At 39.8% G+C, this 144,179-nt stretch overlaps 3 protein-coding genes across 3 annotated transcripts in view; all 3 read left to right on the forward strand.

Moving 5' to 3' along the window:
• Nucleotides 1–39,290: 39,290 nt before the first annotated feature.
• Nucleotides 39,291–68,707, forward strand: LOC311203729 (long-chain fatty acid transport protein 6-like; the record flags this gene model as incomplete). Its single annotated transcript, XM_084278487.1, has 13 exons — nucleotides 39,291–39,768; nucleotides 40,679–40,891; nucleotides 41,516–41,674; nucleotides 42,997–43,121; nucleotides 45,276–45,470; nucleotides 46,257–46,347; nucleotides 48,691–48,889; nucleotides 49,238–49,335; nucleotides 51,170–51,300; nucleotides 54,029–54,188; nucleotides 57,707–57,726; nucleotides 57,857–57,978; nucleotides 68,332–68,707. 13 exons carry the CDS (start codon nucleotides 39,291–39,293, stop codon nucleotides 68,705–68,707), a joined length of 2,367 nt encoding a protein of 788 aa, XP_084134613.1.
• A 50-nt stretch (nucleotides 68,708–68,757) lies between these two features.
• On the forward strand, nucleotides 68,758–109,266 carry LOC311204008 (long-chain fatty acid transport protein 6-like; the record flags this gene model as incomplete). Its single annotated transcript, XM_084278848.1, has 10 exons — nucleotides 68,758–69,271; nucleotides 78,549–78,755; nucleotides 80,392–80,550; nucleotides 81,781–81,905; nucleotides 93,706–93,900; nucleotides 103,172–103,262; nucleotides 105,746–105,944; nucleotides 106,510–106,607; nucleotides 108,396–108,526; nucleotides 109,090–109,266. The coding sequence occupies 10 exons, from the start codon at nucleotides 68,758–68,760 to the stop codon at nucleotides 109,264–109,266; spliced, it is 1,896 nt and encodes a 631-aa protein (XP_084134974.1).
• Nucleotides 109,267–124,615: 15,349 nt separating this feature from the next.
• ISOC1 (isochorismatase domain containing 1) overlaps nucleotides 124,616–144,179 on the forward strand; it is a gene marked incomplete at its 5' end in the record, with an annotated part of 21,583 nt that continues 2,019 nt past the window's right edge. The window contains 5 exon segments of the mRNA XM_084279002.1: nucleotides 124,616–124,737; nucleotides 124,739–125,045; nucleotides 135,504–135,623; nucleotides 135,790–135,993; nucleotides 136,410–136,526. Coding sequence (XP_084135128.1) covers nucleotides 124,616–124,737; nucleotides 124,739–125,045; nucleotides 135,504–135,623; nucleotides 135,790–135,993; nucleotides 136,410–136,526 — 870 coding nt within the window.

The raw sequence follows: 144,179 nt of genomic DNA on the forward strand, positions 1-144,179 counted from the left end.
TTAACAACCTCCCAGTTCCTCACCTGTCCCCACAACATCATGCAGATGCACCCCATAGCCCTGATGTTCAGACGTGAATTACAGCAGTCAAAGCTGCATGTCAGGACAGCCTGCAGTGTACAGCTTCCTTCGGCACACACCGGCTGCCCATGGCAAAGCCCAACGCAGGCGCAGAGCCAGAGCTGGGGAGCCCCCCGGCAGCTCCCACACCCCTGCTGGCACCACTGCAGAGCTATGGCGTGACTCTGGGGTACAGGCAGTGTGCAGACTGCCAGATCCACTGTGAATCATAGATGAGGATCTCATAATAACTTTTCCTAAGCCTTTTGATAGAAGAATATTTTGTTCCAAAGAACAGCTGGGAAAAATCACAAGTCGAAGTTATCTGCACCTTGAATGTTTCTCTCCAGTACTTCAGAAGAATGTTCAACAAGATAAAATCAAAACAGTTCCACAAGACAAAGATTAATAACTCAGCAGATGACAGTTTTATTACTTGCTGTGTAAATCTTTAAAAACTTTAAATTCACCAAATACCCAAAAAAAAAAAAAAGAGTCCTGAAATTAGATAGGCAAGATAGGAAAAACTTCTAAATAATGCTGGGAATGTGCCAAACTCATTGAGACCCTGCACGGATGTCTTTGTTTCTGTTAACGAAAAATAATCTCACAGGCCTATGACCAGAAGATGTTTAAGACAACATCCTCCTGCCCTTACTGTGTCTCTGATTCATTTTGTGCTGTAACTATTTGTCTTACATGATGCTTTTTGAGCATTCTTTGCTTCTAAGAGGGCTTACAGGATCTGCACCTGAAGGAGATAAGCATGATTCAGCAAGAACTCAGTGTAATGCTTGCAATGTACAGAAAACTTTACAAAGCAAGGGTGCCTTTATGAAAGAAACGGGTTTGTGCATGGAACAACAAACTACCAGCTTGCTTATTCTTTTCTGTCCAGTTAATTTTTCTTTATTTTTCAGTCCATTAATGTATCTTCTGCTAAACCCTTAAATTGCTCATAACGTATCCCTCCCAGAGCAGCACTGCCTATGAGAGACACCACCAGACAGGGCCAGGGACACCCAGTCTCACGCTTGGACAACCAACCTTTCCCCACCACAAAACTTTGCTGCTCTTCTCTGATCAATGCTGACTACTCTACCTTCTGTGTTGCTCTACTAGAGTCATCACTTCTCCCCTTGCCTTTCATGGCCTCTTCCCATGCCCACCATTGTACCAGCCCTCACTGGTAATATACTGTTATTTCAGAGAAGTAGTTATACCCACCCCACATTAATTCCTTTAAACATTTTAATTTTCATGATTTCTGATTAACAATGACCATGGCTTGACAGCTGTTTTTATTATTTCATTGTCCTTCCTTATTCCCTACTTTTTCTCTTAAATTTTAGGTTATAAAATGCATGATCTTTGCTGCTGTTGTACAGCTCCTGTGACTGGAGTGGTGGGACACTACAGCTATACAGCCTACAGCGGCCAATGCTAGTGTTTCTATTTTAAATGTAAGATATGCTAATATGAAACCTTTATATTCAAGTTTCTTTGTAGGGCTTAACTTTGGGTCTCTGTTTGTTGAACATATTTGGTAAGTTTTGAAGAGTGATCTTTTACAGCAGGAAAAAAACCCAGTTTCTTTCCTGGCATTGCACAGCAAGTCAAAGTTCAAATTATACTTTCTGCTTCCCAATTCTTTCATTGTTTTGCACATCAAAAAGGCTCAGAATTAGTACCTTATTCTGACTATGGGCTGATTTCCCTGACAATCAGATACCGATCACAGATGAAACATGAAGAGCTGGCTGTCTGCATTTTAATATAAACCTACTGTGTACATTCAAAGGCATGAACCACAAACCCTTACACAAGTAAAACATCAATTATAGACTAGACAGTTTGAATGGATTAATTAACAAGAATGCTGACAGAATCAATAACGCTATTCTAGTAAAGGCCATCCCTGCCCACAATACAAGTCCTGGTTTTCTGACAGATGGCTTTAGTTGATACATCCTCTTTCACAAGAAAAAACATTTTTAATATCAACACACAGATTCTTCTCATAGGTGAAAAAATAATGCCATTATATCTAAATGATTCCAGTGTTATGTTTCTAATCTTCAGCGGTGAATATGAGCACCAATTACCGGGAAACTCATCCCATAATATTAAAAGTCAGGGTCAAGTTCCATTGCTGACAGTGGGTCAGCAACCTTCCTACCATATAGTAAAATCTGGTGACACTGCCGTTGTTCATCAAGAAAGACACCTCCTAACCGGTATAGAGATGCAAGAACTTGACTGCAATTCCACTACACTATTCCGCTCCAGATGGTGACAGGCTCTACACTGCATTCCAATATAAAAGTAATATACCATGTTAAAGTATTCTCTTCTTAAGAATCTACATATCTTTGCTTTGACCAAAATTGTAGCATGTATGCAAAGAGTCTTGTTTATTTTTTTCCTTCCTAAAAAGCTACTTAACTTCCCCTAATGACAAGTGAGAATACCTAGTCAGGAAAAAGGTATGTAGAGACACTGCAGAAAACTCCTGCCAAGTAATCTGAATATAAATTCAAGGGATCCAGCTGCAGTCAAAAGCCCACTCCAAAGTCTGTTAGATGTTAGTCAAACTTAAGTGTATTAACACACTGTTTGCACGTTCTCTGCATAGGTGAGTCAACTGCTTTTGTGAAACCACACTGGCTTCCCTGGGTGTATGCCCTCATATGGCAAAACATGTATTTTTGTGGAAAATGCGGTTGTGAGAGTCACTAAAGGTCTGTTCCCTTGATCAAACCTCTGGACAGGTCCTCCAGGTGCCCACCCTGTGAGGGCACAACCCCACACCTCCAGCTGCATTTAAAGTGTTGGCATTAGCTATGCAGATTTTAGCTAGAGTAGATAAAAGGTAAAAATGATAGTGTACAAAAGGCTAAGCAATGTGCTACTGAAGCAAAGGCAATACAGCTTCTGTCTGCTGGGGCTGTCTTTGAGGAGTCTAAACTGGTATGCATAGCCCTGCCTATGTAGGATGGTCTAGACTCCCAGACTGTTTCATCATCTGATGCAGAAAATAGCAGAACACTTGTGAAGTGATTTCCAGAGAAATTAAATAGATACAACCAGCTTTCTTCACACACATCACTGAGCATCCACCAGTTGAGAATTTTTTTTTGTTTGTTTTTTTTTGGAAGATAAAGGTTGTAATCAGGGAGTGAGACACAGAAAATCTATTGCCAATCCTGAGAACTGCCTATCTTCTAACAGAGACAGGCAACTGCCAGACTTAAAACTGTACCATCTTAAGAAGCCAAACACAAAGCCATGCCATCACCACAGCTTCTCAGAAATCAATACTAGTATGATGCAAGTGGTCCACCTCTTATAAATGTAACTGTATGACAAAGGCCACATGGTGATTACAGTTCTCTAAGTCCCACGTTTTGATGTTGTGCAGGTGCATGAGTTATATAAGTAAACAAGCACAAACTTGGGCCTAAACTGCATTGCTTGTCCAGCTTATTAAAAATCTGGAGCACACCTGCCCACCTGGTCTTTCTGACTTGAAATGGAAAATAAAAATATGCTTCCTAGTACCATGTCATTTGCAGGGCCAGTGAGTAGCAAAAAAGTATTGATAATTTGGCCACCCAAGCTGTTAGTTACGTTCCTACATTCAATCTCCAACCCAGACAGTTGCATGACCCCTACACTTCAAGAATGCACATACCCAGTTACATATGCTCTCCTCCCAGTATTGTGTTATTGGGCACAAATGCCGTTTAGTGGTGTTGACAAGGAAACTGAAGCCTGAAGCCAGCTTTCAGTTTCAGTCTCACATCAGTCATTGATGCTCACTCAAAGGATCTAACTTTTCAGCATAAGTCTGCAGCTTATCTGCTGGAAAACAAATGTCACTTTCCAAGCTTTTTCTTTTTTCTCTTTTTCTTTTCTTGTTCTTCCCAGTTGCTGGATAAAGACATATCTCCTAAACAGAGTAATTGCATGACTTTCCAAACTGCTGCTGCCAAGGCTCAGTTACAAACCTGAGAAAAGTACACCATGAAACACGTTCTCTACTGACAGCATGTTCCAAACTAAGGTTTTAAACTCGTGCTACAATCAAAAGTTGGTACTTGGGAAAAGCTTGAGAGCTGTACATGAATCAGGAAAATACATGTGTGCTTTGACTACCTTTAAGTACGCAACGACGAGCTGCAATACTGAAGTAATCCGTAAGACTACCAAAAGGCCCTGCATTCCCACTTGATTCTGGGAAAAGCAGCTGCCTGTTTTTCCTAATTGATTTGTGTCTGCATTTCCAGATCAAGCCTACTTCTTGGCTGAAACATAAAATAGAGTATTTACACTGCTATGACTGTCGCCAAAAGAAAAACTGTGCAGGATACCACACAACGGAGAATTTCCCCGGGCAGCTTCTGCTGAAAGACACACTGGTATGAAGTCAAGTTATGAAACAGATGTGCATTTTCACGTGCAGGCTACGCTTATTTACATACATACACAATCATCTCTCAGTGCCGGCATGTACCCTCGCTCCAGGCTCTGGTCAGGACGTCCAGAAGCCTGCCATGAAAGCGAGGGGTTTGGGTTTCGGTTTTTCAAATAATAATAAAAAAATCTTTCGCGCAGATGCTCTGCTCTGGGAGATCCCGAGCGGACTCGTCCCGGCTCCCGAGCGCTGCTGGCACGGTAACCGGCGGCGATGCGAGCCGGGGAGAGACGCGCCGACCCGGAGCCTCAGACACCGGGGAGAGAGACACTCTCGGGCGCGCAGAGATGCTCCGGAGAAGCGGCAGTACCGACGCGCGAGCCGGCATCCCACCGTGACCCCAGGGACTCCTGTGCCGAAGACAACCCCCGCTCCGCACACGATCCCGCCTCGCCCACCTCCGCGGGCGCCGCCCGAGCCAGGACGCCGCCGGGATGCGGCCGCGCCGCTCCGCCGTACTCGCGCCCAGCGCCCCGCACCAGCGGCGGGGGTGGGGGGCGCGGGCCGGGCACCTGCTTACCTGTCCCGCGGGCGCCCTCCCCGTCCGACCGACTGCCGCGCCGCCGGCTGCCGCGCCACCACTGAGGCGAGCCAGCGGCGGTGTGTGCAGCGGGGCTGGCGGCGCGCAGCCCCTTCTTCGCCCGGCCCGCCCACGCCCCCGGCCTCGGCCCCGCCACACGGGTGGGACGGAGGGAGGGCGGTAGTGCTCGAGTAGCGGCGCCTAGGCAGGGTGGACAGGCAGACACTCAGCGGACGCTTACCAAATTAGTTGCTTTTCGGGCTGGCCTGGCTATGGAGCGCTCCCCGGCTGCCTTCCCCCACCTCCCCGCCCCAAAAGAGCCTCCCTCCAGTCACTTGGCAGGCAAAGTGAAAGCCACGCAGGGCTCGCAACGGGTGTTTTGTTTCTCCCGGTGACGGACGGGTACCCACCGAGAAGAAATGAAATGGTGGAAGTCCCTTAAGTTCCACGAGCAGGAGCTGGTCCCCGGCCCCCTCAGGAGATCCAAACTCACGGAGACACAAGTGTCGTGCTCCCCTCGAGTTACTGCCTAAGAAAAGAAAGGCGTCATCTCTCTTCCACTTAGACATATTTTTGAATGTTTTAAGCAGAGTTACTCGTTTACAAATTATTTCCGGTAAGTCAGACCCGTGAGCCCGCTTCGTGACTAAAGTTGCAGCATGGAGCATGGGGGTAGGGGAGAAACTGTTCTCTGAAACTAAGCAACGTGTCTTACAAAAGAGATCCCAAGTGACAAAGGTCCCACACACCCCGCGCTCCCTCCCCCCACCCTTAGCACAGCCTCTGAGCAATAAATAAATGTTAGCATGTTTTAAACATCAAGACGCGTCTTAAATAATGAGGACAGTGACTAATCTACCAAATTAGTTTTTGCAAGGGGAAACGTGCCTTGCACGACTGCTGAGTATTGTTTTGGAACGGGTGAGATTTTGCTCTTGGCATTCCACGTGCTAAGAAGTTGCATCTTGTTCTTTAACAAAGAGCGGGGAGGTTTTATTGCTGCAAATACCTGAGGCTGGGATGCAAAAGCTGCGCCGAGTCTGCGCAGGCCGAGCAGGCGCTGGGGGGGGGGAGGCGGGGGGGGGGAGGGGTGGAGTGGGGAGCCAGGGCGCAGCGGTCGGTGCTTGGGCTCCGCAGGATGAGCTGGGTAGCAGAGACACCTGCTGTTGCTGTAGGCATAGGGGGGGGCCTGACAAACTCTTTCAAGTAGAGTGCAGCAATGATACAGATGTAACTGTAGGCAATACCGCCGATTTAAAAAAAAAAAAAACCAAAACAAAACAACAAAAAACCCCCAATGCAACCCCTTCCCCAACTGCCCCCCCTGCACTTGATAACCCAAATTGTCTTGTCCTGAGTATTTGTAATCATCCAACCTGAATAGAACTAAGGGTGGGTTTGCTCTGATCTCAAGCCTAAGTGATTAAAAACTATCAGAAATAGCACTAAGATGGGATGGGGGAAAAGAAGAATTTCAAGCTGTTTGAAATTAAGATTTGTTAAGGCAAACTAGGATGAGTGGTAATGGTCTGCACAAGGTGTCGATCTGACCAACTGAATATCACCGGGGTCAGTAGTATGCTTGTTGCTTATATTTGGTACATTACCCTCCATGAGAGCATGTACGCTCCTTCTAAATGTGTGCACCTTAAGACTAATTAGTGTTTTAGAACACGACAGTTTCTCCAAAACGGTAAATTTGTAATTTAGTTGCACATCACTGCCTCCAGTTTTGGTGTCAGAAAGATAACATTCATTCTCACATCCCCCGTTAACATGTCAAATTAACCTATGCCAATTGTGCCTTACTCCTTTCTGTCGTCTCTTACGACTTGAAGAACTTCCTCTCTGTTTCTTTAATCTTTCGTTCATCTGTGATACATGCATGTAAGTGTGAAATAGAAAGAAAATATATTTATGTTTTTCATCCTCTTTTGCACTGAGAACTGCATTCTTCTGTCAATTGATGGAATTTTTGGAAGAATAAGGAACTATATGGAACTATATTATAAGAACATGGCCCTAAGTGTTCATTTGAAAATAAATTCCTATGTAGCAGACTATACAGGCAATCTTAGCAAAAACTGATGCAAAAAGATCTTCTAACAATTAAGTGTATCACCTTTGAAAATAAGTTTTGGGTTGTTTGTTTAATTTTTTTTTTTTTTTTTTTTTTTGAGGGGAGGTTTCCCTTCAAACCGAACTCTTCAAAGTAGTCTGGAGCCTGTCACACCATAAGGGTAAGAACTAGCTTAAAGATGTCCAGGACAAACAAATCATGGACAGAGCCAAACTTACTTGCTTGAGAAGCCAGTTTCTACATCTTTCCTTAGTCCATACTGCTTCCTGGATATTGAGAACATTAGTCGCACTGTTAACACATGGGGAACAACAGCATATTTTTATTACCACCATTCTAAACTGATCTTCTTAACCAGACAAAGTTTAAAACACTGGTCAGTGAGTATGTTCCAAACCAATCTGAAATACAATTCAAGTGTCACAATAAAATTTAGAAACCCATAGAGGATCAAACATTTTACTAAAATGAGGTCATCCCTAAAGTTTCAGCATCAAGTTAAGCTTTGGAGAACAAAAAAATTTTTTAAAAGAAAGGAAGCAAGTGTGGAAAAATTGTAAAGGTAGTAAGGAGAAAAAGGAATAAGAAAAGGATGAGCAGAATAATATGAAAAAAATGCTTCAAGAATGGTTTCTGAACTGTTACGTTCTTCAAAGACATCTATAGCACTGGAACAGACTGGCCAGAGAGATTGAGGAGTCTCATTCTCTGGAGGCATTCAGACCCCTCCTGGATGCGTTCCTGGGAAATTTAGTCTGGGTGACACTGGTCTGGTGGGGAGGTTGGACTTGATGATCTTTCAAGGTCCCTTCCAACTCCTGATGTTGTGTGATTCTGTGATTCCAGACAGACAATATTTTTAAGAATTCCATGTAATTTTGAAAGAATATTTTGGGCCTAGCTCTTAGCATGAGCTTTGGTGGTAATCTTGATATGTTATGTGATAATGTTTCGCAAAACACTATAGCAGCCTAACTTTTTCTTCATTAAAATATAATTTCTTTCTGTAACTTTGCAGTATGCAGAAACCGTAGCACCCAGGGGAGGTACCTTGTAGCAGCCCTGCAACCGTGGGATGCTCCCACAAGCTGTTCCCTTCCTTCTTGCCATCTCTCAGCTATTGCCTGTATGAAAGAAGAGCGCTAGGCATTTCAGGTAATGCTCAGAGCAGGATAAAGCCTTCTGCCAGTTCACTAAAGCTCAGAATACTGCATAGAGGATGGTGGCAGAAGCCAGAAAGTGATTCCTTCCTACTGCTGCAAAATATGGTCATGTCTAGCACAGTTGACAAGCAAGGACCCTTTAAATACATCAGCATAATACTGCATTTATCTCCTGTAAGAAGCAAGCAGTGATACAATAATCTGAACAGCTCAGCGTCACTCCTGTTAACAATGCTTCAAGATTTTCAACTCAATGTTTACCTTCTGTTTTGGTTTTGTTTGTTAGTTTGGGTTTTGTTTTTTTTTGTCTCAAACTAAAAGCAATAATTTCCACTTAAAAATTAGGTCAACACTTTAAAAATAAAATGCAATGTGCAGTGTAAAAGACTTTCTGTACTCTAAATGATGATACAGTCCCAGAGTCTTCAAGGAAAAAGTTCTGTTGTAGCATGACAGAGGTGCAGGCTCCCATGGAGAGTTTTACAGCAAATCTTACAGTTGTATCAAAAATTCTTTCTAAAGCAAAGTCTGGGGTAAAAATAAGTTCATAAGAATTCCTGTTGATTTGCTACTTAGTCTCTGAAATCTATTTGATGTAAAAGTTCAGTTTCATTCAAGTTCAGTATTCCTGTATGATGTACTAAAAGACCCACATTGATTTTTGGAAGCTGAGCATCTCTCAACGTACTGGATTTGTTACTTTTCTTTGCTAGTTTTTAAACCAGTTTCTGTTGCATAGAACAGTCAAGTCAATATAAGCACAGAAGGCTTGTGTAAAAAACAAACTATTTCTGGCTTATGCAACAAGCCCAGTTATGTCCCTTGGAGCAATTAGGCCATAAATAGCACATAATCACTGACATAATCAATCAGATGTGGTTTACCAAATGTTTACACAAACTGCTGAAAGTAAATCGTTTTCATTTAATGGCTGGTAGTATGCTTGTAGCGTAACAGAAATGGCTACCTATAAGGTCCAACTGTTCACTGGAATCTGATTTTAGGTCACAGAAGCCCAAGATGAGATACATAGCTATGCTATCTGCCTACATATACACACATATATACATATATGTATAAAATCATAGAATCAGGGAATTGTTTGCATTGGAAGGGGCTTCAAAGATCATCTACTTCCAGTCCCCATGCCATGAATAGGGACACCTTCCACTAAACCAGGTTGCCCAGATCCCCATCCAGCCTGGCCTTGAACACTGCCAGGGAGGGGGCAGCCACAACTTTCTCCAGGCCACCTGTTTCAGTGCCTCACCAGCCTCACAATGAAGAGTTTCTTCCTAATATCTTATCTATCCTTCAGTTTAGACCCATTACCCCGTGTCCTGTCACTACACTCCCTGATACAGAGTTGTTCTTCATCTTTCCTGTAGGCCTCTTCAAGTCCTGCTGAAGGCTGCTCTAAGGTCTCCCTGGAACCTTCTCTTCTCCAGTTTTAAGAAGCCCACGCCTCTCAGTCTCTCCACGTGCTCCAGCCCTCTGGTCATCTGCATATATATATGTGTTTGTGTATGGTGAGTGTATACGTATATACGTAATTATCTATAAATATTATTTATTATGTATTTATACATTGGCAACATTTCTGCAAAGAAGTTATCTCCCCACCAATGCAGAATCCATTTGGTTTCAAATACGCTTTTGAATTCAGAGTTCTGTGGCGTGGTTCAGCCCCAGACAGCTGCTGAGCACCATGTGCCCAAGCCCGACTGTACTCAAACTGTCCTGGTGCCGTGTGGATCCAACCCTCCCCAACCAGGCCGTTTTATGGGAGTGTGATGTCATGTGGCGAGGAAAACAGCCTGGGCCAACTTGGCTGCCTGGCGAAGTTAGCTCTGGCCTGTCTAGAACCAGGTCACTCTGATACAGAAAAGAAATACAAAACACAACCACTTTCAATTAAAGAGCTACTTAAACACTAGCTAATCACATGCAGAAAAGAAAACAATACGCTACCAGAATTTTGGCAACTTTTTTGGTAATCTATTTTGAACCTCTGTTTATAACTATGGCCCTGAGGGTATTTAAGTATGGCTCTGAGGGTATTTCTTAGTTAAAATCCCCCCCCCTTTTTTTTAAGACATCATGCAAATTAACAGACCACTAACCAGAAATAAATACAATAGGTTATCACCATTGCAGAAAATAAAAGACTTACTATTTCATCTCACAGTTTCTCAATGTTGCTTCTGTAAAATAGATTTTCCCACATTGCAAGTAAATTTTGATGCTTTGAAAAAAAAAAGGGGTGTATGAGAGAGTTATGTTAAGGAGATCCCCAATGTTAGCCCCTATTTATTTGGTATGACTAAACTGCCCTTACCCGTGGCCTCACGGACAGTCTAAAGACGCATGTTGCCAGTGTTCAGGACAGGATTACAGCCACTTAGGAAACTGATGCTGCACCTTATGTGCACCCCAAGCAGGGAGATCTAATTATAGGAATCAGCTGATTCTCACCTGAAGTGAGTTTGTACAAGAGTTGGTGAGTTATGGAATGCTATATGGGCTGGAATGAACTGACTACCTGGAAACAGCCAGAATTCTTCTCCCCTCAACAAGTTTGTCCGGTTAAACCAGAGTGCAACCTTAAGTTTGACAAGGAAAGTAACAGTATTTCTATTTCTAATTCTATTTCCATTTCTATTTATATTTCCATTTCCATTTAATTTATATATATATAGCGCCTATCACTGTATTGATAAACATTCTTTGGAACCACTCTGATGGCAGAGGTAAGAGTATCCTGACAGGTATTATGCAGCAAATCCACCACCGATCTCTGAACTCTGGTAAAAATACTAAGACAAAGAATTGACTCATCAGGGAGCAGCCAGACAACAGGAAATTAATCGATAAAACAATTCCTGTTAAAACCACTCCCTCAGCCCCACAGCAGGACTTAATTGATTTAAGAGTTACCCCTGCCACCCAGACAAAAGCCCTTGCATCCCCAGGCAGGCCAGAGAGACACCCTGAGCAGCAAGTGCTAACTACACAACGTCTCTCTAATAACCATCACGAATCGTTATTCTGGTAAGACCAAGGATAGCTTTTACAAATTTTGGCATCAATACAGGTACTCAAATGTCAGTAATGACCAAAGACACCACAGAATTCTTAAATATAAAACCCCTCCACCGCAAGGTAAAATTTATAGAGACTAATGGGATCATAAAAGAATGCCCTATGGCAAAAACGGTCTTGTGGCTCACAGGCAAATGGAAACTGAGCAAATCTGAAGTACTGGTGACGCTAGCTAGTACCAACACACCGGCATTTGTGATCTTGTGTGGCAGAGGGTGGAAACTCCCTGGTGGGTCAATCTGAAGTTTTGCCAGATGGGCCTGAAGAGGATGACACTAAAAATACAAATTCATTAGAAATGTCTATACCTTTCTCCTCATCAAAAATTACTAATGTAAAGCAGTACTTCTTGCCAGCAGCCGCACATTCAGGCATTGCAGGGGGCAACAAATTTGGAAAAGAAGGTATTATCACTTGCGCACACTCCACCTTTGATGCTTCTATCTGGCTGGTAAAAAAGCCGAATGGACAGTGGTGGCTTACAAGTGATTCCAGACCAATGATGCACCTTTAACCACATCTGTACTGGACATTGCAGCATTAGTAAACCAAACTTGGGAAGAGAAAGGCAGCTCTGGAAAAATTAATTGAAACGGTACTAGATGGACAGCACCTGCCTTTTAACTTAACATCTGTCGGTCGTACTTGTGACCAAACATCCTTCCTGCATTTCAAATCTTACAGGAATGCTGATGCCAAGAAATTGTAGATGGGACAATGGCCTATCCTACCCTAAACTGGAGTGTTCTCAGGGATTATTAATTTGTATTACTGGAATTATTGTATTATTGATATTGATAATAATTTGGAAACCAAAATTCTTACATGGAGACAGCCACATGGATTTTCATCATCTTGTTAATAGGAACTTCACTTGGAGAATCAGAAACTCTAAATCTCATACTGCAACTGATTCAAGCTTTTGGACACATGCATAACATTAGATCATAGCATGCCTACCTTTTTCTTGATCTGTTTCTTCACTAATTAACCAGGCAAGTACTGACCAAGGGTCTGACCCAAACTTGGAAGGCTATGTGGGAAATACATAGCCACACCTGGAATATGAGACTGCACCTGGAATATTGCATCCAGTTCTGGGCCCCTCAGTTCAAGAAGGACAGGGAGCTCCTTGAAAGAGAGTCCCATGCAGGGCCATCAAGGTGATTAAGGGAGTGGAACACCTTCCTTATGAGGAAAGCCTGAGGGAGCTTGGCCTCTTTAGCTTGGAGAAGAGGAGACTGAGGGGTGACCTTACTAATGTTTGTAAATAAGTAAAGGGCAAGAGTCAGGAGGATGGAGCCAGGCTCTTCTCAGTGATGGCCAGCAATAGGACAAGGGGTAAGAGTTGCAAGCTGGAGCATAGGAAGTTCCATGTGAACATAAGGAGAAACTTTTGCATTGTGAGGGTGATGGAGCCCTGGAATAGACTGTCCAGAGAGGTTGTGGAGTCTCCTTCTCTGGAGACATTAAGACCCCTCCTGGATGTGTTCCTGTGTGATTTAGTCTGGGTGATCCTGCTCTGGCAGGGGGGTTGGACTAGAGGATCTTTCAAGGTCCCTGCCAACTCCTGACATTCTGGGATTCTGGGATTCTGTGTGTCTGCTTATCTCTTATGCAAATATTATGGATGGATGCAATGTTGGTGGGAGAAGCAGCTGAAGGAGAGAGTCTTGCAGGAGCAGGATGTCCCTGTATTGGCTGGAGACTGCAGAATAAACAGATAAATGATTTCTACACAGAATTTTGAAGGCCACAGTGCCCAGAGTGAGAATTTTGCTTCATTACTTGTATAATGAATGTTGAATTTGACACCCCTAAATATGCCAATGCTAAACATACATGACTATAGCACTTGACAAATCATGTTAAACATCACCCCTGGGAGGGAACAGCTAAGACATATTAAAGGTGTTGGGAAAGTTACCCCAGGACGGGCAAGGAGAAGAAGTTGAAGACCCTGAAGAGGCAGTCAAAGGGTTGTCCTCCATCTCTTCCACTCAAGACAGGGACACCTTCTTGGCAAGTAATTGCAGTTTCACTCTTTTGGTGAGAATACCCGGGGTAGTATTTTGCTAGCATTTTAATCAGAATCGTAGCAATACATTAGCACTGCTGTAGTTACTGCATTTGTCAATGGCAGTCCTGAACTCTTCATGTCTGTTGCTTTAGCAAACTTTCTATTAGTTTCAACTTAGCAAAACTGACTTAGTGAAAGTCCTTTAGGGGCCCTGACAGGCAAATGTTGACTCTGATACGTGGTTATATATATGATCCTTTAGACATAAACCACTGATCAAGCCTGGGACTAAGACTGGACCTAGCTGTTCCTAGTATCCTCTCTGAGGAGTTTAGAAAGCAAGGGGGTCCCTTCTGAGCTTTATGACTCAATAGGAATGTCTCCGTCAGGATCAGACTCAAGCCCTTTTACGTGACAATTACACATAAATGAAAAAGGATACATGCAAAGGTCAAACATACCAAGACACAAATCCAGTCCAATAAAGTGATTTTTATTTATGTTGTGACAACAGATGAGCCTCTGCTCTCTTATTTAGAAACACAGAATCATTTAAGTTGGAAAAGACCCTTAAAATCATCAAGTCAAACTGTATAGAAATTATTGTCAATGCCAAAGTGGTCATGGCATACAATTTTATTTATTCAGTCTCTAGTGTAAAGATCTAATTTCTTCTGTTCAAATGTTAGATCCTATGTTTACAAATGGAATAAATTAGTGTACTTGTTTGAGGTGATAGAAATGAGCTCTATAATTTTCAAAAAGTTCACTAATGTGGCTCTCTAACACAGTTTTCAATATAGACTATGAAGTTTTCATTGCCATACTTGCATTTAGATCCCACAGTAAGGGAAAAAAAAAAGCGTTCACATAAATGAAGAGCCTTATTTGAAGTTAAAGCTGATATAAGGAAATAACTTTTAAACACATTTGTTGCACTACACAAAGGTAAATGGTTTTCATGAACCCACAAGAAGATGTAGTGTTTCTCTTACAGGTTTTAGTGCCTGATGAGAACAGAAAATTAAATTTTCCATCTCATTGTCACTTCTTGATAAGGTAGATTTTTTTTGCATATGGAAGCAAAGGAAATTGAGATTTGGTGACAGAAGTGTTCATGTAAAAATCTTGACATACAACTCCACTCAAAAAAAATTTAAGTCGGTATGTTGAGAAATATAACATTAAAGAGAATGTAGTAAAGAGATAAATGAGGCAAACCTTGCAACAAAGCCATATTTAAATTGGTTGTTAAGATTTCTTCATTTTATGCTCTTTTTAAAAAATCTGATCAGTTTTACAGAAAACTTAAAGCAATACATTATACCCTTTTAGAAAATTCTGTCCTCAGTTTGGAGCAGAAAATTAACATGTTCAGAGTCTTATATAACTAAGTGCAGTTTAAATCAATCACATCTCATATATGCAGCAAACAGGAGAAAAGCATCACTCAGTTAGGTCCACAGCATTCTGCCTGGCACTGAATGCTGCCCTTCTGGCTTGCATTCGAAATTGCCAGAGATACCTCGTATGCATTTAGCTCAGAGTTTAAATATAACAGATTCTGCAGCATTTAAGAGTGGAGGGTTTAATTAACCCTCTTTAAAGATTTAGTGCTTTTTTATTTACTTTTTAAAGAAAATTGTGGTTAGGGATTACTTCTTTCGAATAGCAAATTTAGATTAAAGACTGTATTAGTCTTCCTCACCAAATGGGATATTCTTTAAAATTAATGTGAACTGTATTAGCAGCTACATTTTCTGGCAGAGCTGGGACTTTGAAATATTTGAAAAGCCTGCTTGGCTAGAGAAACAAAAGTGGGAAATACTGCCAAATTCCTTCCAGTGTAGTCCAACCAACGGAAATTACATTAGATGCCACTAGTTATTCGCTTTATCTCAAGTCCTGACTGCTCATTTCATTATGGAGTTGTGCTTTTCAAGTTTTTGAAACATGATGGACTTCAGGTCCCACTTCCCTAAATCCGGTGTAGGAGGGATGGTTGTGTTCCAAAGGGTATGTGGAAATAAGATTGCAAAGAAAATGTGCAGATGTCACCTGCAACTCCAAGATGCTGAAGATGTTTCTGTAACTGCACAGGTCTCCTCAACTGCTGCTGCACACAGTGATATCTAAGAGGAGAGAAATCAATAAAGCAATTCTATTTACAGCTATGCAGCCTTGCAAGCAAAAGCTCTATACTGTTGTGGGCGATAGATCAGGCACAGAAGCTTTAGAGTGTCTCAGGCTGGACATAATATCTCAGCATGTATTTACAGTGTTATCTATTCCCTTTGAGATTTATTTATATTATTTGTTCTTTTTTTTTTTTTTTTTAAATGATGAAGTCTGTCCTTAATTCCCACTGGAAATGTGGCTACAATCTTTTCTGTCCCGCACAGAGGCAAATCATATGAGGAACGACTAAGGGATCTAGGGATGTTTAGTCTGGAAAAGAGGAGGCTGAGGAGAGACCTTATGACCACCTACAACTACCTGAAGGGAGGTTGTAGAGAGGTGGGCGATGGTCTCTTCAACCAGGTGACAGGAGATAGGACAAGAGGAAATGGCACAAAGCTGTGCCAGGGCAGGTTCAGATTAGATGTTAGGAAACCTTTTTTTTACTGAAAGAGTTGTCAGGGCCTGGAATGGGCTGCCCAGGGAGGTGGTTGAGTCACCTTCCCTGGATGCATTCAAAAAAAGGGTAGATGAGGTACTTAGGGATATGGTTTAGCTTAGGATGGGAATTGTTGGACTCGATGATCTTCAAAGGTCTCTTCCAACCTTGTGATTCTGTGATTCTGTGATTCTATGGTAATAAATCAAATCATTTTTACACCTCAGCATTTGAAAGACGCAGAAGCTGATGAGGTGATTGTTAATGTGTGGTCCATCAATCATGTTACAGACCCACAACCAGAAAAAAAATATTATGTTGGGAGGGGAACAATCGCATAGTATTTTCCTCTATAGTTCACTGCACTGTCTTCAGAACAACTACAGCCATCCCAGATGGTATAATGCATTTAATTACATGTATCGAGAAAAGTAAATAGAAACCACAGGTCTCAGGGACAAAGGAGACTCTTATTGTACATTTTTTTCACAGAAAAGGAACCAAAGCTACTGTGCCATTCTAGTTCTTTTTTCCAGAGGAATTATCACTTCCGACACTGCAATCAAAAGCATCTGACAGTGGCTGCAATATCTGCATGAATATCTGTGTGTTGATTTCTAGGTCCAGTTGACTTGTACTGAAATCCATAATTTAAATTGAAATTGCTCTACTCTGCAGTGCATAATTACGAGTGCACTGTTTGGAAGCTGGGGACACTGTATCCATACTTTCTTCATCCTGGCCACATTCTCAATGACAGTTTAGACAGTGCTAATATAAAGCTAATCAGGGTCTTGTGGTTTTGCCCCAGCTGAGAGCTGAGCACCATGTAGCCACTTGTTCTTTAAAAGGTGGTGGTGGTGGTGGGGAATTTGAGGGATGGAGAAGAGGGAAGGAAAAGGGAGAAAAACCCCAACAAACCAAGGAATCAAAACCTCGTGGGTTGGGATAAGGATAGTTTACTGGAATAGCAGAAAGATAGATATAACAATAATAACAGGACTTATGGCAAAATACATGAAACTGGTAATACACAATGCAGTTTCTCACTGAACCACACAACTCAGGCCATACAGCTCAGAGCCATCACAAAAAAACAGACCGGCCCCAAAACCACGTGGCCTGGAGCCACCTGCTCCTCCTCCCATCAGCCCCACTTTATGCTGAGCATGATGTAATTGGCATGGAATACTCCCTTTGGCCAGTCTGGGTCACCTGTCCTGGCTGTGTCCCCTCCTTTCTCGTTAGTAAGGAAATGTGAACACCTGAAAAGTCCTTGATTGCTTGGCAACAGCTAAAAACATCAGTGTGTTATCAGCACTGCTCCCATCCTAATTCCCAAAGCAGCATTACATCCGCTATTAGAAAAGAAATTAACTCCATCCTAGCTGAAACCAGGACACAGGGTATGACTGAATGACATCTTCAAGTCTTGTGTACATGTAAAGTGATCTATGCACATGAGCACAGAGCTTTGCAAAGGGCACCATCTGCAATGGGATATATTTGTCTATGCAGAGCATCATATGAAAATGAAAGTTGTTGGTATGCAAGAATCTGCCTAGAACCAGTCCCAGTATGTATATACATGGCCCTGAACTGATCCCTGTCCTTGATCCCTGTCCCTAGCTGGCGGACAAAGCAAGGCATGAGAGACCTGAGACTAGGGTCAAGCGCTTGCAGCAACACTTGTCCCTGTAAGGACAACAGTATCCATATACTCCAAGATTAATTTTGTTACAGCCTTTTCCATAATGTTACTGGTTACCGGAGGTATTATAAAAAATCTGACTTTCAGAAGTTAAGTTTTAAAAGTCTGTTTTAGAGCCATATAGGTTCTAAAATACCCTTCAAAGCAAATAATTCTGTCTCGTTTAGAAGTCTAGAGGAAAAGAAAAGGTATTAGAAGGCAAGAGTTCTTATTTGGAAAGACATTTCTTTAGCATTTTGATACCTACACCAGAAGACTACTTATACAGTTTCAGTGTCAGTTCTCTGCAAGAGCTTATGAACAGAATATTACTGCTGACAAAGAAATATAGTAATGCCTATAAAACCACTTTTATGGTAAAACAAGAATGGCTCTATAGATAAAATTATACTCTGCTAAGCAGATATTTACATTTTACTTTTACAAAATAATCATTTTCCTCTTGAAATTTCTGAGGTATAATCTTCTTCTGGATAAAGGTCTTGTGGAGAGATTTTGTACATTAAGACAACATTTTTCCACACAAACAGAATTTAAGGAGTTTTGTTGCTCCTTCAGAAAAGTTTTCTGTGCCATGTAGTATCTAAAAAGAAAAGATGATTATGTCTAAAATGTTTCTGTGCTTAACACAAATAGAATTTCTGAGGAAGTCTCCATTTCTTTCATTCAGTTCATTGTTTGGTTTCCTAAAACTGGACATCTACACTTGAATGGTGAGCTGCTTTCCACAAACTAGTATTTGTAAGGATCTGAGCTTCTTCCAGTTATAACTCATGTATATATATTTCTACAACCAAATTGGTGAGATAATAGCATGCTATTTTTTCTATAGAATACCATGTTCAAAAAATAGTTCAGAATATGAAGGAAGGGGAAGTAATATTTCTGCAGTTTTATTATTAATCAAAAAAGTTTCAGAGAGAACATCTAAGATTAAAGTTTGCAATTATTCTTTCTATTAAAAAATACTTGGAGGTGAAAAAGTAGCTGTAATGGTTACGGAATGTATACATATAAAAAATCACTTTCTATTAAAAAATACTTGGAGGTGAAAAAGTAGCTGTAATGGTTACGGAATGTATACATATAAAAAATCAGATTATCGTAGAATGACAATTTTTTTTCATAAATTAGGTTTATAAATTAGACAGTTTAAAAATCTTTATCAAAATTTCCAAAAATTTTTACAATAACCTATCCAGCCTTTTAACATCACAGGAAGCTGCATATACTTGTAACGGTAAAATATCTTTTAACATGAAAGACAGCATGTATTTTGAAAACAAACAAACAAACAAACAAAACAAAACCTCATATATCCTACAAACCATATTTTGAATGTTTAATTTTTTTTTTTAATTTCACTATCACATTTGTACATTTTAAATTAAATACAAACACATTTGACCTAAAACCATCCCCCTACCATTTGCGTAATTTTCAGGCCTTTGTTAATGTTTAATAGATTTAATTGCAGAAGGTCTTGAACTGCTAACAACTGTATTCATTGGTAACTACCGGCCGGATGTAGCACAGCTAATGAAATATCATAATGACAGATTTCAATCGGGTAATTGTGTTTTCATCTAATGTGTCAAAATTATTACTTCTGCCCTACATTAGACCTTATATAGATAAATGATTTCAAAAATTCTTGTGAAACCTGATGTTTATTTTAGAGCCCAAAATCATGCCTTCCTTTCATTAATCCACTTGAGAGGTCAAGAAGATGTGATGTTTTCTCAAGATCTTTTCATTAATTTTCCTGCAATGTAGCTGTATCATTCTGAAGAAGTTGGTTCCTAAACCTTTGGCAGAATATCCAGCAGTTCAGACCTGAAAGGCATTACTGGCATCGTTGAGTACTGGCAATATGCAACCACTAGCACTATTGATGAAAACACTAGTTAATGTCTCATTTGGATAAATTCCCCACTGAGTTCTATAACAACGTAGCTAACCTGCTAGGCATTCAGTGCAGTCAGTTTAAAGCAAGCCCAGATATTTCCATGGTGTTGCTGTAATTTTTCTGCACTGAGGAATAATCTGATAGGTAGCTGTCAAAAATGAAAATCAAAATAAAGGATCTTCTTTCTTCTAAATCGTGCACATATAAACCCCCACCCAACCCATTTTCTCTGCCCTTGTCCCCTTTGTTCTCTTACATTTACCTGTCAAGTTGCTCTGACATTTCTTGCTTCAGGTTTGAGAACACCTAAGCAACCTTCAGGTGTACAAGTCCATGGGATCTGATGAGGTGCATCCACATGCACCTGAAGGAACTGGCAGATGCCAAGTCACTCTCCGTCTGAGAGGTCCTGGCAGTTCTGATGAAGTCTCCACTGATTGGAAAAAGGGAAACATAACCCCCATTTTTAAAAAGGGGAAAAAGGAAGATACAGGGAACTACAGGCTAGTCAGTCTGACTTCTGTGCCTGACAAGATTATGAAGCAGATCCTCCTGGAGATTATGCTCAGGCACAGAATAAGGTGATTGGTGACAGCCAACGTGACAAATCATGCCTGACAGATCTGGAGGCCTTCTATGGTGGAGTAACAGAGATGGTGGACAAGGGAAGGATGACAGACATCATCTTTCAGGACTTGTGCAGGGCATTTGGCACTAGCAGCTCAGGCCAACTGTGTCATGGGCTGCATCAAGAATAGCATTGACAGCAAGTTGAGGGAGATGATTCTGCCCTTCTACTGTGCTCTCAAGAGACCCCACTGCAATCAGCTCTGGGGTCCCCAGTACAGGAAAGACACGGCAGTGTTGGAACAAGTCCAGAGGAGGGCCACAAAGATGATCAGAGGGCTGGACCATCTCTCCTATGAAGACAGAGACATTTGAGGCTGTTCAGCCTGGAGAAGAGAAGGCTCTGGGGAGACCTAATTACAGCCTAGCAATACTTAAAGGGGTCTGTTTACCAGGGAGTGTAATGATAGGACAAGAGGCTTCAAGCTGAAAGAGGGTAGGCTTAGGTAAGACATTTGGAATAAGTTCTTTACTCTGAAGGTGGTGAAGCACTGGCACAGGTTGTCCAGAGAGGCTTTGGAAGCCATATCCCTGGAAGTGTTTAAAGGCCGTGTTAGATGGGCTTCTGGGCAGCCTGGTCTAGTGGAGGGTGTCCCTGCCCATAGCAGGGGGTTGGAACCTGATGTTCTTTAAGGTCCCTTCCAACCCAAAGCATTCTATGATTCTGTGATTAAAACAAGGAATGAAATTCAATTAAGAGAACAACAGAAGGGAGTAAAATGCAGGGGTAGAACCAGACAAACTCCAAACAATTCTTTGTTTCTTTCCACCCCATCATCACACAAAATTCTGATCAGGTGCTTTAGTCTATGATGTAATTAGTTTTGTACCATATTTAGACAGGCTATTAACAAGTTGGAGTTGACCTCTCAAGATCATCGTGCTCCACCTGTTATGGTATTATACACAGACTTCTCTTTACTTTAAAATGTTTCATTCTTGAACTGCAAATGCCTTCTGGTAGTTTTATATTTCTGTACCTGTGAAGTATATGAGGTTAATTAATTAATGGCTCTTTTCAGTGCTTGCTTTTAGAGAAACTGGTCTGCACTGATTGGTTTAAAATCCATAATGAAATGGCCTTGGCAGAAATTAGCTCTCCTTGATCAATAGTAATTACTGATTCATTTGCTTTGTAAGGAAAGTTTCAAGTACCTTGTTAAGGAAATTCTAATGCTTTTGAGTAGCTTTTTGTACTAACCCCAAAGTGATGAAGTTCTTGCTGAAATGTGTGCTGACTTTGTAATACTTTGCCTTGATAATTCACAAGAATAATAGTCACCCATTTTTAGTAGCTACATTACATAGGAGAATTGAGGCTGAAAGAAGTCATGAAGAGAGATTTACTGGGTTAAAACATACCAAAACCATCTATGTAGGATTTGTTATTAAAAAAATTAAAGGTAATAAACACTAGAATAAGTATCAAAGCACTAACATATAATATTTTTTAATCTTCTACTCATTCCTATACAGATATGTAAACATTTTCTTTACAAATTTTACATCCCTCTGCATAACTGCAAATAAATATCATTAAGAAAGACTGTGCTTGGATTGCATTCAGTATAATACCAAAGTTATCCAGCTCTCCAAACTTATTAGGTAAATGTTAGAGTACTAGTAAGAATAATGATAACAAAAGTAGCAGTCAACTCATTAGAGGTTCTATGTGCACATGATTTCACTATTGAAAGAAATCATGGACTGAAAATTGGTGTGAAAAATGTTGTGCCACTGAACCAGACTGCTTACTATATTGGCAGACAATATTAATGGCAGACAATATTAAAGTATCACTAAGAAAGGTGGAGTGTAGGTTATTTATATAGGTTTTCTAGTACGTATGGTATGATATTCAGTAGATTTATCACTGAGATTTAAAAGGGCAAGCATTCATAGCCCTTAGGCTCACTTCATAGATATGTAAGTGTATGTGGTAATCATTATCATAGAGTTATTACCTTATATAAATCTATTTCCAGAATTAGTTATTAGAGGGATCTTATTTTCAGAAAAACTGTTGACTGCTTTGTAGAAACCCCTCTTGGAAATCTCCAGTAGCTCAATGGAATTCAGAAATTTCTTGTTGTGATATGGGAAGTTTTCTTCAAATTCATGGGTAATACTTTTTTACATTCAGTAAGAAATAATGATTAATTAATTGTGACATGAGATATCCATAGGTTCTTCATGAACATCAGGTAGGTCAATGCAGTCAGTGCAATTACTGACAATTGTGTTTGAATGCAAGGATTGCAGAAAAATCGAGAGTAAAGTAATACTAATACGTTGTCCTGAATTTACATTGAAGACTTAGGATGTCAAAACATTTTTAGCATAACTTTTTATATAACATTTTGAAAAGGAAGAGTATGGACCATTCATCAACCTTGAAAATGCATTTAAAGTTTCAGTTTTGCTTAGGGTACTTTATTTTGGCAAGGACACAAATTAAGATTTGCTCATTAAATCACAGAATCACAGAATTGTAGGGTTGGAAGGGACCTCGAGAGATCATCGGGTCCAACCCCCCTGCCTAAGCAGCTCCCTAGGACATATCACTCAGATAGGCGTCCAGACGGGTCTTGAATATCTCCAGAGAAGGAGACTCCACCACCTCCCTGGGCAGCCTGTCCCAGGGCTCTGTCACCCTCACTGTGAAAAAGTTCTTCCGCATGTTGGTGCAGAACTTCCTGTGCTCCAACTTGCAGCCATTGCCCCTTGTCCAGTCTCCACAGGCCACTGAAAAAGGGCTGGCCATTACCCCCTGCATCCCATACTTCAGATATTTATAAACATTAATAAGGTCCCCCCTTAGTCTTCTCTTCTCAAGACTGAACAGCCCCAGCTCATTCAGCCTCATGGTAAGAAAGCTCAACATGAGAGGAAAATGTGAAAAACTGTGAGACACCTATAATCTTCCTCTACATTGCCTATATAGAGTCAAGCATACAATTTATGTCTCAGGAACAGATTATTTTATCTTGTATTATGAAATTATTTTTAAACAGACCATCTGCATCACAGAATGACATGCAAGTACATGTGACATATAAACCAATACTGTAAAGGTTCTGTACAAATTCTGCAGCTGTAGTTAGTAAGTCATGCAAGTTGCAGTAGGAAAAATGTTTAATCTCTCTGAGTTGCTATTTAAAGATTTGGTGTACAAACACTTTCATGAAACTGATCTAATGTTAGTAGAAGAATAAAGCAACACAGTACCATTTATTCTCTGACATGCAGTGTTAGAGCAGTATCTGTGGGACCAGTAAGTCAAAGGTCAGACTAACTTCAGGTGCTATAAAGAAAAGACAGCAAATAGCTAAAGACACTTTAGGCACAGATAATAGTGCGTCAAATCCTTTGCTCAGAGAGTTGGAGTTCTGCAGTCAGAATGTCTTATTTCATGAAATAGTTTTCAGAACATTTCCCCATTTCTCTTTATAGAACTATTGACTAGATATTTTTTCACATAAAGCTGTGACTTCATGTTTTCTTTTAACTTGACCACTGGGCTACATTGTTGTTTAGATTAAACTCTTTGGGCAGAGACCTTGTATCTCAGTTTGTCTGAAACACTATAATTAATTTCAGCAATTTTCCACAAATGTAAATGTCCACTGATGCTATTGAACTTGCAATTTGAAGCATTTAAAATAAGGATTCAAAGATTTTTGACATTATCTCATTACCAACTGTTTAATTGTCCAGTTTACTTAGACAATGCTAATCTGTAATCAACATCTGCAGATTTGATGCCATTCTTTAGCCATGCTAGCACACTGCAATTATGATTAAATCTAAGATTTAAAGTACTTAAAACTTTGTATGGTTTTATGAAACTAAAAAGTAAATAAATACGGGAAACATTTGGAAGCTCATTACAGCACAGACTATTAATTAAAATGAAATAATACACCTGCAAAATTTGATTGCTTGTTTCAAAGTCTCTGATAGATCTGTATTCCTGGCTGAAGAATCATAGGGGCATTTACAAAGAATTAGATCTGTACTGGTTACAGACTTTGAATCATGGTGTGCTGTTCTGTTCTGACAAATTGGAAGTCCTTGAATAGAAAATTATGTGCAAAGGCTTGAGGCTCAATTTTGCCTCCTGACAAGCACTCCACTTAGTTGAAATCAAAGGAACATCACAGCATTAAATCTCAAATTAAGTCTTCTGAAATTCCTTGAAACATAAGGAAAATATTTTAAGAGACCCTGGATGCTGCATCTCACTCACACTAATTTAATTTTCAGATCAAAGAAATACGTGACTACAACACATTACTAATACTGCACTTCAAGTTCATCAACACCCAGTTTTGCCACATCATTATTTCATATCCTTGATCAGTATTATTGTATTGATCATGTATTGATGTGCTATCCTTAGTATCCAACTGCAAAGTAAAACAATGTAAAGTAAAACAAAGTAAAACACCATGAACTAACCCAGTCCATACCTAACATCATTTTCCCAAGATTCTAGTTTTCCACTAGTTAACAGGAGTAAACTAGAATTAGAGTTCTTCACCTTTTACCCAAAATTATACAGCATGTCTGAGAGATTAATAAATTACATAAATCAAGAAAGTAAAGCATTTTTCTTGGGGAAGCTCTGATGGTGCTCCTTTCCTACATAGGCTCACGAAATCCCCATTTACAGAGCCCTGCTGAGGCCAATGTAGGGGTTACGCCTTTTCTTTTAAAACTTTTTCCCCATACTCCTCAGATAACACTGAAGGACTAAACCTGTGGTAATTAATAGTCCTTATGTACCTTTGAATCTTTATTTTTTCTTCAGAACAACTCTTTCACTAACTTACCCTCCTTCTCTCACCAAAAATAAATGCAGTGCAACACACCATACTGAAAAAGTCACGTAATATAGAGGCCTCTGCAGGTATTCTTGGAAATCAGTCTTGTTGAATGTCAACAGTATTATTTAGATGCCTGTGCAGTATGTGGTCACATTCCAGCTGTGTTTAGCAACATAGAGATGTACCAGGATAGCAACATTTTTTCTTGAAGCTACAAGCTGCCTAACAGCAATGTCCTGGTTTTGTTGAATATGAAACAATTGAAGGAATTTAAGAAGATGAGTGCACTCATACGAATAGTACAGGCACAAATTAATTCCATGCTTTGTGTCAAGTTAGTTCCTGAAATAATGAAAATACCTGTTTTCAACACCAATAGACTGTTCTGCATAAGGTCTTTCTAATGAATCCCAGAATCACAAGGTTGGAAAAGACCTTTAAGATCATCAAGTCCAACCATTCCAGTCCTAAGCTAAACCCTCCTTAGAGCTAGGTGTAGACAGTGAGAAGGTATTGTTGGGGCCTGGAACGGGCTGCCCAGTGATGTGGTTGAGTCACCTTCCCTGGATGTGTTTAAAAAAAATGGTAGATGAGGTACTTAGTTGTATGGATATGGTTTAGCTTAGGACAGGAATGTAAGAAAGCCATGGACCACAGTGAGGTCACTCCTCAGTCTCTTTATCCCCCGGCTGGACAAACCAAGGAGCTTCAGCCTCTCCTTATAAGACTTCCCCACAGTGTAAAGCAGGACAATCCCCTCCCTGGGCTGGCTGGCAATGTCGTGCCTGATGCGCCCCTGGATATGGTTTGCCCTCTTGGCTGCCTGGGCACACTGCTGTCAGCCAAGACCCCCAAATTCCTCTCAGGAAGGCTGGCCTCCTGCATCTCATTAAAAAGAACTGGGCCTAAAATGGAGCCCTGGGGAACCCTACTAGTGACTGGCTGCCAGCCAGATGTAACCCCATTTGCTACCACCCTCTGGGCCTGATCCGTCAACCAGTTGCCCACCCAATGCTTTATGGCTTTGTCCAGCAAGATACAGTGCGACACAGTATCGAAAGCCTTACTGAAATCCAAAAAGTGTAAACACTGAACATAGAACTTCTCTTGCTAGTCCTTTGAAAAGGCTCTGCAGCTTGAAAAAAGAGGAACCGCCATCCAGAATCTGGGAATAGTTACCACAGAAATTCTTTACTTCATGCATTTTACATCTCTACATTAGTGTTCAAATAAGGCTTTGATCCTAAGAATACAGATCCATTGTGGGTATACATGTGTCATGGTTTGCCCCTGGCCCACAATCAAGCACTACACAGCTTTGTGCTCACCTTCCTCCACCCCCAGTGGGACAGGGAAGAGAATCAGAGGAGTGATGAGAGAGTTTGCAAGTTGAGGTACGTTTAATAGAACACAAAAAAGGAAGATAATAATATTATATATTAATAAAATATACACAAAACAAGTGATGAACAGCACAATTTTCTCTCAATTCAAATTTGATGCTATACAAAACCCACCAGCTGCTGCGTGAAATCCCCCAAACTGCCCAGCATCTCAGGCCACCTGTGCAAGCAAAACAAAACAAGGAACTTATTCACCACTTCCCATCAGAAGGCAGGTATTTGGTCATTACACCAAAGTCGATGCTGCACCAAGACCTCCAGCTGCCCCTCCAGGCACCAGCTGCCACTCAGCCCCTCATTCCATCCTCAGTTATAAATGACACATGGTACTGTATATAGTATGGAATATATTTACTTGTGCAACCTGGCCTAGGAAACCTACTTTGGCCATGGGGTGCAGGGGTGTGGACTCAATGATGAGATCCCCTCCAACCCCTACAATTCTGTGAAACTATGAATCTTTTTCGCCATTTTGGATCACCTGTCCTGGCTGCGTCCCCTCACAGCTTCCTGGGTGCTCCCCACCTTCTCGAGAACAAGGTGGTATGGGAAGCTGAGAAGTCCCTGACCACTTGGCAACAACTGAAAACGTTTTGTCAGTGTGTTATCAACCTTACTGTCATCCTACATCCAAAATGCAGCACTACACCAGCTGCTGGACAGAGTTTTAACTCTATCTCTGCCAAAGCCAAGTGTGGCATGTGGCTTAAAAAACAAAGCCTTAAACACTGCCAGGTTAATAGATAACCATGGAGCCTTTAGGCATAAACTATGGGGAAAACTAAACAGAGGTGGCAACATTGTTGCAGGCTCCCTGAAAAGAATGGTATCCCTGCTGTCTGGAAAGGTATTAGCATGATTAGATGAAGAAGCTGGAGTGACAGGTGGTCTGCTGACCAACCAGATGCGGCCCCCCGAGCAGTGTTTGTACGAAAGGACCAATCTGTTTAAAGCACACTATCTTCTGATAATATTTAAAGGAATGATTTTATACAATAAATGGACTTCTGCTTGCATCAAGCTGTGTCCCTTCTCTCTGTCACGGCAGCCAAGAATGTTTCTGATTTCTGTCTGAAAACTACACTAACAAGTTGTAACAGGTTAGTTAAAGTATCCAACAGAATCACAGAATCACAAGGTTGGAAGAGACCTTTGAAGATCGAGTCCAACAATTCCCATCCTATGCTAAACCATATCCCTAAGTACCTCATCAATCCTTTTTTTGAACACATCCAGGGAAGGTGACTCAAACACATCCCTGGGCAGCCTGTTCCAGGCCTTGATAACTCTTTCAGTAAAAAATTTTTTTCTAATATCCAATCTAAACCTGCCCTGGCACAGCTTTGTGCCATTTCCCCTTCTCCTATCTCCTGTCACCTGGCTGAAGAGACCATCAGCCACCGCTCTACAACCTCCCTTCAGGTAGTTGCAGGTGGTGATAAGGTCTCCCGTCAGCCTCCTCTTCTCCAGGCTAAACACCCCCAGCTCTCTCAGCCATTCCTCATAGGATTTGCCCTCCAGCCCCTTCACCAGCCTGGTTGCCCTTCTCTGCACTTGCTCAAGGACCTAAATGTCCTTTTTATGGTGGGGAGCCCAGAACTGCACACAGTACTCAAGGTGTGGCCTCACCAGTGCCAAGTACAGGGGCACAATTACTTCCCTAGACCTACTGACCACACAATTTTTGATACAAGCCAAGATGCCATTGGCCTTCTTGGCTGCCTGGGCACACTCCTGGCTCATATTCAGCCTGCAGTTAACCAACACCCCCAGGTCCTTCTCTGCCTGACAGCTCTCCAGCCAGTCTTCCCCAAGCCTGTAGTGCTGCATGGGGTTGTTATGTCCCATGTGCAGCACTCTACACTTGGCCTTGTTAAACTTCATCCTATTGGTCTCAGCCTATCAGTCCAGTCTGTTCAGGTCCCTCTGAAGAGCCTCCCTACCCTCAGGTAGATGAACACTTCCTCCCAGCTTAGTGTCATCTGCAAACTTACTGAGGGAGCATTCAATCCCTTCATCGAGGTCATTGATAAGGATGTTGAACAAGACTGGACCCAGGACTGAGCCCTGGGGGACGCCACTCATGACTGGCCTCCAGCTGGATTTGGTTCCATTCACCACCACCCTTTGGGCCTGGCCATCCAGCCAGTTTTTAACCCAGCTGAGGGTCCACCTGTCCAGGCCAGTGGCAGCCAGTTTCTCAGTCAGAATGCTGTGAGAAACCGTGTCAAAGGCTTTACTGAAGTCCAGGTAGACCACATCCACAGCCTTCCCCTTGTCCATTAAGTGGGTCACCTTGTCATAGAAGGTGATCAGGTTAGTTTGACAGGATCTACCTTTTGTAGACCCATGTTGACTAGGCCTGATCCCTTGGCCATCACACATGCGCTGCATGATAGCTCCCAAGATGACCCTCTCCATGATCTTCCCTGGGACTGAGGTCAGACTGACAGGCCTGTAGTTCCCTGGATCCTCCTTCTTGCCATTCTTATATATGGCGGTAACATCTGCCAGCCTCTATTCAAGTGGAACTTCCCCAGTCTGCCAGGATTGCTGACAGATGATGGAAAGGGGTTTGGCAAGCACATCTGCCAGCTCTCTCAGCACCCTCGGGTGAATCCCATCTGGTCCCATTGACTTGTAGGTGTCTAACTGGCCAAGTAGGTTGCTAATCATTTCCTACTTAACCATGGGAATTTTGCTATTCTTCCCCTCCCATTCTCAGCCAGTTCCTGAGGATGAGTACTCGGGGAATATCCATCTTCACTATTATAGACTGAGGCAAAGAAGGAATTAAGGACCTCAGCCTTGTCCTTATCCCTTGTCACTAATGTTCCCGCAGTATCCAATAAGGGCTGGAGATTCTTCTTGATCCTCCTCTTACTGTTAATGTACCTATAGAAAGACTTTTTATTATCTTTTACAGAACTGGCCAGTTTGAGTTCCAGTTCAGCTTTAGCCTTTCTGACTTTGTCCCTACATAATCTCATTAAATACCTATAGTCATCACAAGACACCTGCCCCTTCCTCCAAAGCTCATATTTTTCCCCTGTTTTCCCGAAGATCTTCCTGGATCTCCCTACTCAGCCAAGCTGGGTTCCTTCCTCGCTGACTCCTCTTCCAACAGACTGGGACAGCCTGTTCTTGTGCCGCCAAGATTTCCTTCTTGAGGAGCAACCAACCCTCTTGGGCTGCTCTGCCCTCAAGGGCTGCCTCCCATGGAATCTTATTGAGCAACTTCCTGAACAGACCAAAGTCAGCCCTACAGAAGTCTAAGGTGCTTGTTCTGGTGTCTCCCTTTATTACTTCTCCCAGTACTAAGAATTCTATCAACTTATGATCACTATGCCCCAGGCATCCTCCAACCTTCACATGCCCCACCAGGCCTTCTCTGTTTACAAACAACAAGTTCAGCAGGGCACCTTCCCTGGTGGGTTCATTCACCAGCTGGGTCAGGAAGTTGTCTCTCCAAACAAGTACATTTCTTGCAGTGACATGTAAATTCCAGATACATAGTATGGTATAAAAATGACACCGACAAAAAAACCCTGAACAAAATCCCAATACCTCACCCTAACACTCTCAGTCTTCCCTGCAAGCAGTGGTATGTGACTAATCAACCCTTCACACAACTGTCGCTGTAGATGGACACCGGAATGTGTATATATATAGGCATTGTTTTGGGAGTCTGGGTTCAAACATCATTTGAGGGCCTCACAAGCCCTAAAACAGCTAAAAGAACACAGGAAGTTGGGAAACTAATGTCAAGATCAATGAAATACCGCCCTCTTCTGAGTAAATCTGGTCTGGAGTTAGCTGTACCTGTAATGAAAGAGATCTGAAAAAAAAAGAATAAATGAACTGAAGATGTGTCTTAGCACCTGGATCAACCTTCTACACTGATTCTTCAGTGGGGAACCTTTGGAATTTCTGAATGGCAAATGCAAGGCCCTCCAGCAAAGAAAGAAATACAGACCTCTGTTCTGAAAAGAAAAGCAACACGGAACGCATCTGTACATTCTAGGACAACCATGCAGTGAAAAGAAAGGTAGCATGAAACGTAAGCAGCAGGTGGAGGATTAAAAGTAAACAGGAGGTGGTTCTCGTGTATTCAAGCAATAGAAATTCTTGCTGCCATGTTTTGTGCACACTGAACAGCCCTGCCAGGTAGGGGTATACGGGGAAAATGCAGGTCTTTGCAGCAGCAGAGGTGAGCTGGGAGGGGAAACCTTGGCCTGGGGAGCTGGCAGGGTTTCCTTCTTGAGGGGCATGGCCATTTCTTACACCCCTCAACGGGTCAGCCAGTAATTGTGGCCTCTGTTCCTTTCCTTTCTAGGGGGACACCGGCCGCCACCGAACCAAAGAGGGGGAGCAGTTGACCATCTGCAGCTCCTCTCAGCCCACCGCAGCCAGCACACAGCATGGCCACGGAGGTGGAACAGCGCTGTCCAATCTGCCTGGACAGCTGCGACAACGCCGCCTTCGTGATGCCATGCCTCCACCGGTTCTGTTACGGCTGCATCCTGCGGTGGGCTGGCAGCAAGCCCGAGTGCCCCCTCTGCAAGAGGAGAGTGCACTCCATCGTCCACTCGGTGCGGGCTGATGAGGATTTTGAGGAGCGTGTCATCACACCACCTGCGGCATCATCCATTGCTGGCCAGCAGGCAGGAGGAGCACCTGGCCATGCAGCTGCCCACAGAGCTCCAGCAGCACCAGGACAGCCTGTGAGGATGGTGCCTGGGGGTCCCCTGGGCGGTCTCCAGCCCAGCACCTGGGCATCTCTTTTTCACGACCATCCTGCTCTCCTCCAGCTACTTCTGCCCTGGGTGCGGCAGGAGCTGGGACAGATCTTTGGGAGGCGGCATTTGCAGGCAGAAACAGCAGAACTCCTGGTTATGTCCCTCCTCGTCCTGTTTGGGCTGGATGAAGATCTTCTGGTCCAGCTGCTGAGGGTCTTCCTCCGATCCCGCACGGTGACATTCGTACACCAGCTCATCGATGTCGCCGTGCAGCGCTGCAGCAGGGAGGCCTGTCGTCTGCTGGGCCTGGAGGACGGCCCTGCAGCTGAGGAGCTGGAGGGCAGCCCTGCATCTGGCCCTCATCCTGCAGCCTCCAGAGTGGGGTCTCATGCCCCAGGATCGGCCCCCTCCAGCAGCCTAGCTGGGGCTCGGGAAGAGGAGCGCCCCAGCACCTCAGCCGCTGCTCTTGGTGGGCATCCCACCAGTCCCCACAACACTCCCGTTCCCACCCATGGGGAGAGTGAAGCACTGGCAGAGGATCTGGGGCAGGCTGTGGCAGGTCCCTCAACATCCAGTCAGGGCAGGGACCACTCCTCTGGGGGATGGCGACGACCATCAAAGAGAAGGGCCAGTGGCTCCCAGGACTCTTCCCTGCCACCCAAGAGGCCACCCCGCCGCAGGAATAGAAAACAGAAAATTAGATTAGCTATTCTATATTCCCTGTTCTATATTCTAATTGTTTTTTACTTTTGTAAATAAATAGCTTGCTCTGTACCATTTCCATGTTTGCCAGCAGTGCACAGACCTCCCCGTATTCATGTCATCTTACGTCCTTCTTCCAGCACTCAGGCAGCCAGGGACATACTGTGGCCTTTTTCACTGGTCCCCGGGAGCTGACAGCAACCGAGCTGCGCCAGCAGCCGGGGCACGCACCCCACCACTCCTCACCCCAGCTCTGTCCACCTCCTTAGCACACCCTCTGTCCCCATGTCCCAGGGCTCTGCTCTCCTGCCAGCTTGCGCTGCCCGGTGCAGCCTTGCTAGGGCGACTCACAGCTTGGTGCTGCTCTCTGTGTCACCCCAGGGCCGTACCCTGCCAAGGGAAGAAAAGGCCCTGGAGGTCGTAGTGACCATCAAGCTGATGCTGAGACAAGCCTGTGCCCTTGCCACAAGGAACACTAACGGTGTCTTGGGCACCATCAGGAGAAGTTTCCTCAGCAGGGTGACGAGGCTGCTCCTTCGCCTTTAATTGGCACTGGTGAAGCCACACCTGGAGTATGACATCGTGTTCTGGGCTCCCCAGTGGGGTCGGAAAGGCTGCGCCAGCTGGGACTGGTTCCCCTGCTGAACAGGAAAGCTCTGAAGAGGGCATCTGAACAGGGTGTTTAAGGGCCTCAAGGTTTACTGCAGAAAGGATGGAGCTGGGATGCTCCTGGTAGACCCCCAGTGAAGGCAGGAGGGATCCTCTGGAGCAACAGCCTTGCCGAGATTACTTCCAGAAGTCCCTTCCACCCCTAACCTTTCTGTGCTTCTGTGAAAGCATTTGAGTTGTGTCAACAATCTATTCTAACAATTTCATTTTGGTTGTATAAAGTAAAAGAAGAAAGGAAGAGAAGCCACACACCTGTAAGCTCTGCTTACACTTGCTGTCCTCTGCCACGCACACCAGGATGTGTGACACCTGGGCCTTTTTGACCTAAGGAAAGGGACTGAAATCTAGCACTGCTGATAAAGACCCGTAACCATCACGCGAGAGAATAAAGGCTTTCCCTCTCTTCTGCCACTCCTGCAATTCTAATTTCAGAACTGTTAAGGATAAACACCCCACTCTATAAACTCGACCACCCTTTAAAGGAAATCATTCAATTTTCACAGAATGACAAAAGTGTGTTTGAAGACCTTAAGATACCATAGGGTACAACCCCCCTGCAAACGTATCTTAAAAATATTTACAAGTACAGAAAATGACACGCAGACTGCCCATGTGTATTTAGCAGTTCTGGTCAAAAGATATTTAGCTTTGAAATTTGTGCCCCCTCCCCGCCCCACTTTGTCAACCACCCTTCATCATCACTTAATAGAAACAAATCTACTTCAAAGTCGTGGTGCTTCCCTGACCTGTTGATCGACAGGATTTGATTATTTTACCCAGAGCTTTCAAGATACTTTACAGAGAGAAAAGCTGCTACTGATTCACTGGGCAAGAGAACCCCAAAACAGCTATGCTACCACCAGTGATACTGGGGGAAACACCAACATTCTCAGGATCTTCCCATGCATTTTTATTTCTGCTGCTGAGACCAAACCCACACTGATACTTTGCTCACCAAATATTCAAGCACAAAGTGGTGTATGAACAGGAGATGCTGACCAAGGTCTAAGGTGAGAGAAAAGCAAAAATGAGGAGAGGGTTTCTCAAAAGGCTGGGACATGAGGAAAGTGACAAGTGGAAGAGGAAGATTGTGGCAGTGTTCTCAGCTGACTTCTTCAAGGAAATGTTGTGCACAAAAAGCACAGCTGGCAAACAGAAGTAGCAAAGCTCTGCCAAAATCCACAGGCAGAATGTGATGCTTCCTTTAAAGCAACCTTTTTAATGAATTATTTACCTTAGAATAATAGCAGCAAGATTACCCATCTCCACTTTGAGTTTCAGAAATATCTTAATAACATATCATGTCTGGTGTAATGAGCTCATATGGATGCTTTTGTTGCACACTAAATTTATGGTTTTGGTATAAAATTCCAGAATTAAAAGTTCACTATATAGACACACTCAGATAGACAGAGCCAGACATATGCAGACAGAGACACACAGACGCTGATAGATGTACAGACAGATGGACAGGCAGAGAGACACACACACTCTCACACTTCCTCACAAGGTTTTTTCCTTCTTGGCAGTGGGGGTGACAGGATTGCATTCCTCACACTCTTCCCCTGCTCCAGCGTGGGCTCCAACACACAGTCCCCTACAAACGTCTCCAATGTGAGTCACAGAATCACAGAATTGTGGGGGCTGGAAGGGACCTCGAGAAATCATTGGGTCCAACCCCCCTTCCAGAGCAGGAGTCCTTTCTGTCAGGTCTTCAGGTCTTCACCAACTGCCCCAGCATGGATTCCATCCATGGGGTGCAATCTCTCATGCCCACACTGCTCCATCATGGTTACCAACAAGAGTCACAGATGTCCCCAGCAAACCTGGTCTGGTGTTTGCCTCTCTCTGAACATGCTGGAGGTCCTGCCAGGAGCTTGCTTCAATGTGGGTCTCAGCATCTTCCCTATGTCTCTGCCTTCTTCAGCATGGGGTCTGTCCATGGGCTGCGGTGGGATCTCTGCTCCCTATAATCTTCCATGGGCTGCAGTGGAACAACCTGCTTCACCATGGTCTTCTCCACAGGCCGCAGGGGAATCACTCTTTTGGCACCCAGACCACTTCCTCCCTGCTCCTTCTTCACTGACCTTGGTGTCTTCAAAGATTCTTACATCTTCGCACTCCCTTCCCTGGTGACAAAAAGCAGGTAATTGTGGGGGATTTTCCTCTTCCATATGCTTCCTAGAGGTGCTAGGACCATCTCTGATTGCCTCAGGCTTGGTCAGCATCAAGACCATCCTTCAGTCTGTCTGGTATTTACTCTGTTGTGCCTAGGGGAAGCTTCTAGAATTTCCTTATGGAAGCTGCCCATGGCAGACCGTCTCCAGCACCAAAACATTGCCACACAAACACATGACATTGCACCCCTTTGGCCTGTGAATCACATATTTAAGAATTACCATTAAGATTCATATTCCAACAGAAATTCCCCACAATTATTAATCTCGCCGAGGATTTTCAGTCTGCTTTACCCATTACCTCTTCCAATTGCTGTCCTTATATCAAATTCCCCAAGCCATGCACTGGGTGTCAAAAAGTTGGAATCCTTAGTCTTTTAACCTGCTTTTATTGAGTTCTGTAAGTATTTTAACTGTGCAACATCTCTCTCAGCTGGAGTTATTAAAAAGATAAAGTCAAATGAAGTTAACACCAAATATGTAGGTTCTCTCCCTAGTCCTTTGAAAAGGCTCTCTACAACTTGGAAAAAAAAATAGTGCCGCCTTCCAGAATCTGGGAACAGGTACCACAGAAATTCTTTACTTTGTGCACTTTACATCACTACATCTGTGTTGAAATAAGACTTTGATCCCATCGATGCAGATCCATTGTGGGTATATGCATGTGTCGAGGTTTGGCCCTGGTCCACAATCTATTTGCATTGTTACCCAACAGCACACAGACCTTCCCATATTAATGTAATCTTACGTACTTCTTCCACCAGTCAGGCAGCCAGTGACATACTGTGACCTTTCTCAGCATTCACATTTGATCAGAAGGACATCCTGTGTGGTTTGTATGACTAACTTTAGAAAATGTGTTCATCAGAGAACACTTTTCAACCTAATAAGGCTTTTGTGCCTATTCCAGGGAATGTGGGGAAAATGGTACAGAAATGATTGCCCTGTACTAAATGTATTCTGTTCAGGAATATAGAGAAACATCAGTAAGCTGCTACGATCTCACTGAAATGGTCATTCCAGCAGATTAGTTCTTTCCTTTGGTTCAACTGTCTGTCTCGCTGCTTATGGACATTTTAAGCATAGAAACTAGCAGAGTATAATGGATTTCTTTATCTTTTAACAATTAACTCTCAATACACACAGCAAACACATTTTGTTCCAAGATGCGATGTCCAATCCCCGTTCAGTCACATGATTGACGAGAGCTGCATAGCTGAGGAACTACAGAAGAGGAGAGCTGGGACACCCAGGAGACACAAAGGAGGAGGCTTTAGGTGTATGGCTAAGCCTGCTGTCACTAAGGGTGCAGAGCTTCAAGAGAACTTCTGCTTGGCTGAAATGAACATACACAGATGACCCATGGAGCCTGCCTGTGAGTAATACACAGAGGCAGAAAGGATCTAACTGAACACAGGACGCAACATAAAATCAGGAAGTTGGTAAGAAGAAAATTATTTACTTATCATTCAGATGCTGGGCAAAGAGCTGGCTGTAAATTTTGCTAAATTATAATGTTTGCATTTCTTTCATAGGTAATTTCTAATTATTTTCATAAAGCAGTGTCCACTTTATGAATCTGAAGTGTTTGTGTTACACTTGTCTGAAGTTGTCATCTTTGTCTCTCTGCCTCAATCAGATAAACAGCTTAATGTTATTCTATTAATTAAACAGTACAGTGATCTTCAAAACTGAACTTTTGCTGCCAGTTGATAAGATTACTTTTAGCAAAGGTAGCATCTTGTTTTATTGAAAAAGTTGACAGATTTCTTGGAAAACAGAATATTCAATTCTTATTGAGCATTTGGGCTCACTGTGTATGGAAATTTTCCTTTCTGTCATTATTCATGTGGTTGCCTAAACACTGAAAAATAGTTACCTGTGCATTTCAATACTGTTGACTACTTTCTTAGCCATGTGTGTTTTACTTCAAGCTCAAGCTCTAAATACCCAAAGATACTTCAGAATCTCACTTTTCATTAAAAAGCTACGTTTTCAATCCTAGTGACTGCAGAGAAAAAGCCAAAAAGAATCAGAAGAACAAAGCAGAGAGAGTAAGTAAACAAAACTCCAAGTTTCTCCACTTTGTAACTCTATAGCTCAAAAAATCCCTGAGAAACTAAAACCTATGAGTTTGGTGACCATTTTTCTCTGATTAAACTGCAATTTTGTATTCCCAAATTTCAAAGCAGAGGCTACGTAGCAATTGTTCAAAACATTCAGACTATTAAAAAGCTATTAAAAGGCTATTTCTGTCTTGAAAATACACTTTTTCCACTGCAAAAAAATTGAGCAACTGGATGGATCACTATGTAAAGTTTGTATGGGACATATTTAGTCCTGCATGCATTTCTAGGGTCATTGCCATATTAACTACTTCAAGGCAATTGCATAAAGGCTATGTACTTCAGACAGCTTTGACATGAACTCAGCATCAGGGCTGTTTACATTCTCCTGGGATTGGAGAATATTTTTGGATAACCTTACCTGCTTCCTACATTCTTTCTCCAGTACATCCCAGAGCTACTCTGCATGTACCTGTGAAGCTGTGGATGTGTAGTAGCTCTGTGTCTGATGTGGCAGCTCTGTTGTTCAGTTTTCCTTTTCTCTGAAAGAATAACCCCAGATTAGAGCCAGTCAGAGAGAAAGGGATTTCAAACTGAGAAGAGCCATCAGTCAGTTTTCATTCAAGTAATGCTTTTGGGATAGAATGACTTGGCAGTTACACAAATAAAGACTTCAGAACTGAAATACCAGATTGCCCATTAATTAAAACAAAGCTGAAGGAATTACTCAGTTATTTCAAGTAAAATAGCCTTTCCAAGACTTCAGGGAAAATACCCCAGAGCATACTGACTTAACAGGATAAAATTTATTTCTTGACTATGCAGAGATACAAATTTCAATACTTATGCAACAAAATTTTCTTTCATTTCCTTTGTTTAACATATTTAATTTTGCTGCCCCAGGCATGTCATTTCGCTCAAACAGTTCTAAAACAAGGGATCGGTGGGCCTTTCCTTGCACATTCAAGTGTGAAAAGGGTGAACCTAACATGATCCTGAAACAACTCTAAAGACCAAAAGTGTTCCCTGTAGCCTGCTTTAGTCTGTTTTATTCTACTAGGAGCATTCTCTTACACACCATGGCTATATTTGGCCATAGCAGTAACACAAGAATGCTACAGCCAGCCTATTATGTATTGAGTTTACAGAGCTGAGCCTAGTCTTACGTGATTACCCTTGAATGTGCATGGAAAGGCCTGCCAATCCCTCGGTTTTAACTGCAATTGATGTCATTATGCTTACTTTTTTTAGGCTGTTTTTTTTTACTCATACAGCATTATGTATATTTTATGGTACACATAAGCTACTGCTTGCTGAAAAATATCCGCAAGTTAGTATATTCACTGAGTATTATTGAAAATGGGAACAAGCTTGATAAACATTTTGAATACCAAAAGCACAGGTTGTTGGTAAAATATTTCTCAACTGCACAGTGAAGGCCACACCATTTAGAAAAACCTCTCAGACTGCTGGAGTGTTCCTGAATCCTAGATTGTCACATAAAATATTTTAAATGTTTGCAGTAATCATGGCTGAAACTTTAAACAGGAAACTGGTCAACGTATTGTGTTGCAGAGATTTTGTGTCATCTTCACAAGTCCTTCTCTGACAATTTGAACACATGGCAATTAATGGTTGCCTGTTATGCTATAAAGGCTTTTTTTTCCGAATCTCAGTATGTCCATCTATAGGATTTTGTTTGAGACTTCAGAGTAGTACTGTAAAATAACGTTTTTTTTTTTTAAATAATGAAAATAATACAAATAATCTAATGTTATTAGTCATTATTTGTTGCAAGTACCAGAAAATCCTAGAGTGAAAAGTGGCTAAGTCAGAAAGTGCAGAAGGTTCACGGTATATTGCTTCAAATTTGTGAGTGTTGATCAGACTGTTCAAACCTGTGAAGGATTGATTATATGTTTGTCTCAAATTCTATTGAACAAAAACAACCAACCAACAAACAACTCAGGCAGCGAAAGAGAACATATTTGCTCTTACAGATGCATGATACTTAACATACTTTCATGATATACATGTCATACTATATGATTTAACTGTTTGCTTCCACCTTTATATATTCCTTTATTTTTACTTTGAATACTTTTAAAATTCCTCCATTTCCATCTTGGGTTTAGTTATCAATGTCTTTTTCACTCTGTTGTCATCCTGGCCACATTCTTTACTCTGAATGAACTCCTTTGTCTTTATCTTTGCTCTCTTTTTCTTTTTGATACTATTTTGAAACTTTATATTGTAGTGAACTGTGATATGGTATTTTTAAAAGTTCTCAAAATAATTAGTGAAACTGTAATTAGCTTGTTATCTTTGTCTTTGGCTTAACTTGTTATTAATTATATTAATTTATTGTATTTTAAATTATATATATGAAATAGATAATCTATTATTTTCTCCCCCAAGCATGCTATGTGCGTGGCTTTTCACAGCTGCTGGAGGAATAGTCGTGCTGTGTGTATCTCTGAAGATCTTTTTCCCATATTTCTGGGAAGATCTGATTTACTTCTTGAGGCGGAAGAGGTTAAAAGCAATGGTAAAGAAATGGACAAGCAATGGCATTCTCTCCATCATTGATCTTTTCATGCACAGAGTGGGAAAGATTCCCCACAAGCCATTCATCATCTATGAAGGGCAGGTGCACACCTATCAGGATGTGGACAGGAGGAGTAACAGGGTAGCACAGGTCTTCCTGCACTATGGGAATCTGAAAAAAGGAGACACTGTGGCCCTGCTGATGGGGAATGGAACTGACTTCATTCATGTCTGGTTTGGACTGGCCAAGCTGGGCTGTATGGTTGCTTTTCTCAACTTCAATGTCCAGTTTAGATCACTCCTGCACTGCATTAATACATGTGCAGCAAAAGCACTGGTGATAGGAGAAGGTAAGTTCTGTATTGTGTTTTACATTATGCTTTTTATCCAACAGAGAAAATTAGAGCCATTCAAAGCCGCAAGCACTTCATATATACATACACATATGCTGGCTAAAATAAGAGGGGAAAGAGACAGTCCTGTTCAACTTTCAGGAGTATCAGTGCTAAAAATACAGGAATTAGTATAATAAAAGGCTTAAATCTGACACTTTCCAAGTATTGGACAATGTACCGGCAGAAAAAGTTGTATACTAAAAAGCCTAGGGAGATACCTTAGCATCATTTCATCTCATTTCTATCTATTGGATTATGTAGATGCACTGAATACAGGAAGACTCAGATCGCCTTTGCTAGTGGTGACTTCCTTTAGCTCAGAATTTTCACATGCACAGTTAGGGCTACTTTCTAACTCCTTTAAATGCTGGTCCCAAGGTAGCACTGCTTGGAACAAGGAGTACAGAATGTTGAGCTGTAATTTTGGCCCCTTACTGGCACATTATGTAATACTGGGCAATTTATTTAACCTTTTTACATCTCTTTTTCCACCTTTAGTACAAGTTGGTAGTACATCCAGAATTCCATGTGAACCCATAAGGGCTCATTAGCTGGTATATGCTCCAAACTTTAAAACAAAGGTTATAACATAATGATTAAATTAAATCCTGTATATTAGTATCACTGGGTAAGATCAGGTAGGGATTTTTACCTGTTACAATAAAAGCCATGTGAGATGTCAAGGGAAATTAAATAACATTACTTTTGTTTTTCATTGTCCTTGTCCAACGGGTGGGTTAGTCCTGCTGAGGGCTGTGGTAGGTTCTCTGATGCAGTGGTAAGGTATATAATTCAAAGAGAGGCAATCAGGTCTCTAGTTGTAATTATTTTCATAATAAGTATATATATATATATTACTTTGCAGATTGTTTGGGATTACTAGAGAAAGAATTTCTTTTTTGTCTCTTGGACAACAATGTCTCTGTCTGGCTGATGAGCACCAGTTCTCCTTTCCAGCATGTTCACACAATAGCGGACAAACTAGACAAGGTGCCAGACCACCCTGTTCCATCTCACCTCAGCGCTGTCACAAATACAAGAAACACAGCTATGTATATCTTCACATCAGGAAGTACAGGTGAGGGTGGATGCTAACAAAGCACAACTGCAGCTTTCTAAAAATCGAGGTCGTATACATTTAGCAACAAGTCCAGCACATAAGAAGAACTTGAATTTTTAAGTCAAGATAGGGAGGAATTTAGTTAAATGCATAGTCCATTTTAAGCTTTTTTTTGCCTTGGCATTATAAGGGTGTAATTCCAGTTAGACAATTTTTGCGTACGTATTCCATGGCTGAACTTTATTTCTTCAATATAAGCAAATAAAATCAGTCTGTAACAACTGCTCAGATTTCATAGTGACAGAATTTCAGAGGTCTATACCACAAAGAAATGTGGTCACCAGAACTGCTTGGGCCTTGGAAGAAAACCTTTCCTCTGAGACTGGACAGAATAATGAAGTTTCACCTTACTGCTCTCAGAAGGAAGGGGGAATCCTTTCTCTAGTCAAGAAGCAAAAGGACTGAAGCAACAGAGATATTAAGGAAATATACTCATGGTGTAAACACTGGTGTAAACAGGACAGACCAAGGCCTGGAAGAAAAGACTCTTCTCTCCGTACATTCCAAACATAATTATGTCTGCCGGAAATTTATTAGTGCAAGCAGTGCATTTCTAATTATTTGCTCTTCTCCCCTTGACAGGCTTCCCAAAAGCTGCTATCATCACTCATCTAAGAGCTCTAACCTCCTGCTTACTATTTACTCAGTGTGGTGCAGTTTCTCGGGATATTATGTACCTGACTCTTCCTCTGTACCACATCAGTGCTTCTATTCTTGGAATCAGTGGATGCATTGAATTAGGTAAAATTTAACTTCTAGGGAAGTTTCATTAACTTGAGAATGCTGTAAAATTTTGTTATTTGGTGAGTAATTCTGTTTGGTGAGTAACTCAAATATTCTTTCTACCAACAGATTTTCATACTTTTCTCATTTTTATCAACTTGTCTAGTCTGATGGCAATACCTAGGATATATGTATAGGGTCTGAAGTTAAGAAGAGACACAAATTGTTGCACAGATCCAGCGTAACATGAGTTGAGGCCTGTGTATTTCTAATACAACTGCAAATGTTCTGTACATTTAACCTGAAATCATATTTGTATACTACACTAGAAGTCTAAAAAGTGCATTCACACAGTCATCTTAGAAGTCAAGAAGGCTTGATTTTTAGGATCAGAAGGGACAAATGTCTTGTGGAAGTTTTACTAACTTCCAGAATAAGGTCAACTAAACATATTTTGGAGTTTTTCCAGTCATATATTTAGGTAACACTTAAAGAATTAGATTCATGGTATTAAAGTGAAGGAAAGGAAGAACAATGGGGCCTCCCCTTTTGATTCTAATAATGGGAGTTTATTTATAGAGGACTAGAAACCAGGCATTTTTTCAGATATGTTCTCTCTTTCTGTCCTTAGAATTGTGCCCAGATGATGTTTTTTAAATGGTATGTATATATCTGGACTGCTTAAAACCATATTCCAATGCTTTGTTTCTTGAGAATAGCATTGGGTAGGCATGCTGGGCTTCTGCAACTGATAAAAAGTCTGCTGCTGCCTGACAGCACAAAACACAAAAGGGATGGGAAAAATCAGTGTATAAAAAGGTTTGAAGCTACGATTTGACTTGGAAAAGAAAAAATAGGGTAAAAGTTGTCTAACTTGGACGGTTCAGATGGGGACTCTGGGATTTGAATGACAATACTTTGAATTGAGTGAGACTGAAGAGGTCTGACAGGGCTTCCAGTCTTGGATGAGATCATGCCTGGGTCCTACTATCTCACCCATTCCAAGCATTTTTCAGAATTACACAAGTCACCATCTTGACTGAAACAAAATGGTTAGGCTTTCACCCACTCCTAACAACTGGAGATGACTAAAAGGTTTGTTTCTTCTGCTTCTAATGCTGTAAGTTTTCAGTTGCTACTCAGAAAAAGAAGGAAGGCTCCATTGTTCTGCTTACATTAAACAGAAAGATCTTTCTGGAAACATCTTATAATTTATTTAAATAGCTGAATTTATCAGTAGTTGAATGAAAAGAATGACAACTTTTTTAACAATAGTGGTAGAATATAAGATAGTTTTTAATTGTGTATTTTGAATTTTCTTGTCTGTTTTCATCACCAAGGAGCAACTTGTGTTTTGAAGAAGAAATTTTCAGCAAGTCAGTTTTGGAATGACTGTAGAAAATATAATGTTACAATGTTTTTGTACATAGGAGAAATCTGCCGCTACCTCTGTAACCAACCTGGTGTAAGTTCTTATTTGAAAAATTAGTTTTATTTTATAGCAAATCTGTATTTTATAAGGCATATAAGTTTACCCATCTCTCAGTGGCATAATACTTTTAATATTTGACAATTTTTTTTTTCAGTGCACATACAATGTAGGTTTTGTGTTAATTGTAGTTCTACAATAGCAATCAATTTATATCAGAAAATATAGTGGTTACACAGAAGCAAGCCTGGCAGCGTGGGACAGTTATGCCCAGACACTAACAAAAATTCCTCTGCAAAGCCAGGCTGGTTAGCTTTTCATCTGAGTGATAGGCAAGTAGCAGGTCAGTAAGGAAAAACTACAAGAGTAATAGCTTTATTGAATCCCATCATCAAATGACAGCATGAACCAGATTAAGTGGTTAAACACTTCCACTGCACTGTTCCAAAGCAGTTACTTGCTACTCTATTCAGTATTTAATGTCTGATAATTTGTTTTTTATGGCCTTCAATCCACTGAATTAGTTTTGCTTGTTTGTATTTTTTTCTGAAGAGGATTTCCAGAGACAACTTACCTATATAAAGACAAAGAACTAAACAGTGTGGTACAAAATCTTGGTCACCCCTGGGATAACAGTCCTGAAGAACATGTGAGCTAAATCATGATCAGATTTAGGACAAAAGTAAGTTGTCACTAAACAGAGCAGCAGCAGAAAAGAAAGTCTGAAAGCACTGATAATACTGCAACATTTGTTTCTCAGTGATGGTGGGAAAGATTGGTTAACTTTCTTAATTTTATACTAGGGAGTTAGAAGTTATGGAAGGGAGTTAACAAGATGTACTTCTACCTACCACAGGGTTCAGATGACCTCCAACTGCATTGGTCAGACTGGTGCAAGAACTAGCAACAAGGGAATGTCTGAGAGTATCCACCAGCTGGTTTGGACAGACTTATTATTGTGTGATCTGGATGTAGCAGAGAGATCATAGACAAAAAGTTACTAGAGGGAACAAGCCATAAAATCTGTTGGGTAGAACTCAAGTATGTACAAACATTGTGCCAATAGTCCATGGTTCAAAAAAGCAAAGGAATAATTAGCTAGGGCAAACTAGGATAAAAGTCTCTCCTGCTCGAAGAGGCATAGAAAACTTTCTTTACTTGGCTCAGTTACAAGAATTTAGTAGAGAACATGCTGATATTTAACTGGCAACTGGTAAGAAGAGGAAGAAACAGAAAGATGGCCTAGTTGAATTAAAGAAGTTGAGGATGATAGCAGAAGTGGATAAGCGTAAATGCACTGCACTGTCACAATTAACTATCCTACTGAAGTATAATACATACAACTTCTAATGTAGCACATAGGTTCTTCCACTGGCTTCCAAGTGAAACCAGCTACACTTCACTCCCAGATTCCTTGTGCTGTGGCATGCCACAACACAGAAGTCCTGATGCAGCCCAAGAGTAGGGCTACCTTGGTGAGGGACCTGTTGACTATGCTCAAGGTCATATCCAGCATGCCTGTCTTTACCTGCTTTCACAGAACATGCCAGGTCTCACTGAAATTGAGCAGGAAAATGGATTTAGGAACTAGGACTGGATTTCTTCATGCAGACAAAGACTCTAGGCACCATCCTCTAACTAATTATGTCTTGAGGATTCTTGTTCAGCATCCATGTACCAGTGCTACTTTTTCAGGTTCCTTAGGTAGCACAGTAGTTGGGTAAAATTTGCTAGCAAATATCATTACATGTTGAACTCACCAGAGCACATCACAAAGTGTTTCCTAGGATACAACTTTACATATGCAATAAAATTGCTTTTTTTTGGTTCAGAAAGGAATTTCCATTCTATGGGAAATGGTGTTTAGTAAAAAAATGTTTATTTACACTTTAAAAATGAAATAAATATTTTTAACTTTGTAATTTATTTCTCACCTATAGTATTTGTACATACATAATACAGAGAACTACAATGGAAATAAAATTACCTTACAAAAATCTTTCAACCTCAGGCCAAAATTCTGGTGATTTTCTGTTTGATTTTTACAAAGCAAATATACTTCTGTGAAGGATTTTAGTCAAAGTGTCAATTTCTATAAGAAAACTGTTTTATTAGAAAATTCTATGTCAATTCTGTGTATTTAGACCCACTTTTCTGAACTGTGGAACATTTCTTTTTGGCTGTTCACAGAAAGAAGAGGACAGGGTTCACAAAGTACGCATGGCTGTAGGAAATGGTATCAGACCTGATGTCTGGAAAGAATTTCTGATGAGGTTTGGCCCAGTTAAAATATTTGAATTCTATGGATCCACAGAAGGAAATCTTGGTTTCTTAAACTATACTAACAAAATAGGAGCTGTGGGCCGTTCTGGCATCTTCTCAAAGGTAAATGTAATCAAATTAACCGAACAATTAACCAGTCAACCCAAAAAATTTTTAAAACATTAAAAATAAAGGCAGAAATTACAAAGAGCAGAAAAGTGTACAAGGAAGAGCCTGCTGACAGCACTCCAGATGTTAGAAAATGTGGTGGTTTGTGGATTTAGAAACCTCATTCTTGACTCTATTCCCTCTACATATATTGTGAAGGTAGAATAAATATACAGAACCAGTCTGCAGAAGCTGAAACTACTGCTTCACATATCTAAATTTTTGCTCAGAATATAAAAAAAGAAGTGACTCTACAGAAGTGCCTATCTACAGGAGTGATAAATTATTTGATTTTTGTTGAAGTTTACTCATCATTCTGAGAACATGCAGACACTAAGAGATAAGGCAGAAATTAGTTTTGATTTGACTTTTTGGTATGAAACCATAGATACAGGTTGATTTAGATTTTTTGTCAAAGAATCTTCTTGATTTGCATTCCAGCAGTGTTAAATCTCTACTTAAAAGTATGTTTGTTTTAAAGCAAAATTACTGTTTACCATTCTCTAAAACAATGGGGGTTTTTTCATCGATAAAGGAGATGAATATTTCATCTGTATACATGTACTTACTGCTGCTTACCATGGAATGAACACTTTCTGACAATTCTCAGAATGCTGTCAGTGTATTCAAATCTTACAGTGTCAACAGGATACTATCCATTAATTCAAAACAATTTTATTAGAATAACTCGAAAGTAAGGCAGTGAGGTTTTTAAGTATGCATATGCACTTTTTTATTCAGTTTCTACATGCTTTTGAGTTGTTGAAATATGATGTCTGGAAAGAAGAACTTATGAAGGATGAAAATGGAAGGTATAAGAAAGCACCTGTAGGTAAGGAAAAATACTAATTATCTATGAACTAACAGATATGTCTATTTACATGGTGATATTTTGGGGCGCAGATTAACTCTGTTCTGTGAGCAACAGGTTCTTGACATACACTTAGAATTTGAAAATGACACAATAAAAATATATTACCAACAGATCCACATAGAGATCTACAGCTAATACACCAAATAACATATCAAATTATGGATAATATGCTGAAATATTCAAAAATACAGTAAGAACATAATTGATATTCTAGGCTCACAATGTTTTTATTTTTACCTGAACAAACTTGTTCATATACCTCAACAAATCAGATTTCTTTGGGTTGCTTTTTTCCCCAAATAAAGTGCACACACTAATTCCTAGATATGCTGTGTTCTGAGACCAGATGCTCACAGATGCTTTCCAATTTCCAAATTTAACGTTCTCAGCAGTACCATTTCAAAATCTGGAATTTTTTTTTTTTTTTAGTGACCCAAACAGATGTAACTATTTACTACCTAGAGCTGCATGGAATCTCCAAACTCCTACATACACTGGAATACTCCTATTCACAGAGCTCAAGTTCACAGGCTGAAAACAGGACAGCCTCACAGCTGAGAATTTCTTTAAGAATCAAACCAATAACTGACTCTCATAGAAGATATACCACTGCATTTTACTAGAATGACATTAAAGATCCATGGCTGTGTACACACACACACGAATCCATGTGTATCAAGAGTTCTAGGAAAAAGGTCTTTAACATCACTAAGGGTGGAGAAGCCTTGCAGAGACCTGGGCAGATCAGAGAGCTGGGGAATCACCAAACGCTAACTATTGGAGAGTGTCCAGAGGCCCTGTGTGGAGCCATAAGTTGGACTTGATCATGCTTGTGGGTCCCTTCCCACTCAGGATATTCTGTGATTCTATGATCACTAATTTAATATGTAGATTTAACTATAATTGATGCAAAATTCCTGAAGTCAAAAAAGAGGCTTGTACAGATGACCTATGTGATAATATTTGTCACGCTAATGTCAGATCTCAGTGACACGTAGTTGTACTTGTCATCAAAGCAGTAATTATTATAATTTCTAATAGTAAATTATATTCTGGTAGTAGTACAGGGAACCAAGGTACCAAGTATTTAGTTCTGATAATATATTATTGTCTGGTAATACCTAAATGAATAAAAAGCATGATTATTTTTTCTCTGGAAAGGAGCTTGCTTCCTTACTGCACTTACATCACAAACTTGATAAAAATGTGTGGTGTCTCAGTGAAACTGATAAAATGCCCGGTTTTGTGGCATAACTAGAAAAAAAAATTCAGGTTCTTACACACATTTTTTTAGATAACTCTGAAATCATCCCTTTTTATAATGGGAGACAGTTATGACGGTGAATTTCCAATAGAGTGAATAGATGAATAGAGATTCATCCTGTAGAATCAACTAGGACTTAAGACAACTCTTTTTTCAAATTCAACTTTTTTTTTTTTTTGGTTGGGGTTTTTTTTAGAATTATTTTTGTTATGAAGCGTGCATCCTATTTGCAGCAATGCCAGCTCCTCTTCTAAATGGTACTATGAGCTTTCATACCACTTCCCATATTTAGACTTCAAAACGAGAAAGGGGATTTAATACAAGATGAAGGTACACAATTATGAAGAAAACCGTTCAAAAACATCTCCTTTCATCTGCTGAAGGAGAAACACTAAAAAGCTTTAGACAATGTAAATGTAAGTTAACCTCAGGCTGAGAAATAACCCAGTACCTAGATTCGAATAAGAAAAAAACATTAAAAGGGTATTCTGAGCCAATTCCAGTGAAGTCAATGGAAGTTTTGCCCTTGATATAAATGGGACTTAATACAGTTAGCAACACAGAGCAATGCCCAGCAGGGATATGCCGCAGACCCCAGGGACTACTTGAAGTTTGGAGACCCAGCCATACTACGGTTTACAATGGGCGTTTCCACACCAGCACGGTGCTGATAGCAGTGGCAGTGCAGTCCTCCAGAAAAACATAAAGCATGAAAGGTTAAGCACTGTTTTGCCCCTGTGTGTATTGTTTGGCTACAGCACCCTTTTCAAATGACAGAACAGTCATCCTTCTATTTGGCAAATGCTTTTTCAGGTTAAACAATGTACACTGTACTCCAAAAAGCTATTTCTTAAGTCTAGCTTTTCATAAGAAAAGGAAACAAAATTACGTTCCCTCTTCCACTCGCCTACTTCTGCTGTTCAGGAAATAGTTATGGAACAGCAGTGGCTTTCCAAAAAGATTTTTAATATTAGACTTTATGCTCTTAATATCTCACTGTGAATGTATATTTTGCATCCCCTTTTTATGGCCTGCAGGTAAGCCTGGTCTTCTAGTTGTCCAAGTTACTCAGGATGCCCCATTTTCTGGATATGCTGGAAATAATGAAGCCTCGGAGAAGAAGCTACTGCGTAATGTGTTTGTGGAAGGAGATGTGTATTTCAACACAGGAGACCTCCTAGTGATGGATGAGGATGGCTTCCTCTACTTCACTGACCGGGTGGGAGACACTTTTAGGTATAGTAAAGAGTTAACAGTAAATCCCGTGAACTTGGAAGAAATGATACAAATGCAGAACTGGATGACACGGGTCAGACTTAACTTGATGAATGTAAATTTTGTGTTAACAGAAACAGTAACAATCACATTCAAAGTCTACCAAAGTGCACCCCCACACAGGAGAATTGTTCAAATTTGAGCCACTATTTCTTTTGTTTGTGGGTCTCAAATGAGATGGCACTAAATCAGAGAATGGAATGCTCCATCTCTCTATTTTTAAATCCATATTTAAAAATATTCTATAGCTATGTACAGAATATTTTTAAACTAATATCTAAGTTATTTTAAAAACAATCTTTTCAACAGGTGGAAAGGAGAAAATGTTGCCACTGTAGAAGTTGCAGAGATCATTGGTATGATGGATTTTGTCCAAGAAGCTAATGTTTATGGTGTAAGCATAAAAAGTAAGACATTCTCTATATTTTGACAATATAAAATGAAAATAGTACTTTCCTACTCAATTCTTTCTGTTCTTGCAACAGAACACAAACTTCTATGCAAGCAAATAAATTATGCCAATTCAGCAATTCAGGCTTTCCTACACTGCTTTCAAATTTCAGTTTCAATTAAATGCTGTATTTAATAAACATGACAAGCTGAAATTTTGGAATGAATAGTAGAAAGACCGGGATGAATTTGAACTCATAGCACAAATGTGAGAAGTACAATGTTTTATAACATATATATACACATATATACATATATATACATATATATACATATATATATATATATACACATTTATAACATATATATACAGAGGACTTACCTTAGACTGCAGGCTTTCATCTGAAAAATGGCAAAACGGAGTGCATGTTGGAGGATGACATGTCTGAAACCACCTATAATTATCTTGTTAGCACAGTCCGAGAAGATATACATTTATTCATAATTAGAAAGTTCCAAATTACATACCATGCATCACAAAAAATATATGATACATTGCTGAAAAACTATAGGCAACTAAATTACTAGATGATGTGGAAAACTGCCCAGAAGAGGCATCCATTCAGTGAACAGGTTGAGAAAGGTAACTTTGTTTTTGTGCTGAATAACTGTTCCGTGTTTCCATTGGATGAAGGCAAACAAAGTCTAGTATTAAAATAGCCACATGAAGAAGCAGATATCAAAGAAGCACTGAGAGATGGGAGACAAAATGGACTCAAATATAGAGGATATAGGCCATAATTGGCGTGGCTGATCAGCAGGTGGCTGTCAAATGCCAGTATGTTCATTTCTGAGACATGGCATCCTCAAGTGCAGACAAATAAAACTGTAACCTAACTTGGAAAGCACACCTCATTTTCATCTACAATTGGAGCTGATAAGAATTCCTTGAAGGGCTGTTGCTATTTCAGATATTGAATAGCACATTAAAACAAAACCTAAAGATTCTTGTTGTCTTAGTAAAACTTAGCATAGTCTTTCATACTTATGAATCAACTCTAGTCTCAAGCATTGCCAAAACAAACTTACTACCAGTATTATCAATTAAACAACTGCAAGTTCATCTTCATCAAAAAGGAGCAGACATAATTTATATTTCCAGTACACTGGCCATACCTTGAAGCTTCTGCTTCAATCAGGACACATTTAACCACAACAACTCATTTCTTCTAATTTAGATGCTTTCTCCATTTGGATTTTTTATCTGAGCTTGAATAAAGAGAAATCAGGAGCTGTGTTTGTTACTTTTTTTTTAAAGCGTTTTTTTTTTCTGTTTTCACATCAAAAATCCTTTTCTGTTGGTAATTTAGTAAGTGGCACTTCCCATTTTTGTTACTAATCTGGCTGTGGAATAAAGCAGAAAACATACAGCACTGCTTATAAAAAGTACAATATGCACCAGACTTTCAGTACAACACATGTCTATATCCATATTCTGCACTAGTCTTTGTAGTAATGCATTCACCTATTTATTGAAACAATAGTCACTCTGATTTCATTAGGCCTCTACCTTATCAGTGTTAAGACTGTGCAAGGTAGGAAGAAAACCTAGCAGCTGTACAGAATTCGTAATAAAAAGAAGTTGGTGACATTTGTTCAATTGAATAAAAACAGTGAAAGTAACTTTAAATCTGCCAATATAACATATTGTGTATCTTTTACTTGATGTCAAAGAAGACAGGCCAGATATTTCACAATGTCGTATTTGCTTTGAACAATACTAAAGTGTCATACAAGACTCACATACACATCTACTTATCGTAATATTTTTTTAAAAAAATTTTTTTTTAGACTATGAAGGAAGAGCAGGGATGGCAGCTATTGTGCTTAAACCCAACCAACTCTTCAATGGAAAAAGGCTTTATAGGCATGTTGTGAACTTCCTTCCAAGTTATGCCCAACCGCGCTTTGTGAGAATTGTGGTAAGACAATCCCTTACCTCCTACATGTATTTATCATCTTTCTGACCTAAAAACTAGTTTTTACCATCATGGAATGCAGAAAGTAATTCCAAACAGTTTCAAAAATTAAAGCACAAAAGTGAATATTGTCTAAGATATTATTGCTATTATTATTATGAAGTTAATCAAATATTTTTTGTGAACTAAACTTATGTCTTGCTTTAAGGATCCATTTATTCTTAAAAATCCTAGATGCAATTAACAACTTGGCAAAGTTGGATTTTCTTCTAAAGCTTTTTCTCTTTACCTAGTGTGTTCTAGCCCATGGAAAGCCAAGCAGATGCACATGGTTAATATTACCCATTACAGTGTTCTGTTATAAAAGTATGACATGATCCATTTAAAAACTTCTCATAATATAGTTGTTATTATTATTCACTCTTACGGACAAAGCATCAAAAAAAATTCTAGTTCTTTGCAACAGATAGAGACACACTTTACAATGAAGATATCATCTGAGAACTAAAGTGTACCCACATGCTTTAGAGTACAAAAAGCAGAACTTGGATACAATTATTTTTAAATGCCCACTGTAAAATCTCCTTGTGTAATCCACACAGGATAACCTTTTGTGACAGGACAGGAGAGGTCCTACATTACATCCTCTGAAAGTTTGTGGCAGGTGGTTTTCTGGTGTTAGGCCACCCTGAGAGGCATTTGGAAGTTCTGCTGCCTCCTAAATACTGAGAAATTTTCTGAAGGCACAAATTTGAGAACAAGATGGGAACAGAACAGATTGTGTGAGACTGGACAGTTTAAAAAATTGAGGAAGCTATTTTTTTCCCATTAATATGTTGTGAATATGAAAGAATGCTCAAATGCAGTTGGCGTGTCTTGTACCGCCTATGACAGTGCCGCGGGGCAGCAGTGCCCTCTGCTGGGTAAGCCTTTGGAACAGGGTGTATATATGTGGAACTCATTTTACTTGTTTGCATTTGTGTGTTCTCTGATTAAAAGGTTTTTTTTAGCTAACCGAAGGGGGATTATTATCAAAGATACTATCAGTACTAATTATACGAATATTTTAACATGTACATTCTTATTAAATGAGATAAAAAGACATATATAAAAACAAAATAAAGTTATAAACCCCATGTTGTTACTTTAAAAAAAAAACCAAAACAAACCAACAAACAACACTTGAACTCACTATTTTGTGACTGGACAGAAAAACAAAGTACGTTATGGAAAAAACAACAAAAAAAAAGCATCCTAAGAGTTAATGCTAATCAAGCATGATAGACAGAAATATGAAATTCTCACACAGAGATAAATTTAAGATAAAATGAATATTGAATTTTTTTCCGTTTATATGTAGGCTTTTTCTAACATAACTTGCAAACATATCTGACTGTTTTTTTGAAAACCAGACAGAGTTATTCTTGACCTGACTTGACTCTAGAAGAGCAGAGTCCCAGGGACAATGATACAATGAAACAGGGTACTCCAAGACATTGAGATGGCAGGTTTTTTTCCACTTGACTTTCACTTCACTGCTTTGCAGAAAGGTATTAGGTCTCCAAGAGCACCCAGGGAGTTATTTCAGTTTTGCATTATTTGTGCTGTTTTGTTTTGGGGGTCTTTGTTTTGGTTTTGTTTGATGTTTTTCAAAACTCTTATTTCCATGTAGAAAAAAATCTGACTTTATTAAAACAACATCAGGTAATCATTTAAACAGAAAATCTCAGCAATCTCTATTCATAATACACACTTAAAAATAATACTGGGATTAAACTTTTATTCTTATCACTGCAACTTTTAAAATAACTGGCAAGACAAATCTGTGCTAGCTATTCAATCTGCAGCAGCGCCACTTGGTAATGACTGAACATTATTTCCATCTGGCAGCTACCCTGTCTTAGTGTGAAATGACTTGGCAGTCCAAGTGTGGTTCCTATCATACGTATTGCCTGAAAAGAGAATGAACTGGCCAATTTGTTAGTAGTCTTAGCTTAGAAGCCAAAAACTAAATGTGCGAGTTGTAGAAATTGCATAGCAGTGTGAAGAAAAAATCAGGAATGTTGCAGATCAAGAGAGAAAAACAAGTAAGAGCTGAAGGGGGGCTGGTTTCAGCATGAGAATAAGTGAAAATATTGGCTACATTTAAAACACCGTACAAGCAGTAACAATGCTTGAGAACACTGTGTTTTAAACTTTTCCCTTAATGAGATTATTTTATATACCGCTTCTGCTCTCATACACTGATTATTGTGTGCAGACCAACTTTTTCCTGAACTGGCATCTGAATAACTGCTGTACACTAACTGTTTACACAGACAAATATCACAGGAAGGCGTTTAACATATTTGTATATAATGTCTTAAATGAAGTTCAGCAGCTGGAAAACAGACAAGGTCCAGTATCATAAAATCTGACAGTTCTCCGCAGAGGATCATCAAGTGTCTCATTAACTAATTAATTTTGTGATCAGCTGCACTAATAAAAGTTAAAGAAAACACTTACTTTGAAACAGAAACTTACAAGCTTGCACGTAGCTTTGATATAGAAGTTAGTAAGAAATAAAAGCTGCATTTAGATTTAAGATTTCACTGCATCTGTGAATCAGATCATTGTAATGAAGACAGTCTATAATAAAATTTTATGATCCTTTTTATTTAGTATATGCATCACATTTACACTGATACAGCAAGAAATGAAAGATACTTTACTTGAATTATTTCTTTTTTAGGATGTTATGCAAATTACTGCAACTTTCAAGCATCAGAAAATGCATCTGGTGAATGAAGGATTTAATCCAGAGATTATATCGGAGCCTCTGTATTTTATGCACGAACTTGCACATTCCTATATTCCTTTGACAAAAGAGATATATGAGAACATAATTTCTGGTAAAATACGTCTATAAAGCATACAAGAAAAGGATAATTTCTAATATACTCCTGTGATTCTTTCAATGAAAGCCAGTATGCAATATTTGTTCTAAAACCATAAGATAATCCAATTAGTTTTACTGTGATAGAATTTCTCTCTTCATAAGACAGTCACAATAGCTACATGCATTTGTATAAGCTGTACTGCATCTGTTCATATTAGTTGCAGGACTCTCAAATGCAAACTTTTATTTTAAATTTCTCACTGATTCAAAGCAATCAATATCGTAATTTAGTTGAATATTTTACTCCTTTAGATCATAATACTGATTCTGATTTTAGAATGCATAAATTATTATATTAATAATGACATAGGCACAAATAATAGATAAAAAGGGCAGTCAGAAACATAAGCAAAATACTGCAAAAGTACTGAATATAGTTTTCAGTTCAATGTTTGTTAATTATGTCATATTTAATTGTAATATATTACGTAATGCTCAGTTTCAAATTTTTATGGAAAATAAACATTCAATGTCAGAATACAGTTGTAGTATTTAGTGGTGCTTATTCTTCACAATTTACACCAGAACAAACACAGATTAAACTATTTGCAAAAATTTATCCATGCTGGCACATGACTTCTTCCTTTACTTACCAACTGTCATATTCCTGAAGTAGAATTCTCATGAAAACGGGACAGAAATGACTATAACTTCCTTCTTTTGCTGCAACTGAACACCTAGAACCTGTTAAGAGGTGCTGAAAGTTTCATAGACAGAATCAGATCAGGGAATACAATATTAGCACACCTGTTGGACATGCTTTCCTTGCCTGTTGGTATCTGATTACATTTAAAGCTATCACACAAGTCCAAACTTATGTGAGGGAAAACCTCTAGTGTTTATTTCCCCAAACTCACATGATCGTTTGCCTGGATGAATAAAATAACTATTGTATTAAGCTAATTCATGCCCCATTTGGAGCCCATTTTAGACTTGCATGGTTAGCCTTTTCCCGAATATAACTTGTTTTGTCTTGTTTGTTTCAGTATGTGCTATTATCACCACTGCTACTACTGCTACTACTGCTCTAATGCATTAAAACGTGGCAGCTGATCAAAACTCTACAGGTCTATTGTAGAAGCACAGAACAGATGCCAGCTGCACCCCACAAAAGTTTATAATCTAACATAAGAAATAATTTAACTAACAAACTCATAAAGGCCTGTAACTTTTGATGACACAGTGTATCTTTCAAGATCTATCATGGTGCCTTTACCATTCCAAGTTATGAGAAGCATGTGTGACAAGACCTAACAGACTTGGAAATGGGCTGCTTGAGATCTAGAAGCTGGTAAATAAAGCAAACATACAGAACTGTAAAGCATACTATATCTAGCATTCTGCATACACCTACAACACAATGACATCTCTCATTAGACACAAGGTTTTTGAGCTTGGACTGAGATATGCAGAGCTGCATGAAAAAAACCTGACAAACAAAAGCAAAAGAGTCTCCCAAGTTCTTACACTTAAGAATTGGCCATTAGTGGACTAGGAATAATACCAACCACAATATAGGTTTGAGGAGAACCGAAGGAATACCCCTGGTCTTGTAAGCTGACACCTTATTTCCAAAATGTCAAACTTTCCAGATCGTGGCATGGTCTTGAGACAGCTCTGAACTGGACACTTAACAAAGTATTTGTATTTTACCTATCATCTAAATTTTTATGTAAATACATACACATGCACTCTCTAAATATATGTACCATGAAGCTTTATGAGGACTATTCCTATATAATTACTAATACCAATAAAATCAATGAGGTTTGCAACATTTATAGAGCTCCCAAATGCTTGGGCAAAAGCCTGGTCACTATTTGGCTTTATTCTTATTATGGGGATGTACTACAGGATACTGTCTGTTACTTCCTCATTTCTCCCTTACTCTTTTCCTCTCTACATTCAATTTTTTCCCAACATTCATTCTTCAGAAAAAGTTAAAATAAAGAAAAGCACAAGACAGCAATTCTATGCCTTGCTGCACAATTAAGTAATCAACTGATTCACTTGCATGCCTGCCAACCAGAAAAAAATACATAAGAGAAATGACCATAAGTGTAAATTATAACTGGAAGTTACCAAGGAAATGTTTCAGAGAGAGACCCATGAATCACTGTAACTTATAGATAGCCTGATTTTAAAAGAACACTAACGTGTTAAATTATTCATATAAACTTGCTATCATTATTCATGTAAGCTTGCTATTGTCATTTACTGATCTATAGAAAAATACCTGAAGTACTGTGGGTGACAGTCATTTTCAGAAAGTTGGTATCATTTTGTGTTTATGAAGATACAGAAGAAACTTCTAATAGAACAGTTTTGTAGATATACTAATGCACTTAAATTATAAAGTCTGCATCTAGTATAGCACAGTGCTTTCAATACACTAAGTTGCACTTTTCATCAAGTGAAACAAATTGCTATCACAATAATTTTGTATTGACTACAAATCATATTTAACTCTAATATTAGAAGCTTTTGGTTTAATTTTCTATACATTGTAATCAAGAACCCCAGGCTATACATACACTTTTTGTAAAATACATTTTTCATCTATCTTTCCTAATGAAATAAAGAAAACCTCTCCAGTAATTGAGAACAACAATGTAAACAGATAATACCTCCTGCCAGGGATAGTGATGCTTAGAAAGGTGAGATGTCACATAACACCAAGGCATGCTAATGGCAGCATAAAATCAATGGGGACAATGTCTTTAGCAAACACTATAAAAGACATAAGCTGCTATCATGTCTCTAAATTCATATTGTCGTGTAATCGTAAAAGGAGAGCATCAATTGTAAGCTCTCCACAGCAAAGAATAATTTTATTCTGCTTTGACAGTCTTTCTAAGAGTGATACAACCCTTCAAAACAGTCTTTTATTTCAGAAGCAAATCTTTTTTATGCCATCAAGTCAAGATAATTTCTAATATTTTATAATAATTTGTTGCTAAGTAATTAAAAATCTTTAATTTAAAAAGTGAAACAACCTTTTCTACTGAGACAAATTTCAACAATAGCACTAAGGAATCACAAAAATAATTGGAAAATATTTTTTTTAGCAGGCATGTAGGCACTATATGTAATTATACACTGTGTAAATAAAGAGTTGACTGTAGGAGTGCCGTCAGTACATTTGGTCATTTCATGTACCACAAGATGGTAGCATTTCTGAACATTATTGGCATTTGTTTCTCCTCTATTGTTTCAACACACTGAATTCTACAGAGCCGCAGTAGTCTGATTTGTAATCTTAAAATGGTTGAGGTTGGAAGGGACCTGTGGAGGTCTTCTGGTCTAACCCCTCTACTCTAGCAGAGACACCTAGAGTCTGCTGCCCAGGTGGCTTTCTAGTATCTCCAAGGAGGGAGACTCCACACCTCCCTGGGCAACCTGCACCAGTGATCTGTCGCCCTCCCAGTTAAAAACTTCTTCCTGATTTTAAACCTTTTTCCTGTTGTTCAGGACGAATCTCCTGTGTTTCAGTTTGTGCCCACTGCTTCTTGTCCTGTCAGTGGGCACCACTGGAAATAGCCTGTCTCTGTCTTTTTTACACCCTGCCTTCAAGTATTTATACACAGTTATAAGATTCTATTTGAGTGTTTTCTTCTCTAGGCTAAACAGGTCCAGATCACTCATCTTTTCCTCGTACGAAAGATGCCTCAGTCCTGTAAAGATCTCCAGGATTCCCATGTCTCGTTGTACTGGGGAGCCCAGAACTGGGCACAGTACTGCAGGTGTGTCCCCACCAGTACACCACAAGATACTTGCTCACCTTTCCTTCTGGAAGAAGAAACAGTCACAGCCCCCTGGGTTGGAATAAGGACAGTTTACTGACAAAGCACAGCAATGGCAACAGAGGAAGTAAAATGTAAAATATGTAAAGAACTAAATGCAAAAAGGCACGAATTGTCCCTACACAAAAAAGGAAATAACTAATCAGCAGATTTTGAAGAGGAGGGTTTATAGGGGAAAGTCTCTTCCAAAATAGGTACAATCAGATCAGAGCTACTCATTCTCCACCAGACCTCCCAAAGCAAAGTCCAACCACAAAACCACTGAAGTTACTCTGGGTACAAAGCACAGTGGCCAAGATAACTTGACCTGCTGGAAAGCTTGCTCCTTTTGCAAGGCTAACATGGTTATATCACTTCTAGGATATCACTTAGAGCACAGAGATATGAAATGAGCATTCATCCATGATGTTACAATGAAAAATACTAAAATGTAATTTTAATGATCTCTAGCAGTAATAAAGCACCTATCACCCACCTAATTAAGCACACAAGCTGCCTCTGAAAGTGCCTATCTCTTCTGACTAACAATAAAGCTTTCAAACCTGGGTGCTTTGAGTTTCACCTAAATTATCTGTCCACAGAACAGTGAGGTAAAAGCCCTCTTTAAAATGACTTGATTTTCACATGAGTCTCCCTTCATTCTCCCCTGATTCTGCAAAGCCTGGAGTATGAGCACACACTTTGATGAGCAGCAGCATAGAAGGTATGTCTGGCTGAAGAATGCTACCTGCACACTGAACCAAACACAGCTTTCAATGTGAGAGAACAGAGTATCTGGGTAGTCTGAAACACTTTCGCACGCTAACAGAAAGTGGTAGACTGATGAGGAGGCTGTGAAATACATATTGTTGAAAGTTTGTAAAAAAAATTTACCTCAAATGTGCCCCACGCTTCTGGCCAGGGTATTTTCAATAGCTTGTTATGGACCTAGTTGAGACTGTCGTTCTGTGACTCAAAAAAGCAGCCATCAAGTCATGATGGATATTCCCAAGAGCTCTTCACATGGGCACAAGGAATAATGTGTTGTTCCCATAACCCATTATCTATTGGTGAGATAAAGATCAGGAATAATTTATTTACAGTTGAATTTCTTTTGAACTGAAGATGTACCAGATAACTTATTACTGCCCCTCCTCACCCTATGCTTCATAACTTTTATTCAAACCAAGAGTTTTATCTCAGGACTAAAATCTCTGCATGCATCAGTAAGGTCTGGGTGACCTGCCAAAACTTAAAATCTGTAACATTATTGCAGTAAGAATATAAACAGACGTCAGTCAGGTATTTTTCCATACACTTTCATCTGCTTCACAGTTCCAAGTCTTCAGTCATCTCTTCCAGTGTTAACCTTTCTTCCACACTTTTGTTTCTCCGTAGGTACTTTCCATGATCATATCAGGCTTCAGCATCATCTCTGTATTGTCTCGTTGTTTCTTGCTCATATCAGCAAACACTCAATTCAAAACAGTATCACTAATATATATGTATTTGTTATTTCAAATTCAAGCATGGATGACTTTGCTTTTATTTTGAAAGAAGCATACATTCAATTTTGAAAATTATATTATCTAAGAAACTTACTTTCATGGAAGAGTTCCACCAGGGACTGTACAACAACCTTAAACATACAAGAACAGTTGAAACTGTGTTTAAACCAGAGTCAAACCACAACTAGAAAAATAATTTAAAATATTGTATTAAGAACTTTTAGAAGAGCTTTTAAAAATATAATTTATTAACTTATGTCACAGAAAGCTGTGAAACAACATTGACCTATAGAATAAAATTACCCTTAAAGAAACTGAGATACTCGGTATTTCATATGCAAACTGAAATGCTTCTGACAATAGGAAAAAAAGTTCTGTAAAAGGCAAAAAAAATTACTTCAGTTATTGTTAAGGAGAATAATATAATGATTATTATGATAATGATCAAGCCAATAATAATAATAATAATAATAATAATAATAATAATAATAATAATAATAATGACGACGACGACGATGATGATGTAATTAATTTGTTCAAAACCTGGAATCTTTTTTGCCACAAGGATAACAGAAGTTTTATTTGCTGATAATGCCACTTATTTTTTAAGCTCTGAAGGAAGTAGGTGACACCTACATGCTTTTGTATTTATGCAGAAGTGAACATAAATACTGCAAGTAATTAATCTTGTATAGGCTTGACGCTGCTTTGTATGAAGCTTACCTATCAGTAGAATGAGAGAATTCTTAAAAGTGTTGGCATATTTAACAAAATACCCCACTGTAAGACAACAGAGATACAAATAAGATAATTTTACAAGCTTAACGAAAACATCTCATTAGCAGAAAAAAATTTATGCTGAGAAGAAAAACTAAAAGGTTCCTTTGCATTTCATTAAAAACAATATGTAGAACTACTGCTTTGAAATATACAAATACGGCACATTATACCATAGGCATCATGACTAAACTTTGGAAGTCAACACCAAAGGAAACTGACAGCTGCTGAAGATATGCTCATATCCTTCATACACAGAAGAGAGAAATAAGGGTGAGTAAATTTCAGTCCAAGTATTCTGAGCTGTTGATGAGTCCTCATGCAATAAAGAAACATGAAGACCAAGGTCTGGTACCTAAAGAAATTGGACAAAAGAAAGAAATACAAGTTCTAAGATGGGGGATCATCTTTCCTTGATGACAGGAAAGATAGGCTAAACCCAAATGAATATAAAGAAAAAACAACGCAAAGTGTTTGACACTAATTTTTTTTAACATGGCTTCTATTCAGGAATCATATTTATACTGTCTTCAGAAGCACTACAGGTAAATCAAAAGTCTGAGAGTCCTCAAGTCAAGGAGAAGGAAGATGTGGTGGTTTTTCTCCTTCACTAAGAACCAATTATACCAGTCTTTCTAAAAATACTTCACTAACCAGTAATCTCTTAAAATGGCATTTGCCAAGTGTGCAAATTAAGTAATTTTTGTTACTAAGTAAACAAAAATAAACATGGAGTAACCAAATCGTGAGTACACTCAATAATCATTCAGAAAATGATTTTTAGCAACTTCCAGACAGAACCTTTATCCCTTTCCAAAGTAAGAGCTCCAAATGAGTAAGAAGGTCTAAAATCCTTCAGAAAAACTGGTAAAAAGATTGTATTTCTGAGACACGTAGGTACAGCAAAGACTTCTTAACTAACTTCAGAAAAACAAATAATTAATACTGGAAATTGGAGTTAACCATAAGGTCTTCTGACACATAACTATGGTATGTTGTGTCTCTCCTTACCAGCACTGCACTTCCTCCACTTCCAACTGCAAAGAGCACATACTCAACCTCTGGAAGGCAGAGGTAGTGCTGAGGGGCAGGAGACTGGAAGGGGATGAAACGAGTGCAGCATGTCACTGGTCTCCCTACCTTTCCTACTGCCCTTCCCCCACATCCGTATTTATTCTGTCTTGCCTTCACTGTCAGAAGAGGTCTAAGGCAAAAAAAGCCCAGTTCTTGCTGTTACATAAGGGTGAGAGATATTTGCTAAGCTACTTCAATAACAGTGCATGAGAGAAGTTACTTATTACCACGCCTGAGCCTGTGTTGTCTAGGCAGACTGCTGCAGTCACTACTAACCACACATTACTCCATTCAGACCATGTTGGCTGGTACATCTTTGCATGGGCAGTTGACCTTTCCAAAGCTTCCAGAATTCCTTCTGCTTTCAGTTCTAATTAACTGTTGTTAAAGCAATTTTCAGTGCTGTTGACACGGTAGCACGTGAGTGGGCAGTGTCCTAGCTGAGAAAATACAAAACGGGATTACCTCAGTACTTCACTGACCACTAGCACCAATGTTATGAAGAAAGGGACTATAAACAGTCTTGATACAGGATTATAAGGATGCAACAGACTAGCTATTAAGTGGTTAATGGCCTAGTGTAAAATAGAGGTTACTAATGTTCATTGCAGTAAATTGCAAAAAGCAATTGGCCACTGCACACAGATACATCCTTCAAAATGATTTTTTCAACATCCTGGCATGAAAGTTACACTTTGCAACAGTTTATTTAAGAAGTTATTAAACTGCATAAAGCTGGAATTTTTGGCAAGAAAACCCCTTTCAGAAACAAAAGCATAGTTACTTGCTCACACAATGCTGATTTTTTGTGTCTACACTTGCCTTGTTTGTTTCCACTTACTTTTTTTTCATTTTTCTTTTATTCCAGGCTAACATTTGAAGATACCTACATATTTGCCTCCTCATTTTTAAGATACCCACCAACACAGGCATACCCCAGGCAATTAGAAACTAAGAAAAAGGCTAATTTGTCTGAAATGTTCCAGGCTTACAGCTTAGAAACACCATAAAATGACACATATAAAAATATTTTCTGTGCATGTAGTACTGATTACATCAAATAACTGCAAAGTTGATGACATTAAAATATCTGAGTTCCTTTGTTCCTCATTTATCAATCAATTTGAAAATGCCAGATCTCATCTCCCTTTCATTTGACAAGTTACATGAATGAACATAAAGGACCTTTTTTCCAGCTAAGTTTTAGAAAGCTGCTAACTAAACACATGCAGCTCCAGCTGGAGACAGACGGCATTGCAGCTTTTTAGAACCTGTGAGAATCATATCCCAGACAGTGCTGCAATGGGCAAGTGTCGCTAATTGGCCTTAATGGCTCTAACAGTGTGCTGGGATTTCCTTCCTTCTTTCCATCCAAAGGCATGTGAGGAGCACCAAGAGCTCTATTTAAACTCAGGCCTGAGCAGCCACTCCTATATGAAATATGTTGTCTTGTCCTGTGGATGGACCTTGCTGTATATCTGTATATTTGTCTCTGGTCCTACCTCTGGCCTTATCTCCTGTCTGGCTTCACTGGATGGACCTTATACACACCTGTGCCTTGTCTGACAGTCCTTATGTTGAAATACACCAGACCCTGATGTGTTCAGGTACAGCAGGACTGCTCTCTAGTCAGGGACGGTACCTGGGCTGTAGGCATCACCCACACCTGTTTTGTCCCTGTCTGTTGAGTTGCCCTGCTAGTACTGCTTGGTAGCACTGACTACGTGAAGTGAAGCCACAGTAGCATGAAGTGGGAGTTTTCTCTTCAGTCATCTCTCAGAGTTAGCTGCCTTGTGAAGGGGGAAAGGAGAATATTGGGGGGTGGGGGGGGGGAAGGAGGACAAAAAGCATGTCCTTGAAACATTGTTTCAAGAAAGCTGAACAAGAAATGGTTATTAGCTGAAAAAAAACCACACCAACTTACTATAGGAGGCTTAATACAAGAAGAATTTGATTTATAATCACATTCACTGGTGTCTAGGTAGAAGATGTTTGAGGAATGACTCTTCTCGCACCACAAAATGACAGGATTCAGGAGAAATGGCTGAACACGTACAGAGAAGTACAGGTACCTGTAACTCTTAAGCACCTACTGTTCTTTTCTCCCTCATCCATTCTAAGTTGTTTCTTGGTCTTTCAAGAGAGTTGTTTCCCTTCTTGATTTCAATGCAAGATAAAGAGCATGTAAGCAGAAAACTAAAAAAGTTTAATAAAAGCTTTTGCTACTGAATTTAAGTAAACCAGTATTTTACATATAGCCCTGTTATACCAGCTAATAAACATTTCTGAAAGTGGTGTTCCATACAGAAGACACAATTTTTTAAAACACAGCAACAGATTCAAAAATAGGAGTACAAGTACAGGGAAGTACTGTTACCAAAAAAAGGCAACAGCAACAAACTGTCATTATCAGCTATCATTGATAACAATATCTCCAGAGTCATCAGGTACAATTTCTAATGTAATCAAAGTACAAAATAACAAAAGCACAAACAAGGGACAAATGTTCTCTGGCATAATGTCTAATTCTGCAATGGAAACATGAAACCTCAGAAAACAGAGGCAAGTCAAAAGCTATCTTAGGCACGCCTGTAAGGACAGAAGCCAAACACCCTGCTCTAATCCTTTAAGGGATAATTCCTGCAGCCCTTTCACATAGAAATTCAACAGGGTAATAAAAAGACTGAATGCTTCCAACCGGTAGCTATTCAAAACACCCTGATTAGAAAGATAATCTTTTAAAATTTTAGTTTACATTAACTTTGGTCTCCATAGCATGTACCCTCAAAGCAGAAGCAAACAGAATGGAAATGCTAGGCATCATCTAGTTCAGAGATGATTTCTTAGAGTCAGTTTGTTGAACCAGTTTGTTGTATTTACTCATTGTTGTAGTTTTTTCAAGATATTCATGTCCAAGATGCACAATGTGCAATATTTTGACAAAGGCTAACATGCCAGAAAATTTCTCCGTAACAATTTCTTCCATGCTACTATGGTATCCTATTCCAAGCCAAAATACAATTTCATAGAAGCATGTTTTTATTATTTAACATCTCTTTTAAAATGTACTGGGATACTCTGGTCTATATAAGTAGTCTAAAACAACAGTTAAATGAATAATCAAAAATTAAGGCATGCAAAGCCTGTAGGTTAGGTACTTTTAAATCACCCAAACTAGCAGTCAATAAACTACCTGTTTAAAGGATGTGAAAATGATGGTGTTTACTAAGAAGTCTTTTTCCTTCTCCATTCAGATCATGTCCTGTCTGGACATGAATGCTCCAGCCAGGGTCAAACCACCATACTTAATTCAGATCATTTCTGTACAATAGTGATGACTGAACCTCAACTCCATCTCTGAATGATCCAAAGAGCTCACTACTGTGAGCTTATTCCATCAGCAGTCAACAAAGTTGTTCAAGGAGTGAGAAAATCTGAATATTTCAATTTTCTGGGACATTACGGCTAAATATTATTGGAGTACTAATACCCTGTCATAATATACAGGCAAATGGCTCCTATTATGACACAATTTCATGAATTCAGGCAAAACTACAGACTTACCCATAGAGCTTATTCAAAGCAAAGACAACAATAAAGTGGATTTTTTAATGATCTAGTACATTAACAGTAAAGCTTTCTCTTCACAAAAGTAAAATAGATTCCTGTTCAATAAGCCAATTAATGGGAAAATGCATTGCTATACTTTTATTTACTTAAATATAAATATCGCTAAATTTAAAATATTATTTTTAGAGGCTTTTTAGAGTTACAATTTGGAAAAGACAGTAAAGGTTTCTTCACCACTTAAAAGTATGTGTTATGTTGGTCATTTTAATCTCATAACATACAATTTTCCACAGAAAATTATTGCTTTATTCAATGCACACAGCAGCCTGTACTTTCTTAACAACCATGCATGCAGAAAATGTTATCTTCAGTGCTGATATTAACTAGTTAATATGAAATAAAACTAACTTGATTTTGAACCTTTCAAATCCTGTGCTATTTACTTTAAAAATATTAACCGATGTGCATATATCATTATTGAATAAAAAAAAAATGCAACTGTACAGAGCAAAAGGTGAAGGTTCATTTAGTTCTCCTAACTTCAGGGGCTAGATCTGCTACCTGAACAGGAATTTAAGTGGCACTTGGGATGCATGAGACTGGCAACTGTGATTCAAAAGCTCAGCACCTTCTTCACAGGCATCTAAAGGTCAGGGATTTATTGCCCATGAATCCAGAACAGTACTAGATCATAATTATGAGCATCTGATTCAATGCCTGTGTATAAGCTGTATTCTTAATACTGCTGTTACAGTTAAGTTGAAACCTTGTCAGGATAATCAGGCAAGCAATTCAACTCATCCCAGTTTAGACTGATGGTCATTTGGTCAGATGAGCAGCTCTAAATTCCCTTAGTCAACTCAGCCTTCCATGGTGCAAGCTCCCATTATAACCAATGTTCAAATGTAGAGGCCCATCTACCTCACAAATACCTATGAGCTGAATCCAAGTCAGAAAAGTTAATCAAACACATCTGATGATTTTAAGGGTTCAATTTTTCAGCATTCCACTTATCATAACACACAAAGCATGGCTCCCCATGTCTTAATCTGTAGTTGTTTGAGTAAACACCAAATCAAGAATCTTAAAGGGTGTTAAAAATACAAGGTTAAAGATGTATGCCCCCACTTCTGCTTTCTTTCTGCCTTCTTCAAAGTCATCACTGCAAAAAAAAGCATCTTTCAATTTCCCTCTATCTTCTTGCAATAAACACGTAAGTATACATCTTTCTTAAAGCCCACAGTCTTTCCCTTTATCCATTATTTATGCACATTTACATAACAATTAAAAATGGCAAACTCTAGTCAACCAAGTAACTCTACAGTGGTTTTTTTAATATTACTTTAAGCACAGATTACTGCAGCATTTAATTTACTTACTATTTACTTAAAAATAAACAAAGAAAAAAGCCACCCAAACAACTCTGGCTCATTAAGTTACCTTCCACCAAGAAAAGCCAGCTAAAATTCTATCTTCTCACAAATGTCTTTCTAGAAAAAGTGATGCCCACCAGCTAAAAAGTTAATTATTCCGTCTTCCTGTAAATGCATACCTATGCAGTGTACACCATATACAGGTACCTCCATTGCACCTTACAGGTAGGTTATACCACAGTATCATAAAAACCTATCAGACTACTGCCCTTAAAGAGGCATTTAATCATCAAAAGTTTTTCACTATTTAATTTGCTTCAATTATTTTTCCAATGAATGTCCAGACAGTATTCATATAAAAAAGATATGTATGTATATTCTTAATCTAATCAGTCTTCAATCTTGAAAAGAAAACAGAAAGTAAGTGTATCAGAACCACCAGAACACAACTCAACCCTTCATAAGTCTCCATTCCTGTAGGTCAAAGACTGAATTAAAAAAAAAAAAAAGTAAAAATTAGTCAAAATTTTAGTTTTGAGCTAAACTGATTCTTTGCAGTTGGAGCTGACAAAGACCATTCATGATTTAACATAGTTGGACTACGCACTGACCTAAAGAAGATGTCCTAGAAGTACGGTATATACTTAGTATTGAAATTGCAATGTAAGAAGCTATTGCCTGCCATTTTTCAATGCGTTTGTTGCTGCCTCCCCTCACCTTTTCCCCTGATCTTCTCAGTCAGTTCTCTGCATACAGGACTACAGGAAAGACAGGTCATACGATTACGAGAATATAAAGCAAGACCTAAAATGTTTTTTTTTCAAATTATACTGAAACAATAGCTAGAATTAGCTAGAATTATCATAGTAGAAAATTTACCATCCAAAATCCTTAAGCAAGTGGTAACACTAGGTAAGATAGCAATGGCATTGTATGCCTCGGCACTTTGCAAATCTTTTAAGAGGAACTTATTTCAGAGGTCAGGATGCCTCAAGGATGCAAGGGGACCCAAGAACCCAAGACCAGTCCTGGGGCTCTGGCAAACAGGCCTCTCCTGCTCTTTCTCCCTCTTCCTCTTTGAGAACAGAGTGATTAAGTTGTTTCTCCTGTGGTATCACAAATCACACAGTGTGCTGACATTGTGGTCCTTTAGGTGGAGCTTTGCACATCCTTTAAATAGTTGCTGACCAACTAATACTTATCATGTTGTCTGTTTCACTAATTTTAAAGTAAGTACCTTCTGATCTTCTTTTGTCATGATGCACTACAGTAATTAATGCAATTTTTTTGTGGCCAACACAAGGGCAGAAAAAATGTCACTTCACATGTTACATGAGGTGTAAAAAGACCTCAGCTTCTCAGTCTCCATCCCTCCAGACTCAGCTGCATTAGGCCACATAAACACCACATTATGCATCTCACCAAGGGCAACAGCAGTGGATAGCTTTTGATGGCAAGGAGCCATCAGTGTGTTGAAGCACTTGGGTTGACAGATCTCAGTAGCAGTGGAATCAGCACGGAGGTGTGATGGCTTTTTGCCAGCTGCATCCCTTTGGCACAAACATTTGCACTAACCCATGACCTGCACCTGGCCCACAGTTTCCAGGTACACTGCCTGATCCTGAAGGTATTTTCTGGACCTCGGCTAGTTGCAACAGTTGTCTCCTCAGTCTAAAATTGCTCCTGAGGTATCTGTGGTGACCAGATGATGTTGAGCCCTGCTCTATGCCTCAACTCAGCACATAGCCTCTGGGATCAGCAGTGATAGCAGACTTAATGGAGCCGAACCGCTTCAAAGATCAACCCGCCGGAGAGCACCCGCACACCCCGGAGCGTCCCGTCGCCCTCCCAGGGACCGGTGTCGTGGCCTTCACTCTCCCGCCGCAACAAGAGGCAGCCTCGGGCGAGGCTGCCTGAGCTCGGCCGCCGCCATACCCAATAGCCAACCTCCCGGCCTCCCGCCACTGGGGGTGGGGTAAGGCAGCAGATCTCGCCTTATGCAACCGGCTCAGGGAGCAGCCACCGCCTAGCCAGCAGCTTGGTGCCGTCCACGAATCGCAGGGGGAGGGGCTGAGGACTGGATCTTCCCCTAGTCCACCCTCGCGTCTCCCCCCGGGGCGTGGTGTCCCGCAGGTGCGGAGGCCGCTGCAGTGGGAGGAGGCTGAGGCGGGCGAGCTGTCCCGGGCAGCGGGCCGTGCTGAGACTGAGACGGGCGGCAGGGCGGGGGTGTGCGGCTGGCGGGCCCCGTCGGCTGCTCGGCTTCTGCCCCGCTGTTTGCCTGACCGAGAGCTGGTGCGCGCTTTCTTGGGCGGCGGCGCACCTCTCTGGAGGAGAAGGCGGGAAAAGCCTCAGCACTTACTTTCTCCTCAGACCCCACGGCCTGCTTGACTGCACCTTACGCCCCGACTCCGTGTGTCAAGCCGCCTGGCTGAAGGGAAATGGGTGGCTGGGACGAGCTTTACCCACTCCCAATGCTGCCCTCCTGGATACCTGGTGCTGCCGCCGGGTTTGTGTTCTTGCACTTCATCCAGAAACTCCTCTTCCCCTACTTCTGGGCTGACCTGAGATACCTGCTGAAAGTATTGCTGTATGGGATGAGAGTGGAGATGTACCGGCTGCAAGGGCGGATTGTCACCATCCTGGACAAGTTTGTGAAGATGGCTGAGAAGCAGCCCCACAAGCCATTCCTCATCTATGAAGGAAAGGTGCACACCTACCGGGATGTGGACAGGAGGAGTAACAGGATAGCACAGGTCTTCCTACACCACAGTGCTCTGAAGAAGGGCGACACGGTGGCATTGCTGATGGGCAATGAGCCAGACTTCATCCATGTGTGGTTTGGACTGGCCAAGCTGGGCTGTGTGGTGGCTTTCCTCAACTTCAATGTCCACTCCAGATCTCTCTTGCACTGTGTCAGTAGCTGTGATCCCAAGATACTGGTTGTGGGAGCAGGTAGAGTATATACCTGATTTGTACATCCAAAGCTTTGAATGCCACATCACCTTGCTGTATGTCTCTCCAGATCCTTTACTGTAAAACTGTTTTTCAGATGTTCACAGAATGAAAGAAAATCTGAGGCTAAAGGGTGCTTACAGAGATCATAAAGCTTAAGACTCTCAGGCAGAATCAAGTATATGTGCTTTGGGGGCATCCATTTAATATTTTCTTTAAAAAAATGTGCATCGTGAGAGTGTTTATAGCATCTAAGGGTAGCCTGTTCCAAGCATTTAAGTAGTTGCTTAAAGTGTTTCAGAAAGGTTTTACATTATCTGTTAATTTCCTATTCTTTTTTAAATAGTCAATCTTAATCTTACTTAAATCAGGTACTTTCTTGTCCTGCACTATCTTCCCATCTTTCTACTGATCAAATACACTGCAAGCTCAGACTGTACAACTTCTGTACCATTGTTTGCAGAAGTACAATAGTAGTCCTGGGACTAAAAGTGAGAGAAATTTTGTGCTGGGTTGTTTTTTTTTTTTACAGGTGTAGCACATAGGAGTTTGATTTGTAATAACCAACTTAATATGGATGTTCAATTGTAGAATAAATTGCTGGGGTTTTATAGGAAATAATTGTGCTCTGTAAGTTTCTGAAGTATTACATTTTTATTAAGTGCTTCAAAATGATTTAAAATCTTAATGTGGGCATACTGTGCATTGTATATTCAAACTGGGTTTAAGTTCTATAACTGATGTATAAATTGAAGACAGATCCAAAACCTAAACTTGCCTCAGCATTTATGATCAAGTGTAAGTGAACCTGTAATGCTAAAAGATCACATAGCATTTGATTGGAAGAGGATATTTAAAAATATTAATGTTGTCTTGCCTTTCTAAAATTATAATTTTAAGTCTACTTTGCCTTATTTCTACTTTACAGCTTTTTGCCTCGTTCCTATTTCATATGTTGTTGGGTTTTGCATCTGTGACACCTAAACAATGGGATTTCCTTCCATTAGGATTTTTCCCTTAGGATTTTTCCCTTGCAATTTTGTCAGTTGGATTGTATAAGGTATGCTGGTTTAAGAATCCTTGGTAATTAAAACAAGCTGATGAAACAAAAGCAAATTTAAATATAATAAAAAAAATCAACCCACATCTTAAAAATGTTTCTGAATGGACAGATTTTAATTTTACCTTCTTGCTTTCTTGAAAAACTTACCATTTAACACTGTCGCATGAATAGGTGCTTTTGAGTGTGTGGATTGAGGTCTAGAATTAATGTTAAGGAAATTCTTGCTCATTGACTGTGGTGAAGGAGAACTTTGAATCAAAACTTGTATCTAAGAATTCTCTATTAAAATGGGAAGTTAAGTAACAAATGAAAAAAAGCATTTGCAAAATGGGACAGGGTCCCTCTTTTACCACTCTTAATTTGTTACCAGCAACTGATAGCAACTAACTTGTTCTAAGAGTCTCGCTGCTCAGAAAAGAATAGCTATGTGAGACAGATAAAACAGCAGAGATATCAACAAATTATTCTCTAAGCTGGTCTTTTATGTGTTTGCCTTCTTATTAATGAGTTTTAGTCTCTGCTGAGCCTGCAAGGCTTCACAGTACTCTTCAGGACTTAGAGACTTTTTTTTTCCTGTATCTGTGATGGAAATTTAAGGTTTTTGATGTCCTTGTTTATTGGCCGTGTCATGTGGAAGAGAGCTGCTCCAAAGGAGTCCACTTACTGGAAGTGAAGGTTAAGTACCATTCAGTGACCATGAGGACTAATTCATGCCAGGCTCTAAACAAAAACATATAATACATAATTATTGTACATAACACTGTGGTTATACTGTTAGATAATTCTCAGGTTAAACATCTTTTCATCCATTGCTAGTGTGTGTTGCAAGGGATTCTTCCTTATCAGTGGGCATGATTTGAACTGTCTTGTATATTTTGCTCTTGTGACACTGTTTGCTACAGGATAGTACATAGCTTTAACATGGTTCTGTTTTTTTTTTTTTCCAAAACATTTATATTAAAAACAATCAACCTGTGGTCCAATATCTATCATTGTCATGGACAAAATGTTTGGCAACTAAGATTATGTTTTTAGAGATTAGTAGTTCATTTGTGGATAGGGTAAACTCAATTTTTCACCCTTTACAAATGAAAAGACGCTTTACTTATGATTCTATTTCTCTAAGAGAATTATCTTTGCAGTATTTTGGATGACCATCAATCTTGTTCATGTAGTGCTGCACAGCAGAAATCATCCCCCTAACAATTTGACCTTTAACTGTCTGTGCTTAGCAAAACCAAATTTGCTCTTGAAGTTCTTGTCTGTAATGGCACATCAAATCAGCAACCTATATTTAAATTCACTAAAGATTCATTCGTGCTGAAGGGATCCTTCTACCTTCTCCTAATATCTGGAACAGCTCCCATAGATTCACTGATAAATCTTCACTGCTCAGAATTGTGGTGTGGCCTTCCTCAGTGCGAAATGATTACATCTTGCAGCTTGTAGGACAATAGAATTATTTTGGTTGGAAGACACCCTTAAGATCATAAAGTCCAACTGTTGACCTAGCACTGCCAAGTTACCACTAGACTATGGTCACTAAGTGCCACATCTACTCATCTTTTAGATACCTCCAGGCATGGTCACTTGGCCATTTCCCTGGGCAGCCTTTTGGCAGTACTCATTTTCGGCTGAGAAATTTTTCCTGTTAACCAATCTAAGCACCACCCCCCCCCCCCCGCCACTTCCCACCCCCCCCACGCCCCCCCCCCACCCCACCATGCAACTTGAGGCCATTTTCTCTTGTCATATCACTTGATGCATGGGAGAAGAGACCAACACCCACCTGTCTGCAACCTTCTTTCAGATAAGTGTAGAGAGCAATAAAAAAAAAGGTTCTCCTGAACCTCCTTTTCCCCAGTTCCCTCAGCCACTCCTCATAAGACTTGTGCTCCAGATCCTTCATCACTTTCCCTTTCTTTCTTTGGACATGCTCCAGTACCCCACAATAGGGGGCCAAAACTGAACACAGTATTCAAGAGGCAGCATCACTAATGCTAAGTACAGGGGTGCGATCACTTCCCTAGTCACCCTATCTCTGGTACCAGCCAGGATGCTATTGACCTTGGCCACCTGGGCACACTGCTGGCTCATGTTCAGCTGGCTGTCAACATTTGGTATACCTTTCTTTTGGTACATCTTGTCATTTTTCAAAGTTTGTTTTTTTTTTTTTTTTTTTTTTTTTTTTTTTTTTTAATGTGATACCTGTATCTAAATAGACTGGATATGTCTATGGATATATGGTTGCATTTTCTTCCACATCTTGTTCACTTTTTCATGCTGTCTTTTGCAAGATCACAGTCATTTGTAGAATTTGTACTCTTCAGGGTTTTTGTGTCTGCATATTTTTCAGGGGTTGTGGTTTGGTAACACAGTCCAATTAGTATCATCTTGTCTTTCCTTCAGGACTTGCAGTCAGAATTTCTTCAGGTCTGACAATTCTGCCATATTTTGATTGCTTTTTCTAACTTTTTTCTCAAATCTGAAATTGAATGTTTTATTCTAAAGCCTCAGGTATGTCATAAAAGCTTCAACATTTCTCCTTCTTGTCAGTTTCTTCTATGAAACAGGTATCTCGACAAGACAATTTTTTCGATGACAGCAATGCTCTTTTAATTCATTTAGCACAATCTAGTAACTTGTTTTTTTTCTCTTCTTACCCAACCACAGGCTGTAAGGCAGCTACAGATTCTCTGATTTGCCAGTATTTTTGCTTTAGCTACTGTCACTTATCTTCTGTGTAGCCAGAGCATTTAGGTCTTTCTTTAATTTATGTAACATTCTCACACTTCCATTCCCAGAAACACTGTCTACTACCACTCCCATTCTGGGGAATGTTTGTTGAAAGAGATTCAAAAGTTGGAGTTTAAAACTGCATTTTTAGTAAAGCAGCAGTTAGCTAGCATATAAGTAAATGAGGAACTTGTAAAGCAGAAAAAAAAAGAAGCTGTATGCCTTTCTCTCTTATCAGACTGGCATCATTAGCTTACTCTAACAGCAATCTGACTTGTTTAAAAGGTATCCATCCTTACTACATTTGTTACCAGATTATGCCACCCTTCACTTGTTTAAAAAACTACTGGCTAAACAGTAAAGCACTACTAAAAAGAAGGCACTTTTTAAGGCACTGTGTCCTTTCTAGGCACCCTATTCACTGGAGTCATGTTTGAACAAGGGTTTACATTTTATTTTTTGGACAGTACCTGTGTAAGAGCAATGCTATTAAACAACACTTTAAATCTAGTGACCCACCAGAAAGTCACTAATGGAATTTTCCAGTCCATTTATAATGTGTTGCTACTCAGAAAAGTTCAGTTCTTAGTAGGACATCCCAGATTGCCATCATGACTTTTGATGCAAGGATTCAGCTGCATTACTAAACACCGTGACATTGATTTACATGAATTCTGATAGCAGAGGCTATTCTGGGAGGGTACGTGCTGGACGGACACATGTGGGCAGCCTTCTCTACAAGGGCCTGCTTGAGCCATGCATGTTGGACCAACATGATGTCCAGAGGACCCTTCCACAGCCCTTCTGTGATTCTCTAATTCTATACAGAATTACACCTCCCAGCTGTGCAAGCATAGCATTTTCCTGGCCAGGGTTCTTCACATGTGAGGAGGCCTCAGTAGTGCTTTCAGCTAGTGCTGAGTGTATTCTGAACTTCTTGCCTTCTGAGCTCGGAATAGGGTTTCTGCTTGCATAATTCAGACAGAAGTGTGTTTGCATCCTGGAGAAAAGAGAGTAAATAAAGTCTTTTTTGGTATTTGAGGATTAAAGTCATATGGTGTTATACACATGTAGCATCTCTCATATGTTAGTCATTGAGTGAAAAAAAACCAAAAAGGATCTTATCAAAACTGTATTTTCTTAACTATTTAGAATATAAAAGCTGTTTGGACCTAAATGTTTGGGACAAAAAAACCGTAAATGTCCTGTGGAAGACACTCTTCCCTGCTCTGTTAGACATTATTTCTCTTTGATCACTTGCTTTTACTTAGCCTGTGTCTCTGTCCCAGATGGCCTTTGAGTGGAAAACACTGCCAACTGTGATTTCCAAGATGGTTTCTGTTTTACTACCTTTACTGCCTGTGGTGGCCTTTCAAGATACCAGTGCTGATGCTGAACCACAACTGACTTGTAATTTCTGTTGTTGTTACTACTTAGTGAGAATAAGTACTGAGTGTAGGGAGTCACTTGGATCAAGTACAAGTAACATTATTTTCTGAGGCTAGACAGTATGGGGAAGAGTCTAGACTTGCTGTAGCTTACTGTTCATATCAACCAGGGTATACATCAAAGTTATGTAAGAGCTATTTCATACGGTTTTCCTTCTGAGTAACTTACTGTTCAGTACAAGTTGATCTCATAACCTGATGTATTCCTTTCATCAGTGTAAGACTGTGTCCCTGCCAACAGGCTGCATTGTTTCTTTGCTAGAAAATAACATAAAAACCCTTTTGTGCAACTTGAAGCCTAGGACACTAGTTCAAAGCCAATACATATTTTCCCTGCTTTCTCAAGAGACATAACTGAGTTGCGCATTCATGTAAATTTAATGTTGAATTGAATAATGAAATGCTTTAAAAGCAGGGAGGGGGATGCAAAAAGAGAAGCATATTCATCTCAACCAGTGACAGATATTTTTTCTCCCAGTAGAAGCCAAATAGTTACCCAATAGTGAATATGCATATACAAACTATGTAAACACCAATCAGAGAACTATGATTACATAGCCAAACTTTAGATAAGCAGTCATTTCTCCCAAAACAAATAAACTGAAACCTGAATATACCTTAATTGTGTAAAAAGCAAACGTACCTGAAAGTAAGCACAAGTTTAAATAGCTGGATAGCTTTATTATAATTGCTTTCCTATGGTAAAGCACACTTACCAGGAACCTTTTGAAATAATCAGACTATAGTACCTTCAAGAGACCTGTTTTTTCCTGACACATGGACCTGATGATATGTGAAGACCAGTGAGCCCCACACAATGTTTGACACAGAAGCTCTTTGTTCGTGGAAGAAAACACTAGCTGACTATCATCAGAATTATTATTTGGAAATATGTTTGTACCGCTGAGAGTTATCTTCAGACAGTCAATGCTCCTGTGTGTTCCAGAAGTAATTTTCCATTTCTAGCACTTTGAATGCAGCTGTTTTGAATTACCCTTTCTTCTTCAGGAAATCAGTTATTTTTTTCTGCTGTTCTCTGCTATCTAACTAGAAATTTCTTTAAAGGTAACCTGTTATTTCAAGCTGTTCACATATTATTCTAAGTACTGGATTCCTGACCACAAAAGAAAAATTCTATAATTGATTCATAGTTCAATAGTAGTTTAAAAAACAATTAAGACTGTCTTCAACAACAAAAAAGCATAGGTCTTATGACTGAGTGTTTAGAAAAACATTGAACCATATATATGTTTAATTAGAAGATTTATAAAGTACCTATGTTTCAGTCTACTAAAAGGGAACTATGCCCTCCTGTCATTCTTGAATTTTAAATTACTGTGTCTGTAGAGTTGAAATTAATAGTTAGTATCTTTTTTCCTTTAAAGGAAGGAAAGAAAAGAGAGAGAGAGAAAAAAGAAGAGTTATGTCCTCTTCATTTTGACAGACTTGCACTTCATGCTACCCAAATACACAAAGAACTTGGTGCATATTTTACCTAGAACTTCTGAATTCTAAGAAAATCACAAATATTTGTGAATTTCTTCATGTTGTGCAGTCGTTAAAAGATGTCTTCTGTGAAGAAGTTTAGATTTGGAAGTCAATGCAGCTTTGACTTTGTAACTTTCAAAAATGTAAAGAGCAAAACAAGGAAATGCAAGAAGGAATGAATTTATTGGTGAAAAATAAGGCAATGCCTCAGTGCCGTAATCGGTAACTGCAGCTCTTAAAAAGGCTGATACTCACTGAGGTTTATTTATACAGGCCTTTTGAAATAGGTTAGTTTCAGTTAAAGAATAGGTGAAATTTCATTTACACATACACTTTATTTACACAGTATAATTTTTCATGATGAGTAATTTTTCTCAGTATTTGTACATCACATTCATTATCTGTTAAGGACACTATAAAGTTATGGGCAGCTGAGTCTGGTTCCAGTGCTTACTGGAATCTGGAAGGGACAAGAAATTTGTAACAATCCTTGATAATTAACAATTCTTAAGATCTTTTTTGACCCTGTAGTTGAAGACAGTGCATCAATAAAGAATGACAGAGAATGCTATCTTATTTTACTATTTTTGAGAACAAAATGTAATTGCAGTCACATCTAACACCTGTATTTCTTTTACCAGGTTCTTAGTCTAACCTGTACCTATGCAACCTCTCATTAGTATATTTAGGAGACACAAGTGTATATATATATGCATAATAGGAAGACAATCAGTATTGAAAGGTAATAAGTATATAGTTTTTCTGTCACAATTAGTCCATTAGTAGTTGTGTCTCATTATAAATAATATCGTTTTATTTATTACTTGAAAAACTAATTTTATTGTGTGATAGCAAAGCAAAATGAATGTACCAATGAACCTTGATTTTCAATGCATTTGGCTTCCTGCAGTTAGCACTACTGCCCTTAACATTTTTTCTTCGCATTTTTTTCATTCTATTGCTATGTATAGTAGAAGAGGACTATACTCCAGTGGTTCAAACAGAAGGCTATCTGTCTTTTAGATTTTCACAATTGCTTGTGTGATTCCTTCCTTCCTGAAGTCATTCTGCAGTGCAGGCAGTTAGAATACCCCCCAAACTTATTTGCTAAATATACATAAAATATATAGAACTTGTACTCTGTAGGCTTTAGTTTTGTAATACATTTTAGTTAGTAACAGTAGGCTACATCTCTATATTACTAATAGAGATTTTTGTATCAATCATTGAAATATCTACTGCTATCTGTCATTAGGAAAGTAGTTTTCTGACAAATTAAAAATCTGAAGTTATTTTGGTTTAAAACTTATGCAAGGGGGTTCTACTAATGGTATCCGTATTTAATATTTGTTAAATGAACTTGGAGTTGACATCAGGAATTCAAATGCTGGCTGTGCTCTGGCAAGGCCTCATTATGAGGTTCTGGGTGAGTCATGTCCACTTCAATTCTATAAAAACTGAGATAATAACATAAGTTTATACCCACAGAGGTATTTGCAAGATTAATTACATAGGCTGAGATCCAGCAAAGCACTTAAGCGTAAATGAGTCTTTAAGTATACGAATAGTTCTATTGAAAGCAGTATTATTCCTATTCTTGAATATTCTCCTGGATTAGTACTTTAATGCCTGTGCAATGTTTTGAGAAAGTGACAAATTGTAAATCTGCTTAGAAATATAAAATGATAAAATGTTTTGCTTGCGGATTGGCCCCCCCTTTATTTTTTCCTTTAATCTGTGAATCTCATGGTTTCTTCCCTGATAAACCAATAAAATGGATCTTCATTGTGCTGCTGGATTTGTTTTATAAAAGTGAGTTTGTATTTATATTTGGGTAAAAGCCAGTAGAGGGAATGGCTGTCAGTGAATGAACATGTGATTACAATAAAAAAAAAAAATTGTTTGATGTACCTGATGATGTATCAGTCCTTAAGATATCTAAAACACTAAAAGCACTACATAAATAGGCACATAATTCTTTGACAGTATCTGAATAAGCCACAGGCTTTCTATCCTGTGAAATTCAGGTATCTTTGTACATCATACTTTTTTTTCTTTGTGTGTTTGTTTTTAAATTAGTATTTTCTGTGCTTTTGAAAAAATGTTTCTTGATGAGAGAATGCTGTTTAGCGCACCTGGGGAAACCTGCCCTGGTAATTGCCATCTCTGTATACATTTGCCTTACATCTGCAACAGATTTCTTCATTATTTATTTGAAGTTGAATCTTAACTATGCTTCATTAGCAATGACCAAGGGTTATCCAAAATTATATGGGAAGCAGAGTTTAGTAATCAAGGGCCATCATTTTTCCTTGAGAACTAGTTGACCAATGTTGTGGGAGTAACATAATTTTTACCATATTATATCCTGTTTTCAGTGAATTTTCATTCTAGTTTGTAATTTCATTGAATTTATGTCCATGGAGATGAGTTTCATTTCTCTTTCTATTATAAAAAGTAAAATTTTCAGAGGAAAAATACTTAATTTGCTGATTTTGTGAAGACATAATGTAACTAACATTATTTTATGTTAATTTTTAAGATTTGCTTGGGACACTGGAAGAAGTTCTTCCTAGCCTCCAAAAATATGTTAGTGTTTGGATAATGACCAAAGAGTCCACTTTTCCACACGTCCATACCCTCTTAGACAAAATAGAGACTGCATATGAAGACCCAATTCCAGTTAATCGACGTTCTGCCAACAACCTCAAGTCCTCTGTTTTATATATATTTACTTCAGGAACGACAGGTACGGGTCTGCTAAAGTGTATTTACCCTCAGCTTTCATCTAGATGTTTTATTTTCCAAAACTCTAATGTTTTGATTCATCTTTTCATAGTAGAATATAATTTTTCTTATCTAGAAGTAAAATGTTTTAATAAAAAAAACGAAGCATGTTTCTTGTGTTTTTATGTGGTGGATTATGGACTTCTTTTTTCTCCTGTCACACTTGGCAAATATTATTGGGAAACCTTACCTCTTACTATTCACAGCTAAGGTGTTTATAAAATGTTTTGCTTTTTTTGTGGGTTTACAATTATGCATATTACTTTGTGATCACATACCAGTGCCTAGCTAATATAGCTAACATTGTGTCTAGAACTTTAAAAAACAATATTCATACAAGCAAATAGACATTTGGGTTTTTTCTTCCTTAACTCACGTTCTATGCAGGTCACTGTAAAGACTGAAAATAGGATTAAGTTATTAGCCTTTTAGTTTAGAAACAGATGGCTGAATTTATTACCAGTGCTCCAGCAGCTAAGAAGCTAAGACTTTAAAAAAACTCATCACTGACATGAAAAGCAGCATGATGTTGTTAAGATAAGCAGATTGGCATACTCATTCAGCTGAACACAATAGTTCTAGTCAAATGAATATTTTATGGCTTTGTTCCCTCATGCAAATAATTATTACGATAATTTACTTGCCTCAAGTTCTGGGGAAAAAACAGGAATTAAAAATGTCAGTCTGGAATTAAAAAAAAAAGGTATAAATATTGCCAAGAGGTAAGGTGTGTTTGCAATACTACTAATATAAATATGGTTGAACTTGTTCAGAAGTAAGATGTTTTGGCTAAAAATACTATAGATTTCTCCAGGTAGGAAGATTTTGCTCTTATAACTGCATTCACAATATCTAAGTGAAGTCTCAAACTTTAGTTATGTAGAATTTTTAATATTTTTGAGTCCTTGTATGTATTACATTGATTCACATTGGATTTCTTTTATGTACCATGTAACTAAAATAATAGTCTGAAGAGTGTAATTAGTAACTAGTTATAACTAATAATGGAATAACTAAATCTATTCTGAAGTAACTCAACATTTTCACAGTTTTTGATAAGGCAAGAATTAAAATCACTTACTGAAGTCAATGACTGGTAAACTTAGTTAAAAGAAAGAAGTAGTCAGCTGTCTGTAAAGGGAAAAAGCAAAACTCAGGACTCTGTAGAGCACCACTTGCTATAAGTGATTCATTTGCAACATAGGCTTATTGTCTTTTCTTTTTACGGTGATACTTTTTGAGGTTTAGCTGGAATCTCCACAGAATACACTTCCAATTAACAAATGTAGGTAGGTCTTCACATGTGTGGTATCTTTGCTAAAATAGGTGAGAAAACTTTATGAACCATATATTTTAAAAAATTTTTAACAGTTCTCACTGTTCATGGTTGGCACTTACACTGAAATTTGTGTGTATGTGAGAGCATCTGTGAAACTAAAACACATCCCCTACTCAAAATAATGGGTACCGAATAGTAGCCCAAGAACCTCTTGGTTAAGGAAAAGAGTTGATTCTTTCTTGATTTTAGAGACTTTATATATGAAACCTGAGTTCTCTTTAAGAAAAGCTTTATACTTGGTTTTGTGTTTTCATTACAGGTCTTCCAAAGGCCGCAGTCATCAGTCACATGCAGGTTCTTAAAGGAGCTGCTGGACTGTGGGCTTTTGGTGCTACTGCAGAAGACATAATTTATATTGCTCTGCCTCTTTATCACAGTGCAGCATCTCTTCTTGGCATTGGTGGATGCATTGAATTGGGTAGGCCTCATTTAATTTAATTCTATAGTTAATAGAGATTTAATTATTACATAAATTTTTATAACACACTTAGGTTTGCTGCCATTAGGGAAAGTAGTGCTTTGCTGAAATCAAATTAATAGTCTTTTTGGATAGCTTTATATTTCTGTATTTTGGGGATGGAGACTGTTGTCATAGCGAAGGATCTTTTACAAGCCATCTTTATGGTGCTGGAGAAAAATTATAGTCAGTTGTACCACAAATGTCTTTACATTCTTTTATATTTAGGTGAAAAACAGCTAAGGACTTAGGAAATATTTTGGCAGTGTATATAGTAAATTAGTGTAGGTACAGACTAAACATTGAATAGTGGACTAGTACTAAAATGTATCATGAACATTCAGCTTTGTCATATACCATTATATAAAAAATACCTTTTTTTTCCTATTTAATTTGTGTACCATTGGGCACAGATGAATTTTACTGAGACAGTGTAGGTGTCTTCAGTGACTCTCTTGCAAAAGATTCATTTCGAACTTCATGGCAAATATTTCCATCATCATAATCCATCAATTATTTCCAGCAGCAAGACCAAGTCAGAGCAAGGGAAAGACCATTGGATTATCAAATATATTGGGTTGGAAGGGACCTTTGGAGGTCATCCTGTTCAACACCCCTGCAGTAAGCATGGACATCTTCACTACATCAGTTTTCTCAGAGCCCCATCAAGCCTGACCTTCAGTATCTCCAGGGATGGGGCCTCCACTACCTCTCTGGGCAACCTGTTCTAGTGATCTACCACCCTCATAGTGAAGAACTTTTTCCTAATATCTATGTCCCCTTTTTGAGTTTAAAACCATTGCCCCTTGTCCTATTGCTCCATGCCCTTGTGAAGAGTTCTTCCCCAGCTTTCTTACAGGCACCTTTGAGTTATTGGAACGCCGCTATAGGGCCCCTCCAGAGCCTTCTCTTCTCCAAGCTGAACAAGCCTGTCTTCACAGAAGTGCTCCAGCCATTTTTTTTAAAAATGAGGTTTCAGTGATACTGAAATGATTTTCTACATCAGACTGACTTTTCTGGATATTTTTACTTGAACTATTTTGAATAATGTTACAACACCAACAAAGACAAGATTTCTTGCTTTAAACGGAAGTTCCTCTTATGTTCTATTTTGTAGGAATAGTGAGCATAGCTAATTAAGCTGCTATAGAGAGAAAATGCTTAATTTCCTTTCCTACTGTTTCCATAAAGGTGCAACCTGTGTGTTAAAAAAGAAGTTCTCAGCTAGTCAGTTTTGGAATGACTGCAAAAAGTACAACGTGACTGTTATCCAGTACATTGGAGAACTTTGTCGTTACCTTTGCAGTCAGCCAGTGGTAAGTGCATCCAAAATGATGGCTACTGATCTGTAAGTGCTATGTAATTTAAGAAAATGTATAGGAGAACGCAAAGAGATTTGTGACAATGTAGAGAAGTTGAATGCAATGCAACTGTTGTCTCTTTGAACATTTTCCCTTTGCCTCTGTCATAATTTCATTTTGTGACTTCACAAAAATAATCAGTGGTTTATTTCCTTTCAGTCAATTTTACTGAAATGTCACTTCTTGGGAAATGGTGACAATCATTCAAATTAATCTGAAAGTTCTTTTCTAATTCAAGTTCTCATTTTCCAGAGTAACCTTCTCCCTAATCAGTGTTCTCATAATCTGTAGAGAATACAAATGAGCCTTGTTTTCCACTAGAATAACTATTCTCATTAAAGCCTCAAGTTGCTGACCAAAGAATGGAAAAGGTCAGTGTTTATAAGACAATTTCATGAGAAATGTTGAGATTTTTAAGTATCGTAATGGTGCGCCATAGAACCTACAGCACTATCGGCACATGCAAAGCAAATATCCTTGAGTTAAAGAGGGCATAGCTGATGTCCCAGAGACATCATTCTATGATATGATGTCACACTAGAATGATGATATCTCTCTCTCTTTCTTCTTCTTTTTGGTTTTGTTTGGTTTGGGTTTTGTCTTTATAATAAAATAAAAAGTTACAGGATCATGAAAATCAAGTTAAAAACATAAGGAAAATCAAAACAATAAAAAGCCTAGTTTTTATAAATTGAGATTATTTTTCTTTGGGCTATCACGATTTTCCAAAATCTCTACCATCTAACACCAACTTTTGCCATGTTTGCAGCCTCACATATTAAGCACTCCCTTTGCCTGTCTTTTAATTGTAGAGTTAGAGTAGAGCATTATATTTAACCCCTTTTTACCCTGTTCAGTATCTTAAAGCAAGAAAGATTTAATTTTCTAAAACAAACTCTTATTTTTTAATCCTTACCAAGACATTTAAAGTTAAAGGAGTTTTAAATTGTGCGAATAAAGTAATTTATACCATCCTCAACTATGAATATACAATATTTATATCATCATTAACTATTCAATAACTATATATTCTATTTATTAATTTATGTGCATACTTTCTAGGAACTGGCATGTTTAAACTATGTGAGGCTGTGGGGGTTTTTTGGTATTTTTTTTTGCCAGCTCGCTAAAGAGAAACCTAATACAATCTAAAAAAAAATTACAAAATCAATCAGTGGACTGATATATACTTGAAAAAATTTTGTCATGTTACAACTGGAAAAGAAGCATGTTCAAACGAATACTGGAAGGATTTTAAAGATGTTATGCAATCCATTATTATTTTTTAACTAGGTGAAATATTTTGCCAAGTTATTATCTCTAATTAACTTAGAAGTACTATATATACTGGCAATATGAGAAAGACATGGCTAATAGAAGTTTTAAAGCTCTGTGAAGATAATAAGTAATGACCCCATTTTGGCTGGGATAGAGTTAGTTCTATTTCTTAGTAACTGGTGTAGTGCAGATTTTGGATGCAGCATGAGAAGAATATTGATAATCCACTGATGTTTTTAGTTATTGCAAGGTAGTTTTAGTGTTTACACTAAGTCAAGGACTTTTCAGCTTCCCTTATGTTGTGGCTTAGCCCTAGCAGTAGCTAAGCAGCGCTCAGCCATTTGCTGACCCCTCCCCCAGCAGGGTGGTAAAGAGAATGGGAAGACAAAGGCAAACCTCATGGGTTGGGATAAGGACAGTTTACTGCGGCAGCAAAGGGAGAGGGAAATACAAAAACAGTATTTATAATGGAAGATACAAAATTGGTGACACTCAATGTAGTTTCTCACCAACAACCTTACAACTGTGCACGCTCAGACCTGTCCCTAAAAGGAAGAGTCCCTGAGCCACACACCTTAGAGCTGCATCACCACTTCCCAACTAGCTCCCTTTTATACTGAACATGACATCATATGGTATGGAATACCCCCTTTAGCTAGTTTGGGACACCTGTCCTGGTTGTGTCCCATACTGATTTCTGCTGAAAATTAACCGTACCCTAGCCATTATCTTACTGTCATCTGTGTCACGTCCAGATCTGACACGTCCCTAGCCACCATTTTGCTTGTCTTTGTGGTATAGATATATATATGCACACAGATATAATTCCTTTAGTCTATAAACCATCCCTCTGAAATGTCCGTTGAGTTCATGTAGTCTGTGACTTTCGCATCCATCGTTGTAACAGTCTCAGGGCAGGAGTGATGGTGTGTGCTGTTAGATTGTTGCGTGCTGCATCCAGAGCTCATGGCTGGTGTATCTACCAAAGCCCATGCTTGTGGTCTTCAGGTTGAAGGTGTTGATGATATGAAGTTGCTGGGTGCCAGTTACTTAGGCCAATGCTAGTTCCATCATTGTGGCCCTCATCTTTCATTAATTTGGATGATTCTTACTGTAATATTGTCGATACAGTACATAACAGTTGTAACAGTGATCATAGAATCATAGAATCATAGGGGTTGGAAGGGACCTCGAGGTATCATCAGGTCCAACCCCCCTGCCAAAGCAGCTCCCTAGCTCATATTGCACAGATAGGCCTTGAATATCAGATGGGTCTTGAATATCTCCAGAGAAGGAGACTCCACCACCTCCCTGGGCAGCCTGTCCCAGTGCTCTGTCACTCTCACTGTGAAAAAGTTCTTCCACACGTTGATGTGGAACTTCTTATGCTCTAACTTGCAGCCATTGCCCCTTGTCCTGTCCCCACAGACCACTGAACAGGGGCTGGCCATTTCCCCCTGCATCCCTATAAATACCTATAAATAGGTATTTATAAAAATTAATAAGGTCCCCCCTTAGTCTTCTTTTCTCTAGGCTGAACAGCTCCAGTTCACTCAGCCTTTCCTTATAGGGGAGATGCTCCAGTCCCTGCTCTCCCTCCATCTACCCAGCCAGTGATGAGATCATAGATGGATATGAGATTGGGCGAGCACGATCTCCCCTTGGTCAATCCATGCTGACTACTCCTCATGACCTTCTTCTCTTCCATTGCTTGGAGATGGCATCCAGAACAAGCTGTTCCATTACCTTTCCTGGGAGAGAGGTGAGGCTGACTGGCCTATAGTTGCTCGGATCCTCCTTCTTGCCCCTTTTGAAGACCAGAGTGACATTGGCTATCGTCCAGTCTTCGGGCACTTCTCCTGTTCTCCAAGACGTGTCGAAGATGATAGAGAGCGGCTCAGCAATCACCTCCACCAGCTCCCTCAGGACACGTGGATGCATCCCATCCAGGCCCATGGATTTATGTGTGTTAATCCCTTTGAGATGCTCCTGAACCACCCACACCAAAACCAGAGGGAAGCTCTTCATTTCCCAAACTCTATTACTTTCTTCCAGTGACTGTGGGTCCCGAGAGGCCTTTGGAGTGAAGACCGAGGCAAAGAAGGCATTCAGTGACTCCACTTTCTCAGCATCCCCCATAAGCAGGACACCCGCCCTGTTCAGCAGATGACCCACATTTTCCCTAGTCATCCTCTTGCTATTCACATATCAAAAAACCCCCCTTTTATTATCCTTTATGTCCCTTGCCAGTTTCATTTCCAAGTGGGCTTTAGCCTTCCTAGTCGTGTCCCTACAGGCCCTGACAACATTCCTATATTCTTCCCAGGTCCTCAGACCCTTTTTCCACAATTCATAGACCTTCTGCTTCTCTTTGAGTTTACTCATTAGCTCCCTGCTCATCCACGCTGGTCTTCTGCCTCTCTTTCCAAATTTCTTGCTCAAAGGGATGCACCAGTCCTGTGCTTGGAAGAAGCGCTGTTTGAATGCTACCCAGCTCTCACAGGCTCCCTTACCTTCAAACGGCGTAGCCTACGGGATAGCTCCTATTAGGTTGCGGAAGAGATCAGAGTTTGCTCTTCTGAAATTCAGGGTAGCTATCCTACGTTTTGGCTTGCTTCTTCCACTCAGGATCTTGAACTCAACCATTTCATGGTCACTTTGTCCCAAGCTGCCCCGACCTTCACTTCCCGAATGAGCCTGTTCTTTTTGGTTATAACAGGGTCCAGTACCTGCCCTTCCCTTGTAGGTTCCTGCACCATCTGTATGATAACATACAAAGGCAGGGTTATTTTGCAATTAACATTACACAATTTAATTTATTGGCCCAAAATAAACATATTCTTCATGTGCACTTCGCCTCCTTCTACAATGTGTGGAAGTTTTGATTGGGCAGGGCCAGCTCATTTGCTCTGCCCTCATTTGCTAACTAATAGTGTGGCCTTTGCAAATTGTGTATCCCAATGTTACAGGGTCTGGCCATCCACTGGTCTCAGTGCAGTCTTTAGTAGTCCATTGTGTTGTTGGGTTTTCCCAGCTGGTGTATGACAGGGGATGTGACACATGCACTCAATGCCATGCTCTTTGGCCCAGTTGTCTGTGAGGGTGTTTCAGAAACGAGTCCCGTTTTCTGACTCAGTTCTTTCTGAGTCATGTCACCACAGGACTTGCTTTGCAAGGCCAAAACAATGTTCTGGGCCTTGGCATGGGACACGTGATATGTTTCAAGAGTCCATCAGGCATCCTCATGTCTGTATGTCAGCCATTGTCCCCCATGCCAGGGAGGTTTTACCTGCTTGGCTTGCTTGATTGCAGTGCATGTCTCACATTCATGGATGACCGGTGAGATGGCATCCACAGTCCAATCCACCCCACAATCATAAGCCCATTTATATGCTGCATCTTTTCCTTGATGGCCTGATGTGTCATGTGCCCATCAAACTATAAATAATTCATTGTTATGTTGACAGTCTATGTGAGCCACTTCAATTTAGAAGCCTGATCCACCTGCTGGTGGTTTAGATGTTCTCAGTGGCCCGACCCTCGCTACATGGGTGTACAAGACTTAGTTTTACAACTAGCTTCTCTAGCCAGGCAGCAATATCTTTCCACAATAGGGCAATCCAGGTTTGCCTGGGTTTGCCTCTGCACTGCCAGTTGCTGTGCTTCCACTGCTGTAACTACTCCAACACAGCGTTTGTTGTCATCATCCATGAGTCAGTATAGAAGTAGAGCATTGTCCGCTTTTCTCTTTCAACAGTGTCTAGAGCTAACCGGATGGCTTTGACCTCTGCAGAATGGCTCAATTCATCTTCTCCTTCAGCAGATTCTGCAACTTGTCATGTAGGGCTCCATACAGCACCCTTTCACCTGCAATGCATTCCCACAATGCAAAAGGACACATCAGTGAACAGGGCATACTAATTGAATGATTAATGATACCTTGCATAAACTTGGTAGACTCTCTATTAAAACCAGAGTTCATTTCTGCTTGTATTCAAAGTCTATTTCACAATTATATCTTTTCTTTCAGTATCTGTCCTGTTTTATGTTCATTTGGTATTGAGAAAATATTATCTTTTGGCAACAGTAACATTTCCTGTTTACTTGGGGTTACCTCAAGTGTGTGAGACCATGTGTATCAGCTTTCAGACTCAAAAAAACTAAAGCAAGCCAATCTCTCTACCTGATCCAGCTTGGCCAAGGTTTTTTTGGATGGAGTTAAGCTCTCTGAAGTGAATTTAAGGAAGATGCTTAAGGATTTATTTTATTAAAACTTATGTGTTAGAACAGCTGCAATATCTGGGATAAGCAAACAGAATGAACACTTATGTTGTGGAAAGGAATGTAAGAGAAGGGTTTAGATATATTGCATAGCACTGCCTTCCACCTCAAAACAGGTTTATTTGAATGATGGGAATTTGATAGAGAAGAAAGGAAAAATTACTTAGTAGATATTTCTCTACAATGCAGGTTTTACTTGATGTTACATTTTGTCTCAATTTCTGTTGAAATGCATACTGGAAATGTTTCTGTCTCATCATTAAAATGTGAAGTGGAAATCTGTCGAGCCCCTTGCAGTTTCCACCATAAACATTTTATTAAATACCAGTAATGTGCTACAGACAACTCCACCTGTATCTTTCATCTGAGGTCTCTGAACAATCTCTGTATGTCATTACAGTTTTATTTACTGAGGAGGAATTTTGCAATTTAATTTATTGTTCTACTAATCCACATTGTTTGTTCTTTTAAAAACATGTGACCATTTGTCTATATTGTAAGCAGACATCATTCTTAATCCAAGTTGTTACTGATTTACTACAGTGTTAACAGTGCCTAAAAGGAGAATTGAACATTGTACACACAGTTAGAGAAAATGGAATTTTTTACTAAGAACATATTCAGCACATCTGAAATGAAGTTTAGAAGTGCACCTGGGATTTGGAAGCTTTTATTTTTTCCTTCCAGATGATACCAATTGATCTAATAAGAAATATACTGTAACTATAAAAAATAGAGTACACTATCAGAAAAAACCCTGTGCTTTAAACATCAATTATTGCACCAAAAGTATAACTAAAAAAGCGGGTTCAAAAGCAGATTATAATCCATTTGGGCTACTGCCTTCTGATACTTATATTTATTGAACTTTCTTGAACTACATCCCCACAATGATTCTGTCTGTTTCCTCATTATTCCCATTAATAATGGTACAGGTTTTGACATTTTTTTCCTGAAAAAGTCTTCTGTAACTTTCATAGAGTTCCTTGGGTCTTAGGAACTTGGTTTTCCATACCCAAAACAGCACAGAAGGCCAGTTACCTTATCAGCTACTGTTTCTATCATGTTATCTCAAGAATTTTCTGAGTCTTTAAAAGGTCATATAACTTAACAGGTTTTTTCCTTCCAGATTCTTTTCCTAGATACTCTTATTTTTGATTAAGCTAGCAGACCCATGCAGAGAATGTCCTGATAGTGAAGCCTAGAACATCACGATCATACATTTAGAAAGGGAAGCTTCGTATTACTCACTGTGAGTGCTGTGTGCAATGTGGAGTGTGGATGCTTTCATTCTCTGAACTGATTTTTGGAAAGTTTTGTGTGATTTGTTTTGACTGGGGCAATCGCCACAAAAAAACAAGAATCTAATTTTTATTAGTTGGTGGAACACAGACAAGAGTGACTTTTTTGTTGGTAGCTATTTTCTGAGGAAATAGAAATAGAGCTTAAAGAAATCTTTTCCTATTACAAGAGCTAAAAGAAGAAAACTCCTGTTAGAATCTAATCCTATTAGATTGTCAAGAGATTGATTATGGAAGGCGTGGTGAGAGTGAGCTATACTAAATAACAAATGAAAAGGACATATCCTCTTCCTAGAACTCCTGTTCCTTTCTTAGTACTTTTCTGGTTTATCTTACCTGTTGTTATTGTGGAGGTTTTTTTGGTGGTCTTTTAAACATTTTTTAATATGTATTTTGCTTAAAAAAATCTATTTGCAATTCATCATTGGTCATTACTGAAAAGTGAATATAAGCATACAGTTTAAAGAATTTATTACATCTGTCATCATGACAATGGTATCCCTAATATTACAATTTCTCTACTAACTAGCCTCCAAGATTCCTTTTAGTTTCAAGGCCATTATATGGGAAACATTTTATGTCTCCTTTGCTTAAAGTTGCCTTTGTTTCTCTCCATTTGACTCTTCCTGCTGTAGAAATGTTAAAAGTATCACAATGATTGTTTTCTTGTGTTCTTTTAAAGCAGCTGCTCAATACAATTTATATGGCTGCAGTCATGAATCATTCCTGCACCAGTTAATACCCTGTTGATGGCTATTTAAAAGGCATTTCTTTTATCAACAATTTAATCACATAGATAGTCCGCACAGTTTACAAAGAACACTTGAGGAGGAAAGACTGGCAGTTGAAAAATCCCAGGTATGTGGTATTTAGTGTACTAAGGCAGATCTTGACTTGTCAGTTAATTACTGACAAATGAAACAAGCACTCAAAATTGAGAAGTAGTGTGTCGAAATAGATTTATGATGTATGCAGACATTTGGTATATGGTTCAAAGATCTTAGCAAAATGATCTGAAGTCCAGGTGTAAGGTAAAAACAGTTCTTGCTTATTAATACTTCAAAAAGGCATCGAAATAGTTTCACCTTTCACATTTTGTTTCAGTATCACTCTGTAAGAAAAGAAAATCACAGTGCAGGAAAATAAAGGAATAGACGTTTTAAAAAAATCTTGGGAAACATGTTCTTATATTCTGGTATTCAAAAATCTGTCTGCCTAATTCTCTGTAAAGAACTATTAACCATATTCATAAACACAAGCATGAGCAGCTTATCACAGGAAACCCATTATTTGGACTTATCTGTGATAGTTGACTAGGGCAACGCCCTGAGTCCTCCATTAAATGAGGTATTGTGAGGAGATAAGTTTTTAGTGAAAGAAGGGTTAACCATGTACTATGCTGTTGCACAGTAACTAAAAATATGCATGCAGACAATTGTTGTATACCAGCTGTTGCACAGTAACTGGCCAATATGCCACAGCTTGTTCAGAACGGCATTGCAATAGCAGAACCATCCCCGAGAAGAGGTGTGTACTAGGTGGCTCCTTGGAATTCCTCCTATTCCTATAATTCTGTTGCCAAAGGGAAACTAGTTGATGAAAATCCATCTGAATATGGCAGAAATTCAAAGCATGACTGTTCAGTGCCATAGTCTGTTTAAAGCATAAGTTCCTGAGTATTTAATTTATTTTGATTTTCTACATTAGGACACCCTGAGTGTACATTACTCAGCTATGTTTCTAGAATTTGTTGGAATTATCTCCCTTTTTCTTCCTTTCTCTAATTTACCTTAGTTGTGAATTACTGCCCTCCCTGTTAAGAAAATTAGCTTTCTTTGATCAGTTCTTGGTGACATCATACACCTCCTTGTATTTTTGCAAAAAAGGTGAATGCCTTAAGAGAATACTTCCTAAAGTGAGATAGTCATGTATTGTCTTATTGATAGGTGTTAACATTCCAATCACAGTAGAATGCTGACTTGTCAGGTTTACTCTGCATCTTTTCCACTAGAGCTCTATAATGTAGTGCTGTAAACCGGCCAAAATAACGAGATGTGGAAGGCACATGTAAATGATGCTGTTGTCTGAAAAGCAAATTCATTACCCCATGTGCAATAAGCACACTGGGGAGATACTGCTTTTATTCAGGCCCAGGTGCTCAGTGTACTTCCACAAATTGAGCACACCTGAAGCCAGCACTTTTGTTATTTTATACAGAACTGTTACAAGGTAATACACTTCCAGTTACAATGATCAGCGAGTAATTTAGATGTAATTATAATAACTGCTGTGCCATCTTCTTCAATCGCTGCACCTATGTGGGGGAGGGGTCTCCACCTAGACAAGGGTCTTCTTGACCTGTGGGTGTAGTATTTTTAGGACTATAATGAAGACAGTTTAGTTAGGGACATGTGAGGTTTGTCTTTTCTGCCAGACTGAGTGTGTGGACATGTTGCTTACATGTTCCAGTTGTTCCAGAACAGTTAGTTTAAAGGTGTTCCTTCAAACAATTCCCTTTGATCCTATTTGTAGCAACCACCTGGCAACTATCTACAATCATTCTTAATTATGGAGCCATTGTAATACAGCGCCATGGTTAACTTTTAAGTTTGATGATGGATATCAATGCTGTATTTGCCCTTTTGGAAGAAGCCTGTGATCTATTTCGACCATTGTATTCTAGTTCATCTTAGTTTTTGGCTTTTCAGCAAGTAGTCATCAATGCTTTTATTTTTTTTTAAAGTATAAATAATAGAAGCAAACTCAAGTGCTTATTAATTTGGTCACTAAAGATTTTGAATATTCTCAGCATGATGAATGCCCCACTTGATTTTTGTGTATATATATGCACATATTTGTGTCTTCTGTTCATTGTGGAACAAAGGATTTCTGAAAGAATCTCTTGTGCTGTTTTTCATATCTTTGCAGAGGCAGACCATTTGAACACTGGCATCAGCAAGGCATCACCAGTTCAGTTACTGACATGTTAATTTCAGTGTAGCAATGAAACTATCCTCTTTGAAAACTTTTAATTTGACCTTACTAGAGTATTCTAAAGATGGTGGACAATTTTCTTTCTGGGGTAGGGGGAAGAATTGAAAACTTTTCTGACAAAATTCAAAGTAGCACTGAAACATTTTTTTATAAAAAAAAAGGGAATACTGCTGTTGTTTGTTGACAGTGTAATGATTTTGAATGTGTTATATAACAGAATTTGTTATTTCAGATATATGAAAATCTTCCCTCTTTCACTGTTACACTGAATGTGAAGTTGAAAAAAGTTACTCTAAAAATTACATATATGGGCAACTTTTAGACAGTGTTGAAGTGTATGCTGATAATAATGATTTAACATGAAGTCAGTGAAGCATGTTTAGAAATCACTTTTGCTCCCCAAATAAGGAAGGAAAGGTGAAGGGAATAGGCAAGAATTGTGTTGCTTTAAAAACAGTATGGTTAGTGACTGAGGGAGGCTGATGAGTCATGTAGTTTTGAGGTAAAATAGCAGAATAATGCCTGGGATTGTAATCTGCCAAGGGAAAAAGGTGAAAACAAATCTTGGTCAGCTTTGTGATTTAGAAGAGGAACTTAAAATTTCACTTGAAGTTTTTGTTACAGAACTGAGAATTCACAATCCTAATGACATAAGTCTCTGAGGAATGGTCCTGTCCATGTACTCAGTAGAAGCTTCACTGTATTTAATATAAAAAAATACTTAGAGACATGTCAGCTGACCATGTATCTTTGCAGAAATAATTTGCTGTGTTTTTATGCCAGGTTAAAAGTGCCCAAATGGATTATCATTATAAAGATGTGTAATTCATTCTGGATTAGAATTGGGAGAGAAAAAGGAAGCTAGAATGTAAGAAAAGAAAATAGGGATCATCTGCTTTTTTAATATATACATGTGTACATATATATATACACACACATATAGATATAAAGAGTGTGAATATGTAAATACATGTGCATATGTATATAGAAAGGTATATGTATACCATTATAAAGTGTACATATATAGAGGTATATACAGTGTTGTGGTACCAGAGTGCTATGCAGTTCTATAGGTATGTGGTAACAAACTCTGCCTATTTTATGCTGCCTCTTCTTCTAATGCATTCTGTACTGCCAGTTGCAATGATTGAAAAGGGACTTATTTTAAAATAGGTGAAATTAATAATCAACTACAACAGAACGATATGTTAGACCCTTGCCTTGTGATACTTCAACTTAAATTTTGATTGCACTGTAAAAGTGTTCCATGTAATCACAAGGTTTGGGAATGTATAAAACAAAATTAGAGAGTCTTACTGAACTGGATGACCGTGTGCTATTGTGTTTCTTGTAATAAAACACAGAAGTTGACAACAGTGATGACTCAAGATGACCAAGAAATAATGTATTCCAAGTAATATTGAACAAAACCTTGCAAGTCATAATATTGAAAGCAATACAGAAGACAACTCTTACACAATGTGTGGGAAGAAACAGATATTACAAGTGTGCAATCTGATTATTTCTTATAGTCAATCTGAAAACACAAGAAATCAGCTATTCTCTTTTGACTTTGATCCCTTGACAGAAAAAAATCCTACCTTTATTCTTCCTCTGAGTGGAAGCAGACTGAGATGATACAACTTTTAAAATATGGAAGCATTTATATAAATTAAGGTAGCCATTATTCGGAAATAATTTTCTTTTTCAAAGGATAACAGATTTTTTTATTGCCATTTGCTGCATTGTAGCTGTAGACAACTTATGGTAGCTTTAACTTAATTGCTTTTTGGTGTTGTTGTTGTTAATACTCTGTTTATTTAAAGAAGGTACATTTTTCCCATAATATCTGTAACAATCATGCAGGGGGGGTTGTTTTGTGTTTGGTTTCTTTTCAACAGAAGGAAGGAGAAAAGAATCACAAAGTTCGGCTAGCGGTTGGAAATGGAGTCAGAAATGATGTATGGAGAGAATTTTTAGACAGATTTGGTCCTGTTAAGATCTGTGAGTTTTATGGCGCTACTGAAGGAAACATTTGTTTCATGAACCACACAGGAAAAATTGGATCTGTTGGACGCACCAATTTTTTTTATAAGGTGACTATTTATTTATCTTGTCCTTTGTAAAAGGGTGTGTTGAAGGCAAACATGTTTCTCAGTTTGACCACAGGACGTGGGACTGCTATATTTATGTAAATTGTTCTAGGCTACTAAAACTAGAAAAAAAACCCTACAGTTTTTCACTGTGTATTTGACAGTTTCTGGTTTATATTTCATCAGCTTTGACAATGGAAATCATACGTCTTGGGGAGGAGGAATACATATTATTTATATCACAATGATGCCTTTTGTTTCATCCTTCTGTGTAAACGAAGAAGAATTTGCTTCAGATTGAAATTCACAGACAGATTTTTTTTTTCCTTTGGGTCCTATTAATACCATCTCTTAAATAGTTCAAGAAGTCAGTAAGTAACAAGCTTTAGGTAATAATACAAATGATTGTTTAGCAAGGCTTTCCAGCAGATCTAGAAGACTACATATTTAACATTATGTTGTTATTTACATAAATTTTTACTGTTCTTAAAATAATTAGGACTACATGCAGTGCCTAGAATTTTCAAATGAATGAAGATTTCTATCTATATATACAAAACCTGCTGACTTAAACAGCATTTACTCTCCTGGGGAGAACTGATATTAAAATTACCAGGCGAAACTTTTTTTCAGAGAATGATGTAAAAATGATGTTTGGAAGTACAAGAAAGCTATCTTCTGCTGACATGCAAATAGGTTTCTAGGCAGCATATGCTCCAGGCTCCATGACTTTGATAGAGCATCACCACATTTCCATCACTTCAGGCTACAACTCTGGGCCAGAGGAATTCTTTATTTCTGCAGTAGGAACCCAGACTACAGGGAGGAATGTGGAAACATTCAGAAAAACACCACAAGACCTACTGTTTCTCAGAAACTATTGAGAGCTCAGGAATTTAAGCAGTCCAACTCTGGTTAACTCTGTTCTATGAGACTGATGCTCTGTAGTATGCACAGCAGGCATCTGGTGCTGATGGATGCCTCTAGAAAGGTACCGATCTACTAAAGGAAATCAGGAATCTGGAATCGAGGGAGAGGAGTAGGTGAACTGGGAACCTTAGAGCTGGTACTAACTTTTGTTTTGGCCTTTTCTAAGCCTTTTTTTTTTTTTAAGTTACAAAATTTTAAATTTGTTCCAAACCTGAGTAAATTTGGTTTTGGTTATTTCAGAAATATTGTCAAAGTTTTGTCATACGTCATTAACCTTTTGGAAATACCATGTAGAGGTTACAGCAGATGAAGGGTCAGACTTGAAACAGACTATTTATTGATTTAATTATCTGTATTTTTCATTAAGTAACGTGTATTAATAGTGTTTGTGTTTCTAAAAGGAAGATTAGTATTTTGGGGCTTTCTGCACATGAAATATGCTACTTTTTCATCTTTAGTATTCAAACTTATGATTTGAATTTGTCACTGCAGGTTAAGAGAAAAATATAGCTCATGTAAACTGCAGTGCAAAAATAAATGCTGTTGTAACCAAATACTTGACCTCACTATATATTTTCTATAATTCACATACTATTCCAAGTTGGAGCTGTAACAATCTATGGAAGCATTGGTATATCTGCTAAGATAATTATGGATTCTCCCCTTGCTTACATGGCACGAAGATGGAAAGATCATAAGATATTTTATGAATTGGAAAAAGCCATTAATTCCATTTGGCTTGGCCTGAAATAATCTTTTTTTCAATATTATCTTTTCCCTAAAATTTTATCTACAGTAAGTCTTCAGTTATTTCCATAAGTTCTGTCATAAGGATTATATAATATTTACCTCTTACAATTCCCCAGAGGGTCTGAGGTGTACTGGGTGCTAGCCCCTCCCTCAGTGTATGTACATTTAGCATTCAGTGACTGTGGAGTTTGAGGACAGAATGAAAGGTGTCACTGAAAACAAGATTCATTGCAGAGAGAAATACCCTGCCTTGGTTCCATGGGTATAATATGTCTAGCCAGGTTCATGAACAGATTACGTGATCCATTTTATTTGGCAAGAGAACTGACACAAATCTCTTCCAAATCAAGGAGATTTTACAGACTATTTCAAAGCTCCATCGTGAGCTCTTTCATAAGCAATGCATTTATGGTTGTGCAACATACATGGTCTCTCTGTCTGAAGGACAGTAGCATATTATTAGTAGTACAATGCCTGGATAACAGCTCCTTCTTCAGTCTGCTTCATGACACTTGTTTGCAGGAGCAGCTAGCTCCCTCGTATGCCGAAGCAGAGTAGTGTTGACAAGAAAGGCTTAGATATAGTGCAGTTTCAGAAAAGTCCAGAAGCTGTTGAGAGAATGAATGTTGAAATTATCATGAGACATTGGTGATTTTTAATGTTTTTAAACTAAATATTTAAGCAAATATGTTAGTTTGAGGACCATTTATATGTGGTTTTGGTTACTCTACAATCTGTGGGTACTGTGGAACAAACTATTTATTTAAATGCCATAGAGAAATTAATGCAACTTATTTTGGGCATTTGTCGTGGTGTTTTTTATAATTTTTTTATAATTTTACAGTTTACAGATTATTAAACAGTGGATTCTGAAGTGGAGCTGTTGTGTTTGTTTTACTTCAGTCTGAATGACATCTGCTGGACATCTAGTAATATATAAAGGAGAGCAGCTTTATTTCTCATTTTGTTGAACCATGATCTGCAGTTGGAAAGGGAGACTGTCTTCTGCTGAAAAGCAGAGAATGGCTCAGACAGGGCATAGCCATCTAATTTATTTTTTTGGGGGGGGGGGGGGGCGGTAGGGGTGTTTTTTTTGTTGTTGTTGTTTCTTCAAAGAAATGATGCAGCAACTTTGAAATATTATTTTCTTGACACGTGGGACAACATGCATGAGGAGATACTCTTAAACATTCTCTCTAGTGACTTAATATAACACCTATTTCTTCAACTGGAAATGGGAAGAAAGAGAACTGAGAAAAGAGAAGAGGCTTCTATGTTCGTGTATGTGATACTCTCTATTCTACCAGCATAATTGCACAGTTGTAATGCCGTAAAAGCAGTATAAGCTTAGTGTGGTTTTGTGTAGCAAGGTTCTGGTGGAGGAGTGGGGGGCTGCAGGGGTGGCTTCTGCAAGAAGCAGCTAGAAGCATCCCCTTGCTCCAACAGAGTAAACAGCAGTCGGCTCAAGGACGGACCCACAGCTGACCGAGGCTGAGCTAATCAGCAATAGTCATGGTGCCCCCTGTGAAACATATTTAAGTGGAAAAAAAATGCAGGTGGACACTTTTTGCTGCCAGAGAAGGGAGTGAGAAGATGTAAGAAACTTTGGAGACACCAAGGTTGGTGAAGGGGGGTTGGAAGGAGAGATTCTGCTGCAGTCTGTGGAGAGGAAGATAGTGAAACAGGTTGTCCCCCTGCAGCCCATGGAAGATGATGGGGAGCAGAGATCCCACCTGCAGCCCATGGAGAGGCCCCATGCTGGAGTGGGAGGACACGTATGGAAGACACTGTGACCTGTGCTGGAGTAAGTTCCTGGCAGGACCTGCAGCCCGTAGAGAGAGGGGACCACCCCTGAGTATGTTTGCTGGAGTGACTGGTGACTCTGTGAGGGCCCAGGCTGGAACAGTCTGGGCCTGAGAGATTGCACCCCATAGAAGTGCCCCACGCTGGGGCAGTGGGTGAGGAGCTGAATCCCTGACGGAGAGGACTCTTGTTGGAGAAGTTCATGGAGGACTGTCTCCTGTGGGTGGAAGCTCACACTGGACCAGGGGAAGAGTATGATCAATGCCCCAACCTCCACCTCCCTCCACCTCCCCCCCACCTTGCCCCATCCCCGCTAAGAAGGTAATCAGCTTGTGATGAACTGACTGAAACCCCCATTCCCAGTTTTCTCCTGTGCCATCTGAGGGCGAGGAGAGGGAGGGGAGACGAAGGGAGAAAACATTAATGAAGTTGAGCCCAGATAATAGGAAGGGGTGAGAGAAGGTGTTTTAATATTTGGTTGTACTTCTCATTGCCCTACTCTCTTTTTAGTGTGTGTGTAGTGTAATAAAACTGATGGGATTTTTATTTATTCTGTGTTGAGTCTGTTTTGCCTGTGATGCTGACTGTGGAATGATCTCTCCCTGTCCTTACCTTGCCTCCTAAGCCTCTCAATATGTGTTTTCTCCTCTGTCCAGCTGAAAAGCGGAGTGATAGAGCGACTTTGGTGGGCACCTGGCCTCCAGCCAGGATCAAACCACCACAAAATCCTTTGAGGTAGTTGTAGAGAGTGGAAAGGTCTTAGGGAAGACCTTACCTCTTCCCCAAACTAAATAACCCAAATTCCTTCAGCCTCTCCTCATTACTTTTGTTTGTGGTGCTTTGGCCATGGCTAGAGGCCAAATGGCCACCAAAGCCACTTGCTCACTCCCATCTCCAGCCCAAAAAGGGAGAAAATATACGTTGAGAGGCTTAGAATTCGAGATAAGGACAGGGAGAGATCACTCTGCAATTAGTGTCATGGGCAAAACAGACTCAATGCAGAATAAAGAACTGAAAACTAATTTTTTACACCACACACCCAGTGAACCTGAGTCAGGTAATGAGAAGCATGGCCAGGTCTTAAAGCACCCTTCCCCCACCCCTCCCTTCTTAGCATACTTAAACTTCTTTCACGATTTTACTCCTTCTTCCTCCCACAACATGGTCTGGGGAGAGGCAGGGAATGAATGGGGGAGTGGGGTTCTGTTACATTCTTTACAAGCTGATTTCTCCAGATCTTAACACTTACACTTCCCTCTACCCCTCCTTTCTTCCCAGACTTTAATCATAAATTTCCTCCCTTCTTCCCCCCCGTCGCAGGGAGGGGCGGAGAATGGGGGTTTTCAGTCCGTTCCTCCTAAGTTGTTTTCCTTTCTTAGCTGGGTGAGGCCTTCATGAACTTCTCCAGCGTGAGTCCTCTCTAGTAGTAGTTATCTCCTCACTGCTTCCCTCAGCAGGGCTCCCTTCCATGGGGTGTTGACCTTCTGGCCCAGACTCCTCCGGGCTGGTCCCTCCCAGAGTCACAAGTCCCCCAGCAAACCTGCTGTGGTGTGGATCAACCTCTTCACAGGCTGTAGATGGTCTCTGCTCCCCATCCTTATCCATGGGCTGCAGGGGAATCTCTCTCTCCAGCACCTGAAAGGCCTCATTCTCTGCACCCCCCCTACCCCTGCCCTTCTTCTTCCCTGGCCTTCATATCAGCATGGCTCGTTGCATCTTCTCACTCCCTTCTCTGTTTGCAAAAAGTGCCTGCCTGCCTTTTTTTTTTCTCCTATACGTGATTCCCAGAGGCACTGTGACCATCACCAATTGGCTTGCCCCAGGTCAGGAGCAACTCTGCCCTTGAATCGACTGATATTTACTTTCTGGGGTCTGCAGAGAGCTTCTAGCTGCTGCTTGCAGAAGTCATCTCAGCAGCACTCTCGTTCTCCATTAAAACCCAGCTACACAAAACTGCTACAGTGTTCCAGACCCCTCACCAGCTTCATTTCCCTTCTCTGAACACACTCCAGCACCCCAATGTCCTTCTTGTAGTGAGGGGCCCAAAACTGAACATAGTGTTCAAGATCCAGCCTCACCAGTGCCAAGTACAGGAGGATGATCACTTCCCTACTGCTGCTGGCTGTGCTGTTCCTGACACAAGCCAGAGTGGTGTTGGCCACCTTGATCGTGTGGGCATGCTGCTGGTTTGTGCTCAGCCAGCTGTCAACCAGCACAGCCATGTGACATATATTATGTGTGTATTTATATAAATGTCATATGCAAAAATTCAGTAAAACTCTCAGTTGTGCCCAGTGAATGTATATATTTACACACACAATTATTACACAGAAATAAATGGAGTGATGGTAGAGAACATGCAATGGGAGAATGGGACTAATGAAATCTAAAGGAGCTTGTAAGAATAGCTAGAAATAACTTACAGCACATAAACCTGAAAAAACAGCATGTAAAAAAATACTCAAACTTTATTAATGGATTTTTTCATTATTTTATGTATAAGTATTACATGAATGTCAATCTCTCTTGCTCAAAACTGTTTGGATCGAGATCTGCTTTCAGCTGAGAAAGATTTTAAACTTACAACAAATCAAAAATCACCATATAAAATATTTTCTTTTCAATCAGCAACACAGAATTAATATTACGCACTTTTTCATACAGTCATAGAACTTCAGTGGCAGAAGAGATATGTTTTACTTTAAATAAAGTTAGGTTTGGGCAAATATCAAGATCCTGGAAAACTGGATTCAAAGAAAGAACATTGGCATGTGTTAATCCAAGGAATGGAAGTTCTTAAATTCATTGGCCAATGAAAATCAGTGCTGTTTCTGATCTTTTGACTTGTTTTGGGCTAAAATAATCTAAACAACTTTAAGTGTATTCCAAGGTATTTTATTATGTGGTGATTCAGTTAATTCAAGCATAGCTTTAAAAGTTTTTTTTTTCTTTTCACTATGGCTAATAAAACAATGCAAAGGAACTATATCTACTCTTTACAGTTTAAGTAAGGTATTACAAGTGTATTTTAAAAACATCAGTAAGGTATGATGATATTTATACTCTAGAATTTTTTTTTCCTTACGCTTTGCTTTTTTAAGAAGCTTGGAACTAAATCTGGAAAATATAGTGCTTTCTTGTTTAAACAGATATTGTCCTAGAGAACTAAACACCATTGATCTCTAAGTTAGTAATAATATAAAAGGTAATAGCTTGTGATCTTTGTTCTCTGATGAAGGTTCTGTGAGAATTCATGGTAAGTTGAAACTTCAAGAACTTAATGAATTTCAAAACTGTTTTAAAAACAGTATTTAAACTCATGTATTTCCAGTTAATTGAGTGTGTGTGCTGTTAATAGATAACATCCGGACAGTACAGTAACAGACAATAATGTTGCTGTTTAACTAATTTTAAGTTTCAGCTAGATAAATTATGCTTTTTTCTTTGATATGTTGATTTTTTGATTTGGGGAGCAAAATACAGATGAATGCTGCATGCGGTACTATGTGAAAACAATACATTAATACTTCAAGATCTCAGGCCTTCTTTTCAAAAAAATTTTAAACATGAAATAAAACAAAGGGAGGCCTGTACCCAGAGTAAACGCTTTGCTCTGGAGCTTTCATTTGCTCTGTTTAATATGAAAGGAAAGCACAGAAACAGCTGTTTCAGGCAAATGTATATTGGCATAGGTTTATTATTCATATCTAATACAATTAATTTTGTTTTCTCCTTTTAATTATGTATTTCTGTTTACTATTATTTCAAAAAGGTAACTGGAATAGGCATAGTTAATACTCTATAATGCATGCACTAAAAGATGTATGCAGCAACATACATAGTAGAACTCTGAGTAGATTTTAGATGGTATCAGCAAAGCAAAGTTTCTGAGTATTTATAGAAACTTAAAATAATGCATTATACAGACTAGTATGATGATAAGATATAGCTATTGAGCTCTGAAGAAATGAACAGGTAAAAATGGTACTTAACAGGCCTGTTCTATCAAACAGAAAAACATCAGAGTAATGTGTCTTTTTATACCATTTGATTCATATTATTTGTATTATTCAGTGCGTTTGGACTGTCATATGAAACCTATTAAGGTAGTAAATATCAGTGTAAAAAAGAAAGCAAAAAAGAGCAGCAATTAAACATAGAGAGCCAAAAGAGAAGACTCTAAGAAAAACTTGTGTTTATCATTAAATACCTCTCATTTTGTTCATCAAGAATAATATAATTTTCTAGTTTAAGTTAAGTTTTTGGCTCTCAAATTCAGAACTTTGGAAAAAGCTTTATATTTAAAAAAAATCCCTTCACTTTATTCAAAAGTGTCCAGTTCTTGGACCATGAATTGATTTTGTACACTATGACCTTGTTTGTTTGATCAACTGTTAAAAATATCTCTTTTATTCAGACTTAGGCTAGAAGGGAAACATAGTGGCAAACACAGACAAGACTCAGTGAAATAAGTCTGTCCATATGAGGGTGAAATTGTGTGCTTGATGTTTGAGTCAAGTTGCTATTTATTCATATTTCCTTGAGAACAAAATGATGCGGTACAGTTACAGCATCATTTCAAATTAGGGTAAAATAATTGTGTGACTTGTCATCCAAGATTCAGAAAAAGAAAGACGTTTATTTTTTAGCATACTACACTTTACTTCAGTCACCTTCATAACACCATCCTTAAATTATATTGCATTTCTTTATTGTGAAGCATGCAGGGATGTATTTATATGGTTTTAAAATTGTTTTCTCTGCTTTCCAGGATTTCTCCAGGCAAAGATAATTGGATATCCTTGGTTTGACTAGTTGTTAAATAGATTGCTGACATATTTCTTTAAAGGAACCAGAATCACAGGCTGGGGAAACTGAAGCCTTAGGATAGTAACTGCAAGGCAGTGGTCCATATAGTATCAGGCATGCGATATTTATCAGTGTTCCTCCAAGGTCTGATTTGGATTTATATCACAGTAGAGAAATGAAGCACAGTATGAGTCAGAGCTTGTTATATCAGAGAAAAAAATATTGCAGATTCCAGCATCGATAAAAGAATCTTGCTCTCTCCTTCAGCTTACTCAGAATATTGTCTGTGATACTTGCACAAGAGGAAGGTTAGCTGTAAAACACAACTAGGAGGTCAGTTAGGTCACTACTGTCAGGACTCAAGGGCTCACAGTATTTCATAAATATGCAAAACTAATCCTGAAGTAACTATGGAACATGCACAGCTACATAACCATGCCAAATGACATGGCAGTATGTATCCTGCTGGTGCTTGTGATAAGACTTTCCACTATCCACCAGCCTGAAAAAGGTGTGTAAGTAAGACAAGTTAACCAAGAGTAAAGCTCAACAGAAAGCAAGTTTCCTTTGCTTTGCCAGTTGTTTTATGTGCCAGAAGACCCCAAGACCACCTCCACTAAATGTCAGATTCAAGATACACTTCTATTATTCTGTCTTACCTAGGCTCTTCCACTGCTATGTTGATCCCATAACTTATCTGTAAGAAAATTTTAAAAATTGCTAAGTATTTTTTTAACTTGCAAGATTATAAGTAATGGTTTTTTAATTTATGTTAATTATAATAAATTTTATAATGGTTTTGTGTGGCTTATCTCCAGGAAATGGTGTGATTTTACATCTAATTTTCTATTTTAAATGAAACTACTTCTCTACATTCTACTCTTAGATGAACGAGAGTGGAGTAATGCTGCCTTGTTTGTATCTGTTGCCACCAGATGTCACTGTGTAGATGAACAACTGATGACCCTTTTTCCCTTTTTAGCTTTTTTTCCCATTTGATTTAATCAAGTATGATTTCCAAAAAGACGAACCAATCAGAAATAAGCACGGTTGGTGTGAAAAAGTTAAGAAAGGTAAATATGCATTTTAGTAGTATATTAAAGCCTTTTGATTGTAATACAAATACTGCAGAGAAATGTTACTGTTGTGTTACTGTACTATGCCAATATCAACTATTACTCTGCTCTGACAAAAGCAATATAATTATTTTCAATCTAAGCCAGAACATTATTAATCAGACCTGTTCTGACACCTGAGGAATTCAGGACGTCATAGGATATATTCACAGAAGATGAATGTTCAAAGGGGATGATGTGAAATTATCTCTGAGTATCTCGATAATGACACCTGTAGTTTTTAAAGGTTAACATACTGAGTTGGTTGCCTAAGAGACCTGCGGGAAGATTAGAGCAAATGCTTTTTGGTGAGAGATTAAGTGTTCCTCACTAAGTTAATTGATGATTTTTATCAAGTTTTATTATGTGTTAAGTAAAGATGTTACTTGATTATATCTGTTATCAAAATACTTCTCAAATACCAAGATTATGTGTATTTTCCAAGTGTTTGTCAGATACTGAAGCATCTCTGTTGTACTGTAGGAAGGTAGCAGCTGTAATTAATGCCTGGATGCTGAAGCATGAAAAACTTATATTCAGGGTCAGGCAGACAGCTTTAATAACAACCTCAAGGAGATTTTTCAAAGGAGTTAAGAGAATCTCTAACAGATCTTAATCAAAGTTGGACACTCAAGAAAAAGTGGTCCCCAGAACATGACATTTTATAGGGAAGGATGTTAGACTGACTTGCAAAGGGATCACATGCACACAAAGTAGATACCTGGTTGGGTTCTTTTTTTCCCAATAATACCAGTGAGTCTAATAAATTGTCTTAATAGACCTTGTTCTTCCTATGTTCTATATCTTCAGATCATCATGGCTGAGTGACACTAACAGTGAATGAAATGCTTTCACCTTAAACACTACCAATTTATGGGAAAAAAAGCACAGCTCATTTATGAGGAGACAGTCTTAAATTAAAAATTGTGCATGACCTTGGAAACATTTATATACTTACATATTTATAATTCTTGTCTCTGATGTAAAGTAATATAACTCTTAAGCTTTGTGTTTCAGAACATGCTTCCAAAAAAGATGCTTCCAAAAAGGGATGAAGTTTAACAAGGCCAAGTGTAGAGTGCTGCACAAGGGACATAACAACCCCATGCAGCACTACAGGCTCCGGGGAGACTGGCTGGAGAGCTGTCAGGCAGAGAAGGACCTGGGGGTGCTGGTTGACTGCAGGCTGAATATGAGCCAGCGGTGTGCCCAGGCGGCCAGGAAAGTTAATGGCATCCTGACTTGTATCAAAAACAGTGTGGCCAGTAGGTCTAGGGAGGTGATTGTGCCCCTGTCCTTGGCACTGGTGAGGCGACACCTTGAGTACTGTGTCCAGTTCTGGGCTCCTCACCATAAGAAGGACATTCAGGTCCTTGAATGAGTCCAGAGAAGGGCAACCAGGCTGGTGAAGGGGCTGGAGGGCAAATCATATGCGGAACGTCTGAGGGAGCTGGGGATGTTTAGCCTGGAGAAGAAGAGGCTGAGGGGAGACCTTATCACCACAGGAGGTTGCAGAGAGGTGGGTGATGTCTCTTCAGCCAGGTGACAGGAGATAGGACAAGGGGAAATAGCACAAAGCTGTGCCAGGGCAGATTCAGATTAGATGCTAAAAAAATTTTTTTAAAGAGTTGTCAGGGCCTGGAACAGGCTGCCCAGGGATGGGGTGGAGTCACCTTCCCTGGATGTGTTTAAAAAAAGGGTAGATGACGTACTTAAGGATATGGTTTAGCTTAGGATGAGAATGGTTGGACTTGATGATCTTCAAAGGTCTTTTCCAACCTTGTGATTCTGTGAAGTTCTTACAACTATTCCACTTTCACCAAACCAACACTCTGATACTGTAACAGGATAATGCTATCCCTGTCTCTCCCTTCTTTTTTGAGAAGTTAAAACTTTATATTTTACTGCAAAAAGAAAGCATTGAGACTATATGACATTAATAAAAATTCTTAAGAATTATTCTCAGAAATTCTGAAAGATTTAATGGCTGGCTTGAACACCTGCTCTTTATTAACACTAGTCTTCCAGTAAGAAGCTGATGAAGTTGAAACTCATCCCTGGAAATTCAGTAAGGTGTGGCAAGTGGGACTTAATATTCACTTGGAGTGTGAACTTTGAGAAGATAGTAAACCTACTAGTGAATTCATAATTCATAGGTGACAGTTCTTGGGGAAAACTGATGAGTCATCAGGAGGAAATACAAAAGACTAGGAATTTGTAAGGGCAGTATTGCATGGTGTCTTTATGGTCACTTTGCATGTAGAGTTGAGACAAATTGCAACACAGTACAAACAGGAAGGTTTTGATTATTGATTCTTATGTACTGAACCCTGTCAACTTGGTTCCTGGTCTGCTAAAATTTTATGTACCAAATTAATATAGTAGTACAGGAATTATGGAATGATACCTTAGGTTTACATTCTTTCAACTTCTTTGTATAGGTGAGGCTGGTCTTCTCATTTCCAAAGTCAGTGCGAAGAACCCATTCTTTGGATATGCTGGCAATAAGAAACACACAGAAAATAAATTACTCTGTGAGGTATTTAAGAAGGGAGATGTTTATTTTAACACTGGAGATCTAATGGTTCAAGACCATGAGAATTTTCTTTATTTTTGGGACAGGATTGGTGATACCTTCAGGTATAATCATTGTTTCTTTTCACATTTCTTCATTAAAAACCATCGACATGCAGAATAGAATAATACAATTCTATTTGTTTTCAGTCAGAAGTGCTAAGTTTATTACTATTGTGATGCAGTTTTTAATGAAAATGAAGTGGTTCATAGGTGCTTAATTTTGTGAAAAATGTTCCTGTGGAACCAAATAGCTCATTTCCAGAATGTTTTGTGGAATGTTCTGAACAGCCCTTCCAGTAAGCACAGTAACTAGTGCTAGTTTTGCTGTGAGCAAGGAAGCTGGATACCGCTTGGAGAAACAGTAAAATCTGACCACATTTAGATATATGTCAGAATTTTAAGAACCATTGTATCAGATTATGATAAGCTTTAATTGCACTAGTAATACTGATAACTAATACCAGTGATGGCTAATATCCAGTAACATCTGAATTGCAAGCATTGTCTTCTGGCAATGAGATAATATACTGATACGACAAATAGGAAGAAATTTGAACTGCTGTTAGTCTGAAATGAATGGAGTTCCTACTAAAGTGTGCAATTAATGTGTATTTTTCACATATTTTAGATGGAAAGGGGAAAATGTTGCAACTACAGAAGTTTCCGATGTCATTGCAATGTTGGACTTCATACAAGAAGCAAACGTGTATGGTGTATCTGTAGCAGGTAAAAGAAGCTTTAGCTTTATGCTTTCCCCCCCCAGCGTTAGTTGGTAACACTATGACTATGTTATTTCATGTTTTAAATCTATGAATCACTTCTGATTGAGTCATCTATTTAATACGTAGCTAAAATGTAGATTTTCATAATGAAAATACCACCAGATGATAAATAAGCCAGTGAATCATGCGATTTTATGTGTATGCAGTGATGTGTGGTTTTGACATTATCTTTCATGAATTTGTGATAGCTACATTATCCAAATTAAAGTGTAAAGATTTATTAAATTTACGGCTGTGGAAAATCCACACATCCATGTGTCAAAATAAGATGTCAAAAAGATAAGAATTAAAGTAATTCTAAATGAAAGTGTATAAAGGCATTCTTCTGCCTTATGTCACTTTTTATTTAGTCACATAAACCATCTGTATACAGTTATATTACAAAATTAAAGACAAGGCAAAAATGGAAACAAAGAGAAAAATAACTGAGAAAGAAAACACATTAATTTGGTTTTGGGGTTGTGGGTTTTGGTTGTGTTTTTCTTTTTTTTTTTTTTTAAATTTTCATGAGATCATCTGATTTGGATTCCCATTCATTGTAAATCTTTTTTTAAAATGTGTACTACATCTGGCAGGGACAGAAAGAAGCTTCTTTATAGGAGTTTGATGCATTGGTGACTGACACAGTGTTGATAACTTAGAGTGCTTGTCGGTCACTGACGAAAGCTTGCACAGTATCAAGGCTTTCTCCATGCAGTGAATATGTTGGGGATGGAAAAAAAGTTGGGAGCAGATGCAGATGGGACAAACTGACCAAAGGGATATTCCATATTATATGATTCCATGCTCAGTAAGAAAAGCTTGGGGAAAGGAAGAGGGTGAGACATTTGTTATGACATTTATCTTCTCAAGCAACCACCTCATGTACTGAGTGAGGCCCTGGCCTGCAGGAAGTAGCTGGACATCTGCCTTACAATGGGTAATAGTGAATGAACTCGTGATTTTGCTTTGCTTGTGCATGCAGCTCTTGATTTCTTCACTAAACTGCGATTATCTTGACACATGAGTCTTCTTGCTTACCATCTACTCCCTTCCCATCCCACAAGACGACTGGGGGAGAAGCGGTCTTGATAACCGCACCTAAACTTAAAACAAGCTCATCACAGATTTTGTAGCATTAGCAAAAAAAATAGAGAAAGGAGATAAAAGATTAGTATAATGTCTCTGTTGTTGTTACTAGCTGATGGTTAACGTGTGCAGTTATTTTTAATTGCTGAAATGCATTGCTTTTCTAATTTATCCATGTTGGACTTTCCCATAGACCCACAATGCTTTCTCTTTCCAGACAAACCTGTAAGAACTTTTAATCTCTGTCAGCAACACTCAGATCCACAGTTTTGATATAAGATACTGGCAAGAGAGAAAGGCTAAAACTGAAGAGATGACATAATTCATCAATCTGGGAAAGAGATTCAACACTCTTGTTTTTGAGAGAGGAATGGAGTTGCTGTTTATCCACATTTATTAATATTGAGCATGAGAGTCCATTTACACTTACTTGCCAAACTCATTTATAGTAGTACTGCTTAATTGTTCACTTGAATTATCTCCAAATATATGTAATATCATATAAAATATGAATGTAATCTTCCTGCTTTACTGAACCTCATAAGATGATACATTACTGTCAATTTACTAGTGACCTCTGTTCTTTTTTTGTGAAGTTCATCATTAAAATGTGATGACAGTTTATTCATGTTTCAAAAATCTCATCTCACTTCTTTTCCCCCAGACCATGAAGGAAAAGCAGGAATGGCCTCTCTTATTTTAAAGCAGAATACATTATTAGACTTGGAGCAAATGTATACGCAAGTAACGACCTATCTACCAAGTTATGCTTGTCCTCTTTTTTTAAGAGTCCAGGTAAGTGCATACAAATATCTATGTCATTTCAACACAGAGATGGCTAAATGAATAATGTAGAGTGCTTGTTCAGATATCACTTGATTAGTTTTAGAACTGGTCTTCCTTAATGGAGTCCCAGTAAAGGAATTACACAAAATTTGCAGATTATGTTAAAAGGGCAGGAACTGTACTAATGAGTAAGGATAGATATCACAGAAAGGGATTTATGGAGATTAGAAGCATGAACACTGGAAAACAAAGAGATTCAGATTAGTAAAATGTGAACAATTGCATCTGAAGAAAATAATCTAAAAATCCATTTTATTCAGTGGAAATGAGAGAAGAGAGATATAGAGCTAAAGCTGTGTGGCATAATGACACGAGTAAAAACGTTTAAAAATGTACTAGGTAAATTAAAAAGATGGGTTAAAGATGTACATTATTTTTATCAACACCATAATCATCCAGGTCATCACTATTTGTGTACTAGTACTTTGCTGTAGTAACTCTCCAATTTAAGAGAAAATAGTCCATCCCCTATAGAGTTTAAAATGTTAATGTAATACATCTTTATTCTTTAGGAAAAAATGGAAGTGACTGGAACATTCAAGCAACAGAAATTTCGACTGGTGGATGAAGGTTTTAATCCATCTGTAATTACTGATCCTCTTTATTTTTTAGATAATTCTAAGAAAGCATATGTCTTGTTAACCAAAGAAGTACACGAATTGATCTCATCTGGGAAAATGAAACTGTAATTAACCTAGTAATTGACTATGAAAGAAGAGTCTGTATGAGCTACTATATGAAAAAACAGTAACATTAATTACCAGTATTTATACGTAGTTATGTGGAATATTTTACATACTTGATATTTACATTCAGATGTATCTTGTATCTTTCCCCAACTCAATCATTATTGTTCACTAATAATTTCTTTTACCTCTTGAGACCAGTTTCTAAGTATATGTCCTGTAAAACATGACTGAAATCTATTTAATCTTAATTTTAGAATATAAATGCTGAATCTCATAGTTTTTCTTAGTACTTAATCACCATGAGTGATATGTGATATGAAACATAGTAAAAAAAAATCAATATATAAATATATTGTGACACAAGCTGTTGTTTCAAGAGAGGAAATAGGCAACTTAGGGAGTTTTTTAAAACATAATTTGCTTTTCATATGTACTTTTGAATACATAGTTTAAGAAAGAAGAACTTTACAGGGGTTGGAAGAATAAAACAACTTTTCTGCAGGGGACTTTTCTGATGGAGTATGAGATGACAAAATGAAGCAGAAATCAGTACAAAGATTCACAGCTTGCTTGTATTTCTGATTACCATATCCTTTATAGGACTGCCACTAAAAATACGCAAGTTTGCAATTTTACAATTTGCAACGCAGCAAGACCAAAAAGTACTTGGACCAACCAATACTATGCTTTATGGTAGAAGTTATTTAAATATGTAATGGGAAAAGGAGAGGACTGCTAGGTAAGTGTAGAAGGGTCACTAGGTTCTAGTACTTCCTGAGCAGTCCGAATTTTCACATCTCTATGTAGTTCCCAAAATGCCTGCCTATGACAGAAGCTGAGGGGGTGGGGGTTGCTGTTTATTCAGATGGAAGTGTCATTGGCCTGTTCTTCACATAGTTGCAATTTCCTAGTCAAGAACTGCAAATTTAAGAATCAAGTATTTACAATAAAGTTAAACCAAATTTTGCAAGTTGGGTTATAATTTTGAGGAAAGGATTGGTTGTACAAATTTTATCACTTATGCCCATCTTAACATAAGTGTCAGCTGAATATATGTCAGGATCCCTTTTATGTTATTACAACAGTAAAAAATGCATAGTTCCTATAGCAAATAATATATTTTTAATAATGAAAAAACCTGTAACCCTGAGATCCACAGTAGCATTTTTAATCTTGTAATAAATAAATAAAAATTAAATCAAATGCTTAGTTTGGTATCAGATTTACCTTTTTTAACCTTTTTTATTTATTTTGCTTTACAATATTTGATACTATTTATGACTAGTGAAAAGGTTCAACCACTCAGATGCAACACAAATGGGGGGGAACTGGGGAACAGAATGATAAAAAAGGTGAGGAAACAAATAAATGCTTTTCTATTAAAAAAATCCAAACAAGCAAACAAAACCAACAACAACAACAACAAAAAACCACTGTTCCTGAGTGTCACCATTTGGTGGCTTATTTTATATAGTAACTAAGATGAGAAAGAATCATTCTGCATGGAGTGGTTAGGTTGGAGAGAGTACTAGAAGAAATACAATGCATGTGTGCTAACCTTCATGTGATGTCCCCTACTAGGGCAGGCAAAGGGTGTTTCTAAGCTCTGGAGTATATTTCAGCAGCAGCAGAGCATTTCTAGCTTAGCTGGCTTCAGCAGCAGCCTACAAGGGTTTGCTTCCTAACTGTGACCACCAGAGAATGATCAATTCCAGCAACCCGCCTGCGTTCCCTAGTGTAACCAAGTAAGCCTGGGCAATCTGCCTGTTTTCATAGGCTAGTAAGAGAGTCCTGTCCCATGCACTGTGAGTCTTGTAGGGGAAGACTGGGGTCTCGTGACATCAAGAAAATAATAAAGGGAAAATCTGCAGAACCACAGACTCTGTGTTCCCTAAGTGAAAAACAATATGCTGTCTTCAAGCCAGTAGCTCTCAGCCACCTGTGAGGTGCCCAGCAGATGCGCTGGAGCGTATCGCAGCAAAATGTCAAATTTCCCATGGATATGCAAATTGTTGAAGTGGCTGTATGATAATGATGTTCGTGTCAAACACCAGGGAGGGCCTTCCTTTCAGAATGAGAAAATACATGGACCAACCTGTTTGTTTACGACCGCCATACCCAGATCAATGTGTGCAATGCCCAAGGGCTGAGGGCTTGCCTGTTGCTGCAGGGGTAAAGATGCAGCTGAGAGTGGCTGTGGTGTAGATGGAGAGCTGCAATGGTAGCCTTATGTTTTCAAAAATAAGAGAGATAATTATTTATGAGATTTAGCATATATATCTTGAAGTTTTCCTTTGCAACAGGTGATAGTCATTGATGAAAGATGTTTATTTAAAAACAAGCAGACTGCATTTAGGGAAGGCAAAATTTTGTGAGGGTAAACACATATCTTCTCTTGTCCTAGTGAATCTGGTACAGTTAACACTGTTATAGTCTGGATTAGTTTTCCTAAATTGTTCTCCTAATCCCCAGGGAACAGTAAAAAAGTACAAAGTAGATACCAGATAATGGCCTGAATTTTATCCTCGCCCATCAGGTAGACAAAGCTTTTCAAGAGATGAAGCATCTAAACTCTCCCTCACACTCCCAGCAGCACACCCATACCTGTAACAACCAGCATAAAGCATGTTCTTTCAATTGACTTATAAATTCCCTGCAGATGACATACAGAAAAATCTACTTTTGTGTTTGCTTTTTTTTTTTTAAATTGAAGAAAGAAGAGGTAAAGGGAGGAGCAAGTTTGCAATTTTTAAAATTAAAAAATTCTGGATGGCTGTGAGAGGAAAGACAAAACCCTCCCTCTAATTAAAAATCAAATGTGATGATACATTTTCAGGAGCCTGTCCCCAGGCAACAATGCAATTAGTTACCTGATTTGTCTTTGTACACACAGCAGAAATTTTAAGACACATACAAGCATTTATGAAACTTATTCATTAAATCAAAACTAATTGTATGAAATTAATATAATGCTGTTTAAAATTTGTATCGCAAAAATTGCTGTTTACAGTAAAATTAGATGCAAAATTTCATCAGACAGCTGAAGAAAGTTGCACATGAATAATAGTAATTTTAGAAATAAATTTAATGTTATGTATATCATCACCAGTACTGTCAATAAGTGACAGATAGTCTGGTAATTAATTTCACCCTAAGGGTAATATTAGAAGACGCCAGCTTTCTCACAGTATTCAGGACATAATACCTCCTTACACATTACACTCTTAGTTAAACAGAAATAAATGGAAATACAAGTTTTAAATGAACTAGGTCATTATCAGAGCGAGATTCCTGTATCACTAACAAATCCACAAGTTCTCCAAAGTCTGAGAATCTTTTACCAAAATAGCCTGGTATTCAATTTCTCCAAAGACTGCAGCAGACACAGTTCAAATCTTCAGGAATTGCTTCTGCACTATAACAAAGCAGTCTTTGTTGCTACCTTGCAGCAGGAGATACACTGACCTTTTTACATCTGGAGCTGCTCCTGGTACTGTACATCTTAATAGTTCCTGTTACCACATAGTCCTGCATTAGAAGGGGGCTGGGGGTGGGGCGGGGGGGAGGCTGCATGATGTACCATATACAGGAATAATTTTTACTTATAAAAAAGGCACTTAGGCAAAAAACATCTGCTGTTGTAACTGTCTCCTTTTCTTCAAGTAACTGGTACTGCTATGCTGACAAAACTAATAGTTCTTGCAAGTATGTATGCACAGTGTTACTGGCCAAGGCTTCTAAGTTGGTCTTATGGTGGAATTCTGGGTTTACAACTGAACTAAATGGCTCAGTTCAATTAAATCAAACCAAACCAGAGAAGAGCATTACAATACACTGAGTACTCACTTATTTGAAGCATATTTTGCAAGAAAAGAGTGAGTGCTTTGATGGGAATTGTAATATGAAAAGAGTCCGGCTCATTCAGCACAACCTGCTGAGTACAGATGAACTGAGTTGATGGTCTTTTACAGTGCTCACTATTTGGAAGGACGTGGCTTTGAGTTTACAATATTGCCTTAAGAAGTGGATTTGATCCAAAACCAGCCAACCTATTTTGGTATATAGTTATTTTTTCCAGTAAAATCCAGTACTTATCTGGTTTTGCCAGGAAATCTGTGCATCTTTGTTAGCTACACGTGGCCAAAATATAATTACTGGTTTCCAAATGAGACAAGCTGATTTAATCTAATTTACATGGAAGGCATCCTGTAACTGGCAAACTCTGACATCAATGCTATTCATGTAAATAAAAATTAATTTGATGGCTATACAAAAGTGCATTATATTTACAGTTTTAAAAATTATAGTGCTCATGGGCATTAACATAGTATTCCTGATTAAAGTTTCTCTGCCTAAGCAAATACAAATGTATAGACCGAAAGGTGCCTGTACAGAATGATGGGTATCAGAGAAACTAACTGATAACTTTGTCAGCAATGCCAACTTTGGGTGTTACTTCTGACTACAGAAAAACACATTGCAGTGATTAGCACAATTTTTTTTGATTCATTCTGTTCTCTTTGCTAATAAGAAAATATACTCTTGTGCTTTTTATTTTTTTTTCTCAATTGGTAATGGTAAGTTAGGAACCAAACATGCTAAAGATGAAATTGGTCATGCTACATGGGAAGTCCTTTGGACCCAGTCCAACTAACTTTACTAATATGGACACATTTTTATTCCAGATATGTGAAAACGTACTTAGGGTGGGCTTGGGTTTTTTAAATGGACTAGTTAGGCTCATGGCCTCACTGAAAGCACTGAAATTAAACATGCAGACTTTACCAGGTAGTTGCCTTTGAAAATCTGGTGAATGACTTAATTTTTTTCTCCAAACACAAGACATAACGACACAATTTTTTAAAAAATGTATGAACGCCAGCATAATTAAATATAGGATAGCTATGAGATCATTAAACACTTGCCTTGTTCCAGAGCTCAAATGCTTAGTGAAATTTATTAATATGTTGGATGACAGTGCCTTAAAAAAATGTAAGAGAAGAGTTACATGCCTGAGAATAGGATCCACAAAAGTCACCTCAAAGAGCGAGAAGTGCCTCAATCAACTAGTGGGGAACAGTGAGGATTATGTCTTGAATCCATCTCCTGCCAACACATATGAATCTAAGTCTCATTTGCTGGGAACACAAAGATATTTAAGCTCTCTCCTGGAGAGAAAACAAAAAAACCCCAATTTTTTTGGAAATGCTTCTAATGGTACAGATTGTCAGCAAAAGATAGCCTTATGCGTTCAGATCAGCTTCTATACAAGCATTTCATTAGAATTATAAATTAAAGATAGGAGAGGAAATAATTTATTGATGGCATGTGAAAGCACCATAATCAGTCATGTATTACTGTGGTAACAAGGCCATATTGTGGTGTAAGATGAGGAAAACCTCTTTTGGAGTATAAGCAGTATGACTGCATTTCCATTTTGCTGGCCACAAAAATCCCATTTTTGTGATGAGAAGCTTATATCTACCCCAGTATGTGCAACCTGCAATTACAAACTGGTTTTGTTGGGGATTCATAGTTCAAAACAAGATTACGTGTGACTCATCATTTTCTTTGTCTGTATTCATGCTAGCATCTCTGCTGCAATGAGGACTCCTATGTCATTTGTCAGGTGTATTTGAACCATCTTGAGGTACTAAGTTTTCTCCAGATCTACAGATCATTTTTAAAGACCTTTAGGTGTCTCCCTGTGTGATATTAAATTTCTTTAGAGAAATGTGGCATACAAGAAAGAAAGCAAAATATTGTCAAATATTTTTGAAATCACATTGTCCAGCTAGCTCATAACATGACATGAAAGAAGCCCTCCCTGACTAAAACGTTGATCCTATAGTCTCTATATATGTAGGTCAGAACAAGTACCGGTCTTCTTGGACATCATGTGACCTAGTTAAGACAATCTTTGCCTTACTTTGATAAACCAAAACCAGTATCAGAAAAGGAGTTTCTAAAAGATTTCTAGAGAAAAACAGTTTCAAAACCTGAATGAGTAATTTAAGTGATTTAAGGGTAGCTTTTTAAGATTTTTAAGTCTTTATTTATACAGTCAGGCAGTGGATGTCAACTAACCTTGAGTTAGGTACCCTATACATGTTTCTGTTGGCAATATCCACAATTATTTTCAGAACCCGTATATTCAGGGATGTGCAGAGTTTAAATAGGAATAATTCTTTCCGCATCCCATTCCCCAGTATCTTGTCTTGTGTCATTACCATCCTATCTCTGTTTAACAAGTAAAGCTGTTATATATTCTCAGTACAGGAGACAGCAGGACCTTGAAGCTTTACATTGAAAGCAACTGAAGCAATACACTATAGTGCATATGGCCTTCTGCATTTATTCAAATATAAAACTATGAATGGATGACTCATTTTGATGTCATTCTCTGTTAAAGAAAACAGTTCAACGTTGATGTTTCTTGAGCTGTAAGACAATTATGTATTTGCTGTGACATTAAGGATGGAGTCACCCAGAAGCAGGTATTTGAAAAATTTCTGTCCAGTTTCCAAAAATTGCAGTTTTTTTAAATCTTAACACAGTTTTTTTCTGAACAATTAGAATTTTAATTCAAACTGCTAATTCATACATCTGGAGCTACTGGTCATCATTGAACTTCTCTCAATGTAATTTCCTACAGAGCATAGTTCGTTGTGCCTAGCAACATGTACAGCTCGAAGCCATAATCCTGCAGTCAGCACTGGGGTTCTGCTTTCTTTTTCTAAACCCCAAATGCTGCATATGGTCATTCCACTTTGAAGTAATCCTCAAGGATTATGAGGAAAAAGGAAAAGGATTCCAGCTATTGAAACTCCTAGTAACACAGCCAAGGCCATGCAGTTGAACCCAATGAAAACCCACGGAATAACTTTGGTTCTCTATATTCCATTGCATCACTCTTTATTAATAAAACTCTGTTCAAATTACTGATATTTTATCCCTAGCTTGCAATAACTATTCATTATACAGCCTGTCACTGAAAAAAGAGTCACGCAAACCCTGCTGTAGTAGGAGAAATCCTGGAAAAGACAAAGAACTTTAAAGAAAGGAAGCACTTTTTCTTTTTCTTCAGCTTTTTTTTTCAACTTTTGCTCTTCTCTGGCTGCAACAGCACTAAAGCCCAACTCAAGAAACAGTTTTGCATTGTCTCAGTTACACGTATTTGTTTGCAGAATGGGTCAATTGCCACTCAGCTTTGCTGTTATGAACAGAATCTATTAATTGTGCAGGTGTTGCCAGATCTGGAGTGATGATAAGGCTATTCAGTCTGGTCTCTCAAAGATACTGACAATAGATTCTAGCTAAAAGTATCTGTGGTCTGGACATCTTCTTTCTCTTATGTTCTGTTACTCCATTGGAAAAAAAAAAAGAAAAAAAGAAAAAAAAAGGAGTTAAATTTAAGGAAACAGAAGGCAAGGGATAATTCTTTAGTTAATGCAAAATCACTCATGGATTAAGCATTCCTAGAATTAAACCTATGAATCTCCTGAGAAATGAAAACTACATTTCATTCAGTAGCTGCTAATGCCAAAGTTTGTGAGACAGATGTTCTAAATTACAGTAATCAAGTTAGAAAGCTTTTGAAAGAGCTCTTGAGTTAGTAAATTACATCCTCAAAATAAAATATTTAGAACTGGGAAGCTGAGGGCTGGGTTGACTGATTTCAAAACAGATAGAATGGAGATGAATACTGACAGTGAAAAAGCAGATAGAAGATAACTTCTTTTCTCCTTAAAAATTTCAGTTTCCTCCACGTTAGTTTGCTGACGTACCTTTTAAGAGCGGAACTAGACTTTCCAATGTAGGTCAGAAAGCATGGCAAATAGGAAAGCCTGTCAAAAGAAAATGCAAAGGCCAAATCTGACAGAGGTACCCTCTTCATTTAGGTAGATACGCACAAAGAAAAAGGAGCACAGAGCAAGACTCTACACTGCAGAGTTTAGCTCTAGCTAATCTATTTGTGTTTTGAAAGGTTAAAACCTGACGTATCTGCCAAATCTAGATTTCATACTTTGTGCTACAGAATTCACAGACCTCACATCAAAGCCCTGTTTGCACGACTAGGTTCTGCAAGCTGCCCCCCACCGCCCACAGCTGCCCATGCTGTGGTGGCCAGCACTGGCACTCTGCAGCCACTAGTGCCTGCACGAGGCTGGGGCCAAACTGCTGTGAGGTGCCCTGCCAGGGCCCTTCCCCCCTTTTCCAGGGACCTGCTTCTAACCTCAGGGCTCTGAGTTGTGTTACAAGTATCACTGAGCCCAGGCTCAGTCCTCAGCCTGTCCTGCTCACTTTCCAACTTTCCTTGGCTTGACCTTGGATCTGCCTCATCGCTAAAGACTTGGCTGTTCCCAAACTTTGCTTTTCTGGCCTGCCCACCACAGGACCGAGTCGCTGATGGTGAAACCACTGCCTCAGGCTGTGTTGCCACCATGCCCAACTCCCTGGTGGCATGGCCCACATGTACAGAGCTAACCCTTCATGTGTGTTCAATTATTTGTAATATTCAGAAACAGACAACTCAGAAAGTTTTGCAGCCCATAAGGATGAGTACATTAAGAAAAACAATGTTAGATACTATTAATTTAGGCTTCTTTTAATTAAGCTATTACTATTAGATTAATTTAATGTCTTGAAGGACCTGACTAGGAAGACCTAAGAATGGATAACATTTGTGATTCCATGCACATCAGTTACAAAGAACAAGACAGTAGAGTTCTAAAAACTGAACCACTCCCATTTGTGGAAATGTCACACCCTACCAAGAGTCCGTGAGCACACTGTGCATTGCCCAGGCTACCACAGTACTGATGGGGAAAGGCAAATCCTTCTGCAAAGAACCAGACATCTCACTACAGCTATTCTCCTTCACTCCTACATGTGACCTCCTCTCTCTTCAATCCTTCTTTGGGGATGATGCTCCAGCACCCCTCCCAGTCATGAGTGAACTTGTATATGCTCATGGCTTCTGCCTTCCACACAAATGACTGCTCAGATCTTCACCATCCTACCACAACTACAGTGAGCAGCTACATATATAAAATTACAAGTGTGTACTATTAGACATTAGTAATATGAACACACATGTATACATTTATTACAGCTATTGTGCAAAAAAGCAGAAGCCATCCTATCTGAGGACAGAGACAGGAGGCCAAACATGAAGTCAACAAAGCAGAGTGTAACGGCAGAGATGATAACAAAACTGTGAGGCAAGCTGAACTGGCAGCCAGTCATTCATGCTCATTTGCAGGAAAAAATAAATGTTCAGACTTTAGAAAAGCCTGGTTACTTGTCTGATAGTTCCCTAGATCTTTGTCCAACCAATTAGACAAACTGGAAAGTTCCGTAACTGCTAGCAGCATGAAAAGAAAAGGGTGCCACTTTAGACATGAAAATTTATTTCTTGCTGGATAGTGTAATAACTCTTCCAAGTACGAGTTCAAAAGGTTTGATGAGGTTATGGAAACTCTACAAATACCCCAAATGCAACTATTTATAAAACACTTCTGCCTTATAAATGAAATAAAAACCGAATTAAGTGACATCTGAACATATGATAGGATTACGGGAATGAGAATAGTTAATATTACTGAATAGAAAATTCTTTCAAGAGTACCTTGTAAACTAATGTTTATTTGATTGAAAAATGTCCAAGCTATCAAAGACGTAAAAATAAAATGTGGATCAAGCAAAAGGCACAGTACAGACAACATTCAACACTACCTTCACTATGGCAACTGATGTCCCTTGTGACCAAACATTGTTGATTTAAAGGAAAAATTAAGTAAAAACTATAAATATCCCACAAAACATCATACCTAGAAAGATGATGGAAGACTGAGTGCAAGAGATGCAGATCAATTATATCATAAGGGAAATGCTATACATTTTTCAGCTCTGTCATCCTTCACTCAGCAAAATGGATTCTACCAGGTATGACTTAACATCTGTACCTTCACCATTAGGCAGCTTAGGTATGACTTAACATCTGTTCCATCACCATTAGGTAGCTTGAAGCCAGGGGATGAAAAAAGTCCTCTCTAACTTTGTGAGACTCTGTCTGACTAGCAAAGCATATGTTTGTACAGTAGCATTTATAAAAAAAAAAAAGGTAATAAGTCTGTCTCAAAATGAAACTTAACTGGTATTTTGGACCAACAACCAGTGTAATTCCAAGTAATTCTTTGCTCTGAAAAGATATGTAACAATAATTGATCTTGAAGACATAATTGCTAAATGATGACAACTTTTTTGTACTTAGTGATTCAGATGAAGGTGAAAGATAATCGGATCATTTAGAATACGTTTTAATAGAATTACCATACCACATTTAATGCTAGTAATTAAGAAGGATGTAACTGTTCATCTGGTAGAAGTGTGAGGGCTACCACATTTGAAAAAATACCTAAGACATTTGACTTTCCCACATCATAACGAAAACAAACACGTAATTATTCAGTGAGTAAGCTCTTTATTTTTTATATGTTCTATATGTATTTTATCAATATAGTTACTATTATAACTTTTTACCATCCTGTTCCAACTGCTTTTATACATTACAGGAATTTAAAATAACAAAATACAGCCTAGGTGGCGTGATACTGAATTATTAACAGCAGAGCTTTAAAACACCTATCAAGTTGCAAAATCAGACAGTGGACAGACATCCAGAATGCCCAAAGACCTCACCGTTCCATACAGAGATTACCATTATAGGTAACTGCAGCAGAAATATAGCCACCTCTTAGAAATCTGGTGTGATGTTACTACGGCGTTCCTGCAGGTGAGAGAAGTGACAGCGGCTGTGCCAGGTATGGAGTGCAGAGGCAAGTCCATACTGCAGCTGGCACAAATCTGAAGGGCTAAGTACACACTTGCAATGTTCTTTCCCCCAGCAGTATCAGCAGAATTACTACATATGCGGGGCAAGGGACACTATGTCAGGTATGTTGCATAGACAGCAAGTAAATCTGGCTGTAAGCCCAGTGTGAATGGTAGTTTTAAAATACAACACAGATCTAGCCAGATATAATAAAGCCAACAGAGAGTTCAGCAGCGACCGCCAAGCCAGGACTGCAAAATGAAGCTATGTGTGCTCAGCGCCATGACAATGTAGTTACATTGCTGAACAAGGTAGCTTAATACAAGCTTGCAGGACAAGATGCAAGATCTAACAAAGTTTTTTGTGTCAATGCTTTAACAACATAATATGTAACATGACCTCACAGGGAATAGAACCAGTAATTTGCATGTGAGATGAAAGTAATTCTGAAATACCCAAGTAACACTGAAATAATAGAGAATCAATTAAACTGCACAGAACAGCAGTGCATTTAGGCATTCCAGTTTATGACGTATAGTATGACTGTTTCCTTTCCCTTTACTTCCTGTTGCAGATGCCGTATAAATTTCAGGCAGTTGCAATGTCAAAGAGGATTTTTGAAATCTGTCAGCTCTCTCCAATTTTAAAGCTATCTGCTCAGTTTGAACGTTCAAAGCACAGAACTGTTAACTACAGGACATGTCCACCATTCACATATTTCTCAAAGATAGAGAGGGCATCAACAGAGCAGTAAGTATTTTTCTCTGGGCTTTACTTTATACATGATTTTAATGTCATTTTCAAATGGTACTTTCAGTAATGTGATTCACTTATGTTTCATTCTACAGATGCTTTCAGGCAGACTCAAATAAAAAGAAAAATTAATCAGGCAGAAAATACACTTCTGAAAATTGGAATTGAGAAAATAAATAACAAGTTAGAATACCAAACTGGTTTTATCTTGCAAACAAGTAAATTCTTTTCCCATTACATACTAAGAAGTTTACATGTTAATGCCCTGAATTCTGACCTTCTATCTGAAACCTAACGCACGCCTCTATTTTTAAAGTGGACATTGCATAAGCTTCCGTCTCTCTCACCCTATTCTTCCTACCTTTTGACAGAGGTGCTCATTTACTGCTGAGAACAAACAAACAAACAAAACCATGCCTTCCAGGGGCTACAGATCAGATTTACCACACTCAGTTCCATGACAGGAAAGGAACTAGGCTAAGGAAATTAGGCCTTCAGTTAAAATCTTTGCTGCTTCTTTACAGTGTGCTGGTTTATGTACCTATCCAGAGGTATATCCACTGTCATTATATCCTTTTTATGACTTGGGCATATGCTGAGCTTGTAAGCATGAGATTGGCTGCATCTTAAAAAACATCGTTGGAGACCTGTAACACCGACTTTCTAGAAGCTGCATTTTTCTCTGTTGTGTATGACCGATGTGTGAATCCAGAGAGATGTGTTACAAGTCGCTTAGACACTTCCGCTGTTGAAAGAGTACATCAAACAAGTACATCTTTCCTTTAGGTCAAAGTAATGTGGACCATCTGACATACTCCTGTGTACTGCACTGGAGCCTCTTTTCCTCCTGCGAAGCAAACACGCTATGCTGAATTCTCGAAGTAGGCTAGAGCCTCATGTTTTTGATGGTGCCATACCTCTGCAACTTAAAAAACAGCCTGATGTGCCACTGCCACAGCAGCTGTACAATTAAGACAAATGAAAGGCCAGTGAATCTAACTTACATCCAGCTGGTGATGCTTGGGAAGTGTCCCTTCCCGAATCTGTAATACTTTGAAAACTGGAGATGACCAGAGTGGAGGGTGGAAAAATTCCTAGTCTGGTATCTGCTTTTGTCATAAGTGTCCTACTTTATGTGACAGTACCATGCAAGCACAGGAAGCTACTCAGAAAGACTTAAGTGCTTTCAGAAGAAAAAATAAACTACATATGAAAAGACCAACTGTGGAGTTGCTGGAAGAAGCCCAAGAATTAGAAATGCAAAAAGACCCAAGGTGGTGTATAGTATGATACAAGTGGAGTTAAGAGACTACAGGTTAGGTACCCCTCGGTAAGGCCAGGTGGGTTGTGTGGCAAAGCAAGCACCTTTCTGCTTTTACCTTGGAATGTCCACCAGGATCTGGTAGTTGTGCTCCTCTGTTTGCAAGACCTTGGGCATGGAAGGAGTCAGGGAGGAAGGGAAGGGCAGCACCCGCTGTGCTCGTCTGCATTCATCTCCTGCTTGTTCCTTGACCTGAAATAGAATGAGGCAATGGTCAGTCCCTCCTTGCCCATATTTTGGATTAATCTGGGTACTGCTTCATTGTCATTGCCCTGTTAGCAAAAAGTTATCTGTTCTTTAAACAAGCTTCACTCTGGCCAAATTACCAAAATACCAGTTAAGTATTCTACATAATAACTGAGCAATGTGGATTCAAATCTATTCATTGTAGAAAGGTAACAACTTGCTCCTGCATATTTTGTTAATATATAGCCCCATCTTGCTATAATGAAACAAACCACTACTCATATTTTAATAATACATTGCATTTTAGAACTGCACTAAAATATAGTACAAATTAAGAATGGGAAAACTGTTTCAGTCAGAGAAAATAGGTAGAATTTGCTGAATACTCAATTTATCACCTTTTCTGTTGGAAAATTGGAACTGATTCAAGTCATCTAATGGCTGGGCTATAAAATTGTATGCCTGTACTTTAACAACATTAATGACCAGGTGTATTCATAAATTGTATCAGCAGAACAATAAACATGGACAAGAGTTAAAATAAGCTCTGAACCCTGGCTGCTAGTTATTTTTAGAGCTGTCAGGAGGAACAGAGTTGTATATACTTCTCTGAACACTCATATATTTTAGAAGTGAAAATTGCTTTTTTTCCCAGTTAAATAGTCATACACAGGATATGATCAAATGTTTTGACATAACCCATATAGGCAGGATCTCCTGCATTATCACTCTTTAAAATGTATTTTTTAATCACAGAGACACGTTCAGTGAAAATGAATGCAATCAGCTTAACACTATCTCCTTGGGAAAGATGTATAATTTAGACTTGCAACTGAATCCTTTAAAAAACCTTACTTTCTGTAATTTCAGCCTAGGCACAATGAAATTTGCATGTTTTCCCTGTAATGTGCAGAAGTCATTTGCTTCTTGGGTAATGTATAAAATAATCACTCCAGGCTGCTTCAATGCCTAGTGAGTATATGAGTATGTAAATATGTAACTGTGAAAGGCTCCTTATGCATGTGATTTTTAATCAATTCATATCAGCATCGTATTTCCTGGGAAAAAAAAATACAGCGAAAATCTAATATTGCCATTTAGCGTGAAAGCTCCAGGTTTCTGACCTCAGTAAAGCATGAGAACAACTCTGAACTTGTTGGTATTCAGCCAGGCAGACATCCGTGAACCTTGATGGTGATACCACTGTATTGGATAGCATGTGAAAACATCTACTTGGTCTTGAAGAAGTGTATTTTCTTCCTACGTGAAACACTCTACTCAGCTCCTTTCTCCCCAAGCACACTGAAGAGCAACAGAAAATCTGGTAATTATGGAAAAAAAACCCCAAACAAAAAACCAAAGAGCAACACTTCCAGCTGGCAGACAATCCTGGTGGGAGAGAAAGGAAGAAAAAGTTAATCAATCTGGGAATTTTGTAGAGACCACAAACTGGGAAGGATAAGACGTGGAATTCAGCTGCATCCCACGCCTGACCTGCGGATGCAGCTGCAGGTGTCGAGGCTCAGCTACTGCCCGCTGTTCAGAATCTGACATTGCTGAAGAAAACCTCGTGTAAAACTCAACGACCGGTTTCGGTAGCGGGAGAGTGAGCGTTATCTATCAAGGCATAAGATCGGGCTGGCTCACGCTTTAAGAAATCAGGCATTTTCCAGGCTCTGTCAACAGGTTCTGCCAGTTTTCGCGGGGAGCGACCGCGCCCGTTTCCGTCGGTCCACTCGGCCAAGCACGGCGCCCGGGCAGCCCGTCCTCCCTCCCTCCTCCCTCCCTCTCTCCCAGCCGCGCAGCCGGGGCTGCCTTCGCCGCTCGGCCCGCCAACCTTCGCCTCCGCCGCCCGCCCGTCCGACGGAGCGTCGCGGCTGCCGGCTGCACGCCCCCGCCCCTTCGCCGCAGCGAGCTCTGCTGCCAGCTCGGCGGCGCTGGGGTGCGCTCCGCTCTGGGGACGGACGAGTTGCTTGCCGGCCGCGCCTAGGCCACGGAGGGGCCGCGCCTAGGCCACGGAGGGGCCGCCCCAGCGGGAGGTACCCTTGCCGCCCGCCGCTCCCTGGGGGAACCCGGGCTCTCCCCATCGGCCCGGACGAGGGCAGACATTTAGGTGGGACAAGCTCCTCCCGCCGCACGCCTGAAGGGACGCACCCGCCTTCCGAGGAGCGGCAGCGCCGGGATACTCGTTGCACGAGGCTTTCCGACCGTCGGCTCAACTCCAGACGGCTCGCGGGGCAGGGCCGGGACCCATGGCGAGGAGGAGGAGCAGGAGCAGCCGCAGCCGGGATTGGGGGCTGCCGGCGCCGCCCGCCTGGCCAACGGGAGGAGGCGGCAGGAGGAGGAGCGGCGGCGCGGGCCGCAGCGAGCTGGCTGTTGCCCCTGAAGATGGCGGCGGAGGCTGCTGCTCCGGGCGGTGGGGGTTGCTCGCCGGCCGGCGGCGGCTCGGTGCCCGTTCTCTTCTGCTTCTCCGTCTTTGCGCGGCCCTCCACCGTGCCCCATGGAGCCGGCTACGAGTTGCTGATCCAGAAGTTCCTCAGCCTCTACGGGGACCAGATAGACATGCACCGCAAGTTCGTGGTGCAGCTCTTTGCCGAGGAGTGGAGCCAGTACATAGACCTGCCCAAGGGCTTCCTGGTCAGCGAGCGCTGCAAGGTGCGCCTGGTGCCGCTGCAGATACAGGTGAGACCCGACGGTGGGGCAGCGCTGGCCGCCACAGGTGCGTGTTCGTGGGCGGGCGAGCAGTCCCGTCCCGCTGCTGGCTGCTGCTGCCTGGCCTCGGTTGGACCCTTCTGGGGAGAGGTAGAGAGCTGTGCGGGGCGGCAGGCAGTAGAGCCCGGAGCGGACGGGAGCCGCGGGAGGAGCACCGCAAGCCTGGGTTGACTTACTTCTCCGCGGAAACTTCTGTTGTTTTTTACGGCGGTGAGGCAGGTTTGTTGACCGGGTTTTGCCTTCAGCAAGCCAGAACTTATTTGGCCCGGGTGAAGTGGAAAACAGCCCGGTGGCTGAAATAATCAATACCTGTCCTGTAAAACTGGCAGGTGGTACTACTCAGCCTTAAGTGGAGGTAGTGGTGCTAGGTGGAAACTCAAAACGTGATACTAAAGACGGCTCTGCCAGAGCTCAGTCTTGTAGCTTCCTAGGATTTCTGTATCCCTCCATGCTCCAAAAAGGCACTTTCAGAATTACAAGTTCATAACTCACTAGTTTTGTGTCTACAAACCAGGAAACCAGACTGCCAGACAGACACGTACGTGTTTTTCATACTAAGATACCTTCATGCACACTGGAGATTCATGCTACTTGTGCTGTAGCAGTTGCACTTGAAGCAAAATTGCTTTTTCCTTTCTCCAACATCAAAGAAATCAACTTTAAAAAAACCCCAAAATAACACAACACAAACACCAAAACCCACAGTTATTGTTTTAATTAAAAACACTTTTCTTAATTTATATAATTAAGACATTTCAGTTTGTTGAGCTAACTTTGCTAATAAGTTGAAAAAATGATCTCATAAAAACTGAAATGTTGCTTGATTTCTCATTATGTTTCCAGAAGTCTAATTGACACGTTTGCAAACCCTGATTCATTGTAGTGTTTCAAACCCATAAACTCTGGAGGTGACCTATATGCTTTGACTATACATCAAGGATGCCCTTGGAGTCCTTTGTCCTTCCCTTAACCCTTTGTGTGGGGAAAAAAAGAGTGATTAAGAAGACTAAACTAATCTAGTAACTTATTTTTGCATTTGTTATTTATTTCGTCATTCATCACTCAGTGTGTTCAGTTTAAAACCTTTCTGCATGGTGTGTTGAAAGCAGAATGGATGTAGTTTCAGACAGAGAAACTAAAAAGGACAGTCTCACCAGCCTGCAACAAAACAGTTGTTATGTAGGTATGGTTGTTAGTTCAAGCAAGGATTCTAAAAACATTTTTTGTGTAATCTGGGCATGTAACGGTGATGCAGGTCAGAATTTTGTGCCTTGTATGTGCGGATCAGTTCTGCAAAGACTCTCTTGCAGATGGCTTCTGCACTGAAATGATAAAAAGCAGCCTGAGCACTCGTAATAAGATGTACATCTTGGTGGTAAAAGGTCAGTGTTGAGACACGGATGGATATGTCATTCCCAGGGTGCAGATGCAGTATGCAGCTTTGACTGCAGGGACTCAGGCTGAAACAGTGTTTAATGCATTATTCCCTAATCGATTACCTGCTTTCACCAATACTGTTGCAATTCTGTGACAATAGCAACTGTTGATATGAAAAGCGCGATATACTTGTCTATTATTTTAGTTACGTTCCTGATGTGCTTCAGCAGCTGAGAATGAGCTGGAGACATCACAATGATGTCAGTCAGCTTGCCTTAAGCCACTGGCACGTGCTTAGAGATCACTCATTTGGGAAACATTTGGTCTGATACAATTACAGCTGCGCTTTTAAAGACCTTTAGGATTTACTGGTGGGAAGATTATACTTTCTTTCCGTATGTTGATTCATGCACTGCCACTGTTCTGTGCCTTTCCCCCCGCAGTTACACATGACATGGATTTGTCAAGTCTGCATGTGGCTTAGCCAGTTGAACCACCGTTTTTAACATGTCTTTCAAAAGAGACAGCCTTTGCTCACTTATGTGATCAGACTCAAGCGTTTGGAAAGATATATTTGGTATTAAATTAAGATTGACAGATACTAGCATCCATATCCTAGACGATAATTTTGATAATTTCAGTATTTTTATTTGTGCACTTCAGAAAATACATATATGCATTTAGGGATGGCATGTAGCTCATGGTAGCGCATGTGACCTGTGGAATAGCGTCCTCCCATTTTGATTCCTGTACACACCTGTCGTGGAAGTATGCCCTTTGTTCAGTAGCTCAAGAAATGTCAGTACCACATGCTGTTTGGGTTGTTTCAGTTTCCTGTCCCTGCAGTTGAGAGAGACAGTAATCTCATGAGAGGAACCTCCATAAGCTGCCCTTGGAAAGCCACTCTGCATGGCTCAATTTGAGGCTCGCTCTGTACAGAGACATTTGCTTACTGGTTGTATTTGTGCCTTTGTACCATGCACGTGCATTTGCTTGGTTTAGCTGTCCTGACATGAAACAGCCACTTGAACCTTTAACGTGTCAGGGATGCTGGTAGGATGCAGGAACCCTGATGTTCAGCCTCCTGGCCTCAACCACAGACTTGCAGCAAGGAGGGACTCTTCCTTTCGCCTGGCCCAGCCGGCAAGGAGGGTGTTTGCTTGCAACATGAGGGACTGGGTACTAACTAGCAGGAAAGAGCCATCTGCTTTTAAAGGATGTTGCGTGTTTTGAAAGTTGTGACAGAAAAATATTTAGAGTTGATATGAAGGAATGCAAGACCACTTTAACCTCATCTAAATGCGGTTAAATAGTGCTACTTAAACTCTCATGTTCCATTGTAACTGTTGTAGCTTCCCTCGGAGGAGAAAAGCCATAAAGAAAAACATTTTGGAGACATCAGAAGACAAGGCAAGTGTGCTTGTTACAGCCATATGACGTAGGAGGTCAGGCAGAATTCAAATATATGCCTGAGAGACTTCACGGTTGCTGTCAACTTCAAGGTGACTTCTCTTCAGCAGTACTTGTGCTCTGTATTTACAAACTTACAACCTTAAGATGCTAGAGCTAAAATGGTGAAGTTACAGTTAAAACCATTGCGTAAAGCACCTCTACTTGAGGGTGGTTTGTTGGGGTTTTTTTAAAAAGGCGTGTTGGCATCTCAGGCATCTCTTTCTTGCAGAAAGGTGTTTTGTAATGATACCTAATTGTTACTGAAAGATACAGTAAGCACAACAGAATTATTTGTATGCAGCTTTTCACTCTGGTATACCTATCTGTGTTCAGATGCTTTGTAAATAGAAGTAGCATTACCTCAGGAACGTAAGTCTATTTCCTGAAGACGGGGAAAAGCCAAAGCATGAATTGCAGGATAGGAGTCAGGCAAGTGGCATTGTTTGCTACAATTAAATGCAATTTTTCTAAATTTTTATTTTTTTGTTTTTTTAGAAAGCAGCACTTGGAGCCTTAAATAAGAGAAAAAAGGGACTGAAAATATTGAAAGAAAGGTTTCTTTGAGTCTATACTCCTTGTTTGTGTATCTTTGCCATGAGCATTTTGAGAATTTTGGATTTTGATGAAGAATTTTGTGCAAACATCATTTTACGCATGATGCTTATATATTTATGTAAATCTGTCCTCTTTAAATGCTGAATTGCATGTAAAAGGTTGCACTTTGGCTTAGCATAAAATAAATATTTATATTTCCAACCTTAAACACTTGTAAACTGTTTTTCCCTTAAAGTACAGTAAACTGATTTCCACCCATCCCTCCTCCTCTCCCTGCCCCCACCCCACCCCCCCCACCCCCACCCCCCCCCACCCCGAGAAGACAAGCAGCAGCGAAAAAATCTTGCAGATTTTCTTTTGGAAATGAAGGAGAAGAAAATAATGACAACCAGCTTTTTTTTATTGTTGTCTTTTTATACCATCTGTGGATTACCAAGGCTGCAAAGTCATCCACTCTGCCCTTTCAGTGGGTAACCTTGGCAAGAGATTTATGAGGTGACTAGTGATGTCACATGGGATTATTTCTCTGTTTCCATTTTCTTGTTCATTACAAATACTGGAGGACAGTTGCATTTTGTGTGTGTAATGGTTTCCTGAAGTTTGAGCAGGTAAAGTACAGATAAAGAGCTGGTATTTCTCAATATTTTTGTGAAGCCTATTCTGTAATTAACAGCACTTCATCACAGTCACATTTCGTATGATTAACAATAATCATCCAAGATTAAATAGATGTAGAAAAACACCCGTTCTTTCTCACATAGGCTTCTTTTAAGGTAGGATTTAAAGCTGTAACTCATGACAGCTTACCTTTAAATGTCAGTCTGAACAAGGTCCTGGGGATGACTTCTCTACCTAGGTAAAAGAACTGCATCCAGTTATGTGTCTACCTGAGGTTGTGCTGTGGATAACCTCAAGCTGTAGGGAGGAAAATCCTGGTGACTGAGGGGGGTGAAACAAAACAAATGGAAAACCGTATACACTGTGTGTGTGAGCTTTAGGTGATTTGTGGGTTTGTTTGGGGGTTTTTTAATATAAATTTAGGTTGTTTAATGATACTGTGACTGAGTAGATGTTATATTCAGACAGGTACTGGCTCACCATCTCACCAGGTTCTTCACAGCCTGCCTCTCCTAGGAGTGAAAGCAGAAGTGCTCGCGTGCTGGCCCAGGGTTTGATGTTTCAGTCTAGGTTTGCCCCCACCCCAGCTTGCTGGTAGGGTGTAGTGCTGGAGCAGTGTGGATGGTTGTGTGGAGATGTCCCTGATGTGGTGTGGCTGTGGAAGGGGAGGACAGCTTTTAGCAAGTGAGTGGTAGGATTTATGTGGAACATTGAAGAACCAGTAAAGGAAAACTTTTCTTTATACTTAGCAGGTACTTCTCTGAAGTTATTTATGGACTGTATTACCTACTATTTATGAAACTTAATTTCAAACTTCTTTCTGCTGTGTTGTGTCCTACTCTCATCTGCTATTCCAATTAACACTAGCAAGTGTTGATTTTTTGACCTTGCCATTTATTTCTTTCAGTTTCTTCTTATTCTGCCATGTGTTGCATGGTTCAATTCAGACTGCAACATAATTCGGAATGAATATGAAAATCAATATAGGAAGTATTTGTGTTAGATTTTGTAAAAGCTTTTATTTAGCAAAAATATAGTTGAACCAGCCTTATTGTAGAGTGCTGCTGGTATTAAACTGAAGGCAAAAATTAAATTGTATTAAACCAAATTGATAACAGGAAAGCAAATAGAAGGCTTTGAGTCTAGCGCCCCATGATGGTGTGTCATAAACACATGGGATTATAGATACAGTGGAAGTTTGTAGTGAGGATGCTCCCTAGTTGGAAAGGCAGTGAGTTTTCTTCCATGCTTCACTGTGAAATCAGAATAAGATTGAATCGGGCTCTATAAGATCTGTTTCAAATCCAGTTTGTAAATATTAAGTCATCCATGTCATTGCTGAAACTTAAGCCAAATTCTGTTTTTGCAGAATGTGCCAAACTGGGAGGGGGTGCAAGCATCCAATAGAGAAGAATTCAGCCTTTTCATGACAAGTTGGATACACAAGGTGAAATGAAATGCAGTTTGAGGAAGCAGCAAAGGTAGAAATGATTGCTGTGGTAAGGCAGAAATAATCAACCACAGGACTAAAGATGAGAGAGAGTTCAAGGGATGATTTTGAGGTAAAGTGTACCTTAGGAGTCTTAAGTATCATCAATTATGAATAGAGAAAATAGTGTCCTGGAAAGTACAAGGTGTGCAAGGTTTGTGAAATGACTGATTGTCTCTGAGGTGCTAGTAGTGCTGAGAAGTATTATGATCAGAGAAATACTATTATTACTGTCACTTAGGTGCCTCACTGTACACTGCAATTTTGAAAGAACCCCAGAAAGGGCAGTGAAAATTACCTGAGTTGTAGAAGGAATGATTGAAAGTTTTAGATGTTGTTTAGAATAAAGGAGGAGAAGAATTAAAAGGAGACCAGATCTTAGTCTTGAAATATGAAAATAGATGTTTGTGCATGGTTATGCATGTGAAGGAGGATGGTAATGCTTTTCAGTTTCAGATTCATTGTGGACAGAACTGGAAATAATGTCTTTAAATGGCAACAAAAGAGCTGTGGGTAAGAAACCTTTACCTTGTGGGGTAACAGAGCTGTGGACTGGATGATATAGGAGCTCTGTGAGCTGTGTATTGCTGATGTGTCAGACCAGTAAGGTATCTGTGAAGAATATTTGCATTTGTTTGATTCTCCCATAGAGGCAAACTGTACAGCTTCTTTAAGGCCTTTGTAGACTACTCATACTGTTCCTCTTGTAAGGATGGTAGTACCATCCATTGCCTTGGCATAGGAAGTGTATACTAATGGAGTAGACTTACTCCACACAGGTCACTCTACAACCCATGACAGTTTGCAGTAGTTTAAAATGATGTTAAAAAATAACATGATGGAATGATTTGTAGAAGAAAATAATGGTGTTTGCTTGTCGTATAAATGCCAAGACAAAATGACAGATTTTCTGAGTAGGTGGCACACTTACAAATATTGTCTGTTCCAATTTCTCTATTTTTTGCTGCTGAGCAGTAGGAAAGGTAAATGTTGCCATTGAGTGCTCTGATTGTATTAAGTGCCAGAGTTAGAATGGGTCACAGTAAATTGCTCACTGTGTTGTTGAATTATGCATTAGTACTTCTCACCAGCTGGCTTCTGCATTGTTCAAGCTTGTAGATCAGTGGTGTTCAAGAACAAGGCAGTTATTCAATATTTAATTTTATTTTCAGGTATTATTGGTCACAGGCCTTGTCTGTTACATGATATAGAATCGTGAAAGTATCATTTGGGGCAGCTACCTGGAGGCTTTCTTCCCTAGCTCCTATGCAAAGCCAGTTGCTCAAGTCAGCTATTGCTTCACTGAATGCTGAAAATCTCCAAGGATGGAGATCCCACCAGTGGTGGGATTACCCCATTTCCTGTTGTGATGCTCTTCTGTCTTCCTGTGGCACCAGTGGGTCCATTAAACCATCTGGTTTATGGTCATTACTGCATTTGTCTTCATAACTCCTTGTATTAATAACCTTGCTGTTTTACCCACGTTGACTGGAGAACTGTGGTTGTGAATGTTTGCTGTTTTAGTGGCAGTGGTATACTGAGTCTGAGAGGTGTGGGAATTTCTCATTTACAATTACAATGCACAAGGAATTTTAATAAGAATTGGAAAAGGCCATTCTGTATGGTTGGGGGTGGCCATTACTGCAGTTTTTTAGCCTTGGAAATTGAAATAATAAAGTGGCTTACTCAGGAGACATGTGACCATGTCAATCAATGAAAGATTTGGACTAATGATTAAGGATTCCTTACTCCCTTGTGGTGACTTGACCTTGGCTGCCTGACAGGTGCCCACCAAGCTGATCCATTACTCTCCCTCCTCAGCAGAACAGGGTGACAAAATATGACAAAAAGCTCATGAGTCATGATAAAGACAGGCAAAGCAGATTTTACTTCTGACAGATTTCTTGCCAGTCAGTAACAGACTGCAATAATGAGAAAAAAGAACAACTGTAAAGAGACAGCATTGTGCTTGAGAATCTGAATGTCACTGGCCTGGACAGGTGGACCCTTAGCTGGGTTAAGAACTAGCTGGATGGCCAGGCCCAAAGAGTAAATGGAACAAAATCCAACTGGAGGCCAGTCACAAGTGGCGTCCCCCAGGTCTCAGTCCTGCGTCCAGTCCTGTTCAATATCTTTATAAATGACCGTGATAAAGGGGTTGAATGTTCCCTCAGTAGGTCTGCAGATGACACTGAGCTGGGAGGAAGTGTTGATCTGCCTGACGGTAGGGAGGCTCTTCAGAGGGATCTGAACAGGCTGGATCAATGGGTTGAGACCAACGGGATGTGGTTTAACAAGGCCAGGTTCAGAGTCCTGCACTTGGGACATAACAACCCTGTGCAGCCCTACAGGCTTGGTGAAGGGTGACTAGAAAGCTGCCTAGCGGAGAAGGACCTAGGGGTGTTGTTTGGCTGTGGCTGAACATGAGCCAGCAGTGTGCCTGGGTGGCCAAGAAAGCCAGTGGCATCTTGGCTTGTATCAGAAACAGTGTGGCCAGCAGGTCCAGGGAAGTGATTGTTCCCCTGTATTCGGCATTGGTGAAGCCACACCTTGAGTATTGTGTTCAGTTTTGGGCCTCTCACTACAAGAAAGACATCAAGGTCCTTGAACGAGTCCAGAGAAGGGCAACAAAACTGGTGAAGGGGCTGGAGAATAAATCTTACAAGGAGTGGCTGTGGGAACTGGAGATGTTTATCCTGGAGGAGGCTGAGGGAGGACCTTACCACCACCTAAAACTACCTGAAAGAAGGTTGTAGTGAGGTGGGTATTGAGGTCTTCACCCAAGTGGCAGGTGATAGGACAAGGGGGAATGGTCTCAAACTGTGCCAGGGCAAGTTCAGATTAGACATTAGGAAAAAGTTCTTGACCAAAAGGGTTATCAGGCTTTGGAACAGGCTGCCGAGAGAGGTGGTTGAGTCAACATCCCTGGATCTATTTAAAAGATGGATAAATGAGGTGTTTAGGGTTATAGTTTGGAGGACAGGTACAGCTTGACTCGATCTCAAAGGTCTTTTCCAACCTTGTGATTCTGTGACACCTTCTCCTCACCACTCCCGTTGAGGCTCAACTTCATTTCCATTTTCTTGACCTCTTACCTGCAAGCAGCACAGGAGACAGGGAACAGGGGTTGCAGTCAGTTCATGACACTTCCATCTGTGCCACTCCATTCTTGTCACACTCTTCCCCTGCTCTCCTGCATGGGTCTCTCCCATGCGACTAATTTCTTCAGTGAACTTCCTCCAGGCTGCAGTTCTTCAGAAACTGCTCCAGCATGGGTCCTTTCAACCATGTACAGTCCATCAAGAAAATGGGCCTCTGGTGGGTCCTTGGCAGGGTCACAAGTCCTGCCAGAAGACCTGCACCAACATGGTTTCCTGTCCATGGGACCACAGATCCTGCCAGCAAACCTGCTTCAGCAAGGGCTACTTTCTCCACAGGTCCTGCCAGGAACCTGCTCCAGCACAGGCTTTCCCCAGTCACAGCCTCCTTTGGGCATCCACCTGCTCCTGCATGGGGTCCTCTATGGGCTGCAGGTGGATATCTGCTCCACTGTTACCCTCTATGGGCTGCAGGGAATGGCCTGCCTCACCACTGTCTTCCTCATGGGCTTCACGTGAATCTCTGCTGTAGTGCCTGGAGCACCTCCTCCCCAATTTCTTCACTGACCTCAATGTCTGTAAAGTTGTGCCTCTTGCGTGTTCTCACTCCTCTTTCCAGCTGCTGTGGTACAATGGGCTTTTTACCCGTTCTTAAGTATGCTATCATAGAGACACCACCAGCATTCCTGGTGAACTCAGCTGTGGTCTGTAGTGGGTTTGCCTTTAAGCCAGCTATCATTGTCTCTCTGCAGCGTGGGGCGGCTTCTGGCATCTCACGGAAGCCACCCCATCAGCCTTCCTCCTGCTACCAAAACCTTGCCCGATAGACGTAATGCATCACTGTTACTCCAAAATACACCCTTTTACAGACTTTGTAATTTTGTTTTAGTTTAAAACATCACAACCTCAGTTTTCAGAAAATGAAGTGTATACCATTAATGGCTTCTTCCCGGGAGCAGTGTATTTGATTTGATTTATCAGACTGCTGAAAAGCTCCTGATGGATGTAATTTCTCTAGAGTTGCCTTACAAATAAATGGTAGTATTTAGCTGCTTTCTTTCCTTGCAACCTCCAGCTGAAGCCTTATCCTTTGATTCTGCAGGCAGTGAAAATAATTTTTTAGAAATACAAAGCACTCTTTCAAAGTGTGAGAAAATGGAACCTTTGATTTATTTTCTTTCTCATCCCTTCCCCCCTTCTACTCCACTTAGTAGCCCATACAAGGAAAACTCTGGGATATTATTTTTATTATAAAAATGTATTCAGTTCAGTTTCTAGTCATAAACTGACAAGCTTCTCTACTTTTGTTCTAGCCTTTGGACTTTCATAGGATTGAGCTAAAAGCTGTCATAGACAAAACAAACATTACCCAATGGAACTATTGAAAATATTTGTACATAAAATATTGAAAGCAAATGGAAGTCTGACTTTTTTTAACTTAAATTTGTGCTGATTTTATGTCAGTTCAAAAAGTTGTGAATTGAAAAATTAATTTAAGGAATGTATTTTTGGCTCTTGGTACTTTCTTTTTTACAGGACTTTAGACAGTTTGCTCTTGTGACTCCTTTCAGAGTTCAGAAGTTTCCATGTACGTTTACATTTACTTGTGTCTCTCACCTAATGAAATCTTGATCACCTAACAATTATTGTACTATGCTGATCACTATCAGCCATTCATTTGAATTTAGAAACATATCATAATCAGACTTAGGAAACCTTTCTCCTATTTTGACATAAAGCAACATAAATCTGTTACCTGGGGGAGGCGTTGTAGACTCTTACTCATCATGCTGCTTTTCTGAACAGCCACAGAAACATTATCTTTGTTTTATTTTTCAGATGACTACCTTGGGTAACCTGACACCCTCAAGCACTGTGTTTTTCTGTTGTGATATGCAAGAGCGATTCCGCCCTGCCATCAAGTACTTTGGTGATATCATCAGTGTAGGCCAACGACTGGTATGTTGTTGCTGTTTTTTCTTGTATTGAGTTTTCATCAAAATAATAAAATTATTATTTTATACATGGCCAGTTTACTTGCTGTTTCAGGTAGTAACACTCGCTTTGCTGTTACTGTTCTTCAATAATTTATTTTCTTGTACACTTTTCTCCCTGCCCCTTACAGATCCAGGGTGCACGGCTCTTAGGAATTCCAGTTATCGTAACTGAACAGTATCCCAAAGGTCTTGGCAACACTGTACAAGAAATTGATTTAACAGGAGCTAAGCTTGTGCTTCCCAAAACAAAATTTTCTATGGTGTTGCCAGAAGTTGAAGCAGCATTAGCAGAGATCCCTGGAGTCCGCAGTGTTGTCCTGTTTGGAGTAGAAGTACGTGTCTTGCCATTTTTGTACTCTCTTACTGTAATTCTGTTGGACTATTGTAGTATGAAGAATTGCTTCCTGTGGTTTTGTTTAGGTTGTTTGTTTTTTTTTTTAAAAGGTCAATTTATATTGCTTAGAGCTCAGATATCCTTTACAGATCAAATTATTCTTGTGTTATTTGTCTTTGATACTATAGTAAAATTGAAATGAGGTTTTTGTAAACTACAAGCACTTGTCTCAAGCTTGGTTGGCATTTAAAATGTATATTGAATTCCCTAGTAATGTCAGGGGTAGAAAAATACATATTTGAACCTTAATTAATTATGTACTCTAATTTGATTATGTGCTACTTATGTTTTATAGTAATGGTTTGTTGGAGGGTTTTTTGCCTTTAATTAATTTTTGCCTTTAATACCCTGTAGACTCATGTGTGCATCCAACAAACAGCATTGGAATTAATTGGCAGAGGTCTAGAAGTTCATATTGTTGCTGATGCCACCTCATCAAGAAGTATGATGGACAGAATGTTTGCTCTTGAGGTAAGCTTCTTAGGTAAAACTTTCTCTACCTTGGGTCTGTATGCAAATTTTGCTTATTTTAAGTAAACAGGGAATTTCTAAGACCTGTAAGCAGTGGACAGATGAAGGCCTGAGGAAGAGGTCAGTGCTTTGATTTTCAGGATAGCTTCCAGGATGGAGGAGTACCCCCTTCTTTTTCGTCCCTAAATTATAATTTAATGTGTGTAACATACTTGTATCGTAAAAGTGATAGTTTCTCATAAACACGGTTACTCTGTATAACCATTAGCATTTTAGGGTATTTTCTTATGGTGTGTTATCTGTACAGCTCAGTACAGGGGTTTTGGTTTTGTTGTATTTGCTCTGCTACTGAAATTCCTTGAAATGCAACGCAATATTGTAAGTGATCCTGTTCAAAGCTCTCTTGTATGTCTGACCCTCCCTCTGTTCTTCCTGATCAGTGCAAATTAAAGCTTAATCTCAAGACATTGCGATTATAGTAAAGTCTCTCTCTGCCGCACCCCCCCACCATCCCCTCAGGAGCTTAGTCTAAATGTTGATAAAGTGGAGATAAATGTAACAAGAAGATTTGAAAAAGATGTGCAACTCTGGTAGCAAATTCGTACAAAGATTTTTTGATAGTGTACAATAACTTTCCTACAGGCATTGCTGTAGGAAATCAAAAGCTGATATATACGTTAAGTATTGCAATTTTTATCTTAGCCTCTAGCAATTATGTGGAAGTTTAAACTGATAATAACTGAAGTATTTTACATTTTTGTGGATTTGGAGAAGAGCTCTAATTTCTTCTGTTTCTTATAAATAAGAGAATTAAAGGCTAAAGGGAAATCACCAGCATATAGCATTTGATGAAACCCATGACTTTGATTAAGTGGAAGCTTCATGTCATCTGTCACGTATCACACAGTGACGCATGCAGAGTGCAGGAATGAGATGAGTACAGGGGGATGATCACCTGGCTGGTCCTGCTAGCTATGCTACTCCTGATACAAGCTGGGATGACATTGGCTTTCTTGGCCACCTGGGCGCACCGCTGGCGCATATTCAGCCGAGTGTCAACCAACGCCCCCAGATCCTTTTCCTCTGCACAGCTTTCCAGCCACGCTGCCCCAAGCCTTTAGCCTTGTCTGGGGTTGTTATGACCAAAGTGCAGGAGCTTGCACTTCGCAAAGTTGAACTTCAATTCATCGGCCTCTTCCTGTTGATTCAACCTGTCCAGGTCCACCGGGAGGGCCTTTCTACCCTCCAGCAGATTGAGAATGACGCTTCCACCCAACTTGGTGTCATCAGCAGACTTACTGAGGGTGCACTCAATTCCCTCATCCAAATCATCATTAAAGTTATTAAACAGGATGGGCCCCTGGGGGGCACCACTTGTGATCGGTTGCCTGGTGGATTTACCTCCATTCATCACCACTCTCTGGGCCCAGCCATCCAGCTAGTTTTTAGCCCAGTGAAAGGTGTACCTGCCCAAGCCATGGACCACCGTCTTCTCCAGAAGAATATTGTGCAAGCTTTGCTGGAGTTGAGGTAGCCTTATGTCAGCAGCCTTTCCCTCATCCACCAGGTGGGTCACCTGGTCATAGAAGGAGATGAGGTGTGTCAGGCAGGCCTGAACCCATGCTGGCTGGGCCAGAAATCTTGATTGTCATGTATTAGCTCTGTGATTGCCTGCAGGATGACTTGCTCCATAACCTTCCCTGGCACTGAGGTTAGCCTAACAGACCTGTAGTTCCCCGGATCTTCCTTATGACCCTTCTTATAGATGGGCATCACATTAGCAAGTCTCCAGTCATCCGATATCTCTGGTTGTCCATGACTGCTGATGATGGAGAGCAGCTCGGCAATCACTTCCATCAGCTCCCTCAGCACCCTCTGGTGGATCCCATCTGGCACCATGGACTTGCGACAGTCAAGGTGGAACAGTAGGTCTCTTAACTGTTTTGACCTGGATCATGGGGGTTTTATCCTGCTCCCTGTTCCAGTCTTCCAGGTCAGAAGGCTGAATACCCTGACAGTAACTAGTCTGACTGTTGAAAACAGACATAAAGAGGCATTGAGAATCTCTGCCTTTTCCTTATTCTCAGTAGTCCTGTTCTAGACTGAATCCAGTACAGGAGGGAATTTCTCCTTGGGCCTCCTCTGACTGCTAATGTATTTGTAGAAACACTTTTTATTATCTTTTACCTCAGTGGCCAGGTTGAGCTCATGCTGGGCTTGAGTCTTTCTCATTTTTCCCCTGCATATTCTAGCAACTTCCTCTTACTCTCCTGGAGTTGCCCGTCTCTTCTTCCACTGATTGTACACTACATATTTCTCCTGGAGATTCAACAAATGTTCCCTGTTCAGCCACACAGGTCTTTGTCCCTGCTCACTTGTCTTACAGCACACAGGGACATCCTGCTCCTGCGCCTTTATGACATCCCTCTTGAGAAGTGTCCAGCCATTCTCAACCCCTTTGCCCTTCAGGACAGCCTCTCAAGGGACCCTCCCTGCCAGTGTCCGGGACGGTTTGACTCTGCCCTCTGGAAGTCCGAAGCAGCAGTTTTACTGACCCTCCTCCTGACTTCACCAAGGATAGAAAACTCTACCATTTCATGGTGACTCTGACCAGGACCGCTCCTGACCACCGCATCTCCCACCAGTCCTTCTCCATTTGTGAACAGGTCTAGTGGGGCACCCACCCTGGTAGGCTCACAAACCATCTGTGTCAGGAAGTTATCTTCTGCACAGTCCAGGAACCTCCTAGACTGTTTCTTCTGGGCTGTATTATATTTCCAGCAAATGTCTGGGAAGTTGAAGTCCCCCATGAGAACAAGTACTGGTGATTGGGTGACTTCCTCCCGTTGCTTGTAAAATACCACATCTGTCTCTTCATCCTGGTTTAGCACTCTATAACAGATCCCCACCAGGATGTTTGCCTTGTTGAACTGATCCTAGCCCTTAGGGACACTACCTTATCATTCCCAGCCCTGAACTCTACCACATGAAAACACTCTCTATATTAGAAAGCCACGCCACCACCCCTCCTATGCTGCTTGTCCCTCCTGAAGAGTTTATAGCTGTCCTTGGCCACACTCCAGTCATGGGAGTGGTCCCACCACATTTCATTGATGGCAACTAAGTCATAGATTGCCTGCTGCACAAGGCTTCCAGCTCTTCCTGTTTGTTGCCCATACTGCATGCATTAGTGAAGATGCACTTCTGTTGGGCCATTGCCCTCAGCTCCAGTTGCGGTACTGTTCTTCCAGCCTCATCTCTAGTGAGCCTCATTTCCTCCTATTTCCCCTTCCTACCTAGTTTAAAGCCCTCTGAGTGAACTCTGACAGCTCCTGGGCTAGGATCCCCTCCTATCTCTGGGACAGTTGGAATCCATCTCTATCCATCAGGCCATGTGCTGAGTAAGCTGCCCCTGGTCAAAACTCCCCAAACTCCTGCAATGGTACCAGCCTCTCAGCCATGAATTTAACAGGTGGGTTTTCTGGGTCCTCTCAGTACCCCTCCCTGCTTCTGAAGGGATAGAGGTAATGTCCCAGAACCGGGCCCCAGGGAAGCAGCAGACTTTCCTACAGGTAGGATCTGGCTGACATATGGGGCCCTCTGTTCCCCTCAGATGGGAGGTACCTATGACAATTACTCTTCTTTCCTTCTTGGTGGAGGTGGTCTTGAGGCATGGAGTCAACTTCCTTGCTGGAGAAGCCACCTGTTTTATTTCAACTTCAGACTATCCGTGGCTTGCTGCCATTATTTGCAAGCAGGAAGCACTGAACTGAGAAAATCTGGCCCAGTTAGCTTATCGTCATAAAGACTGTAGTTTGATGTACTTCACTGGTCCTCTAAAATTAGTAAGTTTTCCACCATCATTTGGTTTGTAATTGAAACACCTAAACAGCAGTGATCTATGTCTGCCCTAGAAAGTATGGAGCTTCTCTTTCCTTTAGAATTACAATTGAAACCTCTGATGTCGTGAAAAGCCAGAATCAAAACTCAGTAGCCTTGATGATGGTGGAGCAGGTGTTCTCTATTGCAAGGCAGGGCACACAGGGGATCACTCCTCCAAATGTGTGCACTGCAGAGGGTCAGTTACACAGATTTTATACATGACACATGCGTATTCATGATACATGTTTACTCATAGGTTTTCCAAGGAATGGTTAGTTTTCCCATTATGAGAACCTGTTATCACCCACTCCCACATGAGCTTTATAAGCTTTTGGTGGGCTGTTTTACTTCATTTACTCCTCTTCATCACAGGTCCCTTTGGCGAGCTTTAGCTTTTGTCTTACTAACAAGGCCACTGACCACCAGACTTGAGGCCTCTCCTGTTTTTCTTTCTCCCGCTTCCCCTTTAGGGCGCCCTTCTCAGAGACAAATTGTTTCTCCTGCAGTATCACAATGCTTACCACGTGCTGACATTGTGGTCCTTTAGGTGGAACTTTGCACATCCTTTACGTAGTTTCTGACCAACTAATATTTATCCCGTTCCCCACGTGACCTCTCTGAAGGCATATGTATCTCTATTTTCTGCGTCTTGCCTTCCCTTGGCTCATTCAGGACCCCATTAGATTTGATGCAGCATGCAGCTGATAGGAGGATGATGGGTGGAATTCTGGACCCATGAAAAGTTTTACTGCAAAATCATCTGTGTGATTGCTGGGAAGCTGATGGGGGCAGGAGGTGGTCAGCCTTTACTTAAAGATAACTTTACTATGTAGGCAAAAAACACAGTCTTAAAAGTCCAGAAACTTTGCAATAAGTCCTGTGGCTTTGGCTACATTAGGCATTGCTCTGTATAGTTGCATGCTTACAAGATCTAGCAGACCTCTTTCAGTTTTGGTTTCTATACAGTGATGTGTTTTATTCTGTAGCCTGTGAGAACTAACTTGGGAGTTACTGAGGCTGTAATGAGATCACAGAATCACAAGGTTGGAAAAAACCTTTAAGATCATCAAGTCCAATTGTCCCCATCCTATACTAAACCATGTCACTTAAGTACCTGGTCTGCCCTTTTGTTAAACACACCCAGGTAAGGTGACTCAACGCCCTCCCTGGGCAGCCCGTTCCAGGCCCCAACAACACTTTCAGTAAAAAAACTTTTTTCTAATATCTAATCCGAACCTGCCCAGGCACAGCTTTGTCCCATTTCCCCTTCTCCTATCTCCTGTCACCTGGCTGAAGAGACCACCTCCCACCTCTCTAGAGTCTCCCTCCAGGTAGTTGTAGGTGGTGATAAGGTCTGCCCTCAGCCTCCTCTTCTCCAGGCTAAGCATCCCCAGCTCTCTCAGCAGCTCCTCATAGGATTTGCCCTCCAGCCCCTTCACCAGCCTGGTTGCCCTATTTTGGGCTCACTTGAGGACCTCAATGTCCTCATGATGAGGAGCCCAGAACTGGACACTACTTGAGGTGTGGCCTCACCAATGCTGAGTACAGGGGTACAGTCACTTCCCTAGACCTACTGGCCACATTATTTCTGATACAAGCCAAGATGCCATTGGCTTTCCTGGCCACCCAGGCACACTGCTGGCTCATATTCAGTCTGCAGTCAGCCAACACCCCCAGGTCCTTCTCTGCCTGACAGCTCTCCAGCCAGTCTCCCCCAAGCCTGTAGCGCTGCATGGGGTTGTTGTGTCCCATGTGCAGCACTCTGCACTTGGCCTTGTTAAACTTCATCCCATTGGTCTCAGCCCATGGGTCCAGTCTGTTCAGGTCCCTCTGAAGAGCCTCCCTACCCTCAGGCAGATCAACACTTCCTCCCAGCTTAGTGTCATCTGCAAACTTACTGAGGGAGCATTCAATCCCTTCATCAAGGTCATTGATAAGGATGTTGAACAAAACTGGACCCAGGACTGAGCCCTGGGGGACGCCACTCGTGACCGGCCTCCAGCTGGATTTGGTTCCATTCACCACCACCCTTTGGGCCCAGCCATCCAGCCAGTTTTTAACCCAGCTGAGGGTCCACCTGTCCAGGCCAGTGGCAGCCAGTTTCTCAGTCAGAATGCTGTGAGAAACCATGTCAAAGGCTTTACTGAAGTCCAGGTAGACCACATCCACAGCCTTTCTCTCATCCATTAAGTGGGTCACCTTGTCATAGAAGGTGATCAGGTTAGTTTGACAGGATCTACCTTTTGTAAACACATGTTGACTAGGCCTGATCCCCTGGCCATCATGCATCTGCTGCGTGACAGCTCCCAAGATGACCCTCTCCATGATCTTCCCTGAGACTGAGGTCAGACTGACAGGCCTGTAGTTCCCCAGACCCTCCTTATGACCCTTCTTATATGTGGGTATAACATCTGCCATCCTCCAGTCAAGTGGAACTTCCTCAGTCTGCCAGGATTGCAGGTAGACAATGGAAAGGGGTTTGGCAAGCACATCTGCCAGCTCTCTCAGTACCCTCAGGTGGATCCTATCTGGCCTCACTGATTTGTAGGTGCCTTAACCGGCCAAGTAGGTCATTAATCATTTCCTCCTTAACCATGGGAGCTTTGTTCTGCTTCCCCTCCCTGTCAGCCAGTTCCTGAGGATGAGTACTCAAGGAATGACCAATTTTACTATTAAAGACTGAGATAAAGAAGGAATTAAGGACCTCAGCCTTGTTCTCATCCCTTGTCACTAATGTTCCACCTGCATCCAATAAGGGCTGGAAATTCTCCTTGATCTTTCTCTTACTGTTAATGTACCTATAGAAGGACTTTTTATTATCTTTTACAGAACTGGCCAGTCTGAGTTCCAGTTCAACTTTGGCCCTTCTGACTTTCTCCCTACATGATCTCACTCCATTCCTGTAGTTGTCCCAAAACATCTGCCCCTTCTTCCAAAGCTCATATTTTTCCCTCTTTTCCCAAATATCTTCCTGGATCTCTCTACTCAGCCAAGCTGGCTTCCTTCCTTGCTGACTCCTCTTCCGACAGACTGGGACAGTCTGTTCTTGTGCTGCCAAGATTTCCTTCTTGAGGAGCAACGAACCCTCTTGGGCTCCTTTGCCCTCAATGGCTGCCTCCCATGGAATCTTACTGAGCAGCTTTCTGAACAGTCCAAAGTCAGCCCTATGGAAGTCCAAGGTGGTTGTTCTGATGTCTCCCTTCCTTACTTCTCCTAGTACTAAGGATTCTGTCAGCTCATGATCATTATGCCCCAGGCATCCTTCAACCTTCACATCCCCCACTAGGCCTTCTCTGTTGACAAACAACAAATCCAGCAGGGCACCTACCCTGGTTGGTTCACTCACCAGCTGGGTCAGGAAGTTGTCTTCCAAACACTCCAGGAACCTGTTAGACTGCTTCCTTCCTGCCGTATTGTACTTCCAGATGGCAGATAAAAGGAGCTGCTGTTGTGCCAGTATGATTTATAAAGTCTGCAGAAGAGTTCTTTGTTCTCTGTCCTGAGATTATTGGTACTGGTGTGCCGTGTAGTCCAGCGACTCAAGTACTAGTACATAACAAGCACTGAAAGAGAAATTGTTACAATTAAGTTTCTTCCTTAACACCTTTATCTTGGATTTCACTCTCTTAATTTTTGCCAGGCATTTCAAATTTGCATGAGGTCCTTGGGACCATGCAAGGGGAAGGGCTTGTTAATATAGAGGAAGCTGCTTTTCTGCATATTAAATCTGACATGGGGAAAGAATTCAGTCTATCTAGGAAGCCTTATTTG

The sequence above is a fragment of the Gallinula chloropus genome (genome assembly GCF_964237585.1).
Source record: "Gallinula chloropus genome assembly, chromosome: Z".
Lineage (NCBI taxonomy): Eukaryota > Metazoa > Chordata > Aves > Gruiformes > Rallidae > Gallinula > Gallinula chloropus.